Genomic DNA, 121,432 nt, shown 5'->3' on the forward strand with positions numbered 1-121,432 from the left:
GGATGTGGTCCAAGTTATACAAACCTCCGCTGATGCTTGTGTGCACTAGTAGCCTTGTATAGTCCCAGCAAACTCTTGGTTCAGTTCTCACAGAGGCAACAGGACTACTAGTCTATAAAGCTTATCAGTCCTTGGAAACTTTCACAAACTAACTTCTCATTAGGCACCTTTCCTGTCTTTGGCCTATTGTTTTCTGGTAACCATTACTCTATCCAAACCTATAGATCCTATAGAATCAGTTCAGACAATTCAGACAGGAGGGTCCTTTATAGCAAGTGTTACAATGGTGGATTAATCTTTTTGATCTGCTCATTGTTGTTAGGATCTCACCTGAAATTGTACTGTCAGAAGGACTTACATACCATAGAGCAGGGTCTAGAAGGGAACAGCAGAAAGGACCAGAGATCTAGAAGAGGTAGTCAGTGAAGTGAAAAGGGAAGAACTAGTGTTGCTATCAGAAAATACGGAGAGGAGATGTGACAAGAGCTATCAAATACATAAGAATCTGTCTCAGAAACTGCTAGAGCAGTATAACACATGAGTAGTCCTAAATTACACCACTTTCATTAGATGTTTATTAGGGTAAACTTTCAAATGTCAGAGATAAAGAAACAATGAGACACACTGTTTCACAGGACAGTAAAGACAAATTGCTACTGCCCTTTAAGAACATGCTAGACGAGGACAAATGGATGCTCATTTGTGTATAGAAATTTAAGAATCCCATCCATCCTTCTTGTTATTTTTACTTTATGCTAAATTGTTCTGTTTAAGACGACACACAAACTTTTACTTAGAAACAGCCTTTTAATGCCCATTTAGTGAACCAACATAGAATAAAAACTTATTTACATGCATTTCATACACACGCAAAATATTTTAATTTAAACAAAATTAAAATCTGTCAAAAAACTAAAATATCAAAAAATATCAAATTAAATAAGGACCTTCTCTAAACTAAGAGCTTTGAGTCATTTGTTTACATTTGGTATAAAATACACTGGAAAAGTAAAAAAAAAAAACCCTACATGTGAGTCTACTGTATTATTATACTGGGTTTATGAACCCAGAGAATATACCAGTAGACCAGTATGACATGCAATGCTGTCATCTCCATCATGATGGAACTCTGGAATGATACTCAAAGAATTAAAACCGACTTGGCCAGCAGGAATTTGGTTATTAGAAAAGACTTTCTAATGGTAAGTCCCATTAGGCTTTGAAAAAATGGCCTAAAAAGGTATGAAATCTTTACTGGCATTGGAGATTTCAAGAATAAATCTTATGTAATTTTTTCAGGTAGGAATTAAGTATAATTTATCCTGCCTATTCTGCCCCCCCCCCCCCCCACACACACACACACTTTTTGCAGAATCATTTGAGATTCCTATTCTATTATTTAAATGATAAAATATTTCTATTCACAATATATTCCAACCTCTTATTATAGTTGCTTATGTTTCTTATGTTACAGAATTATAGCAGAAGAAAAAAAATTTGCACTTTCCTTTCTATCAGTCATATATAGAGGAGGAAAATGTGTTAATTCAGATATTACAGGCAACAGGAAGGGTTTTTGTGGGTACCTCAGTAGCAAAAGGAAGATGTAGACCCACAGCACTGGAGCAGTGTGCCTGGCTGAGCCAGGGAGCTGGTCCTGCTTCGAGCAGGGACCTGCACCAGTACTTGGAGGTCCCGTCCTGTGCAATTCTGCCAGTCTACGCTGGAGATCAGGGTGGCATTTTCAGGATACCTACAGATCCAGATATACTTTCTGGAACATGCTAAGGAGCATATTCTCACAGTTGTCTGTGATGAGCATGGTTCCTCTTGTGCCTAAAGGTGATGCTGGACCCATGCAGAGACTGGAACTGAGTGTTCACTTACACAGCATGGCTCCAGGTCTATGCGTATGCTCAACAGTTTGCCCAGGTACTAGAGTTTGTGAGCAGATCCATGGATCTGCCTTGCAAGATTGCTTGTTCCTGCTAGTACAGAAAGCAAGAAGCATCCTGTGCAAAATGAACTAGAATTTCCATAGGAGAAAATTGCTTTGCCTTAAGAATTCTTGTACTCCAGCGCTTTAATTCCTTTCAAAATCAGGCTCAAGATTACCATGCTTATTAAACTGTTGCCTGCTCATTTTGTTCAATATTGGTCACAAGACAATTTGATTCAGCATCACCACGGTATATGGCATTGTCAAAACTGGCTGTAACTGTTTGTCGATCACGTCTTTTTTTATAGAAGAAATAGAATGTAAGGCCAGTTCCTGTTAGCAGAAGGAAGATCAGTATAACAATCATCCCACCTAAACTATTTGCAGATGAAGCAGCAGCTTCATTTTTTGATGCTGTGAAAGACAAAACAGAACAATTACTAGAAATGGACAAAGACTGCTATTGCATATAACAAACATCTCCTAAGTAAACCAACTGAGTGCACTGTAAAAGTACTGAACAACCGTAACAGCAGTTAAAATTGATGCATGTTCTGGATGGACAATGCAAAATTGGGCTCAATCTTTTCTATGTTCCTTTTAAAAGGAGCATTATATTGTACTACAGTATACCATTCGTAAAGAAAAAAGAAAATCAATAAGACATCCAGTTTGAGAGAAGAACTCAACTTTTAAACAGATTCAAAACAAAATAATCTGTGACAGTTAAATGGATATTTAAATGAAACTTTTCTGGGGGCAATTTTACTTGTAAATAATAAATGCCTATAAAGTTATTGAAATTTCTGTTTAATGGGCTTATAGGAAACAAACTTACCTTTATTGACAGGTGAATCATGGGTTGGCTCAACTTCAATAACTTAAAAATTTAAAAATATATATATTATACACAGTTTGCAAGCAATCATTTAAAGATTAAATAAAAACTGCATACATAATTTTTACTTTGCATTTCTATCAAATTTTAAATAATCATAGAATCACAGAATGGTTTGGCTTAGAAGGGACCTTAAAGATCATCTCATTCCAACCCCCCTGCCATGGGCAGGGACACCTTCCACTAGACCAGGTTGCTCAAAGCCCCGTCCAACCTGGCCTTGAACACTTCCAGGGAGGGAGCAGCCACAACTTCTCTGGGCTGCCTGTTCCAGTGTGTCACCACCCTCACAGGAAAGAATTTCTTCCTTCTATCTAATCTAAATCTACCCTCTTTCAGTTTAAAACCATTACTCCTCATCCTATCCCTACACTCCCTGACAAAGAGCCCCTCCCCATCTTTCCTGTAGCCCCCTTTAAGTATTGGAAAGTCACAATAAGGTCTCCCCTGAGCCTTCTCTTCTCCAGGCTGAACAACCCCAACTCTCTCAGCCTGTCCTCACAGGGGAGGTGCACCATCCCCCTGATCACCTTTGTACCCCTCCTCTGGACCCGCTCGAGCAGGTCCATGTCCTTCTTATGTTGGGGACCCCAGAGCTGGACACAGTACATGGACATGAAAAATATATGAAAACATTTTCCCTAGCAATTCAGACTGAATCCATGAAATATTCTTGTTAAAAATATTTGTTTAAAAAAAAATTAACAAACTGTTGTCTCACTATTAATTGCTTTGAACACTTTTTTTGGTAGGGAAGACAGATATTCAAAGTTTTTACACTTCCACAGTGTATGGCTTCACATCTCACACTGAAGAACTCAATTTTTTACACTTGCAAAAGTCAAAAGCACAATTGTACTTAACAGCATTTAAGCTGTATTTTTAGGCAACCTTTTTTTTTTCCCTTTGTTGCTGGAGGAATATGATTCAGTTAATTGTTTGCAGGACTGTCTGACTGGGCCCTACGAAGCTCATGGATGACTCCATTGTCAACCTGCCAACATGTGGAGATCCACAAGCAGGGGACTCAAGTGATTCTACATTACATCTATTATATTTGTGCAGAGGATCTGTTTGCCAATGACATGTCTGCCCTATTTCATACTGTCTCCCAGCTGATGTGTTCAAACACAGCTGAATCTGTGTGTATACAATGCCTCACACTAGCTGCATGTGTGCAGATTTACTTCCTTCATGCTTTATGCAACGCTGCTGTGCACGCAAGGGGGACTCACCTCAGCCTGTGACACATTCAGATTTTGTATGGGTTGACCAAAAAACCACAGGGCCACAAATAACCATTAAAAATGAAATGCACTATGCTGTTTGGTTGTCTTGGCATGTCTCCCTATGCCTGTGTAAGCAGAGAAATTAATTGGGCCCCACTGCCCACCCTCACTTGATTCTTTCTGCTTGGTCGTCCAGCAGATCCCAGCACACTTCACTGGTACCAATCCCATCGGCAGTACCTACCTTCTTTCTGCAGGACCGCAGTAACTATGCACTGCTGGCCCTCAGCTTAGCTATCAGAAGAATGTCCGACTCTTCTCAGCACTAGTTTAGTCATTTATTCATCATATACTGCCCCTTGAACTCCAACCACTGAATTTTCTCCGTACTCTCAACAGGTCATATGGGGTCCCCTACCCCAGGGTACAGCAAATGTCAGGAAATCAATGCTTTTAAACTGAGAGGGGGAAACAATGACTTAGGTTCTTCTCCAACATTATTTCTCATTGTCCTTAACAGAAGTTACTCTTCACTTTGATGCAGATGCACATGCATCACCATCAATGCATAAAGCATACCCATTGCATAAGCAGTTTGGCTTGATGCATATTAACCACTACTTCTAAAATAACCCAGTGCAAAGAAATTCAGAACTTACTTTTTGGGATTTTGCAAATAAAATTCTGGTCAGCAGAGCAGTAATAGTTCCTCCAGGTTCCACTTGACACATCCATGTCAACACAGTGTTCATCAAAAATTACTGTAGGTTCTCCTTTCTCCCAGTTGACAAATTCTACAGCACTTCTGTCTGTCCATAGCCATTCCCCTAAAATGAAAAGTATTATCTAGTGAGTGAATGAAGTGAAGAATCATTTCTAGTCTACAGGTCACAATGACATCAGATATGGAATTTATTAGTTGATTAAATTAGCATCACAGAAGGGTCTCACTCTTCTAACAGCCAGAGATATTCAGATGGGAGTGTACCAAATGTAAATGTTCACAGACAAAGTTAACTCCATTAGCCTTCAGGGCCATGGCTGTCAGTGATATAAGGAAGACATGCCCTGGCTACCTGAGGACTTGTAGCTGAAGCCTTTGCCCAGGGTTCACCTGTGTCTGGGAGCCTTAAGAAAAGCAGAGCACTTGTGAGACCCATGCTCTGTAGTTCAAGGATCCAGATTGTTCAGGAGATTTTCTTTATGTGTGTATCCAAGATCAGTGAATAGCTGCTTTAATAGAGCTTAATCAATTCTCTTTTCAAACTGTATCAGCTCTCTTTAATAATAACTACCTGCTCATCTCCTGCTGAGGCCCATCAAGTAGGAATAATCACCATCTCTGCTCCCTCAGGGTGTGCTTTCATGGCAGCATATCATGATATAACTTGCAACTGCCTCAATGATACCTCCTCTGTCTCCCGTCCAAAGCTACACTTTCCTCTTGCCTCTGCTTGCACTGCATGTAACAGTGTGGCAGTGTAGTGGACCAGGTCAGGAACAAATCACTGCTTTTGTACTGTTAGTTTTCAAGTAGAACATATGAACCTGGCCCACCATGCGACAAGGTGCCTGCCATTGCTGGTGGTGAGAGATGGGGACTTGGGCAGCCATGGTCAAGGCCACTCACTGTAGCCCAGTCTAGACTCACTCTTGAGATATACCCTCACTCTTGAGATATACCCTCAAAGTCTCCCATGAAAAACAGGTTTCAGAATTACAATGATATAGAAAACAGGATCAAATTTGAAGTTTAAAAGATGAAATATTTTTGGATGAAAATAAAAGGTTCCACCAAAAAATTTATGAAAAATCCCTGAAATTTAAATTAAGATATGTTGCTAGGTAGCTCATATGAGTTGCTGTCCCCTGTGTTGTTTAGAAATAAATTTCAATTTAAGGCTGCCTCAGCTTTTAATTACAAGACAACATTTTTCTTAAAAGACTAACACTGGTTAAATGTCAAGCAATTTGAGTTAAAAAAAAGGTGACAGGAAATATTTTAATCAGCTACTGCAGTGCTAAGCTAGAACCTTTTACAGAATGAAATATACTCTAGTTACAGTAAAGATACAAAAAGAGTAGACCTCGTGGTGGTTTATGTTTTAAGTATTTTAGCAGAAAAGCTATTAAACATTTAACAGTTGATTTCTCTCTGATTATTTATTTAATATTTAGTATATTAATGTTAGTATTTAGTATGTTAGTGTTATTTAGTATTCTCTCTGTTTATTTAGTATTTATTTTCATCTCGGTATGCATCGTGAAATAATTACCATCAATATTTTTGAACAGTCCTATCCACAACTTTCTGAAGTCACTTGCAAGTGGAGACAAAAAAAGTAAGAGAAAGTCCATTTCAGCTGAATCTTCTATGGAAGCCAGAGAAGCGCCTAAAAATGTGAATTAAATATTGCATATAATTTCAGCAAGATTTTCCATTAGAAATTAATTATCTCAGTAAACAGTCATGATATGTTTTGTGATCAGCTTTTTCATATACTAGAAAAGCTTGATAATAAATTTAAATTAGCTGTAGCTTATAATTGATATACATACACACAAATCTATGTATTATCTCTTGTTTCTGGATTTAAAAAACAAACACACAAACAACCTGTAAAATATCGTAATAAAAAAAGGGACTTACCCATTTGAATACACATCATAGAAGCATCAGGCCAGCTTTCTTCAGAAGTGGTGTGAACATAGTAGCAATGGCCACGGAAGGGAATCCAAGATCTACCACGCTTCGGTTCAGGACACTTCCCAGGAAGCTGTGGTGGCTCACTAGGGATTAACTCTATTGGGAAGACAAAGAAGTTTCAGTGGAGTCCTAAAAGCTAAGAGAAACACGTACTCCTGTACCACACATCAGCCCTACCAATTTGATAGTGATTCCAGGAAAAGGAATATCCCATAGACTGAGCTATTGATAAAAGATTGAACCAAACATGATAAACCAGTAATAAACTATACTCATTGGAGCTAGTTCTCCAATCTGCTAAAGGTTCACACCAGTCTAATGGCAATTGTCTTCAGCAAGGCAAAAAAATTTTTACATAAAACTTGTGAAACAGAATGAGGAATGAGTCAGTATAGGTAAAGGATCTTGACACCACCAGCAGTGGCTTATGTCCAGCCAGTTTGTAGCAAGATCAGTCAGAGTAGTTCCAAGTACCTGTCCTTGTACATACATCCTAAACCAAGTAAAAGTAGTATTAGTAGCCTAGTGTATCACCTGATTAAAGTCAAAGCAGAATTTAGATGAATAGAAAATATGCTATGAAGTATGATGCAGAGATCATAAATTTCATAAATATTTTAAAATATGTTTGAAAATTAGGTGCAATATTTGAGCTCTAAAGTATCCCAGCAGAAGCTTCCCAGGATTCTTATGCTTTCAACAAATATAAATTAATTGATTCAGCTGCTACACTGACAGGAGATTCTTATCTTCCAATATTACAAAAGATACTTTCAAATGTAAAAATATATAATTAATATATTTATAGTTAGGCTAAAGTTGATCAATTCTGCAGTTCTTGAGAAACAAGGATGCAGAAAAGAAATATTGCATATGGCATGAAATATTGCAGTTTTCTTTCTCATGTGCATGTGTTGACTGGCCTGTGAAATGAAATGCCTGGAAATCATTCAAGACAGACTGGATCTGAGAGGTCTTCCTCAACAAAAGCAGTAGTTTATCACAAGGTATACACCATCCATCACAATCTTTGCATATGAGGAAAAGCTAAATTCAAATAAAGCCATTAATTCAAATTCCAGTCTCCCAAATCATATTTCTCTCATTCACAACTTACCATCAGATTGTTTACAGAGAGATAAAAATGTTTCATTGCAAGATGCTGTCTTCCAAAAACCATCCAAATCTAAATAGACACAGGCTGTGTTCTTATTTGGTTCTCCACTGGCCCAGTTATGATACCTGCTCCTCCTTCTATCTGACCATATGTAATGGCCACGAGTCTAAAAGCAAATGACAACAAAGATTATGTCACATACAAGAATTAGATTGAAAGAACATTAAGATTGCCCTTGAAGGTATGCAAAAATTAGGAAAAACCAGAATCACAGTTTCTCGCACAAAATTAATTCATCCTCTGTCATGAATACATAAGTCTGGTCCAGATTACCACTCTCCACAGCAGTTAGGGCAGTGGTCCTACAGATGTTTATTTAGAACACAATCTATGTTATTCAACTCACACCATCCATCTCATGCACTAAATGGGCAAAGGTTCTTGTGGTAACAAATGTGAATATACAGTTGAAGGTTTGATCAAAGGAGTCCACATATACACACAGATCAACTAAAGATTGCAGAGAAACTATTCTTACCATTCTTCTAACACAGGCTTCTCTATGTAATTAGAAAGCAAACAGAAAAAGCAGATGTTCCACTGGAGAGATGAATACTGATGACATTTTTCATGGGGCACGCACCACAGACCTCTGCCACCCATGCTAACAGGGCTTGTGATAGGTTTCTAGTTCTTGCAAGGACCAGCTACTAGAGATGAGCTAAGCGTGGGTTTTTTCAGTGAATTTCACCACTATTTGCAGAGGATGACCAATATTAGTCACATCCATGGCTCCTGTCACCCTGTCCTGTGCAGCCTAGACCCTTCTTCCTGCAATCTTTGGAGGCAGGCTCCCTTTTAGTTCTTTGTGCCAGTTCCTTTCCTGTCCTTTTTCCTTTGAAGTCCTTGACCGTGTTTCATCCCAGATTCCTGTGTAATCCTGGTTTTCCAGTGCCTGCTCTCACCGAAGTGCAGCTCCAGTTCCTCTCACGGCAGCACCTGTGGCCTCTCTCAGTCCTGTGCCTCACCAAGCCCTGGCTCTAACTCTTTCCTCTTGATTTCCTCACAACTCCAGTTCCACAAATATCCAACTACATCATCTTTTTTCATGTTCTTTTTACATGTCCTTAATAGATGCTTCCCCTCTCAGACCCTTCCAGTCTTTGCTGACTGAGTTTGATGACAGTTTTTCGCAAGGCACTGTCTTCAGCTCCAAAAGCCAGCCTAAGGTGTTCCCATTGCCAGAGGTGTGCTCCCACCTTTGTGCTACACCTTGCCATTTCCCCTATTGCCCAGCACAAGATCTTGTAGTGCTAGGCTGTGAATTAAAACATAACTTAAAATAACCTCATGAAGAAAGAACTATTTTTAACCCAAGCTGTTTCTGTGGTGTGCGCCACAATGTGTCTTTGCAAACAGCAATGCTCCCCCACATGAGTGTGTGGTAGACCATGGCGCAGGAAGTGGAAACTCCATAGTCTCTTTTACTGCTGAAACCACTGTCTAATGCAGCTATATCCTTGGTGGCCTTTGAAACGCGAGCTGTGGCAATTCTCACATTATGGCCAAACATATAGATGTGTAAAACCCCTGAAGTGGAGGGAAGTCAGGCACCTCAGCAAGGTTTTGATACCTGCCACACATACACAGATCTAACCAATAGCACTCACATGGGAGAAAACAGTGACCACAGCAGTGGATCTTGTCAACATCTGAGCAAGAAATATGGCTGATTTCTGCCAGTCTAGGGTAGCAGTATAATTGTCACAAGCATTTGATGGACTCACTGTGTTGCTGTTAAGACCAATCCATACAGGCTCCCCATGCCTTAATATTTGTAACCACAGGTAAGATTCAACATAAGGATCCAAAACACTGGCGAGTTCTGCAAACTGATCTCTGCAGTTCTTCTGTGCTTCTTCCCAGCTCATTTTGTAGTTGATGACTGCATAGCGGTCATTGCCATAATTGTTAAAGCCAAACATTGGAATTATGGGTTGGGAGTTTTGCAGTCTGGGGTCTGCAACAACCAACCACACAAAAAGAAAAGTCAAATGTTTTATATTGGCTAGACATATAACACTGAGAGAAGATCTAGAGTACTGGGGTAGTCAAGTAATGAGGAGGGACTGGAATAACCAATTAAGATGTGTCCCAACTATCACTGCAATGATGAAAGCCATGTTTTCATGTTCTGTGACAAAATTTTCTAATTCCTGTCAGAATGACCTTTTAACATAAATATCTGTATCACCTCCAGGAACATGCCTTGTAAACTCTAGACCTTCCCAGAGCATACTGTAATGATGTAGGGCATTAAAGGGAACAATTCCTCCACTTTTTCCATGATATATTAGCATTTGTTGTATTTCTGACAAGGAACAGGTTATGGTAAGCACAACATAAGCAAGCAGAGGGGTATAACTGCTGCTAATGAAATTGCCTGAGTAAGACTGTAAAGGAAATCAAGCAGGGCAGTTTTTCAAAATAAAGAAGTTTCAGTGCTTTTAAGTATAACAGTAGAATTTCAGTTTTGAAGAATTTACCCATATAAAGTACTGTTCTCTCTTACTCCCACCTGATGACACAAAATAGTAAAATACATGATGATCTGTAGCCTTTTTTTTTTTTTTTTTTTTTTTATTTACTGGTCTAGTCCTTAAAATAGGAAAGGCTAAGAGCTTTTCTCCAAAAAATAAAATGGGTGCTCTTTTTTTTAAAATGTTCCATAGTGCATGTGATGCTGTCAGATTAATTTCAGTTAAAATAGGATTGAATATGGGAAAGTCACTTTTAACACCAGTTTGACATAACCGCAATAAATCAGCTGTACTAGAAAGTGGTGAAAGAAAACTCACCAGAATTTTTCTGGCATATGTAGCTTTTGCTTGTTTTACATTCTTGATCTTTCCATTTTCCTGCCTGTTCAATAGGGTTCTTCATCATAAAGACACAGTCATCCTACAGGGGAAATGAGATTAACAAGAAAAATGGGTATTGATAGGAAACATCCTTACTCCTGCTGGACATACAGACTTACTTATCATACACAGACACACAGAGATGAATAATATGAAGGTCATATATATGAACTCATACAAGCAGTGGTCAGGAGCAGTAATATGATAATAGCATTTACAACTCAGCCCTCGAAAAGTTTGTAATTGGATGATGGAGGGAGTGGCAAAACATAACATAGAGGCAAGAAGAATGACTGGGACTAGCTGTAAGTATATAATCTCTGTGCATGCATGTGTGTGTGTGTGTGTATGTGGATGGAAAAGACCTTGAAGATCATCTAGTCCAACCATTAACCTAACACCGACCTTTTCCTCCCACAGCATGAGAAGACGCTGCTTGGCTTTCTGAGGTAGAAGGCAGCTGCTCTCCCCACCTCATATCAGCCTAAACTTACGCTACCTCCAAACCCCTGAGGGGCAGTAGTCCCAGGTCTTGGTTGCAAGTGAAGGAAGGTGTATGTGGAGCAACAACTTGTGTAGGGAAATGGGCATAGCCTTCTACAGAAAGCATATAGATGTGTGAAATGGGGAAGTCCTGGAGATCCCAAAACCCAGCTCTAGCTTGGATGGCAGCAGAGGTCAGACCTCACATGACTTTTCCCCATTTTAGCTGGGCTCAAACCAATTCTGTTATAAAAAAGAGAGAAACTTGGTACAGCTAGCACAGGAGTAGAAGAGTAGTACTATAAAGTACAGTATTCTACATTAGCCATTTTACAATCATTGAATAACATTCAGTTTTGTCTTGCAATTAAACACAAAATGGTATAGCAGTGCTGAAAGTTTCAAAGCATGAAGAAGAGATCTTTCAGAAAGAAGATTTGATAGAGGGAGAAGATAAAAATGAGAAAGGAAGATCTAGAGTCTCCTTCTTTTGAGGATTTTGTTCAATGCATTTATCTTAATAAATTCAGTGCCAAGAAATGTAAATATACACAGTTATCTGAGTATTTTTATCAATACTCAATATAATCCTAAAATTATACAGTTACTGCTATGCTATGGTTTATTTGAGTCTTCTGTTCAGTCATGGTAAAGTGAGGAAAATGTTCACTTGTCTGAGTTTTGCATAATGTTTCCAAAGTCTGTCCAGATTCATAACAAAAAATTCATGACAAAACACAGAAGTTGAAAAAAAAGTGTGAAGGTAGATCTGTTACATGATTACTCTGTTTTCAAAAGCAACAAGATCACCAAAAATCTTCATAAAAGAAACTTTACGGAAAATACAGTGATAGCTACATACTTTCATCTACCAAAGTTATAATGTTTGAGTGATAACCAGAAATTAATGTTTACCTTACTATAATAACTTCGGGAACCTTTTGCCCAATTTGTGTAGTAAACTGGGCTTCCATCTGTCCATAAGAATGTGTGCTCCTGATTTATGTCATTCAGTCCGATCCAAGCATCAGTTGCGGCATTTTTTAAGAGGGACATGAGGAAAGCTGAAGGAAAAAAGACAAATTGTACAAGGAGGGAAACTGTATGCAGCTTTCCCCAACAGTGCAGACTCTAGAGTGCCTGGAAACAGGATGAGGAGTTTTGTTTTTCTCTTTTTTATTAAGGTGGTAATCTTATGATAAAAGTTTTAAAAAATAGATAGTCATATGATGTCAAAGTCCAAAAAAGTATTTACAAACCCAAAGATGGGCAAATTTTGATACATAAAATTATTTTCAATTTTTTTAAGGAATTTATGTATACATTCTTCTGTGTTGTTCATCATCTGAGGAAGCAGGGAAGATGTTTTAATGGTATTACAGAAATTAACATGAGCACACTAAACCTTGACACATAGAAAATGAGTCTACAGACTGTGCACTCCCTTTTCTTCTTTGGTAACTTCTTTGTTAACCAGACTTAATAATTTAATTTCTAAACAGGCATAACACAAATAAAACTACTTATTAACCAAGTATGTATGTACTGAAATCTCAGCTTTTTGGAAGGCAAGATGATGCTAGACTGACTTTCCACTGAAAGAATATCCTTCCTCTGCTATTGAAAAAAGTATAAACCACAAGCACTGTTGGAGTGAGCTAGGAGATGGTCCATGTGCAGCCCTCAGGACCTGAGGAACTACCTTTCCTGAGCAAACATGAGGCCTCACTAAAAAACTTGTAACATGCTGAGCAGCAAGACCAGCAGGATGCAGTCCAACAGAACAAGGGGAAGGGGAATGTGGGACTCCAGCACTGGAGCCTTCTGCTGCCTGAGGATGTGTTCTCCACTGAGACCCACAGCATTTGGCTCAGCAACTAGGTGCACAGCGATTTGGTTTAGATATTACTCCCTTTGTGTGTTATTTTTATATGTACGCTTAAAAAAATTAAAATATGGATATTTTATGACGGGCCCCTTATATAAATCTTACTGTTTGAACAGTATAAATTCCTTCGTGTTGTATTTTAACCCCAAAGCTATGATTTTAAAAGTTAATTAAGGCACTAAAACCTATGCAAACATTTTTCCAAAAGCAAAATTTCTCATTCAAGATAAGTTTATATTAATATGGCATAAATAATAGCATATATTGTAACATCTGTTTTAATCTGTTTATCAAGAATTACTTGATGGCTCATCCAGGATCAGAACATTGGTACTTTATACCTTGCGTTTCCTTTTTTGATATAGTAGCCAGGTTTCCTCCAAAATTAATACAATTGTTCCGTGCAGCATGCCATGTCAATGTATCATTTTCATTAAGGCCAAATACTTTGAAACACTGAAAAAGAGAAGCGTGCCAAATCTGTAACTGGATAATGTTTTAATTTCTGGTGAAAGCATCTCTGTAAGCAAAAAGGGAGATTAGCTGATTTAACAGGATTTTTAGTTTGCCTATAAATCTTTATGAAAGAAATATATACTAGAAACCTAGTATAAACCCCAATATTTTAGCATACCCTTAGAAGAAAGACTATGTCAGTCTAATGATTTCAATAGAAATTATGTTAAAGCTTCTGAACACACTTCTAAGGTGTGACTTTGTGGGAGGAATGCCTAAGAAGACCTCAGAAAACAAACAAGGATAAGATACATTATTGAAGCTAAACATCTCAGCTTCTGTTGCCCTGTTTGTCAAACCAGGTTTGGTTCTCACAGGATAATCACAGAAAGAGAATAATTCTGACATTACAAAGAAAACCATGAATTTAACATTTCTTATAATATGATCTATGACATTTAACCAAGGCATCATTAGACAACGTTGTCAGAGTCAAGCAACCTAAATGTGTTCATTAAAGCAGGCAACAGAGAAGTTAATCTGGCAATTTGGGGTAAAAGTTGGGCAAAAGGGAGATAGCGCCGTGATGGTCAGAAGTGATGTGTAAACACTTGGAGAGGAGTCAAGAAAGGAGCCTTTGGAAGCTCCTCTTCCAAGAGGTGAGGAAGAGAGAGACATTTTAGCTAGAGAGAGCACCATGAAAGTGAACACTGAGGTTGTGACTCTTTTCCCCAGGACTGAGAGAGCGAAGGAAAGAGGAGACAGCAGCCAGCAGATTTCAAACAAAGGAGCTCTATCAAACTGAAATCATATTTTGGCTTAGCCAAAAGGAAAACAGACAGAGCTAGATGAAGCAAAGTAATCAAGGATTATCTTCATTGCTAGGTGTATTCTCAACAGTGTACTCTGTTGCCTTATAGCTTTTATAGTATAGTTGATGATGACCTATGAATTTTGAATACACACAGTCTCTTATCCTAAACTTTTGTCTTTTGAGAAGGCTAAGAGTGATCTTACATAATAGAGTGTGGTGAAGCTTGTAACTGGATTATTTAAAAACCTTAACAAGTGTTTGGTTACAGAAAAAAACTGATAAATTTGCTCAAGGAAAGGTGCCTTAGTGGCTTAAGAGCCAGTGCATAGTAGGCAAGGAATGAATTTGTGTTCAGGCAACCTGTGTCAACCAGCTAAGCTCAGCACAGTAAATGAGAACATACAACAGCTCCACACAAGGAAAGTTGCTCAGCCATCCTTGGAAACACAAAACACTAACAAAAAATATATGAAATTTTCTTCTTGTATGTCTCATGGCCTCCCTCATAACTGTTGTGATCCCAATGGAAGCTATAATCTCTATTTCAGGAATCGTATTTTTAGAGTCTTTAAATATACATAATCAGAACTTATTTTGGATAACTGAAAACCCTGCTACAGCTGAAAAATTGAATCCAAGATGGGGTTTATTCTGCTCTTTCTAAAATACAGTATACTGACATTTCATACTGCACCTTGTTATCAAAGAGGAGCCAGTCTTCTGCACATCCACCCTTTGGTGGTGGTGAAGTGGGAGCAACAGTTGGACGAACAGTACTGTTAAGCCTTTCACAGATGAATAACTCAACACTGCCACAGTTGAGATCATTCCATGTACCTGAAAGCAAATTAGAATAAAAGAAAAAAAAAAAGTGCAACTGAGACTGGGATGAAAAGTGTCCTTTCCTAAAGCAAATCTATCATAGGAAGTAGAACTAATTTCAATATTTGTATTTCTCTGCTCCAGGAATAATGAGTAATCTTTATGTATGTTCCTTAGAAATATTCATGTTTCCAGCATAATTCAGAATATGAATATTTTGTCGGAGAACAGAAATATTTCAGTATTGCAAAACCACAGCATTGCCAAAAGGGAGTTTTAGTTCAAGTGCTTAATTCACCTCCCTAAGATCTGTAAGATCTCTAGGATCACTCTGCCTATATAAGGTACTGAGTCCTTGTTACCTTACTGCTTGAGCTTCTCACAGTCTTATAGTCTTCTGGGTATCTTTTCTCTCAATGGGAGTGTGATGTAAGAATATAACATTAATATCATCATCCCCATTTTATGGATCAGGAATAAATAAGAAAACAACATTAATTTCATTAACTTCAGACAGTTACAAGGTAATTATCTACAGCAGAGATAATCACACCTTATGTTTAATAGAGATATTGTCATTATAATTCAGTGAAGTTCAGGACATAATTCATCTTATCTTAAAGAAGATCTCCAAAACAGGACATAATATTTACTCCCCAAAAGTGTTTACTTCTTTCCATTGACCTCTAACAGAGCCTAGGAAGATTACCTCAGCTATTGATTTTGAGACTAGAACTTTTTAGAAGTAGAAGAGATTAACTGTTCCAAAGAAGACTAAGTGCTTGGCTAGTGTAAGCACAATTACTTCTCACGCTCTTTATTTGTATTTATTTTAATTAAAATAGTGTGTAACTTTGTTTAGTAATAATCAAAGCCATGCCAAAGCCCTAGATTTTTAGGCACTGCACAAATGATAACAGACAGCTGACATCCTCAGGAGGTAGTCATAAAATGGACAGAGGTTAGAGGAAAACCAATACTGATTTTATCTGCAGATGGTCTGATGCTTAACTGATTTGTTCACACTGAAATTTTCTGACAAAGCTAGGAATCAAAATGCAGATGTAATCTAATATATTAGCTACATAGAGTCCAATTTTTATAAAGAGTAAATGAAAGAAAAGAATACGATTTATTTTCCTGTTTTTTAAACACTCTTTCAAACATCAGCTTGCTCAGTATTGTAACTCACCCAGCCTTGAACATGCAGCCCTCCCAAGCCTATGCCACACTGTGCAGATTGTGTTGTGACAGCACCCACCTGTTTGGGTATACATGACCACACAGTTTTCATCATTATTTGCAAAATTGGGTTCATTTGGAGCCCAGGCAACATAGTTCACTGGAGTTCCATCCATCCACCTGAAAGAAGTAATTTGGGGGAATGATAACTCTTAGTTGAATTAGTTAAAATTTCTTTGTAAAGGATGTATTAGATCTTTCTATTGTAAGTTTCCTATATCCTACATTACAAACACATGTTCTCTGGTAAAAGAAAGCCAAGATCTTCCACCTGGGATTAGTAAAAAATATCTTTATATCTATCAACTACCTACTCTATTGACCTGGACCAGGTCTGAACTAATCATCAACTGGTAGTCCCAGCCCTTCTTGGTCTCTGAGCACTGAGAGCCTGCAGAAACACACTAGGGTAGCACTGAACATCTTTCTCTGGAGCACAGAAACAGAAACCTGAGCCTATTTCAGCAATTTTCTGCATCCAAAAGCAATAATATAAGAACTTGTAGGGTAAGAGAGAGCCTTGAACAACATATTGGGGACCACTTGGAACCATTTTGCTAAACAAAGGAAATCTTTATTATACAGTTATTGATTTCAGTTGTGCAACAATCATTTCCTACTTTGGTGATTCACAAATTTATTCTCAAAAAGTAGACAAGAAAAGAGTGAAAAAAGCCTCAGTGGAAGGAGAAAAGTCAAGTTGGGAATCTGCCAAGACTGAGAGTCTTCAGACAGCAGCTCCAGGGAAATTAGTGTTTTTCCAGTTTCGGAGACTAAGCAACTATATGCATGTTTTTGCAAGTAAACTTCAAATAAGGAATTCAACAGGATGCCTAGCTGCTTCCACTTGCAAATCTTCTGAGCCAAATAGGAAAAAAACAGTACATAATAAACTGGGAGAAACAATATAAAGACAAATAGCAGGACTGTCATCCAGCAGGGAGGAGGATGAAACTAGTGAGGGAGCAAGGGAGAACTGGACAAACAGCAGTGTTTTCTGAGCAGTGGATGTGATGTAGAAAGCAGGAGCTCCAGGAGATGAGACTCAGTGTCTGTGGCTTGTGGCCAAGACATCCTGAGGCAACAGAAGAAAGACTGAAATGAAGAGGCTGAGACTCATCTGACCAAGCTTCAAATCACAGGAGAAGGCACTAGTAAAAGAGGCAGGAGTGGAGGGGAGAAGAGTCCCACAGGAGAAATGTGTCTGTAACTCATCTAAGGCTCCAGGGGAGGTTTAGGACATTCCCAGAGCACTTTGTTTCCAAAGATATTCGTAAAAGAGTAATGACTCCATGTAGTCTGAAGCTGTCCTGCCCTGAGCTCTGACAGTACAACCATCTGGAAATTACCTTCCAGACAAGGACTCTCCTTGATATTTCACATCTGAAAAAACACCATGATGTCTCTCACTGCAGGTTTGTAGGGTTCTTTGATCATTTGAATATTCAGTAATGTCTGCAAGTACCATCTGGAACATTCCTGAGACCTCTAACCAGTTTTATGTTTCATCTAACAAGGAAAAGGGGATGGCACCACACCGACTGTGAGTGAACATCTCAACGTCACAATGCAAAAGCAGAGTATAGAGCCAAAAGAAAGGGAAATAGATAGCCATGACAAATATTCACATTATGAGTCTGACAAACTTAATTTGATTTTACTTACCGGAATGTCTTGTCAAGGCTCACACTTAAGCCAATATAAAAGTTATTTCCCCAGTCTTTATAGAAAGTCTAAAACACAAAAAAAAATAAGAATCTTAATGAGCTGTAAGAAAACACTGTAATTTCCAGTATTTACTTTTTTTAAAAAAAAAAAAACAGAATGGAATGAAAAATAAATGGAGCAAAAGCTATGTTAAGAAGATATGAATGACCTCTTAAGCAGGCTATAAAATAGAGCAATACTTTTAAGAGATTTAGGAAAACACATTGAGAATTTGCTGAAAGGCTACAAGTAAATGGTGGGGTTTAATGCTTAGTCATGTGGAGGAAAGGATGGAATCATATTTGGTTTTAATATTATAAACCTATTTCTAAAAGAGTATATCATCATCAGGTTATTCTTTTCCTATTAGAAAATATTCTGGTTTAAATCTTTTTCTGAAAATCTGAAATCTGTTTTGACAAAAAAATAGAAAAAGCTTTTCCTGAATTCTATGAAAAGAATGAGTTGGAAAACAAAACATACTCAATAACCATAGCTTTCAGATAAACAGAGCAAGGTTTTTGAAAGTTACACCCTGAGAGTGTTCTTGAAAAGAAGCTGAGGATTTGTCTACGTGTAACAATCTATGAAAATAATGATTATGGTAAAGCTCTAAGTGCATAAGCCCATGAAAGATGGCACTGATTTTTTTTATGATGGGGACCACTTTCTAATATTTCACAAGCCAGCTGAAACAGATGGCTCAGTGCAGGACAGAGCAGAGCATTTTTGAAGTAAAACATGGTTCTTACATATTTCCAAAGAAAATTTTTTTCACTTTCATTCTCAATGACAGCAAGATCACCACCATTCTTCTTACAAAAGTCCCTGGCTTTTTCCACAGGCATTGGTTCCTTGCTGAAGTAGTACTCCTTATGATTATATATTATCCAGTCATCTTCACTAACAATATATTCATAATCTGCAAGGTAAGACATTAAGCAGTCTGTAATAGAAATTAACATCATTATCTGTTAATTTATTTCTGTTATTGGAAGTACAAGACTTACTGAATGTGGAAGTAGGCTCTGGTTTCAGTGATGCTCCTGCAATGTAAATCAATATCTGAGTATATTACATTTCTCAGGCATTTCTCAACTAAATATATTTATACAGTTGTTAACATATTAATTCCAAGTAATAAAATTAATCTTAAGGGTTACTCAGTATACTTATTTTTGTCACAGAATTTCTCAGAATATCTGAAAAAAAGGTGTTACACTCAACAAAATACCATGTTAGAAGTGATCACAAGTTAAGCTTACAGAAACTATGCCCACCTTTAGGCTGCTGTATTTCACTTCCTCAACATGCTGTATATACATTCCACACTTACACATGTATCTCATGGATGAATTAATAGTTTTCAACTGTTTTTATTCAAATTAAAATGTATTAGGTATTTCATTGTGCTTGATGGCACAGCTGGCTCTAATATGCTCAGATAGTGTGATCTGACCTGGAAAGGATGTTCTTTTCTGACTCTAAAAGTTGCTCAAGGAAGAAAGTTATCTTACCTTTTTTTATTTGGCAAATATAGTCCTGCATATGTTCACAAAATAAATCATTCCAGTTCATATTATTGTAGCCACTAAACACGCCACATTTTTCATTTCCATCATAATTGTTTGGTTCTCCATTTGCCCATTTTTCAAAATTTACCTATAGTGGAAACACAGTTTTGTCAATGTTTTCCTTTTAAAGTGAAACAATTGTCTTATATCATCCTGTTAAAGAAGAATGTACTTCATTTGATTTCATGGTCTGTCTCGTGCTTTGATGCCAGACCTTGTAAGGAGAATGGCATGACCCTTGCACAGCATGATTCATCTGTGTATTTATAAGCCACATTAGTAAGACAAGAAGTTGTTGCCCTCTTTGTTATCAGGAGAGATGAAGTTCTCATGTCAAGTTGTAGAAAGAAGTATCTAAGCACTGTCCTCTGACCACTGTGTCGGTTATCCTGCTCTGATGTTTCAACCTGAGACAATCCATCAGTGCTGCCATATGGACTTGGGCCTTGCAGATCTTGATCTACTTAAGATGGCAAGGGCAACAAAACGTAGCTTGTGTAGACATACAAAATTATTTCTAACAGTAAATGACAAATGGGAATATAGAGATTAACACAAGCAGATTTGCTTAGATCAAGAGAGATATTCCATCACCTTTGGTGTTATTTCATTACTCTAAATGTTATACCATTATCTATAACTACAAATTATAAAAAGATAAAAACTAATTCCTGGAGTGGAATTGGGTAGTAAAGACTTAAGGTCACTTGTGGCTTGTATAGGAGGAGCTGTGAGAGCTGTCTGTCAAGATATAAATGGAACATTAGACAAAAAGCTGGAACAATAAATTATTTACTCACTGGTGAGCCATCACTCCATATAAATCCACTGTCAGAGTCTAAGGCACTTAACCCCATCCAGTAAGATAAATGAAGATAATCTCTGTTTCTGAAGATCACAAATATAGACCATCAGACAGTGTGAAATAGAGAAGGAGAATGTATATCATTACATTATTCTCAGTGTTTTGATGCTTGAAGTGTCATTTCAAGAGACAGTCATATAAAGTCATCATTCAATTGTCATGTGGGGAAAAACACCCTGGCACTGCATGTGGCAGGGAGCAGTGAAACACAGAGCTTCATGGGAAAGATCACAGGTGTCATGAGTCCACAAATACTGAGTTAAATGAAAATACATTTTAAGGTCTTGGTTCCACCAAGTAGTTTAGTGTGCTGGGTTTGTGTGGCAGAGTTTTTGGTAGCGGAGAAGGGGGCTACAGTGGTGATCCCTGCGAGAAGCTTCTCTAAGCTCCCTCAGCTCCAAATCAGACCCAACTCTGGCCAAGGCCTAGACACTTAACAATGGTGGTTGCACCTCTGCGATGATGTATTTAAGAAGTGGAACCTGAGAGGAGGAGTTGTGGGAGTTGTGAGGAGGAGTTGCAAGGAGGACACCTATGCAAACACCAAGGTCAGTGGAAGGAAGGAGGAGGGAGAGGTGCACCAATGCTGAGACCCCCCGTGTATTCTGTGGTGAGACGGCAGCACCCCCACCACCACCCATGGAGGTCACCACAGGAGCAGAGATTCGCCTGTAGCCTGTGGAGGACCCCACATCAGAGTAGGCAGCTGCACCCAAAGGACGCCGGGACTCTATGGAAGGAAGAAGGCCCTGCTGTTGTAGTTTGGTGCTGGGAGGCTTGCAACACACAGGGGGTGACCCATGCTGGAGCAGCACAGGAATGGCCACATCCCATGGGAAGGACAAGGACTCATGCCAGAGAAAGTTCCCAGAGGACTGTCTCCTATGAGAGGGACACCACACCGAAGCAAGGGAATACGTAAAGAGTCTTTCCCCTGAGGAGGAAGGAGTGGTGGACTGACTGTAACCCCCATCCCTGCCCCCTGCACCACTGGGAGAAGGAGGTAAAGAGATCAGGAACAAAACTGAGCCCAGGAAGAAGGGAGGGGTGGGGGGAGGTGTTTTTAAGATGTGGTAACCTGTCTCACTGTCCCACTCTGTCTGTTAAGTGTTGCTGTTGTTAGTGTTTGAATTAAAGTGAAGTTCTTTTTCTTCCCCTAACGAGTCTGTCTTTTGCCTGTGACTGTAATGGGTGAATCACCCTTCTCTGTCCTTATGTCAATTCCCAAGGCTTTTGCTTTATTTTCTTCTTCCCATTCCTGAGGGTAAGGGGTGAGTGAATGGCTGCATGGTGCTCAGTTTCCTTCTGGGCTTAAACCACAACACTTAGGCATCCAAATTCAGACTTGTCTGTACTCATAAGTTTAGGTCAGGCTTTCCTTAGTTTCTCAATCTTCCCCTTAACTAAGGAAGGAAAGCAGCACAAACTATTCCTTTAATCAAGAGTATTTTCAGTGAGCTAAAAAGATCAGTTTTATCTCTTTGAACTAAACTCAGTTGTAACCAATTTTGATGATCCTTCTTTAAGTTTTGTGTATGTTCAGGCTACTTCAATGCAAAGCACCACCTTCCCAGAGGCCTGCCAAGAAACCCTTTTGCTCACCTCTTCCTACCCAATTCCTTCTGCCATTTTACAATGATATACACCATCTTTGCAAAGTAGAAATTGATCACCAGAAATCCTGTATGTCTTTCAGAAGGGTCATTTTTAAAATATTTTTTTTCCTATATTTAAACAGCCTGTGCAGATACTTACAAGCCAGCTATTAGGTTTTGTTCTTCTTCACTGTGGATACATGCCAGATCTCCTCCAATGGCTCTACAAAAATCTCTTGCACCAAACCATGTTTGCATTTTCTCCCTTCCTCCCTGAAAAATCTGTAAAAAGTGGACAATTAAATACTGTGCTGCATATTACAGAAATTTCAAAACAGAATTCTAGTCTTCTTTCTTTCTTCTGGTCTCCTGGTCTCTAGTTTTATTCTTTACTATTTAATTGTGCAACCATAAGCTTGTGGTCATCTATCAAATTTGATTATTGCAACTTTGCTTTTCCTATCATCTCAGAGCCCCTGTGACTCCAGACTTCAGTACAACCTACATACAGCATTTTCCAGCAGTTCCCAGCCATACCAGCTGGGGTATCTATCAGTTAGGCAGGCTAATCAGAGACTACCTATCAATTAGGCAGGGTAAAATCCACCTTCCATACATAAATGAAACATATTCTCATTGGAAATTACAAACTTTTGCATCCTGAAATTAAACACCTACTTTGAAGCAGGAGCTGCTCTGAGCAATGGATTGCCATCCCTCTGGGCATGATGGGAGAGGGGTTGTCGTTGGAGGAGGAGGGGGGGTCACCCCCGCCACCAGCTGCTTGCAGAGAAACATGTTTGTTTCTTCACAGTTCAAAATATCCCATAATCCAGCTGAAGTTCCAGTTATCATGGCCACACAGCCTGACTCCCTTCCTTCATGAAACATAAAATTTTTAAACCTTATTGATAAATGGCTGCATCTCCTCAAAGCATATGCTACTTACTTAAGAGTTACCCGTCCTCACTGTGTTTGGATGCCAGTAGGTCACAGTAGCTCACGTGCATTTCAATTAAATCATAAAAAAGAAATTTTATCTAATTCCTTTTACATTATACTATGAATCATTTATCAAAACTATCAAACAACAAAAAGCAAATGATACCAACAGACACATGTAGTCCCAGGTGGTCTACTGGAAGGAGTTACCACCATTCCTTATTTAATCCCTGCAGCACAGATGAAAAGTTGCACTGTTGTTTCTGCCACTTTGTGCCAGAAGAGTTTCTAAATCACTTTTCAGCTTTCACACCCTCATTTCTTGGGTTCCCAGAGCAGAAAGTCAGTGGCCCCCATAGCACATACCAGGCATTCCTGTGTTCCAGTGAGTGAAGGTGACCGCATCCCCACTGGCCCACCTGAACGTTCCCTGCTCCTCCACATCTGAGAGACCAATCCAGAAATACTTCGCTGGATTGAATCCAATTACAGAAGTCAAAAAAGCTTGTTCATATCTGTGAGGAATAAGCATCAAAGTATCACATTTTTAGCGTAATTTGTTCATTTCTTCAAACAGTTCATTGTAGCAAATGTGGTAAAGTTAAGGTGACTTGTTAATATGTGGGAAAAGTATGGATTGAAACAAGGGTAATGATCTTAATTTTATAGTTCTAAGTGTCATATAAGTTAATTTTTATTTTATATTTTGGTAATGCAAATCATGATTAGAGTTTAGAGTGATTCTATTCTCCTTTTGTACTGCACAATGAAAAACACAAACCAAACAATACTTCTGTTAATGCATATATATTATTTATTCTGTATAAATAAGTGCTACAGTGTTTTACTGAGTTTTATGATAAGGTCTAGATCTTTATATCTTGTTACTCTGGGGAAAATTCTACTTTTATTCTGAGAAAGGCAAAGAAAAGGCTGAAAATCTCAAATCCAGAAGAAATAAATTGTTCCATGTTTATTTGTTTATTTTTAGTTCAATAAGTTTTAAAACAATCTGGCAAGCTGGGGTTGTTGGGGAGTTGACTCAATTTTTTAATTTCTGGAGTCAACAACAGTATAGGTGTGCAGTAGCAATGGCTTGAATGTAATGATGATGTAAAAGCTCCTGATTTTGTATTTTGTATTTTGTAATACTTCTTCAATTCTACCATAATTTTTCCAGCAAAGGAGTGGTGTCACACTAGGCACTATGAATAACTGCAAGGTAAGAACAGATTTCTGTTTGGTCCTTCCATCCTGGTTGCACGTATGAAAGGACAAGAATTACGTTTCCATACCTGTCTGTCACAGTAGCCAGGTAACCTTTGTTTCCTTCACAGATCTGTTTTGCTTCTGAAAATGTTGCTGGTAACTGCCCCATGGAGTAACAGTAGAAGCCATGCTTCATCCAGCCCTGCCAGTATCAACAGCAGAGATGCACAAAAGGGCTGTCAGATTGTGCAGCTTCCAAAAGCCACGTTAATACCACACCCCAAGTCAAAATTAACCTCAGAAACCATGAGAAGAAATGAAGGGGATGATCAAACATAGCATTTGTAACCACAGCTCTGTGTCTTGCCCCTTGATAAAGGATGCACAAGGGGTCTTTGCGAGCAGTGAGCTGTGGTTCTGACTTGAAGCTGGCAAGCACACTCACTGTCATTTTGCAGCTCCTTGTGTAAAGCCTGCTCTGCCTTCTCACTGTGTAAGTGTAGCTGTTGCAAGAGGCTACAAACAACCTACAAAACAGTCGGCTCAAATATTCCTGCCTCCTGTGGTGGATAGATTAAACTGAGAAGGCTGCATGCAACCCAAGACCAGGGAGTTGCAGCGTGAAAAAATACCGATGTGCTCTGCAGAGAGCAGCTTCTATGGGTGAAGTGACCAGCTCTGCACTAGAAGAGACCTGAGTGAAGTGCACATGTAAGGGAATACAAAAAAGAAGTCGATCTACATTTTGGTTAAATAAAGAAAAATTTCCCCATTAGTCTAATAAGCATCAGTACATACAAAATAAACAGTTTTCTAGGGCTCCATCAAGAACAGTCAAAATAATTGACTTCTGTGATATTCACTGTCATGGGAGCGAAAGTAAGATGCAACGACTTTTCACAGCTTTTTTTCACACTTACTTTCTGGCAGCCTGGATAAATAACTTCATCTGCACCTGATTCTTCTGCCAAGGGTTTCCTTTTACAGATGTAACCAAGTTTTATTTCACAAGCACTGTCAGCCCAGGATCCATCCTGAGCATGGTAAGAAGAAATCACAAAGAGAAGTGAAACCTAGAGAAAATCCACATCCAACAGGAATATTCACCATCCTCACACAGACCCCTTCTCTCTTGGTACAGCTGAGGCTGTTTCAGCTCTCTTCCTTGCCTTGCTACTTCTTCCAAAACTCCCAAATAGGGAACAAAATAAAGACAGTAAGGGCCACATTTCCTCAGAGGTGTGAGAATGAGGGTTGGATGTATTAAAGATTCAGTGGCTGATGAGAGCAGGAAGGAACCATGCTGTTCCACTCTATTCTCACCAGCATAGTATTTATTATGTTCATATAACCAGATGACAATAGCAAGGAAATGTGGGATAAACTAAACATAAAATATGAAAAATGTATTAAGTCTTTTTCCATAGTATTATGATATGTCATTTTATACTGAGTATGCAACAAGACAGAACTTCTTTCACCTAATTTTTTGTACCTCCAGTAATGAGCCTCCAAAGTAACTCTAATAAACCTCTGTTATAGGTGTTTTAAGGGAAACATAAGGCCCTGCTCCAAGAATTGTACTGTGCAGCTACGATCAGCCATGTTGAATATGGATGAGTTATTTCAACCTATTTCAGATGGGAGATTTATTGTAACTGTTTCAGAGCAGACCAAGTCTCAGCGCAGCGCACTGCTTCTGGTCTTTACCATACACCTTCCTTAGATCTGGTTGCCAGTCTCCCTCCACTCTAAAATATTCTGAATTAAACCAAGTTCATAAAAACCCTTAAAACCCTTGTCCCTTTTTACTTTTTTTCATTTTTTGGTCACAGATGTTTTCTTTTTTGGGAGCACAAAGGACAGAAGAAAGCATGAAAGTGGGAGAGGGATTTTTACCTCTCCCTTCATAACGATGCAGTCTGCCTTATTCTGTGTGTGTGTTGGCTCTCCATGATGCCATTTGGTATAAGTCACAGGTGTCCCATCACTCCATTCAAAATACATTTGAACTCTGAAGTCATTTAGACCAATCCACAGCTCATCATCTGGCTCTGGGAACACAAAGGTATAGGTATGTCTTAAAATGGAACAATCACATCTCACAGCCAATTTTGACTGAAGAAGGACTTTTTGAAAAACGTTTAAGTTTATGGTTACAATGATTAAATGAATCATAGCAACAGTATAATTCCAGATTAAAAAGTGACCTGCAGTAATACTCACTGTAGCCAAGCTGAGACACTGTAAAACTGTACTCCTCAATATTATGAATACTCGCCAGGTCTCCATCTTCTTTTCTACAGGAAGACTGGGCTGCTTTCCATATTTTGGGTGTTCTGTAAATTCTATAGCAATGACCTGCATAGGTCACCCATTCCCTGGGGCACTTAAAAGGCTTTAAGTCACCTAAAAAAATTGTTTCAAACAATTAATAAGGAGTCCTGTTCAGTGCTTTCTTTTAATCAAAAGGAAAATAACCTGTATTGACATGAATTTGAAATATTGGAGCACATACTGGCAGAGAAGAGAAGCAAAAATCTGAGGATCACAAAGAAGACAAACAGATTTTTCCATGCCAAATGTGCTGGGAACTGCTGAAAAACTCTTTTACGGGACTAAATAAACACTAAATAATTTGGCATGCAAACTTGCAAGGCACAACTCTGTGTTAAATCCCCCTCAGTAAGGCCCTGGGTACAGCCACATTTTACAGGAAGGGGCCTCTTTTCCTACACAGGGACTTTACCTTGGTGATTTTTGGCGATGTATGTTTTTTCTCTGGAAACACCAGGTGCTCAGGAGCCAGTTGGAATTCCTACATAGCCCAAATCCCATATCAGAGAGCCCAGACACAATTTAGGTTATATCAGACATGTCAGAAACCTCAGCTTCACAGAAATGCCGCACACTTTGTTCAGTGGCTATTTCTTGGTGTGAATTTAGTATGGCCAACCACTGACCACTGCTTGGAAGGTTCATGTGGTCTGCACCTACATAGTAAACTGGAGAGAGCAGGATGCGCACCCAACATTAACGTGTGATCAACCACATTGTTCAGTGCTCCCTGGACATGGTTTTGACCTGTGCAAACTTGCATTCACCTAAACAACCTCCAGACATGGTCTGGAGGTTAGCATGGGTCAGAAACCATTCCCAGTGAGCTGTCTGGATGCAGCCAGAATGTACAGGATACCAGCTATGATGTGTCATTCATCCCCTGAGTCAGAGAATAATCTTGTATACTAACATATATGTAGTTGAGGGAGTTACTGTAGAGTTAGTTGCATGCTGAGAATTCCCAGGTGAAGTAACTGCACACATTTTTCTTCACATAGATAGCACCTAGTCTGCCTCAAGTGGAAAGGGAACTCAATTGGGAAAAGGCGCCAGCCCCATATTCTGAAGTTTTCCTTTCAGAATAGAGCAAAAAGGGTCAGAAAAAGTAGGGGGTGCATGAACTCTGGCTCAGATCTTTTAGCAGGACATATCTTTAATGTATTTTTCAGAGCACAGGTTATTCATCAGTATTTTTTGGTCTGGATAACATGACTAAGCACATAATCCTGCCTTCTTTCGAACCCCGGGATCTTTTCAAAATGATGAACAACGTCTAGCCATCGTATTTAAAATGAACCATAAAATGTAAGTCTTCTCAGTGTTTGACCCAGGTCAACAAGTGTAATCCTTTTGTTTTGACAATATATTGTCATTTCATATATGGCATCCTCCCAGTATTTCTCACTCACTGCAAAAATAGCCTTATTTTTTGACCAACTTACCTGAGGCAATAGTGGAGGAATCTAAGGAGGAGTTTCTCTTTTGGCAGATATATCCCAGTTTCCGATCACATACCTGGTTTTCCCATTTGCCGTTCCTACCTTGGAAGGTCCCACATATTTTTCCAGATTCCACAGAGGGATTTCCTTTCGGAAAGAGGCACAGAGTCCCTCTGTTAACAACGAAAATTTTCACCTCATCACAGGAGGGAACTGTGATGGGCTTTTGTAGCTGCAAAGCCACTGGTGTATTATTCTTTAGAGTGATAATTTCCAAGAGATGCAACAAGGGAGCACCACTAGGATGGCCGAGAGGGATGACATTTCAAACTTAGACTTGCCCCTCTCTTCCCATGCACTGCTTAAGAAGAAATTCAGTGTATTTGAAGTATGACAGCATACAGAAAAAAGCTTTATAAAAGTTCATCTAAGACACAATTCCTTATGGGGTGGTAGTATTGCAAACAACTCAGCATCCTTTACTGTTGAACACTAGACATGAAATGCATATTTAATTCTATGAGAATGCTCACCCTTTGGATTTCCCTGTAGTCACAACAATTATTATGAAAATATGTAACATGGCAACATACAAGATGGTGGCTTAGATCCTAAGAAAAATGTGAAAATTTATCAAGATAAAGTACATCAAATAAATATTATAAGCAGTAACTGAGAACAATTAAAAATATTTTTATGGAATTTTTCATGTTATTTTTTTTCTTTCTTTGAATTCTCTCTATATCATTTTTCATGGGTTTTTTTTGTTTGCATTGAATAACATGCCTGATGAGAAAATTGTGGATGGAAAAAAAAAAGTAGAATGAGGTGTAGATATTTGTTTTTAACTATTTACTTGGCTGTCTTCTTTTTCTGGGAAATTCAGAATTAATGACAATTCATCTCTGGTGTGATCCCTATTACTGTAAAATTCTACCTTTCTCATAATCCCCTGTAACCTATGAAATTTCTATGAAACCAAAGGAATTAGTTAACGGGAATTGGGGGAAGAGAATTTTGCCCAGACACAGATCATCGTTTCAGAAAAGTGCTCTTACCTGGAGCCCAGTTTAGGTATCTGAAAGGCCTGCCCCCAATCCATTGCCAGCCACTGTCAAGTGCACTGAAAAGACCAGTCCAGAGTTTTGCATTGACACCCAGGTCACTCGTGAGCCCTAAATGGCCAAAAGAAACAAACAGTGAAGTTATTAAATGCCTCTGAATTTGTAAGTTATTCAATAAAACTTGCAATAAAATTTTAAAGCATGGAAAAAGTGTCATAGTAGATATCTTTTTTAATACATTTTAATATTTTGAAAACTATTTTAATACATTTTTTTGTGAGAAAGGCATAAAATTTTTTAAGAATGTCACTAAGACCTATTTTCACAGGTAAATCTAAGAATCCATGTTAAAGCCCTTGGCGCTGACATATATATTAAATATATGCAGTAATTTGTTTGGGGATTTTTTACTTTACCTAATAAAAACATTTCTTCATGAAGGTCTGTGACACTTAATAATTCTGCATTCTGCTGCTGGCAGCTTTTTCTTGCTTGGTGCCATGTCAAAAGTGACTCTGAGTTTATCTGATAGTGGGTTTTTGTCACAGGATTTGTTTTCCAAAGGTCGCTGTGGATGGTGTCTATAAAACATGATAACAGCAACTTGATAATCATACTTGCTAACACAGAAAATAAAATCTTCATTGCAAACTAAAACTATGTAACTATATGATTTGCTAATTTTTTACATATAGTTTGCCCCACTTAAATATACTTTATTCAATATTAGTAATACATTAATCACATAAGGAATTATTTCTCCTTACAAATTGACCCTGTTTGTTTTTATTTATATAACTCATCTACTCTCACAGTTCAGTCCGCATTAACCCACTCACTGATATATTCTAGCTGTACACATGCATTTCTCTATTCCCCATACAGAAGATTTCTGTCTGCACACCCATTTCTTAACTTGGGACCCCTTTTACACTCTCCCAGACTTTCCAACGTGACAGAAATGATCGTTTCAAATCAATCAAATGTGAAGAGTGTGAAGGGGTAGGGAATTTGTGCTGGGGTTATTGGAAGGCTATGTTGGATAATTTGTAGGTGTAAGGAGCACTGGAGTACCAAAGGCAGGTGAAGACCACTGCCCATGTCCTGCATTCTTCCATTCATTCTAGCCCTCCTGTTCTCTGCTCCATCTTATGATACACCACTGTCTCCTGCTTCCCTATATCTCAGCTTTCTCATCCATTACATTTCTTACCACCTTTCATTCGCCCTGACTGACTTCTCACCTAGTCCTAGGGGTTTTCTCTTCCTTTTTCCATCAATCCCAGTCACCACCCTCAGAATACTCCCCAAATGTACCAGTCTTGGGATCACTGTAGGACCACTCCTCATCTCTGCTGGAGAAACAGTGTGGGTGAAGAGCAACTACCTCATTTTATTACTGCATAGCTCACCAGTGAACTAGGCTAGCCAGAATCCAGCTCGCTGTCCAATGCTATTTCCACATCCCAAGAAGATTTTGACCATGAGAGTGGATGAAACTTTTGCTTAATGACTTTCCTGAAATCTTTATAAATAAATTACCTTTTAGTGGGCAATGTCCAAAAAATTGGTCTTTATCAAAATCTGAAGAAGTTGCACACCAGAAAGTGCTTGCATCATCACTCCGAGGGATGCACTCAGCATACCATTTGCCATTGAGCTTAAAAGGGAACACACAAGGTGCACCAAAGGCATTTCCTCCCAGTGTATAGATGTCTACAGAGACAAACATAGATCAGTAGTAGTCAGTTGGCATCAGATGTTCACCACAGTGTCTGCTTATAGACAGCTCTCCATGGACACGGTTGAGTTGTACAAGAGCTCAACACATCAGTACTTCATTACCACAAAGCCTTCTAAGGCTGTAGTGCCAATCAGATATGTTATGGCAAGATATTCAGAATCAAGTCTCTCAAACAACCCTTCATTGGCCCTCAGACTACTTTCTGTCTAACTTTTTCTTTTCATTGCTATCTGAACTACTGTGGCAGAGGCACTCGTGACTCAGCTTCTCCCATTGCATATGTACTTCTGTCCTTGGATTATGTTTAAGTTCTTTTTTTTTCCCTGTATGGTTGAAGAGGCTTGGAAAGTTGATACCAGAATACTCTTATTGGTCTACATGAGAGGAAGTTATATATTAAATTTGCATGTGACTCTGGTGGGAAGTGACCCTCATAGAATTCCTCCCACTGTTGTTGTACAATCAGAATTCCCATTTTCCTTTATGATTATATCATAGGCCTTTGTCATTTTATTCTATCATTTGAAAGAATTACACTTTCCAAGTTATGCAGAAATATATACAGCCATATTTGCCTTGCATTTCTACACCCTAATCGTCATTAGCTCAGTTACTGATGTCACTGTAAGAAAAGGGTTGCTACATGACAAGCAAGCAGTGGAATGCTTTGTATATAGGTGCAGTCAAGTTATCTAGAAATAAAGATTAGTTTTCAGTACGCACCCTCGTAGCGCTGGGAGCACATGTTGTCTGCAGTTCCATGTATTTTCCACCTGCTTCCTTTGCCTGATCCTTTGGACAACCTGATTTTCTTCCCCTTCCCTTTGCCATAGTTGAAAAATAAATCCTTGCCGTGGGTTGCAAGTGTCTCATTTCTACATTCCCACCACTGGAGCTCATTTGTCCTGTTACAGGATTCCAACGTGATGGCAGCCTCGTCGTCCTTGGAGAGCACTCCCAGGCACAGCTTGAGCGCCATGCTCAGTAGCTGCGTGGCAGAGACCCACCTGAACTTTTGAAACTTGTTGTGTTCATCACAAGTGGTAGTTATGACTGAGCTAGAGTTTTGAGCTTGGGCGCAGAGCTTGCTATCTTCATTATAGATTGAAAATATTCCACTATCTATAAAATAAAATCAGAATGCAAACATCTGAGGAGGGAGAAGATAAGTCAGTTACGTGTTATTTGACAGTCTGCTACAACAAAAGATTGAATATATAGAGTTCATAGAGAAAGAAATCAAGGGAGGTTAATCATCAGTATGAAGGATATTCATCAAATCGTTCTTAAGATGCAAGTAACACAGAAGCTGAAAATATAGCTCTTTCAAGAGAAATTGCTCTTCTTCACATCCCTCCTTCAAGCACACTGTTCTCAAAATGCCATTCAAAAATGACCTTTATTAAATTTCATGAGTTCTTCAAAGTTTCACCACTACACAGCATATTAAACAGGCTTTAATTTTGCAAGTAAAAGGACTTTTTTTTTAGAGCTATTAAAAATGGTTTACATACTCAAAATTCAACCATTTTTATATTTGGCCCAGAATGACATTGTGGTTTTCAGCTCATCAAGCAAATGGGGTATTTTTCATTTTTTGTTAATTATTTTGGAAATGTTTGGCAACTGTGCAGAAAGTTGTTTCTTCACAGAGTTCAACTTGTGAGTTTCTCAGGAGGGAAGCCACAACTTGCAGCATCATCACTTCCATTCTGAGCACAGTAAAGCTAAGTATCCTAAGTGCCATTAATAGCTACACTTGTAAACGGAAATGCGAGACACTGCACAACAGGGTTTTGTTTCTTAAGGCCAGCTTCAAAAAAGGGGCATAACTTCAGCCTGGTTCAAAGCTTGACCATTTTTGCAGCTCACCTTACATCCCTTAGCTCCCCTGTAAGCAACAGCAACATCATCCAACTCACTCTGCTGTGCCATTGAGTTTTACTGCCACTCAAGGTTTCTTGCCAGGGTTGGAATAGTTAAATGGGGTTTTATAATCTCCTACATCCCAGAGTTGTCAGGGAGTGGTCAAACATCCTTGGTGATGTTTCTCTGAAGCGCTTCAGACCCGAACAAGCCCAATGTCATTTCCCCTGGTGCAGCTCTCCTGCTGCAGTGGTTCTTTTAAGGTCCTTCCTAAAGACATCAGCTTGGAAACAGGATTCCAATATGCAATGGTCAGTATGCCATAGTCTATATGAGCTGTCTAGGAAAGTCAAAAGTACACGTCATCCAGTGGTTCTGTGAGTGCTGAGAGGATACTGCCCTGTACTTCTGAGCTGTTCTAATGTCTCATGGAGTAATTTCAGGTCAGCTTTTGTCTGCATTCAGATGGCTGATTTTCAAGAGTCAACACTGTCTAGGTTATGCCCACATCTGTTGACATATTTCTTTCACTCATACACCACCTTGAAAATTGGGTTAAAGTAACAGAATGCCTGTACAGATACCGCCAGATTTAAGGTTGAATAAAACTGTTTCAAATTACATGCTGTGACTAGAGCTAAACTCACTGTCTACCAAGAAGGACACCTCAAAAGCATGAGAAAGAACTTGCAAACCTCCATACTCAGCACAGGACAAAGACTTACCAGACACTTGAAGAGATGTACTAAAGGAAAAGAGAAAAATCAGGAACAGGTAGACAGCCATGGCTAAATGCTTCAGTCCCTTCTCCCCTTCACCTCAACTGAGGCTGAAGACCAAATCTGTGCCTCACAAGAAAACTCTTCTGCACTGAACCAGATTAGCAAATCCTTTTCGGTTCTTAAGACTTGACAGATACAGGGAAGTTCTGAGCTGTAAAGAAGGAACTCTATCGTGTCACATGAGTAATTTTGAAATGATACATTAATGAATAAACTTTGCTTTCTAAGCTAGTTTCTCTACTGCATAAACATTTTCCCTTCCATGGAAATAGATCTATGAGGGATTTTAGTGAGGATTTCTGGAGTCATACCTTACAATTCAGGATCATTATTTTTATGAAAATTTCTTTTACCAGAAATAAAAGAAAAAGGTAAAAAAGAAGAGGAAGATTTCTATATCAATAAATGATGAAAAAAGCCAGAGTTCAATGCAGTACAGTGAAAAATTGGCTGGGACACTATGCAAGTCAAGTAATTATGACCTTGGAATCAGAGAGAAACAGAATTTCCATGTCTTCAGTTTCACAGAAAAGAGAAAAGCTGCAGAAAATAAGACCTGTGTTCTTCAGGAGGCATGTGTCCCTTCTTTTGCTCCGTTCCTGACTATATGCAGGATTAATGTACTGAAACTGACAGCAACAATGGAATAAATTCTGAAAAGAAATCACACAATACTAGAAAGAAGAGAACCTGTAACTGGAAAACAGTCGATTTTCAATTACTGTTAGAGAGAAAGACTAAACTGATAAGGAATACTGCCACATTTTTCATCCTGCTAGTCTGTGAAAGTTTGCACCCCCTGAATTGCACACCCCTAAGGCATTCTGACAATATTCTGATGTTCACTTTGAAAAAGATCTCTCCTTCATGACAGGTAAAATAATTAGAAAAATACAGAGGGTAGGGAAGAGAAAAGGCACTCCTGTGGAAGGTTCACATCCTCTTTTGCTTATGGCCTTTGAAAAAATTCACTTCCCATATATTTGGGAGAGGCTGGTTTGGGATAACTTCCCCAATATTGTATTTGCAGCAAATACTCTTTAGAGTCTTTCCCTGAAAATTGCTGCTGTTGCAGGCAATAAAAACCCTGGACACCTACATGAAGATGTGGGATCCTGCTTCTATTGTTCTGACTCAGATGCACATGAACATCTCACTGGGTCTAGAAATGTACACAAGGAATTCGAGCAGAAGAATTACGACAGTGACAGAAAATAGTGGGACCTGAAGGCCAGCAGGTACAGCCAGACCAAAAACATGGAAAGAATGGGAGCCTGAGAAGGACACTGAGACCTGAGGAAACTGAGAGAAAAGAGAAGACTGCCTCAACAAAGCAGCAGATGGTCGATTACTCAGTAAATTATGATGCATATGCAAAGATGGCTGCCCTGAGTCTGGAGTAAAGCATTCTGGTAATCCCCAACATGGGACTGTTTGACTCCTCAATCTCTACTTTGCAATTTCCCTTGCTTCCTTGTTCAGGAGCTCCAGATGTGCAGATGGAAAAAACATTCTTATTTATTATTTAGGCAGGAAAAATGTAATGTGTTGTGGTTCCGCTGTATACAACATCTCAGCATCTTCAAAGCTACCAGGAGGCAACAAGTACAATTACAACAGGGGAAAAGAAACTAGTTCTGCTCTGAAGAAAGATCGGCATTTGGTGAAGGACTGTTACGACGATCTGCCAAGAGAGGCTGAAAAAGGGTAAAACATACTATGGTTAGCTTCACCTCAGAGTTTGTATGTTTGTCTGAGCAGACCTCATTGCAGCCCACAAAGTGATAAAGAAAATCAGAAGATTGCAAAGATGCACTCCAGCATCTTTTACTTGGCAAGGCACAGACTGACGTTTTAGAAGTTGCAAGGAAGAAAGGCTGCTGGGTTTTGTGTTGAGTCAGCATTGTTCCTTCAGCAATATCCCAGGCAGGAAGTTACACTCACAGTGTGCAGATTCACCACCTTATCTCTGAAGTCTGAACTCTTCTGGAGAAAAGGGGAAATGAAAATTAAGCACAAGGGTATCAAGAAACATAGCAACGTGCAAAGAGACAAACCTTTACACGCTATCAAATATTGCCGTCAAGTCACTCCTCAGCTGCCCACAGAAAGGCATGGGTGGGTCCATCCAGGTTCAGCCAGATGCTTTCCTACAGAAGTTAAATAATTCATTTTCAGAAAACACTGGTATTAAAATCTGAAAGGAATTTGTGGCCATTTAGCCTGCTATAACTTCATATAAGATAGCCTTCTATAACTTGATATAAGATTTCAACCCAGAATCCCCACATACAACACAATCGTAGTTTCCAACTGAAAAAGGTCTTTAAAAAAGAAGACATGCTCTAAACATCAGTAGAAACATTCTAGCCAAAAAAAACCCCACAATCCAGAGAGTCAACATTTCCATTTCTCTAGACAACCTCAAAACATACTGAAAGAGCAACATAAGGCACCTTGCAATTTCATGCAATATTTTCATGCTACGTAATCAACAGGGTTTTTTTCTTTCATTTATCTAAACCACCAAGTTCAAACATAAGAAATCTTGGCATAATCAGAGAATTATGGATATGAATTATTAGTGATCAATTGAAAATTCCCTTTGCTTTTCTATCCATCATTTATGTTTCTTGTTTATCAAGAAATTATTTTCCTTGTTTTTACAGCAAGAATATTTCAGAAAAACAAGATCCCAATTCCTCTGTGAATGTATATTTATGCAGTACAGAGCCTGAAACCTCCCCTAAGTAGTGGCACTTGTTCAGGAGACAAAATAAGAGATCACAAGAGCAACGGGGCAGTTCTAAGGCAACAGACCGATCCCAGTAGGAATAGCACCCAGTAGCAGAAAAATTGGTGAAGGATCAGAATACATTAAGTAACAAATTATATTGAATCCATATGAATATGAATCATTTCCAAGACAACACACTGGTTTTTTTCAGTCAAATAGAGCAACATGGATAGTTTCCCCAGCCCAACCTTTGAAACTTTTTTTATGCCTTCCATTAGATATTGTTTAAAGTGTTCAAGCTTGTTCTTTTCTCTACCTTCCATTCAGAAATTCCTATTAGAGTTTGTGTATAAAGTATCGGTGCTCATCCTCAGCTTACTACATGGAACTGCAATGATTTCCTGTGCTGTAAATGCCACTGTTTCCAAGTTTGCTCTTTTTAATGGGAAATTTGCTTCAATTCCATTGTATTGCAATGCGAGGGACAGCAAATCATGCAGCTTAAGTTTCAACTTCTCAAAATCATTTAATTCTTTTTCACTCAGGCTCCTTCTAAAATGAGCAGGCCAAGCAGATCCATCTTCAGAGTAGAGTTTCTGATCTGGAACCTCCTCTATTTTTTCTGAACCCATTTGGCCAGGAGAGCAGAACAGAAGCAGCTACACCTACTGTCAGCTGTTAACTAGCATGACATTTTTTAATTCTCTTCAACTCAAAGGTGATGCTGGATTTCAGGCTGTATAAATGGGTGAATGAGTTCAGGACTATCCAGGCTCTGGTAGCTGGATTCTCTCACTGACACTTTTTAGCTGTAGAGATGTACCTGGTAAGTATGGCAAAGCACCAGAAATGAGACATCCCCTCAATCTTTCTTTTTTTTCCAATCATACATTTGCATACATACATGTGATGAAATGTTATCTGGAAGAATCGCTCGGTGTGCAGATACTGCCTTAAGATGGTGCAAGGCCCCAGAACAGAACTGAACTTCTTTTGGGTAGAGACTGCACCTGTTTGGTGTTTGCCCAGCAGCCAGTGTGTTCAGGCTGGGATTCCAACCAGCACCTCTTGACCTTTCACTGTCCCTTTCACACACCTTTCTAGCTGGCACCACTTCTCCATATAAGTGAAATGATGTTGTCCTTAACATCATTAATCAGTCAGTCAGGAGGTTTCTGGCACATAAGCCACATCAGGTGGCACGAAGAATCATTAGAGGTACTACTCCTTGGAACAGCATGCTCAAATAACTGTGCATTAAAAATGGAAACAGTAATAGGAACAGAGGCAAGGAAATAACTGGGAGAAAGGGAGCAGAGTCAGAGTAAAGGTGTTCCAGGACAAATTTCCCCATCTTACCTACATTTGTATGTAATTCAGGATTTTTACTAAATCACTCAGCTGACATTTTTGTCTTGGTTTTAAGCAGACAATCCCAGGACAGATTCAGGGAAATATGGTCAATATATTACTTGATTGCAACTCTGGATGGAATGTCTCCATGGTTGTATCATCTCCTTTTCACCTTTATCCTGTTACAGAGTCTTATACAGACAAGACTATAAAATGAAAAACTATTTAAAAAATCAAAGCTAGTTACTGTTTATTTCACAAAACAAAATCTGAAACCACAAAATCAAACCTTGCAAACCTTTGTATGCAAGTGAGGCATCATGCATGATTCACATTTTACAAGATTTACAAATGTTAAGAATATAAACTCCAGATCAGGGAATCTAAAATTTCCATGAATCATAACTGATCTAGCCATTTTAGAAAGGAAATAAAATCAGTAGTAGCTAATACATTGGTAAAGCTAAATTGTTCCTGACTTCCAGCACACACCCCACTAACATGTGTTACTTATTGAGAGGCTGTAGGAGAGCAGTACCAACACGTGACCACCGTAACAGCTCTCCAGTGCTCCTATAAACCTTCAGAACACCTATAGGTAATGTTCCTCCCCCTTCTCAGTAACTGTTGTCCTGATAAGAAGGAAGTTTTGCCATGACCTTTATCACCTCTCCCAGACAAACCCACCTGTGGTCAGCCAGAACACCGGTAGTTAACACCAACCACACTTCTCCATTCCAGAGGCCTGCCCCCAGATTTTATCTGATTAAATTCTAGAATAAATAAACTACAACAACTACATATTTGGTTCTCTGTGTTGTGTGAAATTGTGGGAACTGAAATTATAATGTAAAAAGATTTTTTCCCCATGTAGTTCAAAGAAGATGTGCCTAAATACAGATTCATCATCTAGCAACTACCCCTGTAGTTAAGTCCTTAGGAATACTTGAAAGATGGTAGAATTAGAGAGATGTTTGCTGAAGAGCTTGGAGAATCTGCATTAGCATGGTTTGAAATAAATCTGGTGCAGAAATTTCAAATCTTGGAAGCCTTCTCAAGTGGATCTATCTACATTTTACTTCCTTTATTGCAACTGTTTCTATTGTTCCATTAAATAATTAGTTAATATTATCTCTTAAGACCCACACTCACATGTGTGGGTCAATAAATTGTGAGATCTGAAATCTTACACATTATACAATGGTTACAAAATAAAATAACTGCTGTATATAACATTACGCACACACTGAACTGGCTACTACAGTATTTGCACATGAGAAAAGAGTTTTGGCTTAATCCTAATTGCATAATTTTATTAAAACAAGGCACATTTTATTTTATTACATTACATTTTACATTACATATTACATTACATTTTATTTTGTTACATTACAATGTCGCATGTTCATTCTGTTCTATATTGGTCACAAGATCCTTTGTGTCACTAGTTCCAGGAACTGCTTCACTATTGAAATACAAATTGTTCTCAAAGCTGTCATTTGCTGGCAAGCGATTCTTTCTTCTTTTGTAGAAGAGATAGCCTGCGAGGCCACTTCCAACCAGGATAAGCACAACAATAACTACAACTCCTGTTTTACCGTGGCTCAGAGTGGAAGACTTCTCGTCCTTTGTCATTGCTGAAATCAAACACAAAGAAATCAAACTCTTTATCTGATTGCTGAAAACAATTTCTTTAGAAAGTATGATGTTTTAAGCAAAAATATTCCATTTGTTTCAAAATAATGAGACATAGGTAGCAACATAAAATTAATTTATTTTAAAACATTAACATTGTATGTTATATTACAAATTATTATTTTTTTACATCTACATTTGAACACTGAATGGAGTATATTGTATTTTACTAGGAAATAATATGCTGCCAGGAAATAGATCTGGTACTCAGGTATATCAGAAAATGTAAGAGACATAATACAAAACATGACTTGTTCTGTTTATGATCTTACATGGGACTAGTTTTTGTCTACTTGAAAGACAATATTCTTACCCTTTGTGGGCATTTCAGCTGGTGGCATTTCAGCTGCCGGTGGTATTTCAGTTGCTGGCATTTCAAAACATTGAAAAAGAATTGTGTTATTATATTATTCTGTTATTTATTTCTATATTATTTATTATTTATTTCTATATTTGGACCATACTGAAAATCATATTCATATCCATACAAAGCTATATACACCTATCAAAGGTCACAGCACAATGGTTTACTGTATTCTGATCTCATATGTAGCTATTTACATAAACTAGCAGAAAAAAAGAAACATCAAAGATCTCTATGGATGCACATCCTGACATCAGTGTAAAACCACAAGAAAATCTACACTGTACCTTCAGGACAGAGATGCTCAAACATCATCGTCAATATAATTACAAATTCTTGCAGTACTTGTTATCTTATATAAACACACCAAATGTAATAAATTTGGTTTGCCAAGATACATTAATGGCCTGTGTACACAGGCAATTGAAATCACTCATGAACTCCAAAGTGTCTTAGCACTTATCACATCCAAACTAAAATGTTTGTAGCTCATTTAAAATTCAGTATCTGGACCACGAAATCTGTCTTGCTGAGAAAACTGGGTCACCATTTCAGATGAAGATCTGTATTTTGCCACATGGACATAAAATCAGTTTATAACTAAATCTTGAATCAATGCATCATGTTTCATTCTGAAAAAGGTGAGCCCAGGAAGTTAAACTGTTTTTATCAATTCCCACTTACATTGCCTGATTTCATTAATAATCCAACAATCTCGACTTTCAAAGATTTTCTAGAACTCTGCTGGAGTGCCTGTTATCCCAGCTAGTTTTACGTTTAAAGACAAACATGACTCTATATTTAGCTCTTCAGAGTAAAACTAGGCATGATTAGTTGGATGTTTCCAAGAGTTTCTATCAAGAAAAGTATCTGTTAATGCTGTTTCAATAAAAAGCAGTTAGCATTATACCAACATGTAAATCTATGGAAAAGAGGGAAACCAGGAGCTTTCTGTATTTGCACCTTTTTGAAGTGCTTTCCATGTCTGCTACACTGCATGTTGTGTCCAGTTCTGGACTCCCCAGTATGAGAGGGAGAGAGAGAGCTACTGGAAGGAGTCTAGCGAAGGCCACTAAGATGCTGAAGGGACTGGAGCATCTCTTAGGTGAGGAAAGAATGTGTGAAGAGCATCTCTTTCACTAAGAGATGTGGAACTGTTTCGCCTAGAAGAGAAGGTTCACAGGGGATCTTATCAATGTATACAAGTGTTTGAAAGGAGTGTAAAATGACAGACCCAGGCTCTTCTCAGTGGTGCCCAGTGACAGGACCAGAGGCAGTGGGCACAAACTGGAACACAGGAGGTTCCCTCTGAACATCAGGAAACATGTTTTCACTGTGAGGGTGACTGAGCACTGGCACCGGTTGTCCAGGGAGGTTGTGGAGTCTCCACCCTTGGAGATATTCAAGAGCCACCTGGACATAGTCCTGGGCAACTGGCTCTAGGTGGCCCTGCTTGAGCAGGGGGTTAGACCAGGTGACCTCCAGAGGTGCCTTCCAACCTCAGCCACTCTGTGATTCTGTGAAGATAATGCTGCCTTATGTCCAAAAGCACAGTGCAAAAAACAGTCTCAGAAATGTAACAAGGAATAGGAGGAAATAATTTACATTATACAAATTTGGAAAATAACCCTCTCACTGCATTGCTTCATTTGACTGAAAATTTTTTGGAATATAATAACCTAGACACTTTTTCCTTGCTCTTCACCAAAAATTGTTGACTGACCAAGTTTGGTATAGCACTGATCAGGCATATAGTGCACATCACTGTTGAGTTTTGGTACGAGATGACTGCATGCTAAACATACGTACATGTTAAACAAGCAGTATATTTAGGGATATGAATCTGCTTTCCTGAAATGTGAGAGTGAGATACCATGAACATAATATACGTAGCCACTATTTGTAGCACAATCAACTAGCACCTGTTGAACTGCTGAACTGTTCTTTAGAATACCTCCTTACTTATGAAATAAAGTTAGATTATTTATGGAATAAACCTGCTACAGAATTTCAAACTACTAGGGTAAAAATTACCTCAATAAATGGAACAGAAAATAGCATCTATTCTATGGGAAGACTTCAGTCACAGTTTTGCATTTGCAGCCTCTTCAGAAAACAGCAAACATAACAAGTCATAGCAAGTGCAACTAAGTAAAATCGTGCTTCTAGCACCCCATTTATTAGCCTATAGCTATTTAATTCTGCAAATGAAGCATTATCACAGGTTTGCAAAATTGTGACAAGCCAAGATACATTTCTACGACAGTGTAGGTCTCAGTTGTGTCTTGTTTTTGAGTGAGCAACTATATAGTCCTTGCATTGACATGGACATTTGGCTGATTCCATGGCATTACAGCTCAGGACGAGATGGCTAAAATTAATCCCAGAAAAAGTCACTATAGCTTTCTTCTGCTTCAGCTTCTTGAAATGGCTCAGCATCAAAACAGGTTAATGCCAGTACCAGCACAAACAGGTGAGTTGAATGGTCGAAAAGGAAGGGTGGCCATTGATTTTAACACTTGTTACCTACATCTATGACTATTCTGGATAGAGAATGAAAATAAAGTGCCTTTTTGTTTGTCAATCACAATGTGAAAAGACAGGCAAGTAGACTCTGAATGGATGGTTATATCTGACAGTTCTGCAGTATTTCCTGTAGAAGATACAGTCATCATTACAAGCAACTGAGTAAGTAAGAATAATTTTGCATGAGAGCAAATTTATAGAAAGGATAGCAGAATTTCATTTCCAGTCTTGTAGAGGAAGTGAGCATATTTCAGCTACTACATGCATTTCACTCTTCTCAGTAAACATTAGTAAGATATTCTGATATTGCAATACATGCTGGAAGAAATTATTAGGATGACTTTTAGGAACATATATACACTAGATGTCCTTACTGTCAAATTTGCACATTCAATTATTTCAGGACACTTTCAGTTTAGCACATTCAAACTACACTATTTGCTTTGCACATTCAGACTATTCTATTTGCTTTGCTTTTCATTCATTCATCTTCTTAAAGCAGGAGAACACAGAGACAAAATGTCCAAAACTGTTCATTAGTTCACAATTCATAAATACTCAATTTTAAGCAAATTCAGAAAATGCATGCACATGAGACTGCCAGAGGGAAATAAGCAGAGGGTACTCCCTGGGCTGAGCAGAGGGGATACCCTAAGGAATGTATTTTCAAATAGATGAGACAAATTTGTGTGTGCAAGGCACAGTACTAACATTGTGATTAGTCAACAATTATTGATACAGAACAGACAAACTTGTTAAGTGTATAAACTAAGTACAGTTAAGATAGGAACAACATCTTTTTAAAATGATTCTGAAGGGACTTGAGCACTGGTCAGAACTTCTACTTAATGACAAAAATTATTCTATCTTTCTGTTGGCATGCAAATATACATCCCTTGGAATTTATAAAACTGCAAAACACCCATCTAAAACGCACTGTGTGTAATAGTCATCTACTAATACTAGCACAGAAGCAGCATACTCCATACATAAAACAAATTCATACATGTAGCACTTACTTTTTGGCTTTTTACAAACATAGCCTTTGTAGGAAGAGCAATAGATATTATTCCAGTACCCAGAGTTTGCGTACATTTCAACACAGTGCTCATTTTGTTGAGGGGAAGGTTCTCCTACATTCCAGTTGACAAAATTCACTGCAGTGTTGTCTAGCCACAGCCATTCTCCTAATTGGAAAAACATTGAATATGGAAAAGCAAGAGAGTATTCATTTCCATCTTGACACCTGCTCCACATTTATTGCCTTCCTGAGAAATCTACTTGTGGCCACTCTTGGAGACAGGCCACTAGACTATTTAGATTGTTGGTCTGACACATCCTGTTGCCCTTAAGTTTTTATGCAAATGGTACAACATCAATTTTTGGAAAATGACAGGCCAATCTGTCTTATGCTGTTACAGAGGCAAGCAAGTTTAAAGAATTATCTCTCACAATTTATTGCAATGGTGCAGTGTCAACTATTTATTCAGTTTATAGAAATTACTGATGTCAAAACATAATATATCTTCACCAGAATGCCCTTTATTTCAATAATTTTTAGGGAAGTTTTGTATTACTCTTTTCAAAGCCCCCAGGGAAGTCTTTCTAAGTCCAATTTTTTTCATTTGTTTTTCTGTTTCTGCTCCTTTCCACTGACTTTACACAAACAATTTTCCTTTTTAAAGATCTGCATCAAAAATCTTGTGATCACTGTTGTTCAACTATGCTGGGACTTTCTGTCCCTTCCTGTTTGTTTTTTTTCTTCTTTTCTTTTAATAGTGTTATTTATTTAGAATAAATGTGCCCCTTGTGACTCTTAAATTGTACTCAAACAAGCAAATTCTTAGATTCAGCATGAAAGCTGTTTTGTTTTCTTATAAATTTTTCATATTTTGCCTTTTCTTTTTTTTTTTTTTTAAATACCTGCCACCCTTTGTGTCAGGGTGTGGCATTTGGAAGCAAATGCTTTTCCAACAATATGAAGTTTAATTATGCAGTTATGCCAAAATGACTATAATCACTACCTAGTATTATGACATGTACTTGCTGAAGCATCTCTTGTGTTTACGATCACTGTAAGAACTGTATTGTTCTGCACCTGCTCTAGAACCACTTTAAAATACATTTTATGTTTCAATTAACCACATGAGTAAACCTCAACTTTTCTTTATGTGTTATGGTTATAAATCATTACTGTCCTCAAATTCTTTCCTCCTCTACTGAAAACTTCCCCTTTTCCTGGTTAAAATTCAAGTAATATGTAATTGAATACTTGTCTTCTCCCCAACTATTTTGTTACTGAAGTGGCTGACTAGAGAGTTGTAAAAAAACCTCTCCAAAACTCATGAAAACCCACCCCAAGTCACCTGAACAATTCCGCAGTCCTGTCTCTGACATTGTTATACTGGAGATTTTATTCTGAACAGCACAAGACTGGAGTAACTTTTAGGTCTATCATAAAGACAGAAATATCTATTTAATTGAATCCTAATTGTATTAATGGAAAAGCAATAACCAGCAAATTTAAGATTTAATTAAAGCAGCCTATTGCCTGTTCTCTCTTACCTTACCTTCCTTACAGTGAGGCACAAAATAGAAAAATTTATGATATACTATTCCAAAGACACAAACAATTCCAGCTTCAAAGTGAAGGTGTTCTGAGGGCCAGCTGTAACTGGTCATTCCGCGATGGTGATTTCAAAGACTAGAGGTGATGTTAGTCACATTATTCCCTAGCTTAAAAATTGGAGTATCACAATGACAGGCACATCAACCCAGGGCCTCTCCATGTTGAGAAGGACCATTTGACTTTGGCTCAAATCCCAACATGGTCCTGTCTGTACTTTGTGCCTTTGTTGTGAATTGTTTTTTTTGCTTTAACATGAACTTTCTGTGCCTTGTCTTTCTGCTATATACTACTGGTTATTGCTTGATAACAATTGACCAGCTTCCCCTATGATGATAATATATTACTTTTTCTAATTTCACTTTTTATGTATTATGTGAAATTTTCAACACCCATGTCAAACAGCTTGTGACAATTATTCACCAAACAAAAAGATGCCAGAAGTGAAGAAATTACCATCCACATTTCTGTACATTCCTGTCCAAAAAGTTGATGTTTTCCCTTCAAGTGGTTCAATGGTGTTTGCCAGAAAGGTGGCTTCAGCTGAGTCTTCAACTGAAACCAAAGAGGCACCTGGAAGACATGGAAAAAAACCCAAACTCTTAGAGACCTAAGTTTCACATTGTAAAGCATTCTCATTGTCCTGTCAAATGCCAGTCTTATTTTTGCTAGTGATTATCTGTGCTAAATTCCAAACAAAGTTTGAAGTTCAAAACAGAAACTAACTTTGGGTAATAACTTAGGAAGGACTCTAGCATTGTTGCTGATGTATTTCTTACCATTTCCATGACACTGCACTAGCATTTTGTTTGTTTCCTCATCCACCAGGAAATAGCAACATAACTGAACAACAGCTCTAGGCAAAATACAACATGCCAACATGGTAACCCGCATAAATTTCTACTGATGTGTTACTATTTTTTAAAAAAAACCCAAAAAACCTCTAAAAAAACCTAAAAGTTTTTAGCAAAAAGTATGTATAACTTCAGTCTGTGCACAATATAACTTCACACATTAATGATTGTTTTCTGAGCCTTTGCACAGCTCATGTATAGCACAGACTTTGTTGACTTTCTGAAGCACAGTCCTTAGTGTAACTCTTTAACCAGATCTTGTTTATTTTCCTACATTCTCTTTGTAGCCATCAGAGAAAGAAAGATCATCTCGGTCATCTGTTGCCCAGTTAGTGTAGTACCCTGTTAGTCATCCGCATGTAACACTAGGCATTCTGACATGATTCATTCTGAATGATGCTCTAGCAAAGTCAAGAAGTCACAGCATGGAGTCAGCAGACAGAATGAGCTACATGACTTTGTGTGGAGTGGCATTAAACACTGGAGAAAGTGCATCTCCAGTTCTCTTTAGTGTGAGGCTGGAATACAGTCAATAGGTGTGGAGCAACAGCTGTGTTTGGCTCTTGACTGTTCTGATTTGGCTGTTCAATTTTTGATGGTATTTTTTCTCAGGTAAGGAAGGCACAGTTACAGAGACTGAAAATATAAAAGTCATTTGAATCATTACTGATAAATTCTACTATGGTTCAGAATTCTACTATGGGTAAGATATAATTGGAAAGTGCCCAACTGCAAACAAAACCCAGAGTGCAAGCAAGGACAGCAAAAATGTAAGAGAACATGGAACGTTCCTCTTTTTTTTCACAGTAGTCTTTATATTTTTCTAATTGTTCCTCTTTTGTTGAATGGTATCAGATGTTTGGTTACTGTTAGGCTGTGTGATAAAAGGCTTCACTGCACATCCACAAGGGAGCAGAGAGAGACAATGGCAGGTGGGGGACCCCTTCCCTGGCTACTCCCAGGCCCGTCACAGGAGCCATCAGCCCATCAGAGGCCAATCTCCACAAGCCCAGAAGAGCAAAGAGACACAATGGCAGGGGAAGAACCCAAATTATGGACTCAGAGGGTGGGACATCCTGCTCAGGCCCCTCCTAGGGCTGCCACGGACATCTTCAGCCCTAGTGTTCAGGCATGAAACCCATCAAGACAATGGTCAGAGTACCTTTCAGACTGAGGGGACTTACCACCTGGGGGTATGGGACACATGATGGGATACAGAAGAGCGTTTCAAGATTGCATAAGACTTATTATGAAATGTTTAGGGGAGGAACCAAAGGCAGGGAAAGAGATGAACCTAGATGATTTAGAAGGAACAAGCATGGGAAAATAGAAGGATAAGGGGATAAAAAGACTGGTCATATCTAAACAGTTTTCAGGTAAGCACAGTTGTCTGGCCATGTTTTGCACCTGATCTGGGCAGACAGTCCTATCTTCTTATTAAACTCTATTTCTAACTGTTTTCATGGGTGAAAGACTCTTCACTCTGTGTGAATATGTGTGCATGGGTGTCTAAGTACCAGCAACTGAAGTGGGACCATGGGTCCGTGGTGCCAGCAGCTGGAGCAAGTGCTGGTACACAAGTGGAGTCTGTGATCACCAGGGAATATCAAGTCAGCCCAGCCAGCAAGTAAGTGAGCCATGTCTCTGTGTGCATCACCAAGGGTGAGAGAGACCACGAGCTGAGCTAGCTATCAGAAGGTCCAGGGAAGTCCCAACCAGCTGCTGGAGGGACCTTAAGGGCTGCAGGTCTCTAAGGATGAGACCCACTGGTGTGTGTGCATCTCTGAGGGTGAGACCAAGGAGGGGATGGCTACTGGGGGACCAGGGGAGTTCCAGATAGCTCTGTATGTGTCTGTGCTCTTGTGTATCTCTACAGGCAAGACCACAGGAGATAGACTACTGGAGGGACGTGTGTGTGTGTGTGTGTGTGTGTGTGTGTGTGTGTGTGTGAGGGACGGGGTCTGTACCAACAGACCCCATGGTGGCCATGGGGGCTTATATTTCCAGGTCCCAGCAACTGAAGACACTGAGATCCATGGGCCAGCTACCGGGCAAACTGAGTGTCTGAGTCCAGCTGCTGGAGGGATCACACTGTATTTATGTATGTATTCTTGCTAACGGACCTTCACCTGATCAAACAGAGAGAGGAACACAATAAGGGTGTTGGAGCAGGTTGTGTTCATTCAAGTGCTATGTGTTTCATCTGTGCTGATCTGTGTGGCCAGCCATGAATGTATATATAGATGTGTTGTATATGTGTGTGTGTGCACCTACAGGGAACACATTCTCAGCTTTGTCACTGTTGGACTTAGGAGCATCGAGCCGTGGCAACCTTGACTCTGCTGGGCTGCTGGATTCAGCCTGTCCTAACAATTACCGTGAAAGATTAAGGCTAGCATTGAAGAGAAGAGGATGTCAGTGACATGAAGTCTTAAGTATACTAGCATTCAAACTTTAAATTCCACATAATACCAGTCTTTTACCACACACGCTGAAACAAATGGTGAGTGCCTTTTTTCAGGAATCTTAGCTCAACAGAAAAGTGCAATTCTAATGTAACTGCAGATTCCAACAACAAAGATGTGGGACAGCTGCAGACAACCTGAGTCAGTGAGTGGAGGCACCTGCTATTACATGCAACATCATCATTCAACTCCTCTCAAACTTCACCTTAGAAGTCTTTCATCTATTATTTGCCCCACTCTTCTTATTGAGTCTCTTTCAGAAACTCAGTCCTTCAAAGAAAAGAAATGTTATTTAATTTCTTACACAAGCTTATTCAAAATTATAATCATTCCACTTAAAACAGAGACCTGCAGATAACAGATATCAGCTGTTATGTGCACAGCTGTCAAGGTCCTTTTGACTATCCATAACTAAGAACATACATTGCAGCTTTCAAAGACTGAGAATCTGTCATGTTAACAAAAGAATTCAGAAGACTGTATGGAAATGGGTCACAGGAGGATACTTACCTAGTCGAAGACATTCTAAAGATGCCTGGGCCCAGTTTCTTGTAGATGAAGATTCAATGTAGTAGCAATGACCTCGGAAAGGAATCCAGGACTTGTGTCCTTCTGATTCAGGGCACTTCCCTGGAAGCTGAGGGGGCTCAGTGGGAGCTTGAACTGTTTAAAAACAAAATTTTAAAAAGAGAGCACAAAATTTAAAGAAACAGCTTCTTATACATTCTTTTAGCATGAATAGAGTATTCTAACTAAATGTTGGAAAAATCACTCAGGTCTTAAAAAAAAATGTAATCTTGGTAGTCTATACTTCTTACTACAAGACAATAATGGGAAAAAGTCCTAAATCTATGAACAAAAATACTGCAACTGTATATCAAGAAATCTAATTTAGCAAAGAATCCAAGCATACTTTTATCTTTTAACACATTCTTAAGTTCAGCTCAACTCTTTACTCACTGTGGTGGTTTAGCCCCTGCCGGGGTCTGGGACCACGCGGCTGCTACCCCTCCCCCACAAAGGGAGTGAAATGCAAAGCCCCAAGACTGAAATAAGGAAAGGTTTAATACAACAGTGCAATAGCAACACAACAAACCACAACAATAACAATAACAGTAATAGTGATAGCAATGAACAGAGCAAAATAGCTACCAAATACAGCAGTGAGAAGCACGATGTACAAAACCACGAGTGCACCGCGCTCCGCGCCAGGAAAATGTGACCTGCCAGGATGTGACCTCAGCATGGTATCTGAATAACCCGGCTAGAGCTCCCCCCCACTGCTGGGGAAACTTAACCCTATCCTGGTTAAACCAGGACACTCACAAATGTATTTTCACACCTGACTGCTTTGCTGAATCAGGGCCCAGATGAACTTGGTCATATGGGCTGTGACTACTATCACGGAATGCAGAAGGCTTTATTAGATGATAGTGACAGGAGTTTCAGGTCAAAAACATAAGAGAAGGCCGCCTGAAGAAGTATCCTTAAACATTTCTATATATATAAATATTTCTATATATTCAGTTATAAAAGGAAAACCTGGAAAGCTGTTATAAACATTCCTTGTGACCTCTTATGCCTTGGTTATTCAGCTCTTCCCCCTTCAACACTGTACCCGTGTGACTACTACCTAAAGTTCATTGCGTTTTGATTTTTGAGGTTTTTGGTCTTGCATGCTTACTCAGTATCAGAATAAATATCAGAATAAAAGTGAGTCTAGGTTTTGCAAAGTATAACTAATGTTATTAACGTAAAGTGATGGTTATTCACAGTCACACTACCTCCTTCTTAATATGTGCTAGCTTTCATTTTAAAGCAGCCCCATTCAACCCAAGTAAATTTTAATTATTTCATCTATTTAGCTCTTGAAATAAAAAATAGCATCTAAGTATATATTAGCAGTCCACCCAGCACAATGAACTCTAAAGAGATAATCTTTGCAATTACAATGGTTAGATTCAAGTTCTTACCATCAGGTTTTTTGCAAACAGAGAAGTAACTTTCATTGCAGGATCCTGTCTTCCAGGCTCCAGCAATATCTAGATAGACACAGCCTATTTTCTGCTTTGGCTCCCCTTCAGCCCATTTAGTATACTTCATTCTCCAGTTATCAATCCATTCGTAACGCCCATTGGTCTAAGAACAAAACAAAACAACAGAAATTATTAAATTCTAAGCATTAACCATGCCTTCATCAATCAAATGTCTGTCTATGCAGCAGCTTGTGCTAGAAGATTTTTTTGAAGAAATCAATAACCAATACAAATGGCTTAAACTTTTAAATTCAAGTTGGGACAAGCAGCCGTTCATTGAGAAATACAGCAGCACAACAAACGCTTTTCAGCAAAAGAAAATGCAGAGTAAGTGACATATTGAATTAATTTTGAACTTAACAAACCTGTTAATTTGGGACTAATAAACATTTTATTTAAAATGATTTGTAGGAGTGAAAGTCTGATGACTAATTTTTGTACTATTTGTTTCCGCCCCAAATTTCCAGAAATGTTGATTATTTTAACTTAAAGTATATTTGAAAAAATAATTTCCCACCAAAGCTGGTGAACTCAGTGGACAATCCTGTTGATTTGGTTAGGGGAATCTTTTGGTTTTTAGGAAGTGGTGTGTTATGTTCACTCGTTTGCATTTCTTTCATGTCCTCAGCCAAATGGAGTGAATGTGGGACAAGTGTCTGTGCCAAGAAGAAAGGGTGGTATATTTTAACATTCAGAAAGTATCAAAAATCAAAGAACTGGGAAAGTGGAGAAAAATAAAATTAAATTCAGTAAATCAATTAATTATTTGGCAATCTATCCTGAAAAAGTCATAGCAACAGCACCTTATTCTATTTCTGAAAATTTGGTATTGTTATTTAGAATAAATGCTTTCCACTGTACATCTTCAAATATGTGGATTTTATCTCAAATACACTGTATATACAAAGAGATATTACAAAGTGCTAGCCTAAAAAATGTCTTGTTTGGAAGTTTACAGAGTGTCATATCACAGAAAAAGTGTTAAAAATGTGTAATATTTACAATTTAATCAGAGTAATGGAAGAGGATGGATTCCTACCTGTAAATCTGACAACATATAAAAATATTTAGGACAAAGATATAAACTAATAAGGTAAAGTATAGAGAGATAATAGACTTTTCAGTTCCTGATTTGTCCGTAAGAGAAGCAGCATCATGTTCAACTAGTCTGATGTTCTTACCACATTACTGTTAAGACCAATCCACATAGGCGCCCCATACTTTAATATCTTTAACCACAGGAATGAATGACTGTAGGGGTCTAAGATGCTGGAAAGGTCAAACTGATCACGTTTGCAGTTTTTTCGTGCATCCTCCCATTTCATTTTGGTATGGATGAACAAATAACTGCTGTTACCATAACGGATAATGCTGGATGGGGTTGAACTTGCAGAAGGCAGAAACTCAGCATCTGTAAAATAAAGGATTAAAAAAGTCTCATATACTTGTTCAAAAGGGGACAGTGACTTAGCTGTGACTGCAAACAGAATTAAACAAAAAGCCACTTTTCTTGATTTTATATTCCCTGACTTTGATCAACATGAGTTAGATGTGCTATTCTTTAAACCAGCACCAGTAGTAAAACTCAATTGTAATTGAGTAGCTGTAAAAAGGAAAAAAGCTGCTTAAAGCAACCTCTGACAAGGAGTAAAGAAGCATTCTGTATAATCCTCCAGAATAGTATTACTGAAATGAATTAGGATTAGATTAGGTCACAATTTCTTTAACAAAATATTTTTTCATCAAAAGAAATATTTTGCAGAGACTGTGTTGGTTTCCAGGGATTTTTTTTCTGGATTAAAGAAAAACTCCACAACAGACCAGTGCTTAAAAATCAATCAGATATTTAAATCCAAGTTTTCATTGCTTTTTAATTTCCTTTTGGAAGGTGAGTTAGCTCAAGTTTGGTGCAAGAGAGTTACAGTTGCACTCCAGACAGTTCATGCTACATGTACAAGCCAGTATTTTCCAGAACATGTTTTGTATGTTCAGAAAATGACAGACAAAATCATGGAACAAATATCATGTCAAGGGTCATACTAAACACAAAGAGCAGATACAAATTCCAGCTCAGGCAGGTAGCAACATGGTAGTTACTGGGAAGGGTCAGCTGAGAATAGTGACTCTAACTAGACTTCTGACACATAGGACCCTTGTGTTCCTGCCTGAAAAACAATTTGTGGATGTATCCTTACTGGAAGTGAAATGATGTTGAAATCCACACACCCAAGCAATTCCCTGAAAAAACATAAGGTTTGATCATGTTTTAACTAAAAAGACAAGTACCTGCATTAATTTGGCATATATATCCTCTGTTGTTATCACAACTCTCATCAGCCCACTTCCCTGCTTCCTTAACAGGATTGTTTCTCATGACAACACAATCAGCCTCGAGGCAAAAAGATATAAAATCAGTTACAAATAGCTAGAAGAAGCAAATATAAAACTTTTGTCCCCCTTTTGCATCTTCAGACACAAGTGATACTGTAGTTTTACTCTTATATCCTTGTAATATTTAAGAGGATAAGTTTTATGATGTGGAGGTTCTGTTCCTCTTGCACTTCACTAATTTCTTAATGTTGCTCTCTCTTGCACAACACTGGGGTGGATAAGCAGACCACAGAAATTCCGGCATTCTCATATCTTAAGGCATACAGCATGGAGAGAAGGAAAGCCACAGACAATTTAAAGAGAAGTGAAATCAACTATTGTGGAAAAGAACGGTTAACTTTGCCCCAGAAAAAAACCTGGACCCTAAATGGGCAATGCAACATTTCTGACATACCGGTCTCTTCAAATTTATTGTTGCAAGCTGCAATAGTACACTCAGCAAAATTAGAACTGTTCCTGCCCAAAGGCAGCCATTGATCTGTCAGGACCACCCCTACAGAGACATCTCCACTTCTCTGACATGGTGACGATAGCTAGAACCTACATTAGCACACATTAAACAGTGATGAATGCAAAAGGCTGCATGGGTAGAAATGGTTTTGTGCAATGAAGCATCCATATTTATTTTATTCTATTTACTTACTTGGTTTTGCTGTCCAGGAAGAGATGCAGAGAACTTCATTTGTAAGTGAAATGCATTAAGATTTAAATCTTTCAAACTGAAGACTTGCATGGTATTTTGTATTAACTGTGACAACTCTTTTTTTTTGTTAAGGTCAAGTAAACTTAAATATAAATCCGAAATTTATAAAATAGAGATTTTATGAGTTTTCACAGAAGACTTCACAGAAATTCTACTACTTTTCATAAAAAGAGAATTGTTCCTCCCAGGAGTAACATTTTAAAGATGCTTTCTCTTTTGAACTCCAAATTCTCCCAATTTTCTCCCTCCATTAGAGATAAGAAGCTCAGAGGTGCTACTTTCAAAAACAGGAAAAAGGACATTATACATAAAAATAAGATTTCTACATTCAAAATGGCATTCAAGAGAAACAGAGTTAGTACTATAATGTGCTGTAGTTCCATAGCACAGAACTATCTAGACACATAAGATCAGAGAGAGGAACTCCATGACCTATCAGATCAGTTTGTATGACAGAGAAATAGGGGAAGTGATTTTCTTTTTTTTTTTTTTTTTCTTCCATAAAAATTGAATGGCTGGCTTTCTTTTTATAGAAGCACATCCTTTCTGCAAATGTGACTGACAGAAATTGCTTCTATGTAAGACATGGCTGTTTGAGGGGAATGTATGCCCCTTGCAAGCTACATGCCAAATGAGAAACCTGCTATGTTCAGGTACAACTGTGATCAGAGGACAAGGAGGATGTGCTCATACAGCGTGTTTTTGGGGCAAATGCTGGAATCCCACTGTCCTCTTTACCAGATCGTATGAGAGAACGTGGGGTGAACACAGAAGCAGTGTAGCCTTCATGGACACAGAGAACTGAAATCTGAAACCAGTCTTTGTATGAGCACTCCACAGATCCTGTCATCAGCTAATACAGCAACTGCCCAAGGGCTCAAAACCATTCACTCCATTTGGATTTATATCTGACATGTACAAAAATATGAAAGTAATAAGTCAAGCACTAACGTGCCTCAAATCCCAACAAATGCATAAATACAATCTAAAATCAAATTTCAGTGAACAATTTGTGGTTGCTATTTACCTGGCCATCATATGAATATAAATCCATATGTCCTGATGGGAAGCCTTTGGCCCAGTTTGTAAAGTAAACTCCTGTTCCATCTGTCCAGAGGAACCTCAGTTCATGATTTATATCATTTAACCCAATCCACGTATCAGTAACAAAATCTTTCATATGGAAGGTGAGGAAAGCTAGAGTAAAAAAAGGCAAAGAAAAAATTAAATACTTTTAATGAAGGGCAATTGAAATGTCCTGAGACTGGTGATATTAAATATTTTTTCTGAAATGCAGAACACTTCATTGTTAACAAACACAAGCAGGTAAGATGAAAAGGAGGTGACTTTTGAGTTTAATGAACAGGGAACCAGATATGCCTTTGGGCAAAATACTTCAGCTAAGTATCTAACCTGGTACTGGGATGAATCCCAAAGGCATGACAAAAATGTTCCTTATAATGTCTCAAAACATTTTTGAACCCTAGTCTGACAATTAACTTAGAAATATACAGCCATGTAGATCACATGCATTTCTGATAACCTCACCAATGGCATCAGACAGCACCACTGAGCACCTACCACTTGCGCATCTGCACAATTAATGCTGTTACAGAGCTGCAGGAGTGTTTCCTCTCTCCCTGTCACACCTGGGCAATAGCCTGCACTGTCTTAGCAGGGAGCAGAATGCACAAGCAACATGTTTAAAATGAGTCTCAACAGAACTATTCATCACAGGTAAATCAATCACCACAGCTTTGCACAGTCCAGGAAGGCACTTATGTGTCTTAGTTAGCACGGCTAGATCACAAATAGAGCAGGCTAGGCATTCATTAACCCACTAATCCACAATACATCAAACACTGTGATAAAATGAACTATCATGGCTTTTGCCAACTGCTAGTCATTGCTATGAGCTTACTTTTCTCTGCAAACAACAGACAAACTCCTGTCTGCTCTATCAACCATTCACCTTCCTTTAGTCTTTTAAAATGCATGCAACTTCTACTTCCAGGAACGAAACCTATAGATTTCTTTGCCAAATGTTCAAATTGCTGTTCTGCCAGAAAATGTAACAGGAACCCAAGCCTTTATGCCTACATTGCCAGCAAAAACAATAGTTTTGTGCTAATAGCTTTATTGTTAATTTCTCTTTTGCTTAGAATTCAAGCCCTGAACATGAACTAACCACCTGAAATCTGTACTGCAGAAATTATGTTGGGTAAGAATTTAACTATGTTTGAAAAGTAAAAGATTGATTCTTCATCTCTTCACATGTGGAAAACATAAGTAGTAGTACTAAGTTCATGTCAGCAGTCTAAATTTAAACTATTTAATTGCTCAGACTAAAACAAAGACTTATTTTACAATGCTTGATTTTTCAGTATGCTCTTTTGAGTTCACAAACAGTGTATGTTGTGCAACATCTGTTTCTCATCACCATAGTATAAAACAGTATTTCTAAAAAGAGGGTGTTATTAACATCTATCAATATCTTCCCCAATTTTTAATTTGAATGTGTGCCATGTTTATTCAAGGATGAGGTAATTTCCCTATGCTCATCTCCCCCAGTCAGGGATGCACCTCTTAGATTCATTAAAATAAGTTCCTCTAGTGAAAAGAATAGTCCATCTGTGTGGTGAGTTGTGGGTAGGTGTAAGAGCTGTCAAACTTCTGCCCCAAGCTGCCCAGAGACAGCAAGTTCTCATCCTAAAGGTGTTCAGCTTGAGTTAATAGAAAAGCCATGCAGCAAGTTAATGCCACCTAGCGAAACTATATCATTTGGAATGGATCTTTCTGGGTCCAGCTGGCATCATGTGTAAGCAGAAAAAGTACTACTTTGGCTGCCAGGACAACATACATGTGTATACATACCTAAGCCAACATTAAAATTTGGTAGATTCAGGTGAAGACTTCATTGTAAATTTCTAGAAATTGTATGTTTTGTAACAAAAATCAGATGTGCAATCATTATTCAAATCCTGCCCACAGTCTCACAAATACAACAGCCATCCTGTAAAGATCAAACGTCATCTCATCTAGTTGCCGCAAAACTATACACAGTACCTTGCACTTGTTCATTATGGATAGTGGCCAGGTTTCCTCCTAAATTCATGCAAGCTGTTCGTGCAGCATGCCAAGTGACACGTTCATCTTCCGTAGATCCAAATATTTTGTAACACTAAAACATGAACAAATTCTCTATATATTATCTTTACTCCCAGATTGAAAACCACTGTTTTAAGAAAAGCAGGATGGAGAAAAGGCAGTAAAATAATGCGTTTATCTGAAAAAAAACACATTCAGCTTAAAATGAGTTTTTTGTGCTTGTCCCTGCTCTACATAAAATTAAAGATCTCAAGAAAGTGTTTTGCTCAGCAAGACACATACAAGATTTGACCTGAAATCCCTAGAAAATAAGGAAACCTGACTTTTTATAGACAGTCAGGTAACACTGCTAAGTTATGCATGACTGATACTCGTCTGCCTGTTTATTTATTTGACTCTACAAAGCATACCATGTTAGTAAAGTTAAGGAAGACTAAATATATTCAGTACTGAAAAAGCATTATGGTTTGGCTGAAAGACATCAAGATCAAAGCATCAATACTGCAGGAACTCTGCCTAAACTCTTTAAGAAATGCATAGCAAAAGCTTTGAAGTGACTAGAGAATGACTTTTTGGCAACTGCAACTGAATAGGCTCATCTGCCAATTCATTAGAAGCATCAAAATACTACCTGTCCTGCAAAACAGTGGATGGGCAAACAAAGAAAAGCATGGAGGCATCAAAGAGCTCTCTCCAAAAAATAATAATATTTTACTCTAATAAGAATCAATACTATTAAATTATTCCCTTGTTTTCTATTTAATGCTTTGTCAAACATCCAGCATGCACTGTATTTGTTATGGTACCTTATTATGAAAGGAAAGCCAAGTTGGATGACATCCTCTTGGAGCTGAAAATGTTGTTGGAGGAAAGGTTGAATTAATGGAACTGTTGTGCCTTTCACATATGTAGGGATTTGGATAACCACAGTTTATATCATTCCAAAATCCTGAATGTAAAATAAATGGGGAAATGTATGACACCACATCCAGAGCTGGTTAAATGGAAATCAGTTTCACTCATTCTTACACAAAGTGCTTTTAGTTGAAAGATAAGATCAAATCCTCAGAGCATCTCAGTTTAGTATCATTCTATATCAGCATCTAGGATAAATATGTAACTTTATACACACTGTTATTACAGAATGTTAAAAGCATTGTAGAACCAGGTACTAGAAGTATCAATTTTATAGCGGCACATTAGGCCAATTTTAATCAAAATTATAAAACAGCTGTCTATAAAACAGAGGTCTATCAAACAGACTTCTAACAGAGCACAAAACTATTAAATCCTGAAAATAATACTATGGTCTACTTCTATAACATTTCGCAAAAGAGCAAAAAAAAAGGGGGGGCGGGGAAGGGGTGCCTCTCAGAAGAAAAACAAAGTTGTGACACTCACACAAATCATGAAATTCAGGAACAAACATATAAAACTCACCTAAATTTTTATACATAACTACGCAGTTTTCATCATTATTTGCAAAGTTAGGTTCATGTGGTGCCCATGCCAAATAATTCACTGGAGTGCCATCCATCCAGCTTAAGAAAAACAATCCAACAAAACACTTCTTTAGAAAACAAATAGAATTGCTTCTATGTTATAAAAAGTAATTTTTCAATATGCTTAATATAGCCGTTCATAATTTAAAGTGTACAAGGTTATTTGACCAATTTTCCTCTTTGCTAATTGCTCTAAACTCACTCTCTGTGCAAAGAGGTAGGCATATGTTTTGAAGTTGTGTTTACTCTGCATTTAAGCAGTATGCTGCCACTTTTGCAACAGAGAACAATACTCAACATTTGGGCCAGTGTGAAAGCCAGACATTATTTTAGCATGAGAGAGCCCAGATACTCACAATTTACCCCAAGTCATACATTTCCCGTGCCTATTACAGAGATAAGAGATTTTATTCATAACACTAGTAAAATGCTTGATCTTTCCCCCATGCAGAGGAAAAGGGCATGACAAACTACCTACAAGGAAATTCCTGTGATCATGTGCCTTACCGTAAGGTAAGATACGAAGATCGAGAAAGTTGTACATCCATGTAGATTAAACAATAAACAAAATCATAACCAGGCAAACAAACACTTATTAAGAGACATATTCCTATTGGACGACAGGTGACAGAGGTGCCCAGGTTTGCCCTTCAGGCACATACACAAAGTACTTCACTTAAAAGCATATCTACCTTAGGGTCCCTACAAAAACAATGGAATGGCAGAGACATCTCATTTTCAGGTGATCTGGCTCACCTAACATCCTAATTATCCTCTGGAGGTTGCTGGTTGTCACTGTGGACTATAAGGAGAACTAAGAACTATTAAACATCTATCCAGGCACTTCAAGACCCAAGCTGAACTGAACCCAGGCCTAAACTAACATAACGTGTAAAAATCAATATGGTGCTGCATACTGACATTCAGAAAGGTTTGCACAAAACCTGCTTATACTCACAGAGCACCTGAACTTACATAGTGGCAACAGCTATCTTTGTCCTACAATAAGAAAATAGATTGCATTTTCCCCTTTATTACAGTCTATTTCCAACAGTTAAAGACTGGGAAAAAGAATGTTTTTACCTACCAAAAATCTTACATATTTTGAGTTAGGGCATCTATTTATATTTTCAATATAAATCAAAGAATAAAGGAAAATAGAATTCCTGAATAAAAATTCAAAATGCATTATCTGCAGTGTAATTTTTCTGATAGCTTTGGGTGAATTCTATTTAGGAAACATACAGTATTTCTCCTGGGTAATCTGGAGCTAAATTAACATGTAATTAAACCACTTGAGGATACAATCATGTTTAAGTTTAGACTCAAAACTAGGTATGTCCTTTGAAAATCCATGCCCTATTGAGTTGTTTGGTCCCACAGACTACAAAATCTTAAAGCAAACAGTAAAGCAGAACTTTCCAAATCTAACAGACCTGATGTAGGCTTATAAAAACAAAGTTAATGCTTTTATATTGTTAAAGAATAAGTCAAGTTTTAGGGTTTACGGATCTACTCTATCTTCCAGTGGTGTCAAGGAGAAATTCCATCTACTTGAAAAGGAGCTGGTCTTCTATGAAGAAAAAAATTCACCAGTAGCAACAGGAAATATTTTTTTAAATTCCTTATATTAGCTATATTTTATTGGAGTATGGACAAGGCAGACAACTGAAAGCAAAATTCAAATCAAGCTTTTTTTCCTGCTATAATCAAATATAGAATAACAGTAGTAGTAATAGGGCGAGAATGCCTAACAACAGAAATGGGATTCAAAAAAAAAGCGGATTAAATATAAGGGCACATTGTGGTATTTTTACACCTTCATAATCAAAAAACACTAAGCATGAGCATCCCATGCAATGCAATTCAGAGGAAAAACATTCTCATTTGCTTTGATGGGCCATAATTTCATTCAAGCACTTCATTATTTTTGCTCCAGTCAGTAGATTATTTTAAAGCACAATGCAAGTTTGATGGTTCTAGCTGTCCTACCTTGTTCTTTGGTCAACACTCAGTTGTAAACCAATGAAATATGAATCCTCTTTCCCATTTTTCAAGATCTAGAATGTAAAGATCAAAATTGTATAAATGTCCTCTTTTTATCATAGGAATCTATTATGTTAATAATGAGTAATATACGTCTGACTGGCAGAGGATACGAACTGCTATACTCTCTAGCTACAACATTTAACTTTGAGCAGCTCACAGCTGACAGTGCACAAACTTCACCATTGGCCAAAAGGAGTGGTCACTATATCAACACTTCTCACAGTCTTACTTGAAAAATCACTAAAATCAGCACCTCTTGCGCAGTCTCTGCAGTGGACATCATCTGACAAATTTCTTGCAAGGGACAAGCCTTCCTAAAATTGATTCCCATAAATTCCTATAAATTGATATAGGTCTTTGTATGATCTCACCACCACTCTTCAACTAGCTCAGGAAAATTTCTATGTAGTTCAAATCTGACTTTTAAGCCCATTCCTGATTAAAAGAAGTTGACCTCAAGGCAGTATAAACAGGCAACCAACCCCAGCCACCGAGGAAATATCATTTAAAGGCTCTTTCTCATTGCATAATCCATGCCTCAGAATGTTCTTCCTGCGTAATTATATTCTCCCCACAAGAAGAAGGATAAGGAACAAACTTGAGGACCAAAAAGGGCTGCTAGGCAGACTACATCCCAGATGCGTACTGACAAGATCAAAAACCAATGTTCTGATTGTTGCATGTAAGCCACTATCTGCTTTGATCCACTACTTAAGATATCTTGAGTTTACCTGCTGCTAAACTTTACTTTCAGTTAACTCCCCCACCGTACAGAATCATAGCTCACAATACTTCTTGCTAAAATGAAGCCACAGATCAATTAGAAGCATGAAGATTTACCTTAGCACATTACCAGTTGCAGATAGACATAATGTGGTGTAACTGCCACATTGAATAGAAAAAGCAGATAATGATCTGTTTAATGCTTAATGTGCTTATTTCTATACAAAATACCAAACAAAAATTGTTCTTGTCTCAGCGATGAAACAATCTAAAAAAAGCCCTGAGTTTGTTCTTCGTATTAATCTGGCTTAATGCTACCGCATTTTCACTGTCATAAAACTTGTAAGTAGAACACCAGGGTGAAAAGGATTTGTGCCCATGCTCACTTGTTTTGGATGATTTATTCCATAGTATTAATGATTTTTCTTACATATCGCCAGAGGAACTTTCTTTCACTTTCACTCTCAATGACGGCAAGGTCTCCAAAGTTCCTTTTGCAGAACTCCCGACCTTTTTCCATAGGAACACTCTCTGTGCTGAAATAATATTGTTTGTCTTCATGTGTAATCCATCCATCCTCAGTAGTCTTGTATTCTGTAAGATAAATGGTAAGCTAACTATATTGTTTCTGAGATACAAGACATTCTCATTAGTAAAATTTTAAAAATGCTTTTAAACATGCACACACACACAAATGGTAACAGCAGTAACACTTACTGGGTGCAGGAGACTCTGTTGGTTCAGGCTTTACACTTGCACCTGTAAGAGAAAGATAATTATTATGATTGTACACTTTCTGCTGTAAGAGAAAATATTTACTATGACTGATAGGCATGTTTTTCTATTGACTTAAAATTTTATGGTTAGCAATGGATTTAACCCCCAAAACTGGAAGGAACTAAATAGCCTACATCTCTGATTTTTGGTACTCTAATCAAATTTAAATACATATTCTTGTTCCCTGAGGCTATTCCTTATGTGCAAGGTATTATGAAATACCATTGAATTTATCTGAATTAAGTAATTATTTTTGGTATTCAGTGGATGCAGAAAAGCTTATCTCCTAAAGCATTAACTCTATTAAGACAGTCCTGTATGTCCCTCTCCCTCCTTTCCTTAGGTCACTTACACATCAATTCTGGCTTAAACCAGAGGCAGCAGGAATGCAGGCTGGGTTATCTTCTTCGGTGGTGCCCTAGCTACTACAGAGTGAGTATCTTTCTCTGGTTGAGAAGAACTTGTATCTGGATCTTAAAAATTTCCCTAGATAAAAGCTCACTGGAAATGATCCCAAGAAATTAACTGGTCCTTTCTGAAAAGAAGGCTTCAGGCTAAAGAATTCCAGTGTTTGTTTTTCCTATGGCATCATGGAGATGGCATCCTGGATGGCATCATTAGGATCTAGGAAAATGGTTTCTAATACAGGAGATCTCTGTCTTTATAGGTTTACCAATTTATTTTGTGCTAAAATATAATCTCAGCAATACTGGCATTTAATAAGAAATTATCTGCCTAAGAAATTATTTTACCAATATAAAGTAGGGCTCATACTTTATTGTTAATAAACTAATGCAGCATCTTTATTTGGTAAGAATGTGGTAAAATGTTTAAATGAGCACTTTCTAAAATACTCAAACTTAGGTAGATGCACTCCTTGTGGAACTCAAGATTTCCCTAAATTATAATATTTGTCTTGATGTCTTCAAAAAATAAAAAGCATCCAAACTCAGATCTCAAGAGAATTTAGCAAGAAATCAACATGTGAATATGAAATCCAGTCAAAGCCAAATAAAGTATCTTAAAACCAGGCTCCATCTTGCAACTACAGATTCATTTATCTGCAAAACAGCACGTGAGACAAGTAAAGGAGGGGGTTTTCACACAAAAAAATTCAAGTATGTGAACTGATTTGCAAACTGTTTTCTAATAACTAAAAACCAAACTCAGAAAAAACATTCCAAAATAGGATTTGTTGGAGAAGGTATGAACTTTAAATGAAAAGTCAAAAGTGAATGTGAATACTCAAAGTAACATTTCCTATTTTTCAAGTATCACATTTCCCTTTCTGAAATCATAGAGAAAGATCAGTGAGAAGTCCCAGCAGGGCACCAAAGGCTCTGCATCTTTAAATACATCAAAGACATGGAAATCCTTATACTACTTTGATATTTCACATTCCACAGGGAATTATTCTGATAAAAATGTTTTGAAATTTTTTATTTCTTAAAGTTAGCGGAAAAATCAACTGAGAATCTTTTCTTATTACACTAATACACAGGAGTAAACAATACCTTTTCTTATCTGGCAAATCCATCCATATAGATAATCACAGTGCCTGTCATTCCAAAGCATGCTGGAATCGCCACTGATCTCTGCACAAAGTTCAATGCCTTGATAATTATTGGGTTCTCCAAAGCCCCAGTTTTCATACCTCACCTATGACAGAAAAGGTTTTGTGAAAATTCTGTTATATAGAAAGAAAATAACGGAGAAAGGGAGGAGACACCATCAAACCACAGACCTACAACTTGTTCTTACTTCCAGTTTAAAAACTTAGATAAGAGGAAACTAGAATCTCCCCATGCAAATGCTGACATTTCAAACTTTTTTTCAGATTGTAACTGGACTGCAGTTTAGATAACAGTTGTTTCTGATCACACTTGGAAAAATATTGACATTTTTTATAGGACCTAAATTCTGTAAAACTAATCTAATAACAATGATGGGGCATGCTACATGTTAATATTCAATCAAGCAAATATCCTGTATGAGTAAAATAGTGGGACATTATTGAGACACAACAAAAATGTTGGCATTTTTCCCACAAAAATATTACTGCTATACTGCTAAAATTTCAATTTCAGTTTTCTGTATGGTAAACTTCCATCAATATATTTTGACCAATCTTACATGAAATACACCCACATCTCCAAAACCACTTTTCTTTCTACAGTTTTATATCTTAGTCTAAAGTACTGTCAAGTCATACTGGCATAAAACAACTGCCATGGAATGTAAGCAATGTTCAGCTCCATGGAATGTAGGCCATTTCAGATAAAGATCTAATTAACGAAGAAGAGAAATACTAAAGATGGACTACTTTACTCAAAAAATCTTTGCATTTATAAGAACATCCTTTTAGTCTACATGAATTTCATTTTCTTGTGGATTCAATGCACATGTTCTTACCAAAAATCGGTATGTTTTAGCAAAAAAAAAATCAAGCCATGAAATTGCTATTCATAAGCTTTCCTACAGAAAGCACGATACAGTAGAGGGTTATGATTAAGCATAAAATTACACAGAAACACATACACCACACACATTTGAGAAGCTCAGGGAATGCAAAATAACAGCTGTGGAAAATTAAATCACTCACTGGAGATCCATCACTCCAAACAAAGCCATCATCAGGATTCAAGTAATATAAGCCCATCCAGAAATGTTGGTGGTAATACCCATTGTTCCTAAAGAAAAAAACCCAAAATAATAAAAGTCCCATTTATAAGAAGTTTAAACATAAAACCAAAACTAATAAGGGCATTACAATATTTTTAATAATCTATCATTCACAACAGCTGCTCTAAAAACAATAACAACCAGGGTGGAAATTAATTAAAAGGCAACCACTCCTAGCTGTTCTCACTATACATTAACTCAGATTGAAATACCAACCAAGAAAATATCCAGATCCAATCCAACTCCTGAAAATAAGGTGGCTTAATACTTTTGTGTAATGGTTCAGTAGCTACTGTTGCTCTGTCTATCAACTCGCCATTTTCTCTCTAAAGGCACTTACAGTTTCCAAATACAAAGTTACTTGCTGCAGTTGAATTATATTTAAATATAGCACCTTAAATTAATTCTTGTCTACAAGCAGACACAATTTATTGATTTATCTGAATTTATTGAGTCAATTTGCGGTAATTCAGCATCTGAGACTTCTTCCTTACTATAAGTACATAGCCAGGATTCTAGTACGGTTATAGCAATTTGCAAGTCTGTCATGTTTCAGTCTTGCTTCCTAGTTAGCCAGAGATGTACAAGCTCATTAATCCCCACCTATACAGGTCATATTGCAAGTCTTACCTTTTTAAAAGTATTTGATCTCATTCAGAAATCTCACATATGCTTTTTACAGCTCAGGGACTTACTTAATCTTATTTACATTCCCTGTGTAGGAAAAAATTAATCTGAAGATGCTTCTACTTCCTGATTAGTTCATAATAATGACAGACAATCAACATATTGACCAGACTTATATCACAACTGTTACCCTATTTGTACCCTTGCTTATGTGAAAACAACTGGCATCTGTGGTAATTTTATAATATCCTCAAATCCACAGTAAATATTTTTACATCAGACGATAAATATTGCCTCAACTAGATATCTTGCCAATCTCATTTTAGCATCAGCTTCTGGCATGATGGCCACTAGTCATACAACTCCTGCTATTTCATCAGCTCTGCTTTTTTACTGTGTTTGACACAGATGCAGATAATGAATCCAGACTGGCATATACTGAAGTAAAAACCTAAAATTAAATATTTCAGAAACATCAAAAGGCTAATTAAAGTGAACGGATGACCACACTACAGATACTCACGCAATAGAACGCCATATCACATACTGTTCTTCTTTACCATTGATGGAGGCCAGATCTCCTCCTATAGCTCGACAAAACTCTTGAGATTCAAGCCATGTTTTCTTCTGCTCTCCTCTTGAAAAAGGCTAAAGAGAGCATTTTGCAGTCAGACAAAATAGACCATATAGATCACAAGATCAAGAAACATCAGCTACACAAAAGCAATTCACTTACAATTAACTCGTTCTGTGGGGTTTACAGAAACTTTGAATATAGGGTTTATGTGTGTTCGCCTCTGTGAAACACAAGCTTAGTATGAGTGTCTTTAAGCCAAGTTAGCTAACTGCATTGCTGGCGGGAGTATCTGCTGCAAAACAACTAGGAGGAAGGCACTTTTAATCTTAAAAGAATGGGAAATTAAGATTAGATCAGACCTGAAGATCAGACTTTAATGGAATAAATAAAACCATGAAGGGAACAAGACCTCTACGTATAATCTGTAAATAAGCTTATGTGCAGCAAATAGAAACTACCTTAATGCAGAAACAAGTAACATACTTACTTTGAAACAGAAGTTAATACGACTGTTTGAATCCCAACCTTCTGGACACCGGGGAATAGGAGTTGTTGTAGGAACAGGTGGAAGCGTCACTCCCTCTGCCCACACTTTGCATAGGAACTTTGCTTTTTCTTCACATTTTATTACATCCCATAATCCACCTGCAATTCCAGTCCTCATGGCAACGCAGCCTGGCTTTCTTCCTGGTTGTAAACAGGAATGCACAAAAGCAACATTTAGGGTGTCATAAGAATTTAGAAAACTTCATATTCTATCCTGATGGAAATTAAGTCTGTACAGAGTCAAAAATGTTTCTAACATTAGAGTGGGTCCAGAGGAAGTCCACGAAAATTATCGGAGGGCTGGAACACCTCTCCTATGAAGAAAGGCTGAGGAATTGGGGTTGCTCAACCTGGAGAAGACAAGGGGAGACCTTATCATGGCCTTTCAATCTATAACAGGGGCTTATACGGAAGATGGAGAAAGACTTTTTACCAGGGCATTTAGTGACAGGACAAGGGGCAATGGTTTTAAAATGACAGACAGTAGGTTTAGATTGGAAATAAGGAAGAAATTTTTTTACTATGAGGGTTGTGAGACACTGGAACAGGTTGCCCAGAGAAGTTGTGGATGCCTCATCATTGGAAGTGTTCAAGGCCAGGTTGGATGGGGCTTTGAGCCACATGATCTAGTGCAAGATGTCCCTGCCCATGGCAGGGGGCAGGTACTAAATGGTGTTTAAATGTCCCTTCCAACCCAAACTATTCTGTGATTCTATGACTCTAATTCATAAAAAAATGCAAAAAATCTGTGGTTCATCCACATCTGAGATACTGAACTGTGCCTCACATCCAATCACCTCCAGTGGCTGACTCTAGTAACATCATAACCTGTGATACAACAAATTCTCCTCTAAAACTGTTGTTAGAGGTAGTTTCTCAAATTTGTCCAATTTGACTATGATTTTCAAAAATAAACTTGCTATATATAGGCCTAATATTGGCTTCATGGTCCGTGTAGCCTTACCACTTCACCTGACACATTCAAATCAGCTTTTAGGCACTGAAATTACAGAGAATCAGAGGATATTCTGAAAGGCAGATGTCAGTATCTTGAAGGCTGATGATCATTCCCTTTCTGATGTGATCATGTCAGAGATGAAATGACCTCCCACTCCCATATTTTTATTAGAACAGAAAAAAATGGTTTAATCAACAAAACTTATTAAATAAGAAAATCACAATTAATTTAGCAAGATATTAACTAAAAAAAGATTAAATACAAATACGCCCTTGGCCCTCTTATCCTTCCCTATAATCCCATTTTCTCTAGCAGAGATGCTTCATGCATGCTGTGATCTCACACACCTCAGAACATGCAGTGAGCAAGTGTACTGTGAGATATGGCTGCACAGGCAGAACTTGCAAAGGTTACTCTTCCAGAGTAGTACAGACACAGACTTCTCCAGAATAGACAGAAATCAGAAACGTGATCTCAGTTGAAAGTTTCTTCCCAAGCTCATGTTAAAAGCTCATTTCAGCACTAAGCAGGAAGTTAGCAACAGCACTGCATGCTTGAGAAAGCAGCCAGATTGAGAGTAATTAGTCATTATACCATCAAGTGAGGGCAAGGAATGAAGTAAAAAAAATCTCAAGTACTGAGCAATATATCTTGGGCACTGGGCTCATTAAACAGTATAGAGCCATACCTACCAGGCATTTCAGAATTCCAGTGTGTAAATAAGACAGATTGGCCATTAGCCCACTTGAACGTTCCCTTTTCTTCTATATCTGAAAGCCCAATCCAAAAGTATCTTTCTGTTCTCAGCCCAACCAGGCTAGTCAGATAAGCTTGTTCATATCTGTTCAAAAGATCACAGCCATTAAATTAATGCTATTAAATTTATTTCAAAAAGTTGTAAAAGGCTTGTTATATTCTCAGAATTACCACTGCACCTTCCTGCAAGCATAGCTTGAATGGATTGAGTTGTGCAAAGCACATAACAAAACATTACATAAAAGATATTTTGTAAACTTCAATACCAGAGTATTCTGCCTTCTCTTCAGATGTCCAGTAAAGAATCACAGAATGACATGAAATTGGTGGGAAAGAAGAAACCTGACGTGACTTATTTGTTATACCATTTTATTTTGTGAGAGTTTCTAGTAGCCTTGTATTTTAATGGCTTCTTGTTTCAGGCAAATCCCAAACCGGAAAAGGAATCTCAGCATTATTGAAGAAATAATCAAAAACAGAGGCTAGAGTAGTCTGATACTAAATTATCAAACTAAGGAACGCTGCAAATTAGATCAAACAATCATACTAGAAATGTTGTTTGGGAAATAAGCCTATGTAGAGGTAAAGCCTGTCATAGTTCATTATGGTGTTTAAACTAACAGCTCTTAAGAAATTAAAACAAATAAAAGAAGCCTCCCCTTAACAAGGTATAGTCTGAAGACCACAATAATGTTAAACAATTTTTATGACAGCTGCAGTGCTACCTACATTTAGAGAGCTATCATTCATGACAACTAGAACTTTCACACTAGAACTTATCTATTTAGATTATAAACAAATAAGAGAAAGTGTAAAGCATCAAGTCAACTGCAAGCAAGATAAGATAAGATTTGTTTCTTAACCCTAACTTTTATTTTCCCAATATGTCACATTCAGTAATGTGCACCAGTTGTTCAGAAATTTAGCACACCCTGAACCCTGGCTGAATTGTGATAGATTTTCAGGTACCAAGCACTTCTAGCATTATTTGGTTTCTCATTTAATTTTTTTTTAAAGTAGTCTGATTCTGAGAAGACCAGATAGGTGAGAATGATATCTTCGTGCTCATTTGAACTACCATTTGAAATAAATTCAGAGCCATATCTCTTCACTTAATAATCAAAATTGGATTCTGCATCACTCAAGTAAAACCCATCCTCAAGCCACTACAATTAGGGAAACAGAAAACATAATTCTTTTCCTTGACATAACCATCTATATCAATACTGATTCCACACTCATCTGTAAACTGAATTCCTGGATTTGAATATAGGTGCAAAAACTGTGAGAAGTTCTGTATCTACAGATAGCTGTTCTCTCAAGCAAGATTTTTGTCCAGACCAGAGTATTTTGATAATCAGTGATGCTACATGTTAAATCCTCATGTGATCCGCTCATGCAAGTAGACTTTTACATACCTGTCTTCAACAGTTGCTAAAGAGGCCTGATGCCTTCCACAGGTCTGATTTGCTTGAGAAAATGATACAAATGTATTTCCAATGAAGTAACAATAAAAACCATGTCTTTTCCAACCCTGTCAAAATAAACATTAAGTGATTACATATGTTGCAGCTTTTCTAAACTCCTTAAAAAAATAAAATAAAATAAAATAAAATAAAATAAAATAAAATAAAATAAAATAAAATAAAATAAAATAAAATAAAATAAAATAAAATAAAATAAAATAACCTGATTTATGCCACTGTCAGCTAACCATTAGACAAAGGAACAACAAAACTGGAAAAGTCAGACTGGAAACAGGCAGGATCAAAGCTTTTTAAAATTTTGTTGTATAAAACAATTTTTCACATATAATGGTATTTTAATCAGTGCATTCCAGTTATAAAGGCATGAGAGGCTTTGCTGTGCACCTGTAGTGCTCAGGTTAGGATTATAACTAGCACATAGGCATTGTGTAATCATCAGAATGGTCTTGAGAAGCAAATTTCAGCTTGTTTTTTCAGAAAGGGAATGACACTTCAAACAAGTTTGTTTATTATTAACACTCCCTTCTAATGCTTTGTCACTCAAATATTATTAAGTCAGGAATATGCTTACAGAGGAAGAGTTTGCTGTGACCAGCCACAATTCACACAAATTTTCTTCTGATGGTTTTCAGTTTCTCACTTATGAGAAACTTTTTTCTACAAGCATGCACTTAGTTCTGTAGGCAAATATAGCATCAATAAGCATTAGGATCCCTTTATCTTCTCCATCAGTCAAATATTTGTAAAATTCCCGGGTACTCCTTTACAAATACTGGGAATAAGCATCAAAGACTTCCTGTGCAGCTGTGTAAAGCAGACTTGGGAGAAAAGGCAATTTCTTCATGGAAGACAAAAACCCAGTAAGATCCCCTATGACATAACAAACTACAGTAGGTTTTTTGGAATTACTGAGCATTATATTACCAGAAGGCAAGCATTACCAAATAAACAACAGATCCACTGGCAGTTCAGAAGGAGCACAACGGATTCATTTTGCTCAGGCACTGGTAACAAACTCTTCAAAGTAGAGGGCACTGCCAGAGACCACAGCAAAGCTTTGAGAATAGTATGTAGACAAGCACACCCTTCCTGCTGTGAATAATTTTGAAGAAAATTGTAGACAGAGCTGAAAAGCAACTGCTGCTACAGGCAAATTCCTTATGAAGGTTTGAATGTCAATCAAGGAAAAATGGCCTGCTGCAGGGACTACAAGTTTGAGTTTTGGTTTAAGTTCTGGAAAAAGAAACAGAGCATCTAGAGCCAAATGACAGTCAGAGCCTTGATTTATTCATATGTATCACTTATCCCATCTGCCATAGAAATGAGAAGGCCAGCTGTTCTGATGATGCAACACAGAATCCATTTTTCCTGTTTTATCTGTCACCTAGGGTAGCATTTTTTCCTCTTAATCATTCCTAGCAGCCTATTCAGATCAGACAGCTTCTTCTGTACTTACTCTCTGGCAGCCCATGTCAATGGTTTCCTCTTCTGCAGGAGCTTCTGACATGGGTTTCCTTTTACAGATATAGCCAATTTTCTTTTCACAAGAATGGTCTGCCCAAAATCCATCCTGAACATTAGAACAGAACATCACAGTCAAATGGGATTTAGTCTTAAAAAAAGGTGCTTTATGCTTTTAACTATTTAGTTATTTTTTGCTAGCTTTAAAATAAGCAAAACCTACATCTAAGTTCTGTACTTAACTCCAACCTCATTCCAACCTCACTTCTACTGGGGCTGATTCACCTTTGACTTACACCTTCTTTAATTATTTACCTTTCTAAAAAGAAAACCCTTGGAAGCGACAGCAATACACCATCTTTACAAAGACTACTGATTTAATAAGCATGCAGGAGGAAAGGGAGATGTCATCTCTCCCAACAGAAATCCAGTCGCAACAGAAAAAAAAAAAACCAACAAACAAACAGGCTACATTCCTTAGTTAATACTTATATAAAACTTTGAAGACACAGAAAGTTTCTTGTCAAAGTTGCTCCCCATACTACAGATTCTCAGAAGAAACAATGCCATTCAGTAGGAGATATACTGAAAGCTAGAAACTTCACACCATGCTCCTGCTATATTTTACATACATTTTGGTTCAACAGATGAACTAAGGTACTGAGAGAGGAAGCGAGTCCACTGTGCAAAGCACTCTCTCACCTGTGCCTTAACTTTTGTAAAAGTAAAGTTATAGTAGTTGGTGGCTATTTCTTTTTTTTTCCTTTTTTTCTTTCTTTTATTTTTTTTCCCCACCAGAAACGTAAAATAATTATCATGGTAATACACAGTCCCTTGTGCCACAACATACAAAGTCCTCAAGAGCCTCAACAAACCCAGCTTCCAGCAAAAACTCTCCCAAAGCTCAACACTACTTCCTACAACAATGAAGAACCCTAGGGTGTTCAGCTGGTGTTTGTGTCTCCTCTGTCCTCTGCTGACTGCAAGGCAAGTCCATTGGTGACTGTCTCATCATCTTCTACCATTTCTTTCTGTTTCACTAGGCTGGTAGGCACTTCAAATAACCACCCGAAACTCTGACCTTCTCAGTTTGGAAGAAATCAGCACAACTTTCACAACTTTTAGACTTCTTCAACAAGGGAAAACTTACTATGAAGCTTTGGCTTTCTAGTTGCAGGAAGATCCTTTGGTGTCTTACCATAACTTTGTCTTCACTGGGAAAGTCATGCAGTAATTTCTAAGGACTTCTTACCTGTCTTTTGCAAATACCTCTTTATTCTCCTACTTCCTCATTAACTAAACCCAAACACTTCCTTTAAAAAGAAGGTGGTGTCACAGACAGGGGCAGGTTTTGTTTCATAAAAATAATTGATGGATTCAGATGACTTCAGCCAAGGAGTGAACAACCCAAAATAATCAACAATGGAACAGTATATGTACTTAGGTAGACAAACCTCAACAAAACCCAAGGAAAGTCAACTTATAATTATGCTTTGTTTGGTCAGTTGATGGCTTATGCCAAGAGATCCTGGACTAGTGCAACTTCCATGGAATCTGAAGTTTCTTTTTCTACTAAGATCAACTATTTAATAGATAAATATTTTGAAAGTGTTTGGAAGAACCCACAATAAAATTAGCTTTCTATACAAAAGCCATGTATATGAAAAGTCTGTATTTAGCTAAAATGTGCTCTGTTTTTTTTAATCTATAACTGTCAAAATAGAAATTACTGACTTTTGAACCCAAGGGAAAGCTTGGTCTGATGGTAAGCATCAAACCCTTAAAATTTAGCCTGAAAGAAATATTTACCAGTCTGACTTGGTATAGAAAGCAAGAGAGTCTTCCCATCAAAAAGAATGGTAGAAAACCTAAAGCATAGCACATGTCAAGAGCTACCCTTTCCAAATGTTAAACTGGATAAATGGTAGCTTCTTTACATCGAGGAAAATTTGTATCACATTAATTTGCATCACTGTCCAAAAGGTACAGAGTCAAATTAAAAGTAAAAACAATGTAATGAAGGATGAGTTTAAATAAAACTGCATCTACAAACAGCAAATTAAATGAAAACCAGACAAAAGTCATAACACAATGAACAAGCATGTTATAAACAGAAGTCCTTCTTGATGGCATTGTTTCATGCCTTATTGTCATAATTCACTTCTAACTTTCCATTAGCAGCCTGAGGTCACCAATAGACCTGAATGGCCCCCACCATCTTCACTGGGGGCCTCCACCCAGCTGCCTGCACACGGGCCCTGGGGTTCCACTTAAACTCAGATCTGGGCCTTCAGTCCCTGTCTATGCTGTAACAGAAGTACTTGTCTCCAGCTCCAGCCATGTCTGTACCTGGCTGGTATTTGTCAGTCCACACCCTGACCTTTGGACTGTATTCCTGGCTTGATCTTGGAGCTCCCTTGTCACTGCGGACTTGCCCAGCAATCACTGGATTGTGTCTGACCCTGGTTACTCTCTCCAGACCTGATCCTGACTCAGCTACCTGGCTTGACCTAGGACATGCCTCATCATCCCAGACAAGAGCTCTGGTCTGCCACCAGCTGCCTATCCCCCTGCCCTGCTCCCTTGCTGGGGACAGTGGGACAGGCTCTGGCTGGACACGCTCCATCCCTGCAAGCTGAGCTATTACGCCTGGCTTGTGGCTCCTCACCTGTTAGGAAGGAGCTGATCCTTGTTGCTCCCTGATGCTTCCTTCTTTTTCATTATCCTTGAAGGTTAATTATCTGCTGCTACATATGTGAGCAGAAGAGAGACCAGTCATTAAATCAATGGGTATGGAACACTTTTGTAACAGTTCATGCTCTCTGAGAAACAGATAAATTCCGAAGACCTCAAAACATCCTCTATCTCAATTCCTCAAAGTGAGAGAGGAAGTAATTTATTTTTAATATCCCTGCTGGCTTCCAGCTAACCTGTTCTTAACTGCACAAAACCCCCCACTCCAAAGTAGCTCGTTCTGCTTTTTTACTAAATATACAATTGAAACTATTGCAAACTCTGTAACAAGTTGTGTATATTTGAAGACTTTTGCTCATTTTCAGATTTCTGTTTCACAAACCAAAACCCCCTTTATTTCTTCAGCCAAAACCTACATCATGCTTTCTGTACTGCTCTTGAGCACCAATACAAGTGAAAGGATGACAGCTTTCCTAAAGCAGCAGAATGGAACAGCAGGCTGCTACTTTTATTTATAGCTACAGCCATAAATATATCTATCTATTGCTGTTGCAATTAAAAGGGCCTCTGGGGTTTAGCTACAAGCCTCACTTAATACATATTCAGTGCTGGAGGACCCCAAGATCCTTCTGTACTGAGAGACACTGTGTTAGGTGAAGAAAGGGAAGGCTTGGTTTACCAGAGGATGGAGTCTTCTGCTTCCTTCCTTCACAAAGTCAAGGCCCAGCAGCCTGAACTGGTATTTTCAGCTGGTTCTTGACCACAGTATTAAGCATGCCAGCCTGCCATCAGAAACTCCAATTCTGAGCAATGATCATGGGTTATCTGGCTGCACTGAATGCTGCCACTTTTAGCGCGGCATATAGGACATGACCAGGGAGTCAAAATCTTAATGCTTTGGGACCCTGGCCATTGAATTAATTTTATTTTAATACCCAACCAAATGACAGACTCCTTTTATAATCTTATGTCATCTTCTATCAACAGATCTGCCTAGACACATGCAAGCAATCAGATGACACTGCATATACGTGCAACTATGCTTGCCTCCTTGTAATCCAACTGCTCGTGTGTTCCAGTAGTTCAGTCTGGGCATACACTTCAGGATTTTACTGACCGTACAAACTGAGGGTGAGGACATAAATAGGAATGATGCCTATTTTTCCATCCATTTCCTTATCTAGTAGGTTTCAATGAATGGCCACATGGAGTGGGGAAAAACATTACGTAGACCAACAGTGGTTCTTTCAGGGCTTGGTATTGCACAGTGGCACATATTTATTCCAGACCATGTTGTTCCTGCCCTGCCCCAGAGGATACTGTTCGGGCTACTTTCAATCTCTCCTTGTGTGGTGGGTTTGTGTGTGGTGGGGTTTCGGTAGTGGGAGAGGGGGCTACAGTGGTAACTCCTGTAGGAAGCTTCTAGAAGCTCCTCTGGCTCCAAGTCACACCCACCTCTGGCCAAGGCCAAGCCAATTAGTGACGGTGGCTGCACCTCTGCAACAACGTATTTGAGAAGGTGAACAGGAGAGGAGGAGGAGTTGTGAGGGACATATCTGTGCAAACACCAAGGTCAGTGGAAGAAAGCAGGAGGAGGAGGAGGAGGAGGAGGGAGAGGTGCACCAGAGTAGAGACTCCCCTGCAGCCAGTGGTGAGACAGGAGGCTGTCCTCCTCCTCCTCAGCCCATGGAGGTCCACATTGGAGCAGATGCCCACCTGCAGCCCATGGAAGACCCCACACTGGAGCAGGTGGCTGCACCTGAAGAAGGCCGGGACTCTAAGGGAAGCCCAAGCTGGAGCAGTCTGTTGCTGGGAGGACTGCAGCCCATGGCAGGGACCCACACTGGAGCAGTTCATGGAGAGTTCATGGAGGACTCACGTTGGAGAAAGTTCATGGAGGATTGTCCCATGAGAGGGACCCTACACTGGAGCAGGGGAAGAGTGTGAGGAGTCCTCCCCCTGAGGAGGAAGGAGGGGCAGAAACAATGGGTGTCGAACTGACCGCAACTCCCATCCCCTGCCCTCCTGCACCGCTGAGGTGAATGAGGTAAATAAATCGGGAGAAAAGCTGAGCCCGGGAAGAAGGGAGGGGTGGGGGGAAGGTGTTTTTAAGATGTGGTTGTATTTCTCAGTGTCCTACTCTGCTTGATTGGTAAATTAGTGGTGGTGGTGGTGTTCAAATTAAATTGATGTTCTGTTTTCTTCCCCAGTTGAGTCTGTCTTTTGCCCATGACCATAATGGATGAGTCATCCCTCCCTGTCCTTGTCTCGATTCCAGAGCCTTTTGTTTTATTTTCTCCTCCCCATCCCTGAGGTGAAAGGAGTGAATGAGAGGCTGAGTGGTGCTCAGTTGCCCTCTGGGCTTAAACCACGACACCCTGCCTCGCCTTTCTCCTAAAGTCTTATGGAATTAACCAGATGTGTCTTTCCTCTAATCTTGCAACAGAAACTGAGGTAGCTGTTTCTTTCCTAGAGAAATGCAACAGGTACTAGAAATCATATTATCACAAGTGATTTGCTTAGGTTTACAGAAAATTAGAATCTAGTGGATCTCAGCTTCTGTACACAAATAGAGATTTTTAACCTGAATCCAAGTTCCCCAAAATTCTGTAACACTTGGCTTGGCCATCCAGATTCTCAGAGCACTACAAAACAAATTTTGCCCTTTGCTGTTTCTTCTTGAAACTCTTGGTTTGAGGGCAGTCAAGTATTCTCATAAAAATCATGATGCCCTAAAATGATGCCCTAAAAGATGCCCTATATGTTCCAAAAGACTCTAAAAAAAAGATAAATTAAATTAAAAAAAATATTTCATCAAGGAACTATGAATATCAAGAGCAATCTTAGTACTTTTAAGTACTAGCCAAATTATGAAATGCTTGTCAGCCTCTAACCTCCTCTAATACTTCCTGCACCAATAGTTCCATGTACAATACCGTAAAACCCCAAAGTTCACACCACCAGATGAGGGCAGTTAAAGGGCATAGAATGATAGATAAGACGAAACCTCAACTATGTGTTCCTTGCAATTCACCACCCACATGCACCAAGGCCAGCTACCTTGCAAACCTCCCATTCCTGAGCAAGTTCTCCAGCCTTGACCAGTATAAAAGTCCTTGAAGCAACTGCCATTTACAACCTCAATTGACTGATGCTCACATCAGTCCTTCCACTGTCTGACCCTATAATTCTGTTAGAGAGAGCGTCTACTACATCCTCAACCAGCACTGGCATAGCTACTGCACAGACAATGGAGCACAAAAATCCTCACACCCTTAAAAATTGCTTTGTTCAACTACCATGTGCACCATGGCCTGGTTGCCAAGGAAGAAATATACATTTACACTCTTCTCACGAGAGCATGTCCACTAATACAATGGAGAAGAATTTTTAATACACTATAATCTTACCCATGCTTCTGACCAGTCCAAAATTCTTCACTAAAATACACATCAAATTCTAACCTTCTGGACTTATCTGACTGCACATGAAGTTCCTTTTCCCTGCTGAGTTCATACAGCAATGAAACTGTACATCTGAACTTTGGCTTGGCCAGAGAACACCTCCACAAATACGCATAGCTCTGCTCAATTTTGGGAGATTAATATGCTATACCCTACATAGGCGTGCCTCTTCCATGGATACTACTGTGGTTTTGCTCTCCCAAGGATGCTGTTCTCTTCCTCATTCCTTCCTGGAACTGATGATGTGGTCCCTTTTTCTTCTAATGCTGCACCTGCTAACTCCTCTACGTCTCTCACAGCTTCTTCCTGCTGCAGAGCTGGCTCAGCCCTCCCCCGCTGCACTCAATCAACTTCTGAATTTGAGTGTTGTGCACCAGAATGATGGAGAATCATGAACCAGCTGCATGCATACATGCCACTGTTGCTGTTGATGACTGCACCTAAGTGAAGCAAGTTAAAAACTAGGCCTATTGGGGCTTAAGTGAGGGCTTGCCCTATGAGGCAAGCTCTGTATAGTGTTCAGGCCAAATGGGAAAAAAAATTTAGTTCTCCTCTTCAATTTATAAGTGCACTCACCAAAAGTACAACCCTCAAGTTTTAATTTTGCAAAATTAGAAAACGCTTTTGGTACGGGTAAATAATTTCTTTCCTCCTGATGAAATAGGTAAACCCTGAAGGAGGTGGTAAGTTCAGTATTTTTAATTATCACAAAGAGGAAAAATACTATTTTGCAAAATTGCACACACACTGACTTTTATACCAGGTATTATCTCAGTTCCTGTAGTGTACCTAGGTCATTGATGATTGCCATATTCCAAAAGGCAGTCTTTTCAAAGCAGCCTTTTAAAAGTAGATATACAGTCACTCAGTAAAGGCTTCCACTAATGCCATTACTGACTACTTTTCTCACAGCTCTTCATGTGCAGTGCAGATACAAGCATAACAATCAATCCACCTCGACCCAAGCCTTATAATTTTGCCTAGAAAAAGAAAATGAAGGTTTCCATTTTCTTCTAAAGATAGTAGTTCTCTCCAACATCATTAAAAATTGCTAGTGCAATTTTTTAAGGTAGGTGTATATCCCTTATTCAGTCAAAGCAGAAAAAAACCCAAACATATCCAAAATGTCTTTGTAGCTTCCTGAAGAAGAGCATTTAATATTCATATGATTCACAGTGTAACTAAAAGTTTCTTCAAAAAAGCCCACATGCACAGACTGAAATCCAGAAATATGGATCATGGGGGGCAGTTGCCTTCAAGGAAAGCCATCACTTGCCTGCTTCTCAGGGAAAACAGAAACAACTTTCTGGCAACCTTAAACAAGGATCCCTCCTCAAGACATAACACCTATAAGACTCTAAAATAGCTGCTTCAAACAGTAATATCCCCTACTTTTGTGCTCTTGCATAGAAAAAAGCCCAGATGATGAATAAAAGTATAAGATAATTAAGTAAATAGCCACATGACTTTACCTTTCCTTTCATAACAACACAGTCCTCTTGCCTGTTGTTTGCATGAGTGGGTTCTCCACGAAGCCACTTGGTGTAGGTGACAGGTGTCCCATCACTCCATTCAAAGTACATCTGAACCTTGAGGTCATTCAACCCAATCCATAGTTCATCAGTTGGCTCTAAAACATATGATTAACAAGGCTGATAACAGTCCTTTTATATGATGTGAACTTTTATCTTCATGGAACAGAAAATTATTCTCAGGAAGTTTAACAAACAGTCACAGGAGATTAAGGCTCCTTGTTTCATAAAGAGGACAGATCATTCCCCATATACCCACTCCAGCCATCAGGAAAGGCCACTCACTTCAGTGCCAATACAATAAGGGTGCTTAACTTTTTATAAAACAGCCAAAATTCTCACTTTGTTGAATTATGTTGCAACATGACTAGATTCAATCTTTTTTTCCAGCTCAAAACTCTTGAAACAAGACATGAATAAAACACCTCTTTTCCTCCTACCTTTAGTGAAGTATAGTGAAGAAAGAGCATCTTTTCTAATGCTGAGACACCCAGTGTTGTCTTTTAGAGCTGACAACCAGAGTATTTGCAAGCCTTCCAATTACATGTGTTCCTATATTTTATTTCATTTCAGAGTAAAATGGAATTCATGTAGTTGCTGGACTTTTTTCAGTTTACAGTTAATGGAGTTAACTGCTGGTTTTTGGCTGGAACGAAAGTGCGGGCCTGATCAAGGATGTTACTTTACAGCAGCTGTTTTCTTAGAGGTTTATTTGTCTGTGCTTAAAATCCTCCATCCTAACACATTGCTACTATAATGTTCATACCTAGTTTTGTTCTGAATGAACTATTTGAATAAGGAGGATTAAAAATTTGGGCCTTTATAATCAGTCTGAACTCCATCATCATCAAAGGGTATTCCTCTCTAGAACTGATTTTATGACTTTGTTCACTGCAATTGGCTTTTTTAAAAATTATTATTTATTTATTTATTTATAGTCTGTCATCCATCCATTCACCAGACAGCAGGTGTCTCCTTTTGTCCACAGCACCATGACTCAGATCACTCTGACCAGCTACATGCACAGTCCTTTCCTTAGACAGCAGGCTTTCCAAGCAGAGTATGAACTACTCGGTTGCTGGAACTTACATATTATGAATATTATTCAGAAATGCTAGGGAGACTACTTAAGAGTTTTTTCCACTGCTTATGACCTTGCATTTCTACAACCCATCTACAGCACTCAGAGGCTTTTCCTGTTCAGTTTGTTATCATAGCTCTTGCTTTCTTTTGTAAGTCTTCCTCTAACATCCTCTATGCAGACTGACCATAGCCAACCTGACAACAAAACTACCCATGGAAATTAAAAATGGGATTGTGACAAAAGACATCAGCTGTGGGAATGTGTCTCAGTGGAATTGGAACTGTTTCTTTGCTGTTGCTGCCGTCACTAGCAACAGAAATGCCTGTAAAAGAGTTAAAAGTCACTGCCCCCAAAGGCCCCCTTTCTGATTCACGCATTTCATATGGACATCTTCCTAGATACCCCCACAACTTAAAGCTCTCCTGTGGCATTTCTCCCATCTACTAGTTAGAGGAACATGGAAGCTTCCCATTTTGATCAACCAAACTGCTGCAAAAATTACCCTCCCAGCCTGTCAATTTAATGGAGTCAACTCTCTCTCCTTTCTCTTTCCCTCCCTTGTCTCTCCCATCTTTATTATCCCTAAGTATGATCAGCCCTCATAGCTCATCCACACTGTCCTTACCACCTCTGCCCCACAAAGAAGGGCTCAGATTCACAGGACATCAGGCTTCATTTTCAAACAGGCACCTTTACCTCTTCTTCCAGACTGCTCTTCATGTTCAGAAGTCCCCCAACATCACATCCCGGCACTCTCCTTTAAGCTCTCCTCTGTTACAAAAACTGAAACCTGTTCCAATTCCACTGTCCATCATGGTCTCATTCCCTCCTTAGCTACCACCCTCCATGCTCAAAAAAATTTCTTTTTTGTCTACTTATCTGTTAAAATATTTCTCTCTGTGTTTATTGAGCACCTAGCACAGCAGAGGCCTCATCCATGGCCAGAGCTCCTACTGTGGTGGGCTCATACCATGGTAATACGAACAATAAACCCCATTTTTTAACAAAAGGATTGCATCAAAGTCATCTAAATAAGCCACGCACACCAGAAACGGCCAAGAGCCATTTCTGGCTCTGTGAAGCCTCTTCCTACATAACATTTTATCCTCTGAAGAAGAAAGGCTGTTAGAGTTTTGCAATCACCTCTCAAGTTGGTTGACTAAATACCAAGATTATTTTTTTTCCCAGCCACTTGTAAATAAACTGTTTCGCACTCTTTCCAACATTTACTCGGCCATGTTTGTGTCATATCACATGTTGGACTTCTGTGTAAACATCCAGAATGCACTTCTGAATTCTTCATGTTCCTCTCTGAAGTTCTCCTTTGTGGGTGATGACAACAAAAGCTCAGCTACTATGACAATACTCATCTCATTGTACTCCTTCTTCCTGTGTTTTATCATGGGACTGTGAATTGTTTGGCACAAAGACAGACTATTGTTCTTTCTGTACAGCACTTATTGCAGCAGAGTTCTGATGTAGACAAGATTTTCTAGGCACTGCAATACATAGTGTTCTCATCTCAATGGTGAACAAGGGTAATCTGATACTGTTATAAACTGCCTTAAAAGGCTTCTTTAGTTGTTCCAATTTTACTCCTCTGAAAAAAATGCTTTCAAAATAGTCTGTTGCAGTGAGTGTGCCATATGTGAGAAGCCTGGTTTCCTTCAGGACTATTTGCATTTCAGAAACATTCACTTTTACAAAAACAGTGCAGTTCAAATCATTCAGGAAAGGTCTTTGGAGAAGGCATTAAACTATGAAATAATCTACTTACAAAGAGTAAAGTGAAAATACAACTAATTTCCTCTAGAGCCTAACTTCCTTCAAATGTCCTAATGTCTCATCAAGAGGTTCTACCTTTCCTAATGATCACCTTGAAACAGTAAAAGTTTCATGTTGTTCATGAAAGAACAACAAATCCCTCTTTCAGGAATGTGAGGACAAGAACAAGTTGCCATGCAGTTGGCTAGGATACAAAACTAAAGCATATCAGCTATTTTATGACTGCTACTCCAAGATTGCTGTTTACACTGCAGCTCAAAGCAGCTTACTGCCCTTTCAGTGAAGGATAAACTAACTCACACTTGCCTGGCACTGAAAGCACAAATAGGATCTGGTACTGCAAAAAAAGCATACCTAGGTGTGAACGTGGCCCTCCCATCAAAAAGCAGTAACTGATCCTACATGCAAAGTCAGGTTCATGTAAAGCAGTAACAACCACAAAATTGCCTCAGTGTCAGCATGGTTGCATCTCCCCTAATGAACACACGGCACTTGTAGCCTAACATGCCTTGCAACAACTCAAATGTGTGCTCAGAAACTGAGCACCTAAGTACTGTATTTAATTTGGGGCACACCTGAACCCACATACTGTAACAGACAGCTTCCTTTTTCAGAAGAAACACAAGCAGCGTGACTTGAAAAATAAGGACATGGCAGTGCTGGTAATAGGACCCAGATCTTCCCAAACAGTCTTTGACCAACAGACTTTGTTTCCCCTCATCTATCTTTGCAGACCAATAGTAAAAATCCTTCCAGGTTCTGAAAAGGTTGAAAATTGTTTTAATCTGTATAAAAGGAGGTAGAAGCAGACCCTAAGAAATAGAAGTTTAGGGTTGATGCAATTCACAACATTGACCACAGCTTTTCTGTGACAGCAGTTTGTTTGGTTTTCATGCTCTTATTGTGGTCTTTTTCTTCCAAAGATTTTTTAAATTTGAAGTTTAACTCCTTCTGCACTCTGTGATCAGGACAATTATTCTTTTTAAACAGTCTCATCCTTTTATTAATAGGTAAGACATATTCAAAACTCTTTCTTAGTATAAATATATATTTGTTATTATTAAAAATACTCACGATACCCAAGCTGAGAAATAACAAAGCTGTACTCTTCAACATTATGGATGCTCGCTAGATCCCCATCCTCTTTCCTGCAAGATGTTAAGGCATCTTTCCAGATTTTGGTGTCCCTGTGAATTATGTAACAGTGCCCAGCATATGACATCCATTGATCAGGACATCTAATGGGCACGTTTGTCTCTGGAAAGAAAAATTGCCATGAAGAGTTTCAGAATTCTATTCTTAACTAAAGACTGAAAATCACATAAAGAAATTAATTGTATATTTTCTTCATGAAGAACAACAGTGCTGAAAAATATGTACAGGGATAATAATCTGCATGCATGATTAAAAGTTGAAACTTCCAGTTGTTTTTAAAGAACACTACAGTTGCAAACATGTGCTTGCATCTTGTGAAAAGACAGAATTTTAAATTACCATAGAACACAGTTTTGACCTTTATGTGCACACATACATACTAAAAGGCAAGGTTTGCAGAGTTGTGCTTTATCATTTTTCTACACATGTCAGCATTTCTCTTCCTCCTCCATGCTGTATAGCTATATGTTAAGAACCTGGGCTTACAAAACATATTTATGAGAGCAATTTTTTTTTTCATGAAACCTTAAGCATTTTATGGATTAGCCCCATTTAGCAAAGAAAAATTAACAGGTTCTACAGGATCACGAGAGAACCCAAGTAAGAATACTTTTAGGAATCCTCTTTAAAAGCTTCGTTAGGAACATCATACTGTCAAAGTAAATGATTTATGCTTTTAAAAGTTCAACAGAACAGCTCCAGAGTACTGCCAACAACCACACTGTTGTTCAGCAAACAATTCAGCCTTGGGAGGAGTGACACCCGAACATATAATAAACAGAATATTGCTGTTGTAGAAACAAATTATGATTCTTGTAGCACTTTATTTATAATTAGCAGATGGGTTTAGCAAACATCAACATATAGAGTAGAACAAGGACAGTAGGATTGCAGAAATTCTGATGGCAAAAAAAATTTGTGCATGTCAGGGAAGGATGAGCAATGTGTTTGTGTATAACAGTGGGGTATACTCCATAGAAAAATTAAGTAGGCATCCAAAGTCATGACCAGTCAGGCCCAGGTTGCAAGCACATATCCTGTCAATCCTGCCACAGGAGAGGAAGAGTGGGGGAACCCCGAAAAAACAAGCTGAATGTACATGGTGATGGTGGGAGAAACGAGAGAGAACAGAGGTGGCCAATGTTGTTGTAGAGGTTAGTCTGATGCTTCAGACAGCTGCATAATTTGTCCTATGTCTGGTCTCAGCTCTGAGCGTATGCATTTTACAGTGCTTTGCTGTGACAGTCAGAGAATTGCTTTGGAAAAATATGTAGGTATATGTGCACCTCCAATACACTTAGTGCACCCTTCTGCAAACTGTAAACACTGAATAGAACAGACATCAGCAGTTCAGACATGGCTACAGTCACAAAGGTATTTATTCCCCAGTGAGTCCGTGAGAGTCTCTTTTTCAGACCGAAGGAGACTGTGAGACTATTACTGTAAGCACTAAAGCAGCTATGGCAGGGTAAGAGAATCTTTTGTTTGTAAATGCAGTAACACCAGGAAATTTGTTGCAGGCCACAAAACAAGAAAAGCAGCTGACAGTCTAGTTTCTCTGGTGCAAGTCTTACTGAATGACATAGCTGGGGATTTCTCAGTAAGAGAAAGTTTTCATTTCTTCATTTCCAGTACTCAGCAAAAATGAATTCTGTGCTTCCCTATTCTCCTTTTAAAGAAAATACATGACAACACAAAGCCATACAATCTACTTCTTCCATCCTAATGGAAACAAGTACTGTTCCCTGAACTTGACTTAAGCAAAAGAAGCACGCAAATTACAAGTAAGATGTAACAAAGGAAATCACATTAATGTGTAAAAAATGGTATCCCAAACGTCAAACTGATTAATTTACTGTGCAATAGATCAAGATACAGAAATGAAGTTTGTAAGCATAGAATGGTTATTCCTCAAATAGAGAGAAAATACTTTTGTAAGCTGTAAGCTTGGTTTCCTGAAGTCAGAAGATCTCACAGTGATTGACTTAGGTGTCTAAAATGGTGAAAGCTCTAGCTGAAGTTTGTCTTGTGATTCGGGCATACAAATTTCTCTCTTTCACACCCATCCTCTGTGGTCTGATAAGAGAGAGCTCACACAGCAGTCACAACAGTGACACTAAGAGCTTTTATTTCCTTATCAAATGTTTTATGAAACATTTGGGAACAATAAGATCACTCCACCTCGATGGATTGGGATGAAATCTATTTTGGCAGTCACTTGGTGGAGTCAGAGAGACAGACAGCCTTTCCTTAGAAAACTAAGTTAAAAAATAAGCAGGTGCCTCTTAATCCTCTTTGCTGTATTACAGGGCAAGTGCTTTGGAGCCCTGAGTCTCCATCACTTCCATGTATATAATCATGGGGCCCCCTGCTGGAGACAACACTTCTGCTACAAAAAACCTGTACAAACTGTTGGCTTCCTGAAAATCTTCATCTGCAACAAAAATAAATATTCTGTAAAGATTTTTCTCTACTTTTTTTTGGACACAAGTATGATTATATTCTGCTGTAAAGCGTTCTTCTGTCCCACAGTCCTCGCATACTGCCTTGTTAGACTCAGTTGTAACTTCTAGGGTTAAAGTTTCAAAGGATTGCCTCTGTGTTTAATGTTAAGTGCATGACTAAGTGCATGCATGAATTAGTGATTAATTTATTTCTTGACTTGGGAGCCCTAGTCAGGAAAACATCATCTGCCATGAGTTTTCCTTTACATCATTAGAAGCTGAGGGCACTTAACACCTTGCATGATCACATACTTATTCCTTTTATGACTTCCCCCCACGGGACATTTTGGAAATTACTTTATGAAGTGAATCACTGCCAGTTTCTGGTTAATCTGTCACAATGTTTACTCAGCAATTTCTGTACAATTGAAAACTTTTGTCTCGCTTCTGTTCTTCCTCCAAATTACTGGTAAACTGCAGGGAGGAGCAGGGGGGTAAGGGAGAATCAAAAGTATACTGCATAAGAAAGAAAAGGCCATTAGACTCCCCCAAAAACTGAATTTAAATCTAAATAAGATAGCAACCTGTATTGAATTGATAGCATATTTATAGGCATCAGTGTTTAAGAACTGATGTATGAAACCTGCAAAGCTGAGCAGTAACCAATTGAACAATCTAAAACAACTATATAAATTAAACTATCTGGTTATCAGCTGTATGTGAATACTAACAAAACTTTACATCTTAATTCAGAAAATAATTAAAATATGTACTGAAGTCCTACCCAGCTAAGGCAACAAATGTGCTTGATTTCAACAGTGAAGTATTAGCTTAATTAATTAAAGTATTAAATATTGATTTCAATATTTAATTAACAAAACACTAGCTCATCCTTGTGGGTGTTTTTCTCTTAGCAATAAAGCAAAATGAATTTGACAGAAGTCTCTGTCCTAAGTATTTTTGACTGGACAGGTCGTATATTGGCAAAAGCAGGAAAAACATTAAAAAACATGGTTTTTAAGCCAAATGTCAAACACTGAGTTTCCAAAATATCTGTTTTGCCAAGAATGCATATTAATAAATAGACTGGAAATCCAATAATGGTTTAGCTTTTTGCTTCTAAAACCTGTGCAAAATAATGTCAGTGGATTTAGGAGATACCTGTATGTCCTGGAAAGAGAAAGAAACTTCGAAAGAACAGAAAGAAAGAGTGATGAAACAAATGAATACGTTACAAGGTTTTTATAATACACAGAGAGATAATACGGAAACAGGTCTAAATAAAGCTATGAAAACTTATCCCTGTTTTGTCTTTCCTACGTACATTAGGCAAGTACCAGAATTACATTTCTTCTGAAAAAGTGTCTGTATATATATAATTTACATAATTTCATTTAAAAGTTAGTTTATATATATATAAATAAACAATTTTATATAATATATAGAATATGTAGAGATATAGAGATATATATACATCTATACAGATAAAAATTATTTAACTGTCTTGAAATAATTTTTAAAAATTTCTCTAGTCCACTACCAACTTGGACTGGCAAACTTACTCTATTCCATAAGTAGTAAAAATGACAGCAAGAGGAAATAGATTAGTTTCACTGAGTACATGAGGCTTTAGATAATTACATATTTTTTCTAAAACATTGAATTATTTCTCTTTTTATTCTATGAATAAAATCTGACAGTTCTACTTGTTTTTGGAAAAGAGAACTCCACCATTTCTGCAATTTAGAATTCAAAGCTACTGAAGAAAGATTACTACACAGGAAGTAGGGAGGCCAGAACAAAAAGGAAGTACACACTGTTCAGTTTTACAGGGAATCTTGGTCAAGTCACAGTCTGCAGAGACCTTTGCTTGATTTTACCATGTGCAATAACAAATAGCTATTAGAATCACAGATAGAAAACACTGGTCATTAATAACTTGTTAAGGGGTTTATTACCAAACCTACCTGTAGGAATAATGAAAGATTCTAAAGTAGCATTTCCTCGTTTACAAATATAGCCAAGTTTCTGATCGCATTCCCGATTCTCCCACTTAGCACCTTTGCCAGGATTTAACGCTGCACAGATTTTTCCAGGTTCTGGAGAAGGATGTCCTGTTTAAAAAAAAAAAACAAACAAACAAACAAACAAAAAAAAACAAACAAAAAATGCAAAAACCTCAACCCCAAAAACGAAGTATAAGAACATCATGGTTACCTTCCCAATTACTCTCACATTCTAATCTGTTCCATGCTTTAATTATAAGATACATTAACATATAGACAGCTGTGATTCTCCACAGCCCTTTAGACTGAATGGGGTAGTTCATTCCCTTAAGAGATTTTTTTTCACAGCAACCACAACTTGAGATATTTATCCAGTTCACAATTTAACAACATCTTCACAGGTTCAAAGTCTTGATGGAAGGTATTACAGTGCACCTATTTATTTTGTTTGGGTTTTTTCCCTTTCTAAACGAAGAATGTCTAAACTCCACAGCACAATCTTTAGGTGAAACAACTGTTCAGTGAACTAGTCAAATTCTGTACTTAGTATAACAGTAAAGACAGAAAAATGGTAAGTAATTATTTTGCTAATGTGAACTTCTTGTCCACTTATCTAAACAAAATGACAATAGCAGGATATTTAGATATCTTAAGTTAAAGATTAACATTAGCACTAACAGAAACATCTAGAAAAAAAAGTAGAACCTGTAGAACAGAACAAATTTCTGCAATAAACCAGATGAATTTTTCACGATCTCATCTAATGTGATTAAACTTAACATGGATTTTCTTTTGTTTCTGAACACATGCCACTATACTACTTAACAAGTTAACAAGTGTCAGTATTGCTCAGCAATAAATGTAGGAAAACAACCGTTTGGTTTTTAGTGTGCAAGATTGTTCACTGAAAATTTTCTTATAACATTACGATTTCATTACCTTAGATGACAGTTACTCTTATATTTGCAGTCATGTTATATCTTCTTCCCATAAGATAAAAAGATATGCTTACTTCAAAAATACAAATTTAAATTGTTTTAATGCACAAAAAAGTTCAGCCATTGGCAGTTAGCTCTCCCAGATGCCTGACCACCATAATTTTAGTTTAGATGTAGATAAACGGTTCCCATGTTTTCCTGTAATTTATTCATGGCTAGTGAGATGGAAGAATATGAAGCTATCACAAATTCTTTTAAAATATACTAGTGGAAGAATGGTCAGCTCTTGAACATCCAGGGTAATAGGGAGGACATAGAGGTAGGCTGACCAAAGGAAAGTCATAAAGGAGATAGCACAAATATAAAATAGGTTATATGGATTTAAGAGTATTACCTTTGAATGAACCCAAGGAACATAAGGAGTTAAAGTTAAATGAAGCCCATTTTGGTTACACCAAAACCCATCTAACCCTTTACAGGACAACTGAGAGTTGTCTGCAGTTTTAACAACCATGAACAGCTCTCCTTGCTGCTTTGGCTCCACCTCACAATCAGTTTTCCACCACTCTTCATTACATGCAGATCCTCATCAGTGCACTTGGATGACAGACCTATAAATACCTTCACAGCAACTTGCAGTTCAGACCATCTGTTTGCCTTGTATGATCACTCTATTGGAGGGCTATTTATAAAGTAGTTCAATTTACTCTTCAAAGCTTACCTACTCAAGAAGGTTATCCACCTAAATTGTGCTTTTGGCCTTACCTACACAAGAGAGCCACTGGGTGACACGATGGACCGTGCATTTATAGTTACTGCAGATTAAATACATGTGACATGCTCAATGAAGATAAGAGTATTTACACTGCATAACTTCAGACACCTACTTTAAATTAGTCTCCTGAAAGGCTTCCTGAATAGCCAGTGCAAGGGAACAAGGGTCCTACAAAAAGAAACTTTAACATAGGCACTCTGAATAATAAACGGAAAAATCACCTCTTCTTCACCATTTATCCAGATGGCTTAGAGACTAGCTTTTTAATAATGGCACCAGAGTTCAACACTGCAACTACAGACGTGAAGTAGCTGGGTTTGTTTCAAAGTAGACTAGTATAAAATGTTCAGTTTGATACCTGTTACTGCCATGGATAGGTTAACCCCAAATGGAAATTAAAATCTAATCTTTAAGCAAATAACCAAAACAAATTGGAAAGGAAAGGGATTTTAAAAAACAAACAAACAAAAACATATACTGACCAGCCTAATCTCACAAAGACAGCTATAGCATCAGATTTATTCTGTATTCATATAGAAATAAAGTAAATTAAGTAAATTAAGAAAACATACAAATGAAGTGTAAATAGATGACTTTTAAAACTTTCCTCTGGATTTTGAGGCTACCATTTCCATTGTGAGTAATAGATTAGGCCCAGTGTGTATCCCTAGCACAAGGGCCATTACTCACAGTGTTTATAGCCACAGTCAGAATCTTTCAACATCAAAACAAGCTCAATAATTGCAGGAGAACAGAGTACTAGAAAGGAAATATGTTACATGATGATCAAATGGTTGCCTTTTAAACTGTGTAACAACATATTTAACCTTACCTGGAACCCAATTTAAGTATCGAAAAGGAGCACCACCAACCCATTGCCATCCACTGTTGAAATTCAAACTGTTAAGACCAAACCAGAGAGCAGAACTCAGTCTGCCAGTCAAACCTAGGTAACAGAGACAAAGACAGATACTGGAAGTGCACAGCAAGAGCAAACACTTTCTCCAAACTTGAGAGATGAATTCTAGCTAAACCATCTGCTCCTCCTTTTTCCCAGTACAAGTTTTAACAACTTTTAACCTTTTAGTTAAGGTGGCTATACTAAACCTGCAAAACATATGATGTTACATGAGTCACTCTAGTTTTAGATTTTTCACATTTTTAGGTGTGGAGAATTATATCACAATAGAAAACAAAATGACCCTTCTGCATGCTCTTTGTAAACCAATGATCATAAATACAAAACAAATAATTTATTCCAGAATTATAAAACATTAAATTGATAGTTGCACAAAAGATCACAAAACCAAAAATCAGTTTTCTGAAATGAAACATGAATAGTTTCTTATTGTGTATTTTCTCTTCTAATAAAATTAACAAATGGAGTTTCAAATTTATGAAATATTGTAAAGTAAAAAAACTGCATTTTATCAAACTACATTAAAATGTGATCATTCCAAACATCATCTTTTTAACAGCATGTCTTGTACATTTTTTGGACTCATCTGATTTCACTTGTTTAGCCAGTGATAAGTCAGGCTTTCAAAGCCAGTTCCAATTTATTGCTCGAGTTCTGAAAAGCACCTAGAAATATCATGCTTATGTATGGCCCTGCTGAATTCTCTCGCATTATTTACAGTCATCATTAATCAATTGTCTACCTCTGCCTTTCATATAAGACTTAGAAGCCCAGCTGGACAACTGCTGATATTTCTGAATTAAATGTATTTCTGCATAGTTCACAGAAAATCATTGTGCAATATATTATTTATTTCTGCTTCTACTGATGGCATCGTGCCAGTATGTAATTTTGCTCTACATATATTTTAGTTGTGTTTGACACCATGATTATAGGCAGCACGTGAAGCGTGGCAAGGTTAAAAGGAGGGGTAGTTAAACACTGGAAAGGACTGGAATATCATACCAGAGCCTGATTTGGCACCAACACATTAATGTGTTCCAGTACTTCTTCTATACAAACAAGTGGTGGTTAAGATGATCAAGAACTGAGCGTGATGGGAAATCCTGGTACTGCCAGGGTAGCTGTAGAATGAAAAACTGATTTCCACATACATTTGGCAGCCATATCTACTAGTTTGCAATTAAAACACACTTACTAATAACTCACTCCTATATGTTAGTGCCAAATTGCTCCCTTGAGTATTAATTTCAACAATAACTTCATCACACTCAGTAAAAAAAAAAAAAGACCTATGTTTTGACCAAATCCTTAAATTGAAAACAAAAGTTTAGACAGAACAGACGGTTCACAGCATTAAAAATATATTTATCATTCCTCTAAATTGGAGAAATATGGATTTGATGGATGGACTATTAGATGGAGAAGGAACTGGCTGGATGTCTGCATCCAAAGAGTTACAGTCAATGGCTCAATGTCCAAATGGAAACCAATAACAAGTGGTGATCCTCTAGGGTCTGTACTGGGACCGATACTATTAAATATCTCCATCAATGACACAGACAGTGGGATCAAGTGCACCCTCTGCAAGTTTGCAGATGACACCAAGCCGAGTGGTGCAGTTGATTCACTGGAGGGAAGGGATGGCATCCAGAGGGACCTTGACAGGCTTGAGGAGTGGGCCCATCCAAACCTCACAAAGTTCAACAAGGCCAAGTGCAAGGTCCTGCATATGGGTTGGGGCAATCCCCAATATCAATACGGCCTGGGGATGAAGGGATTGAGAGCAGTCCTGCAGAAGAGGACTTGGGGGTACTGGTGGATGAAAAGCTGGACATGAGCCGGCTTGCAGTCTGGAAAGCCAGTCATATCCTCAGCTGCATCAAAAATGTGGCCAGCAGGTCGAGGGAGGTGATTCTCCCCCTCTGCTCTGCTCTGCTCTGCTCTGGTGACACCTCACCTGGAGTACTGCATCCAGTTCTGAGGTCACCAGTACAAGGACATGGACCTGTTAAAGCAGGTCCAGAGGAGGGCACAAAAATTCAGAGGGCTGGAACAACCCTCCTGCGAAGAACGGCTGAGAGAGTTGGGGTTATTCAGCCTGGAGAAGAGAAAGCTCTGGGGAGACCTTCTCATGGGCTTTCAATGTATAAAGGGGGCTTATAAGAAAGACAGAGAGAAACTTTTTACCATGGCCTACAGTGACAGGACAAGGGGCAACAGTCTTAAAATGAAAGAGGGTAGATTTAGATCAGACATAATTAAAAAAATTTTCACCATGAGGATGGTGAGACACTGGAACAGGTGGCCCAGAGAAGTTGTGGATGCCCCATCAAGGCCAGGTTGCACGGGGCTTTGAGCAACCTGGTCTAGTGCAAGATGTCCCTGCCCATGGCAGGGGCGGGGTGGACTAAATGATCTTTAAATGTCCCTTCCAACCTAAACCATTCTCTAATTCTCTGATTCTATCAACTTACATAGCACAACATATAGCTTATGGCATAGAATAGTTTATCTTCCAATTGATGTAACAGACTCAAAATATTTCCTAATTTATTTAATAGATGAACTGGTGGACTGTTTCATGTGTGTACATAGGCTAAGAAGGTAGTAAAGAAGAGACTGTCTCATTGTAGAATATAAATATATTCAAGTACAAATTCAGGAGAAATTTTTTTCAGAGGAGAAGTTTGGAAATTACTTCAAAAAACATTGAAGGATATTGAAAATAAGACAAGCTATTTGTGAGTCCTTTTGTTTATTAGGTTTTTTTCTTTCTTTTCATATTTTAGCACAAACTGATGATATGACAGCTTTAATGAGATAAGCCAAAAATGCTGACTAGTACACAGAACAAGTAGAGCACAAAAAGGATGCCATCTTGGTATCTGCATCTTTGGTTTACAAACTATTTTGCATTTTCCTGCATTTCAACTTTCATTCTTTATTGCTTGCATTACTTAATTGATGTATTCTTTATGTTACTGTAAGTTTCTGGCAATATTTAATCAGGATAAAATAACCATTGTCTGTCCAATTTTTCCAGCCGGATAATTCAAAATAACAATTTAAATCTACTAATTAACAAAAACTAACAAAATATCAATTTTCAAGATGGAACATGCCACATAAGTGTTACTGTTACAATAATGTATTTTTAAAAAAAAAAAAAAAATATGGCTAATATTACCCTACCTGTCAGGTATGTTTGTTCATGCAACTCTGTGATGCTCAATAACTCTGCCTTCTGTTGTTGGCAGCTTTTTCTTGCCTGGTGCCATTTCAGAGCTGCCTCAGAATTTATCTGGTACTGGACTTTTGTTAAAGGATCTGTATCCCACAACAAATCAATACTATTAACTGTAGGAAGAAAAAAGAAATGTTGTAACTGATCATGAAGACAGAGCCAGATAAAATATAAAATAAATTGTGCAGCAAAAATGCACAAAACCTAAACACTGCTATAGACAACTGATTTGAAAGGAGTCCCAAGGCTCTCCGATGTGTTAGTAATCCAGAGCAGAGCTAAACCACAACAGCCATGTTGGACAGTACAGAGGTCACGAAACAAGGTCACCATTTTCCCCGGTATAACAAAGCTGCTGTTTAAGGTAGAAGCTTAAGTGGCTAAAGTCATGCAAAAAGGGTTGATTTGTCACTGTGAAGAAAAAGACTAAAAACTTTCAGACTGATGCTAGCTAAGGTGTATACGAAGCTGACCACTTTTCTGAGATAAGAAACCCCAGGTTTTTTACTAATTTTGGGTACTATGTAAAGTGGCTATGGATTTTCTTACTGTGATAGAGGTAATCAGACCCAAGCCCTGAACACAAAACTTACATTATCAGCATCCATCTCACACTTTCTGGAAATTCCTGATTTGTCTTATGCATGTATCTGACATACCATCACGCTTCCTTCTCTGCCACGTGACCCGCCTGTGACCTCCTTGAATACCTGAATTTGGCACATTTAAGCAATGCCAAAACAGTGAAAGCATCATCCAGCATGGCCCAGCATCAGAAGTGACCTCAGAAGGTATCACACTCCTTACAATGTTGCAGTCTCTCCTGGCTCGCCTCAATTGAATCTCCACAACATGCAACAGAAAACAGTGTGATCTTGCTCTGCCAAAAATGGAACCTACAGGAGGCCCCAACACTGAGCTAAATATCACATAAAGAGATTAAAGTTGCATGACAAAAAGCTGAATATAGCAGAGGACACTGTATATCTGCTGACAATGGGAAAATGACTGAAATTCCCGCAGCCTGTATCAGAATTTCTCAAGTTGCAAGCTGTGAAAAATTTGAGAGAAAGAGGTCTTTTCCTCTTCCGAATTCAGAGAGCTTAGAAAACTTACGTGTGCAAATAAGAGGAAAACAGTACAATAAACAAAACTCAAGACAAAGGATGATACATGTTAAATGTCAGCAGGTCAGTAACCAGTTCCACTTTTTCCTGTATTAAATCTGATTAAGTTTATAGATATTATCAATAATTCTTTTCAAATTATCCTTATTTTTAAAAAATCAATTATAACCTACTGTAATAATGACATTTGACTAAAAATGGAAACTTTCATCTCATTATCATTATCCACAAATCAACTTCTGTCCAAAATCTTTTATGACTATCAGAAGGCAAAATTTCTTTGCTACACTATGTTCTACAAGACCATAAATTCCTGTGCACAAGCACAAGCCTGGGATAAAATGGAGATTTCAAAAGTAGTAAAATCTATACTTCAGTAAAAAAAACTGCCTCTGACTTCATAGAAAGGGTATTCTAAATCTTGTAAAATTATCACAGAGGAAGAGGTAAACAAGTCTCAGGCATTCGTCCAGCCTTCCACCTCACTCCCCCAGCCTCATAATTTATAGCTGACTTGCATATGGTGCTCTCCTGTAGAACTCTGGTCTTTCATTAAAATAAAATTAATTTTTGAACCTTGGAAAATTTGGTTTTAAGATATTTGAGTTCTATGAGGTCAAATACCTACACAGAGCAGGATTTTGGATAATCTATATGCTATTTTTTAAAGCTTAGTATCCCCAGAGAAACCAGAAGATGAATCACTTTTCTGGAATGATATATTTTAGCATCTAAACTAAATTAATGTTAAAACATACCTGTCCTTAGTACTTAACTGGAAAAAAAAATAAAAAAGCTGAACTTTATCCCTACACAGATGCATTCAGCATGCATTTTTTGTATACACCAAAATTACTGAGAACTAGCTATTTCCCCTATGATTACTATCAAAATCCCAGAAGTCCGATATAGTAAGTTGGAAGATTTCACTCATGTCTTTGAAAGTTCTGTCTTTCGAGCAAAGCAAAGTAAACAGACCGAAAAGGTATTGAATTTCAGGTATAATCCTTGACAGACAAGTTCAAACTTACAGGAAAGACATGAAGTCCTGACCAATGCAGACATTTATGACATTTATAATTTTAAAAATGTCAACATGATTAACATATCAAAATATGTTCCTGAATTAGGAAATGGAAGAATCTTGAGAGATCTTAATTTCAAAATTGCAAGCTGAAATCTGGTCTTTGACTAGCAGTAACAATAAAATGTTCTTGTTTGTTTAGTTATCCATCCAAAGCAAGTTGCAGTCTCAGTCCAATATCCTTGGAAACTGCATTAATAGAATCATGGCAAACAAAAACTGAATATAAAACTTGTTAGACAGTCTATAAAATAACTGTCATCACTTTATCTCTGAGCACACAGTAGGGAAGGAATTGCATAATAAAGACATTACAGTTTATGGAAATTTATAGTATAGTGTATAAAGATATAATGTTGTCAACAGTAAGAAAGTCTAAATTATACTGAACTTCCTTCACATGCTTATCTTTACTTAGATATATTTTCCTAAAGTGCTCCTCTCTTTCTTTATCCTAGATAAATTTGTGAGGTCCAAAGTCAGGTTATGAGTTCCAGATAAATCAGAAGAAACAACACAATCCACCCCATATAAGTTAGTTGACCAATTCACCAGGCATTCTGAACCAGACAAAAAACCACAATGACAAACCCTTCAAAACATCTTGAATCGCTAGCATGAGGAAAAAGCCTGTCATAAAAAATAAATTCATTGTTTGTCAATGAATACAAGGATGTAGATTTGCCCAAAAATTAACATACCATGCTAAGACTATTTAAATATTTCCCCATTCTCTGCACTTTTTGTTTCCTTCCTAGTCAGCTGCAAGTTTTATGCATCACTTATAAGGCTTTCCAAATTCTTCACAGAAATTCTAGCTCTGTAATCTGTCAAGAAAGAGGCCTAAATGGACTTTTGCCCACTTGAATACGGCTACAAGCACACCTCATGACTCACTCTCCCAATGGTCTTACATGGCAACCTGTTTCCTTCCCCAGCACCTACTTTTATATTGCACAGCAACACACTGCTCAAAAAGACACAGTGTTACCTGCAAAGAACCAGTATTTCCTAGGCTACTAAAAACTGTGTGATGTAGCAACACTTAGTTTCTTCCTGTGGGATTTAAGTTTCTACTGTCAATGTATCAGCATCTCTTTGTGAAGCACCAAATAAAGGGTCATACTGACAGTTATGCTACCTTCACTGGCCAAATTTCTACCCCTCTATTGAGCGTAATGTCTGTTATAGGTGTAGTCTTATGCCCTCTTCATTTTGGAGAATATTTGAGCGGGTTTTGCTCACAGTGAAAAAAAGTGACTGGTTCAATCCTGATAATTTCACTCTATGTCCAGATCCCGGCATGAACAGCTGTAATAGTTTGCATCATACATTTTCATATCAGCACCTTTGCTCCCCAGACAGTTTAAGAAACGACAACATTTTATTCTGATTAAATAAACTTAAACATACAAAGACTTAAATGTTCTATGTTTAAAGGGGCTGTTGAAGTTTATTAAGGTATTCCTCTTTCATAGGGCTGACTAAAACTTCTGCTACTGCAGCCTGTCTCTCATTAAAATACATGACCCAAACTTGAATATTTTATAACCAGTACTGAAGAATCAGGAAGGAAACATGCAAGCAATCAGCATAAAGCAGCTTTTTCCAAAAACAATCACAGCCATCTGAATGGATTTCCTTGAATTATGCCAAAGGATTAAACAAAATTTTAATGATGCCTTCTATTTTCTATACTCAGAGAACACTAGACAGCTAGTATTCTTAAATTGATCTTGCATGTGCTGTATTAAGGGATTGATATTCCCAACATGTTTTTAATATCTTGAAATAATACTGGCATAGAAAAAATTGCAATTTTTATTTGTCTGAAATAATGAATGCAACATTCATGGAAATCAGGCAAGGACACTAATATTTCATCATCAAACCACTTAGATCAACCCAAACTGTTTTCTTCACATCAAAGGAAAGACATATTTTTCTCTTTAGCTCTGACTGCGGTCAGCTGGAGCTTTACAGCAAAACACAGTAATAAAGAAGAAAGGAGGGAGAAGTGCTACCTCTCTCAGCATGACAGAAAAAGCAGCAGCTTGCAGACAAAATGCTTACTACATATTTTACGGATGTTTAGGGAAACTTTTCTCAAATTTAAAAGAATTCAAATACATACAAGCATATTACTCCAGTTTACTTAAAGTAATATCAACATTTCTAAAGAAAGTTCTATATATTCATAATACTACAGTTGAAACTCTAGCTATACTCAAACCAGGCAATTTAGAATATAAATACTTCTCATTGATTTTTAAATACAGAACTACAGTACAGCACACAGATTTGGAAAATACTGGGACTTAGTAAAAAGTTCATGTAAACTCCACCATGTTTAAAAGGCAACTCATTCTACAAAGTAGTATTAATTTTCAATTAAGATATATTCTAGCTTTCAATTCTGCTGCACAAATTTCTACATGGCCTTTTGCATATACTAATGTAACATCTTTACATCTAATTAACTTTCCATTTAAGTAAATGGTGTAATTACAAATTCCAGCATATGATTAACACACTTTCACCTGGATGTAGTTGGTCAATTTTTTTTTTTATGCTGAGCCCTATAGTTGCATATTTAAGTAGTTCCTCAAAGGATAGCATGCTGAATGGAGATGGAAAAATGCATCATTTCAAACTGTATTTGTACAGTAAAGCACATGATAAGGACACCAATATTTCCAGGCAGCAGAATAACAGCACAGCAGAATCATGAACATACAAAACTTACATTTCAATGGGCAAAATCCATATATCTTGTCAACATCAAAGTCTGAAGTGGTTCCACACCAGAACCAGCCATCTGATCTGCCAGCATCTGTGCAGTCAGCATACCATTTATCACCAAACTTAAAAGGGAATACACAAGGTGCTCCATTGGCATTTCCTTTCACCGTGTAGGTATCTAAGGAGACACAACAATTTAAAAACATATAAGCAATAATAAGCATGGGATATATATATATATAAGTTCAGTTTTATGATCATATTATAGCATATGAGAGCAAGCAGAGAGCTTGCTAGTTTGGTGTACAAACTGTACTACAAATGGGATATTGATAATTTTCCTCTCTAGCTCTAAACTGATACCCATGTCCACAATGAGACAAATTTTTATTACTTAAGGAAACCACTGACCGAAACTGCCAAGACAAGTATATTTGCATGCTAAATTTTACATGCATAAGAATCAAAAGTATAAAATCCACACAGTGAAGCAATTTTCTTTTTAAGCACAAACAGCTGCTGATTCTTCTGTCAATAACCCACTCAATTGCTCACCATTTTAGACTGGGAAGAGCACATACATAGAAACTTGAAAGATATATACCAGAGAATGATTCCAATATACTATGCTCAAATAAAATTTCATTGGCATCTAAAGATAATTTTTGTTTCACCAGAAACCTGACTCAATGAAACTTATCAAAAGTAACTAAAGCAGTTTTCTGTATGTGCACCTACAATGTACACGCATTGATGGGAGGCCATACAGAGGAACACTACTTGACAGGGACTGCTAGAAAGGTGACATAACAAGGTCACTCACAGAGCTGCTAGAAAACAAAGATGGAAGGAATGGCAGGCCATCACTCCATCTCCACCCTGCCTCCCTTCACATGATTTACTTTGCTAGGGTTCTTTTATTCTGGCTTTAGACCAAGGACGAGTGCTGTAATCAGCCATTGTGTAAACCACAGAAAATGCATCCATACTTCCCTCTGTGACCATTTCTGTTTATCAAAGAATACTTAATGGGAAGCCAAACGTATTCCCAGATACTTATCATAAATATATGTATATATGTACGTACGTATGTATGTATGTATTGTACATAACTTTTTCAAATTTAACTATTTAAAATATCTTATTTCTTTGTCTAGCACATCAGCACCAACTCTGAGACTCACTTTAAACACGTAGGAAGGTGTCTTCAATATACTGGAGCTAAAGATATCAAGAGTTAACTAAATCCTTACAGCATAAATAATACTTGCTTCCCAAGGAAAAAAAAAACATAATCAACAGACTAATGTAACACTAACACTACCTCATTCTGTACACATGTAAATAGAAAAAGCTATCATTAACTGTTGCATAATAGTTACACACATTCTGAATTACCACAGGCTTTTTTTCCCCTCTCCAAATGAATCACTACCATGCATGGTTAACTATCTATCAGAATTTCAACAACTTTGACCAAAAAGCAAAATGAAGCCCCCAGAAAACATAAAACACATACTCAGGTATTGCTGATTTCACCAGAAATCACACTCACTGATCATTAAAGAGAAGGAAATTCTCCTACACTTCTAAATATTTCAATTAGATACATATAGAAATGCGTTTGAAATACAGAAATTAATTTACAGAACTTTACCTTCATAGCCTCGAGAACACAGATCGTCTGTGGTTCCGTAGACTTTCCACCTACTCCATAAACCAGATCCCTTGTACAGCATAATATTCCTTTCCTGTCTGTTTCCATAGTTGAAAAACAAATCTTCCCCTTGGATTGCAAAGAGAGTCTCATTTCTGCATTCCCATCGCTGAAGTTCACTAGCCTTGTCACAAGGATACAGAGTGACCGGAACCCAGTCTTTCTTCGAAGGCACTCCCAAGCACAATTTGAATGCTATGCTCATAAGCTGGTGATCTGAGACCCACCTGAATTTTTGTGACTCATTTTCTTGAACACAAGGAGCAGTAGTCACTGAATTAGAACTTTGAGCCAGTACACAGCGCTTGTGATCTTCATTATATATTAAGAAGATGCTAGTATCTGGAAGACAAAAAACACTGGAATCATTTGGTTTGAAGTAATCTTACCTATTATCTAAATGAAATATGAATCCAGACACTACTCTTGGGGTTAAAATCTCATCACCTGTTCAGCAAAAGAAAGTGCACTACTCCCGTGGCCTACACCTGTTAAGATGACTGTAGAATGCAACTAGTTCAGATGTTTCATTTCAACTATTTTGTGTCAGTGGAAGCATCTACACTCAAAAGTGCAAGGCAGCAGAGATGCAGATCTAGCCTCTCCCATAGCTCTAAAGCATGGGTTAAACTAAAGAGGAAAAATACACTCATGGTATCATTTCAAGCTGCACCCATGGGAGTTACAGAAAAAAGGGAGCATGCACACCGCACACTGTACACTGCAGATCCTGACACTGAGCACTCCGGCAGCACTGGCTCCTTGATTTGGGCTCCCAGGCGTGAGGAGATGACAACAGGTGCTAAGTTCTTCGGGCTTCGTTTCCCTACAGTGGGGAGTTCTGTTCCCGTAAACTCTGCTAAAATCCTTAAAGTCTTAACTGAGGGGAAGGATATTCTTTTAAGCTTTATACACAAGCTACTTGTAGGGCTACAACAGCATATTCATTTTTCACTCAACTGCAGTCATCAGTGATTTCTTTCTCTTTTCTTACCTTCCTCCATTATGAATGAATGAAATACTGACAACAGTGGGATTTGCCATCATCAGGTATGCCTCTTAATGACTTATGAAGATCCACCAGGCTCTTCATAGCTCCCAAAGTTATTTCTCCCTCTCAGTAAATAGTGCTTCACAGCATGCATTTTCATGTATTCAAGGTTTATTTCAAAATTGTAACCACTAGAAAAGTTTTTAGCATCTCTTATGTTTGGATGCACTATGAGCTGGTCTTGCCCAAAGACTGAGAATTTCTCCTCTCTGATTCCCTTGAGATACATTTTAGCACAGTAACTTAATAGTTCTCTCTGATATTGGATTTCATAACGTAACAGGATGCACAAGGTCTTAAAACTGTATTTTAACTGGACTACAAGCCAGGAAAGATAAATACTAATTTATGTGACTCTGGGGATTGAAACTAATTAAAACATTATTTATTTTATTGTATGATTACCAAATTAAACAAATTCTATAATAGAGAAATATTTAAGGGGAATACAGGTTAACCACAGAAAATTTTCCCTTCTCTGCTGAGGCTCCAACGTGGAAATGATCATACTTTTTTGCAGAAGAACAACCTAGGAACAAATAACCTCTCTCTCAGAGAAAGAGCTGACCTAGACTTATCTCATCCATGGCTCAGTTTCCTTCTCCTGTCCTTTGACTTCCAACTCACTGGGAAGTAGTGTAAAACTGATGAGCACTGAAGACAGAAATTGTTGCCTTTTGCCAATCTGTTTTACTCACAGACAATACAAGGAAATGTATAATTATCACTGCTGGTGATAACTTTTTTCATTCTGCTTTTCTATTACCATTTAGCATAATGTTATTGTAAACTGATATATGCAATGCTTGCAACATTCTTTTTCCTGAAATCTTATTTAAAATTTCTGGGTAAAAGAGATGTCAGACATTTTCATATGCGTGGAAAACACTGCCTGATCTTCCAAACTGTTACAATTGTATTTGTGGCCTAAAATAACATTCCTTATTTTATGCAGTTTATGGTGTTAAAAAGAGGATGCTATACACATGAAAAAGGTACCCCAAAGTCAAAAGCCTGGATTGTTACACCCAAGCCTGAAAGGGTGTGGAGTTTTGGCTTCAGAAACAAGATTAGAAAACTGAACAAATAGGTCTGGCTAGTGGAGAGGAAAAAAAAAAAAAAAAAAAAGACAAATCTTTGGTCCTGTGCTATTCTGACTGTACCTTTACAAAGTGTTAGTGTGTAAACGCAACACAGCTGCTTATACAAGGGCCCCAGCACATGCAGTGCTCTGACAGGGAATAATACCTAGGTAAGCAGCTAAAGGGCCAACACAGCCAAGCAGGCATTGAAAATAAGATGGCACCAAAACAGGAGGACAGCGCAGGAGGTGGCAGGATGCAGGAGCAACTGTGGCTGAGACTGTAGTTGCAGGATTTCCTTCCCCTCAGAGTTGCTCCTGTCTCATCCATGACCATACAGCAGACCTGTAGCACGGTCCTGTATTGCTCTAGTTTACAGCTTTATTTCTGTATTTTTTCTGCCCGCTTGGACGCCAAAGGGGATTCCTATACAACACTTTCCATGTGAGTTATTAGATAGTATAGAAGAATATTAAACAAGCCAGGTATTTGTGCAACACTTTCTATGACTTGCCAGCTCTTCTCTGTAAACACCTGATAGCACTCCTGTCAACATGATGAGTTGTATCTGTAAAATGGGCTGAGCAGAATTACTCATATAACCATTAACTGTGTTTCACTGTTTTGTAGCAACATTTGTTATAGAGCTCCCATAACAGGGTGCCATTCTTCACTATAGATAAGCTGTAGGCAATACACTTAAAGGTCCACCACAGCATGATCATGAGTACCACAGTCTTGGTACTTTGAATCACACCACTTTCTAACAGAGTAATCTATATTTTGAAAATTACTCCTGCAAGGAGGTTCCTTAAAATGCATAGGAGCATGCCAGGCATAGGAACCAACTTACCTCACTGGTGTAACCTATTCAGGGAGATCTAGCATCTTTTCCCTCAAATGTCCCAAGTAGATGCTAATAGAATTTTTCTCACAGGCTTTCATTTTTCTTCATCCACCACACTGTGACTATTTGCCTATCTCTGACCTCAGCTTATATCTGAAGAATTGTGCCAAATACTGTAAAGTCTCACTGGTCAATTATCTTTTCCACAGTAGAGTCTTCCAGTATGCCAAGGTAGCTTCATGCTCTGCAGAATTTACAAACTATCACAGATTATGCAAGTATAAATCAAGAAGTAACTCGTGAAGCCAGTGAAGCGCTACCAGTGTAAAACACTAATGGAGAGCACCAGAAGAGCATGCCAAAAGCCAGAGGCAAGAAAGGGGGGAGCAATGAGACAGCAAGCAGGTAGGCTGACTGTCTTCTCCACACAGATTCTCGCTTACCAGATGGCCTACAATGATTGCTGCTAATTACACAAAGCAAGAAATGTTACAAGGCCGTGTTATGAAGTTTTGCTTCAGTAGACCTGAAACGTGAGAGTGGAGGATGCTGAGAGGCTTTCAGGAAGGGCAGATGCAAAACTTTCACTGAAAAATAGCCGTGCGCCTGAAATCACTGTAATTCTCAGAGCAAGCATGTGAAAGCTTCAGGTGTCACAAAGAAACACAGCTTTCACCTGTTTTCACAGCTCTAATCCCTGTCAATACCTCAGCTACCTTAACATCCCCCCATGAAAACTATCTGTCAAAAGCAGGTCCCCAGGCCCATCACAGACCATAGGGAGCCCCAACACCAGGCCTCGGCAGTGAGGAGGTATCTGAGGGAAAGCTGGGTGATGGTGTTAAACTGATCAGGGACTGAGTCTCCGGAGTGATGGGGGAAACTGAGGCACTGCCCATGACACCCCTGTTTGGCACCCACAACGCCACGGGCACCCAAAAGGCCACCTCGTTGGGCAGCTTCGCCCACTGGGCACTTCAGGGTGCAGGCAAGGAGGGGGAGGCAGTTGGGGTGGGAGGCTGAAGGAGGGCCCGAGGGGAGGCAGTAGCACCCCGTCGCATCGAGGCTCCCCCTCAGGCAGCACTGAGGGGGTTAAAATGGCCGCGGTCTTCTCCACCTGCACGAACTGTCGGTCGGTCCGTCCGTCCCCCTCCATCCCCCCTCCCCATCCTCAAGCCTCGGGTCAGGCTGGGCTCGGTGCCCGCCGCGACCCTGCTCTTTTCTCGTTATGTCTTAACCCGCACAGCTCCTGCGGACACTTACCCAGCAGAGGAAAAACCCGGAGGGGAAGTACGAGGAGAAGCAGGAGCAGGGAGGGAGCCATCGCCGCGGCTTCGCCCGAGGCGCCCCGGCGCTGAGGAGAGAGAGAGGGCTTCCCGCCGGGCAGGTCCTCCGCACTTGTGAAGGGCTGGTGGATCAGGGAAAAGCTCTGGGCTCGAAATGATAAGGAAATATCCTGTCACATGGGGCGTTTTGAAATAACAGGAATTCGCTGTTCAAACTTTGCTTTCCTAAGCTTTTTTTCCCTCAGCGGAGGGAAGAGCCTCCTTCCAGGCACATGCAGGTGATAAAGTGGTGATAGCTGAGAAGAGGGCTGTCTTTTTGTTGTTGTCGTTGTGGTGATGGTTCTTTTTTTTCATCCCCTTTGCCACCCTGTCAGGGTTGCATGTGGGTCAGTGGTTTGTTTTCCAAGAAAATTAGCCAAACGCGCGCTGAGGGAGCAGGACATCCCCCACACCCCCTTCTCTCTGGGGTGAACCCAAGTCTCCAACAAAACGCCCGCTCGAGCGACCGGGTTTCTCCTGAAAGCGAGGACTGCAGAAGTAGGAGAGACCTACTTTTGGGAAACCGGGATTTGGGTTGCCCCCCCCCACCCACCCATCACTCCTCCCCCACTTGCGAGCAGGTTGCTCCAACGACCGCCGGGGAGAGGAACGCGGGGAGGCGGCCGGGGCCGGGGCCGGGGCGGGCGGCGCAGCCTGTGCCCTGGGGTGGGAAGGAAGAGCCGGAGGGGACGCCCCGGCTTAAAAACTCTAACGAAGCATTGTTTGAGCTCCAATAAAATGATTCTTCTGACTGTGGTGGCTATATCTGTTGTTAACAGGATTCAAATCTTCCTCGTGAACCGGAACGTGAGAAAAACAGAACCTTGCTTGCTAACTGGGTTTTCATAAACTGAAGCACCGACGTGGAAATAGATAATCTTTCTAAAAAGGTGCCTTTAGAGCACAGTCTGCCTTCAGGTTTTTACGGCTTCTTGGGGTGCTGGTTAGGAGACTTCTCTGTGTACTTTTTTGTGGAGAGTAGCATGTTATTGCTTAGGGGCTGTTATCAATATACGGTCTGAAGGGTCCCAAAGGGATTGAGAACATCAGTCTTACTGCTGTTTTACATATAGCGGCTTTTTTAACATGCGGGGTTTACTGAGCATACATGAATTTCCAAAGCATCAAACCTACCATGTGTAGGTTTGTAGGCATGTTGTACACAGCAGCTCTACCTGTACTGTCACACACTCAGAAATCTCTGGTAAGTACTGAAGATCTTCAAAACCCTCCTTGCTGGAAGTTCTGAGTGTCTGGGAAACACCAATGTGAGATTAGTATGGAAGAAAAGGCATAGTGAGAAGGTACTTTGACAATATTATTAGAGGGGAAGAAATAACGGAGATGAAGTCCAAGCTTATTTGAAGTCAACGATGAAACTCCTGTTAACACTGAAGGGATTCTAGCCAGCCACTTCTGCTGTGCTAGGCCCTGCTGTGGACTACATGTGGGGAATGAAGAGGAAGTGCTTCATTATTTCTCTCATCTGTGGACCCACATGAACATCAGGAACAGCCTGACCTGGAGACAGGAGGTGGGAAGTATTTCAGCCATAATCAGCGATGCTCTGTATCATTATGTTGATGAATTCTCATCTGGGAAACTTCATCTCTTGCTGCAGTATATGGCAGATATTTATTATTTGCTATTTGCAATGGCCTTTATGCTGAACAACTAAAAGATCGGAGTGCTTACACTGAGATTATAACTAACTCACATAATCATAGTACAATTCAGAAATGAAGAATTCCTCCATATTCTAACACTATCACCTTCAAAAGATTCAGGCATTCAAAGCATGTATGAAAAGTGTCTTTAGAGGTAGAAGAAAAAATATTTTCCTAAACCACATTAATATTTGTTTACAGATTTATTTTATTAGGAGTTGGCAACACCTGAAAGCCCAGGAAAGCATCTAGTGCTAGAAGGAAGCACACTCACACCTTGAGTATTGTGTCCAGTTTTGGGCGCCTCAATATGAGAGAGATATCAAGGTGCTGGAATGAGTGCAGAGGAGGGCAACAAAGCTGGTGAAGGGCCTGGAGAATAAATCCTATGAGGAGCAATTGAAGGAGCTGGGACTGTTCAGTTTGAGGAAGAGAAGGCTGAGGAGAGACCTCATCACTCTCTACACCTACCTGAAAGGACATTGTCGAGAGGTTGGTGCTGGTCTCTTCTCACAGGTGATTAGTGACAGAACAAGGGGGAACGGCTTTAAACTCCAACAGGGGAGGTTTAGACTGGATATTAGGAAAAAATTTTTCACAGAAGGTGTGGTCAGACAGTGGAATAGGCTGCCCAGGGAGGTGGTGGAGTCACCATCCCTGGATGTGTTTAAGGGTCGTTTAGATGAGATGCTGGGGGATGTGGTGTAGGGGAGAACTTTGTAGAGTAGGGCTGACGGTTGGACTCGATGATCCCAAGGGTCTTTTCCAACCTGAATGATTCTGTGATTCTGTGAAGGAACAAGTCAGAAGATGGAGAATAATGCTGCTGCCCCAACAGAATAGTGTTATTTATCTGAAGGTTTGGGAATTCATGGTATTTTGGCCCAAGATAAACAGAGAAGGGAGACACTGTAAAGTTCAGTCTCAATGTAAGTAAGTACAACCACCACAAAAGTCTTTGGATTAAACCCAGATGATTCACATAGCAAAGAGGGCTGCACATAACTTATGTGTGTATGTGTGTCACAGAAATAGGCAGAAACATGGAAGCAAGTAGATGAGTAGTTACACCTATTCAGCAATCAGTGGCTGTACCAGGAATGAGCTATGCTCTGAAGTGACAGAAGGAACTGTATTAGGCCATTCTTGGAGATTCTCAAAACTGAACTGGACAAGGAGTTGAGTAACCTGATCTAAAGTTCAAGTTAGCCCTGCTTTGGGGAAAGGGTCATACTAGGTGACTTCCAGAGGTCCCTTCCAATGAAAATGAGCCATCAGAAGAGTTACTTCCAAGACAAGTATTCCAGCCTTTCTTGAGATATGTGCCTTGCCAAATTAGCTCCCTTTCTGATCTGAAAACTGCCTTTTCTCATTGTCCCTTGCACACACTAGAGATACTGCCACTTCAAAGCCATTTTGAGTGTGGTGTGTGTATATATATGTGTATATTTATATATACACCCTGTCTAGAGCATCACAGGTCTCAATGCACTTATTCACGTAGCCTCCATGTCTCATCTGCAGCATACTCCTCAACAGTTATGTCTGGATCTGGCTTGCTCTTTGGGAATCATTACACAAATACATGAATTGTATATTCTGATCTGACACAGTCCAAGGAAAAGATGTTCTCTCTTTTGAGACAAAGGGATTCAGCAAAGTCTCAGGCTATAGCGATTTGTAGGCAAATAGTTACCAGAAGTCCAATCTGCTAAATAACTAATGACAGGATACATGCACTAGAAAGACATATGTTTTCATCTCTCTGGGTAGCAAGCCAGCTGCCATTTACATTTGGAACAGAAACGCATAAATTCCTCTGAAACAGGTCGGACCCTCTCTGCTTCTGGCCCATGCAGTACTTGCAACTGGTGACTCTTCCTGGCAAAATACCCTGAAACCCTGAAGTCACAGTGGCCCTTGATTGACAGTCAACAGGAAGATGGAAAATTCAGTCTAAATGAAATCATATCCAGACCTGAAACATAATATGCCTATTTTGTTTGTGTTGAAGCAAAACAACTGGATTATTATCCATTCTTTCACATTTGCATCCAAGATGTTTTTTGATGTTTCATGTGGGAACCTGTATCTCTCAGATGGCATTCAGTAGTTTTCTATACATTTCTAATGTTTGCATGGTTATATATAATAAACACACTCAAGAACAAAATGCACATCATGTATATCCTCACTATTATCACAATTCTGTATTAAGAAGCTATATAAACAAGTCTATAATTGAGAAGCGGAAAAAAATAGGAATTGGCAAAGTCAATATTTCCTTTTTATGCAAATCAGATTCCTCTGAAATGTTATTCAAAAATTGATTTTGAGGTTTCTGATTTCTAAAAACAAAATATAATAACAAGTTTTAGGAAGGAGAACAATCAAGGCTCTGATATCTGTCAGCAGAGAACCTTTACCTAGTAAAAGTCCCTTGAGGATACCATTAATATTATGTGCAATATTCACTTTAGATTCAATTAATGCAATCTTCTATCTGTGCATTAAATTTAAAAAACATTAAAAATTCCAATGTTATGCCTTTACTACAAAGCAGGAATGTCACTGTTCCTTGCATATGCTTTAATTGCTTCGTAAATATATATGGCTGTTAGGAATGTATGTATACTCTCACGATTTCTAACATTTCATGTTCAGTTTATGCTTGACCTGCATTATGAAAATAAAGAGAAATGTCCCTGCTCTTGCATTTCTGGTTGCTTACAGCTACAAATGAGTGTCACCTGCATAGTTGAAAGCCACAGTAAATACAGCCCAAAGTTTTCAGATGCTCCGAGCAAGTAAAGAAATTCTAGAAAGTTTCTGCTTTCTGCCATCAGAGGAGTCTCAGGTGGCAAAGGAGAGAAGATCCATGGATGTAGAACATGCAGTGTGCCTACATAGATCCTATCATGTGCCTTTTATCAGTTCTAATTTGATTTTTCCATGGTCTTCTACTATGTCATGTTTCAGAAATACAGCTAGATATTGGATTGTGGGCTGGGGACTGTTTCTTATAAAATACAGATGTTCACATTTTAAAATTAGCATATTATGTTAGGGGCTATTTGGTGAACACAGCCAACACTTACTTTCTTTTAATGAAAGGACTTCTCCTTAGACAAGACACCAGTTTAACATATACATGATTTTTTTAATCTCAAAACTGGCAACTTCGTAAGATATATACCTTTCAGAGAATAATCTGGAAAGTAAAGATATTCTGCTTAGGGACAGGGAGGAATATAGCCATAAATGGGGCCACTTTCTATCCATCCACCAAGAAATAACACCTAGTATAAACAGAATCCAAAGATACCAAAGAAAGATTTTTGTATTGAAAGATTTCTTCCATGATCATCATGAAGCCTTTCAGCATTAAGACACCAAGGTTTGGAAGTTCTGCAGTGGAAGATGGCTGATGACTTCTCCCTAGCTTAATTTTTCTCAGTGTTTTTTCTTAAATGCTTGACATCACAACATGTAAATGCTTCCTCTCTTGATACAGACATCACGCTCTTATTCTGTGAACGGTAAGATAGTTTATATGCAACCAAGTAAGGTTTTTTTGGTGCTACAGTGGGTTACCCATAATGGAAGCCTATAAACGTTTCAGCATTTCATTAGTTGTCCTAGAGTATTTAAACAACATTTTCACACTATTGAATGATTTTGGAGAGTTAGCTTTCAAGAAGATTGTATTGTTGTGAAGAGCTAATTAAAGTTAGACACCATACTGGTTTTGGCTGGGATGGAGTTAATTTTCCTCATAACAGTTCAGATGGTACTATGTTTTGGATTTATGACCAAAACAGTGTTGATAACACAGTGATGTTTTAGTCATTGCTGAACAGTGCTTGCACAGCGTCAAGGCCTTTTCTGCTTCTCGTGCTGCCCCGATAGCAAGTTGGCTGGGGGTGGGCAAGAAGTTGGGAGGGGACACAGCTGGGCCTGCTGACCCTAACTGACCAAAGGGATACTCCACACTGTATGATGTCATGCTCGGCAATAAAAGCTGGGGAAAGGAGGAGTAGGAAGGGGGGACAGTTGGAGTTACGACATCTGTCTTCCCAAGGCCTCACTTTCCTTGGGAAGTAGCTGAACACCTGTCTGCTGATGGGAAGTAGTGAATGAATTCCTTATTTTGCTTTGCTTGTTCATGCAGCTTTTTGCTTTAGCTATTTAACTGTCTTTATCTCAACCCACAAGTTTTCTCACTTTTACCCCTCTAATTTACTCCCCCATCCCACTGCAGGGGAGTGAGCAAGCGGCTGCATGGGGCTTAGCTGCCAACTGGGGTTAAACCACAACAGACACAGCCTAAAACATGTTTTTTTAAGATCATTTCAAGAACTTTACTATTCTGTACATTATCACAGAAAATGGACAGATACCTTGAAATTTCTTTAGGAATTTTCAGTGACAGACAAACTAAATGCAACTATCAAATTGAGGAAAAATTATAGTACCTTTGCATGTGAACTAAAAAAGCCAAGACACGAATCTATGGATGCTGACCAACAGTCACCAGAGCTGATTTCAAATGTAGCTAAGGCTGAATCAGGCACATTTCCTCCATCCTTCGGCTAGTAGAAAGAAGGGTTATGAAAACTTTCAGCCCTTTTTCATCTCATCTCTTGCTTTGCAAGGCTTAAACTCATCCTGTTGACTTCTGCAAGCACATAGAAATGAGACAGTTAATAGGAACAGTGAACAAAACAGTGCATAAGTAGGATCCAGTTCAACACTGGTTTTACAATACCATTATCTCAACAAGAAATTTTGACCACTGGTGAGGAAAAAAAAAAAAAAGCAAAGTACTGCTAAGAAAGCAGATTATTGTTCTGTAATTACCTTAAATCCCACAAAATAATCTCCTCTAAATACCCAAATGTGTTCAACCCACCTACACAACTCCCTAGACAGCAGTACAATCATTCTAACGTCCCTTTGCTGTCAGAGGAGAGAAAGAGAGGAGCAATTTGGATTCCATACCCTTCCACAAACACCTCAGGTGTCCAGTCTTACCTGACTTGAGCCTGGGTCTGCATTCCTGAACAGGATACATACATCATTGTGCTAAGTAGAGCAACAGAATAAATATTAAATCTGAATAACAATTTTGTTTTTCTCAAGGCACCACCTCAAGCCTTTATTGTCAAGTCCTACATGCTTTTCTTTTTTTTAAAAAAAAAACTTTCTTAATTACCTTTTTTACCTTTTAGTTGTCCAGTATAAAGCAAATGGGATTAACTTCATTTCTCTAGCATCTGCCTACAAGCTATGGCAGGTATCTGTTGTACAGGAAGAAAATAGCTCACCACTGATTCAGGAGGTAAAGTAGCTTAGTTCGCTCCCAGAACAGAACTGCTCTCAAACATGAAATCCATGCTACAGATCCCCCTCAGCCAGGTGGCAGAAAGGAAATGCCACCGTAGTAAGCACTGGTTGCTCTTCAGTCTATTCAGTTTTCTCTCCCATTCGGTAATAATAAAACAATCCTAAGTGATTACTGTGGGGAATTTTGTTTTAATTACAGTGCTCTGCATGCCAAAGCGCTGTACACAACCAGAGCAGTGGGACCCATGGTGCTGTTATCTGCATAAGAGACAATTATAAAGCTCTGGACTGCCATTTCTCATTTATCTAGGTAAGTCTTTTGATAAGACTGCTTCCTAATTACCAAAATGAATACACATCTTTAATCCCCCTCATAACTTTACAAGTACACCAATGGTCTCTAAGTTTTCTTCATGAATACTAATATCCAACTACATGGATATTATTGCAGAGTCAAAAGTCAGCAAAATTTGGAATTAAGTAGGAGTTGAGCAGAGCACACCTTGAAATTAATGTAATGCCATAACATACTGATAACAGTTACTACCTTTGAGCTGTGCACTTAGTTCTAGTTATATATCATGGTCAAAAAGACACAGCAGAAATATGGCAGTTCACAGATGAAACAGTGCTTAATAAAGGATGAAGAGGCTTTCTTACCAGGAAATATTTTTTTTAGAAATGAAAGGCTAAAGTTGAGACATGATAGAGAAAGCTAAAAGGATAAACAGTACAGAGCTGGTTTGTCAGTTTTTTCTGTTTGCCATATCACGGTACAAGCACAAAAAAATACAGTTTAATTCAAAACCAACAGTCTTCATATCCGTTGTCACTATCAACTCAAAATATAACCATAGACATGAGCTGTCAGAGGTCCTTCAAGAACTATCATATTTTAGGACAGAAATAAATCAGTAGGAGACAGTATTTAAGAAGAAACTTCTGAGCAGGTTATGGGATCAATAGGTAACTGTGAGGTAGAGAGTCTGGGTTGGTTTTTGTTGCAGAGAATAGGGTTATTTCAGGGTTTCTTTGTTTCTCTGTTTTAACTTTACTTCAAATAATCTAATTTTGGATGAAATCATAAACCACACTCTTTAACCACAGATTTGATCCTGTCTCACTGGAATAGGTATACTGTGACATTCCTATAAGTATTAAGAGGATACCTGAGAAATCTTTAAATCATTCTTTTGGCAACTATTCTGCTGGGTAGTAGTTGAGCAACACTGCAATATTCCTTATTATATATAAAAGTCTACACCAACAATCAGTATGCCAGTAAGTCTATGCCATCATGAATATTAATTCATGAAATTAAACAGTAATATAAGTGAAAACAAGGTGTATTTTTTAAAAAAAAAATGATACTATCCCTAATATTAGACAGATTACTGTTGTAGAAGTTTAAACATAGGCTAACCTCAAGTTTATGAAGTGTTACCCATAGCATAGTTTTTATCCATGGGCAGAATATTAGATTTTTGGAAAGAAATATACCTAATTTCCTACAGGCATTGAGAATTGCAGTTACATCTATGACTTAATGTTCAAACCTTCTGTCTTCTTTAATGAACTCCTTAAGCCTGTGCTGACTGGAATATTTTTCACCATTTTTGCAGAATTTAAAAATCTTTTTGCATCAGAAAATGAACTCAGTAAAACTAAAATATTATAAAGTATTATGTAAACCAAGTCACTGAGTACACATTGTATTTTCAGTATAGTAGGAGAAAAAATGAAGTTTTATTTCGCAGAACATTGTTACATCTCATTCTTATTTCAACAGCAGGATTTTTCTTTTGGTAATGTTTCCTGTAGAACAGAATAAAATTTCCATGCCTCAGTTCTGCTGTGCCAGAACAGACTGCCCATCCCTCCCAGTGACTTCCCTTTAGGCCAGCACCAGAACTGCAAGATGGCCTTCTGCCCCACTACAGCTCACCCTGCATTTTGCTCATAAATGTACTGGGTTTGTCTTTCCTAAGAATGTCTGAGATTGATAATGATGTTTTTATTTGATTTATTTGTTTAGTCACCAAATAATGTCATCTTGATTAGTCCAAAACTGTTTATGCATTCAGACACGGTTCACCAAGTTTGTTTGAAAAGTGATTGTCATGCTGGATTCACAAGACAGGATGACTCATTAGACCACAGCAGGGTGCATTAGATCTGGGCACGTGTACAGAGACGGATGCCTCCCACAGCGGATTTCAGATCTGCACAGCACGTGTCCTGTCGCTGCAGTGTCACCCAGGAACATCGCCAGTCCTGATGAACACACAGTTCTCTATAAAGCCAGTTCTAAGTGCCTAATTTAGCAATCCCATGTTTCACTTCATTCCTGCCCTCACTTCCTTACTCTGAAAATGACATAGTTACTACCTCACTCAACTTACAAGAGGAGCAAATATAGTGATGTGTATATTGAGTATTGAATATAATGAAATTTATGAGCCACAAAGTAGCTGAGACAGTCTCAAAGCTATTCTACCCTCCAGTCTATCACCAATGAAATAAAAGCCATGTAACAATTTTATAGATTGTGGTCTCAAGAGACATGCATGAAGGAGGATGACCTGCGAGACAGGAGTAGAGGGAGGGAGGCTGGTACTACCCGGTGTGTGGGAGTATCTCTGATGGAGGGAGCAGACCTGTTGGGGGGTGAGGAGGGCCTGGGATGATGCTGAGTGCTGCTCTGAGAAGGCACATCCTGAAACAAAAGGCTGGGACTGATGTAAAAAATACCTTGGGCCTTAATCCTTATTGGATCTCAGGAAGCTGTTGGAGTTGCATCTCACTACTTCCATCTGCTCATCCATAGCTGAACTTCAGGGAAACGCTGCTCCAAGAGGTAAACACCCTACCACCTCCTCTCAATGCAGTGTCTCCTGCACTGGGTCTTAGTGGGAGAAAGATAAAGAAAAGACAGAAGCTTAAACTGTTCTCTTCCTCTTACAAAGTTTTGATAAAACATGAGGGGAGAGTTTAAGTCTGTATATCATAATTTCTGGGAAATTCAACAATCTTGCCCTGAATTTTGAGAAGTTTGGCAAGAGGTCCAAAGTTATTAAGAAATGTAGCAACATGTTAAATACAGGAACAGCACTACAATGCCCCAAAGAACCTGCCATCTGAAAACTGCCCTGTGAACCAGTAGTGAAATGATTGGCTTGGGCCAGAAGCATGCTAACGTTAAGTCATCACTGCAGCTCTTCGCCAGGTAGCATTTTCAGCAGAAATGCCCTGGCATGAAAAAGCAGAGAGACTGAATCACCTTTTTGTCTCGTGCTGAGAAGCGTTACAAGGAGTCAGAAAAATCTCACACTGTCTCAAAGCCAAGCTGTACCTGTTGTATACATAAAGAAAACAGCGAGTTTCAGTGTTACTTGTACAACTGGTTTCCCATTAAAAGAAATATTTTTAAATGTTGAGATTTAAGTAAAATGTCTTGTACCACTATGTAGCAGACTCAACAGGCATTTCCTTGAGAATATTTATGAATATTGACTTTGTAAAATCTGAAGGGGATGTAGTCCAGATTCCCGAGAGCTATGCCAAGAGATTTTGAATCCAGGGAAACAGCACTCTCATGATGTGCAAACAGGACTAGAATCCAGAGCTCCTGGAATTTAACCTCAGCTACTGGTTTTCTGCATGTTTGTGGCATGCAGCACAGTCACTGCGAGCCTCGTTTCATCAATTTAAGGCATGCTGACATAGCGTACTGTGTAGGTCAATCAATACTTGTAGGATGGTGCCCACTCATAGGCAAGATTGCAATGTTCCTCATCATAAAACTTGTTTGCAGAGTGAGCAATAAAGTACAATTGTGAAAGCTTTCCTCAGAACAGCAGGGAGCCAAATTCCAACATGGTTCTGAAAATCATGTAAAGGACCAAAACGGTAGGCAACAGTACCCAGTCTGGGCCCTAGCTGAAAAATATCCTGCCCTGAAAAACAATTCAGAGTAGGGTAGTATTTTCTGTGATTATTATATCCTTATCCTTATTAAACCCAAATTAGATTACCTTCACTAGCAATCCCAGAAATTAGATATCCGCAGCATTCAGTTCAGTACAAGAGGTCCTCACAGTCTGTTTCTGAAGGTACAACAGCAACTGTGCCACTTGTTATTTCAACCAGTACAGTGTGTAACTGCTCAGGCAGACCCACTATGGCAGCCTGCCAAGCAATCAAGACAGCAACGACACAACTTAGTTCTTATTTTATTTCATACTGACATTGTCATCTTATCTAAGCTTTCTGTAGAGCAATGGGTTTGAAATCCTGAACACTTAAAATATCTGTATTTTCTGAGAACAGTTTCCTTCTGCAGTATCAAAACATGCCATTTGCTTTTTCTTCCTAAAATAAAAATACTCACTTCAGCTCTGTGCTGCATGGAGGATTTATATGGACTATTCTTAGGAGTCCTGGCAGCTCTTCCTGCCTGTTATCTATGACCAGAAGTAAGCTGATGTATCAGTTTTTACAGGAAACCAAATCAGCAAATGTCATACAGGCAGTGAAGCAGGATATAGTAAACCATGCTCCATATATACATCCCATGCTTCCTTTACACTCTTAAAGCTGAGACCCAGGTGGCGAATGGCTAACATAGGTATAGGGGGAAAGCAAGCTGAAGTGCTTCATAAATCATAAAACCTGACTTTCCCTACAAACTAGTCAGTGCAAATATAAGCAATTCAAGATGAACTTTGAAGCGCTCAGGATATCGCGTGCCATAGAAGTCAGAATACTGTCCAAAAAGACTTGCCTATATATATCTCCTTATTTTTTGTTTGTTTTAATAATTCTTAATAAAGAGGTTACTTTTTACACAGACTTAAAGTACTGCTTGGTTTATAGACAAGGGTTTCTATGGATGAACCCTCTCTACACAAAGCATGCGTGTCCTTCTAGAAACAAAGTTTTATTATTAAAGATTCATTTATTTGCACAAAGTCTTCTTCCTTCTTTGTCTCTCCTGACTGCATCATCCACCTCAAGTGCTAATTTACTTTTTTCCTTCATTGTCTCCACCACTCTTAAGTCCTTGAGACCCTACCCTACATGTCATACTCAATTCGAGTGAAGCCAGTGCTTGACAAATTTAGCAGTGAAGTCCTAAGAAAAGAGATTAATTCATTTCATCACAGTCTCTTACTTGTCACTGCTATTCTGAAGTACAACATTACCCAAAAAGATTGACTATTATATACCATATTTTACCACAGATACCTTCAACAGCTGCCCCTTCTATTCTGCAAGACAAACAAGTATTCAAAATAAAAATAGCCCAAATACCTGTAGTGATCTATGGATAACAAGTCTGGTTTAGCTGAAAAATTCAGACAAAATAAGTATACCTGGGTAATTATGGAAGGCTGGATTTGCAGTGTTACAACCTGGACTGGGACCCCAGGGAGACGTAACAGTTTTGTGATCTTCTCGGGTTAAATTAACGTGAAATGACACCAAACAACTGGTTAACTTGCAGTAGAAACAACTTAAACTTGGAAAAGGATAAGCAGCGATTTGGTCTCTTATTGATAAATCTATAAGAAAGAAAAGAGAGTCAAAGAACCTGAATTACCACCTCAGGTTCCAGTGTTGTCTCAGGTTCAATAATCTTGGGTGGTGGGTGCACACCCAGCAACGTTTTCTGTCACCTTTTAAGTTTGTCTTATCGTCTGATTTGCATACCAGATGAGGAGAGGTGGGTTTTCCATAAATTCATTAGCATGAGAGATGAGGAACAGTGGAGCTTGGGTTCTGCATGTGCCTTGAGGGGGAATGGGGTGCATTAATCCTTTTATCCAGTTGAGTCAGTGGTCACGATCTCCCTCTGCCACCTCTACCTTTCCCCCAGTTACCGTCGGTTTTCGCTGACTTCATGCTTCTCGGGCAGCCATCCAGCCTTTGGCTCCTTCTGGAGCAGATGTTCCCCTCTTATCAGTCTTTTCGTTCTTCTTCAAGGGCGTAGTCGCCAGCAAGGCCTGTATCGTTTATGCAAAGCATCAGACTTACACAATAGAGCCAATGGTTAGCAGTCCTCTTAAGATCAGCGCAGCAAACAGTTCAGTGAATGTTTGAGGCATTAACTCCTTCAGTTCCTCACATGCAGTCAAGATCCATTTTATAGCACAACATCCTTTACAGTTTTGCATTGGGAGTCACAATCAATGAAAGATCAATGAATCAGTGAAGTAAAGATTACTATCCATGCAAAGTGTATGCTAGAAGTGACATCTTCATCAATACCTCAATACAGCATCCTATCAAAAGAGCTGAAGTTCCTCCCTTACCAATCTTCTCAGATGAAACACAAACTCTCTAGGATTGCACTTCTGATACTGACCTAATGCAAGACTGATTTTTATTCTTAAAATAAATTAAGCCAAGACTATTGTACCTCAGTGGCCAAGTCCTTTTTTTTCTTTCCTCCAAGTCCTTTTTTTTTTTTCCTTTGTGCCCCCAATGGAAATAGAAAAAACAGGTGATCTTGATATTCCAGTAAACTCGGTGCACAAGGTGGGCTTAAATATTCCATGAATATGTAGACAATGCTACAGCTGTCCTCTAGGATCCCAGGGCTTAGGAGGGAATCATGAAAGAGAGATTTTTTACAGACTTTGATGATAAGAAAGATTCTTAACCCTACAGGATTTATTGCTGTGGAACATGCAAGTAGGGCTGCTGACAAAAACCAATCTGACGTTAATGAACCAGGAGATCCTATTCCTTAATACAGCAGCGGAACATTAAAAAAAAGAAAAAAAATTGCCTATGTAGGAGGTCAACGCTTTTTCTTGACTGTTGCCTATATGTGAAACTGTATTGCAACTGTAATAACAACAGGTTTGCTATTAGTAAGGATACAGAAAATTAACTCCACAGGCATCCACCAGCCAGCACCTAAGACCTTCCAGTCCCTAATTTAGAATGAACAAGTGTGTAGTGACAGAGTCTGGAGCGCTCTCAAAATACTGATGTGGAGTCACACCTCTGGTGTCACCCCTTTTCATACCAGTAGCCCAGGATATGGAGGTCCCCATGAGCACGGGTATTTGGATCTGGATTTCTTGGAACGCATCCAGGGAACGTGCGGTGCTTATCCTGCTTTTTATCAAAAATATGAACTGAAAGTAGTTCTAATCAGAGCTGCTACTTACAGGTAAAATCTGACTCAAATGTATTCCAGAAAAAAAGGAAGGAGGAGTTCCAAGATCATAAACTGAATATAATCAGCACCAGCATTATATAGGTAAGACAAGAGACTGTAAGAGACTAAACTGACATTATTAAACAAAATGCTGATAGATAATGGGGACATTATCACTGTTAAGACACATTCCAATTCAGCACATGTTCAAATTGTTTAAATAAAATAATTCTCTTTGAACGTGGAGGAGGGGGAACTGCAAAGTACCCATTAGTGATCAGAAACATTTTAAAAATCAAAATCAAAAAGAAAACAACCAGAAACAAATCAATGATTTGTTGCAAAGATGGAAACAAGATTCCTTGCAGACCCCAGGAGGATTTTACAGCAAATCTTCAATAGTGAACCGTTATTTCCAAACACTGAGAGAGCTGTGTATCACACAACTGGCTGCAGCCTGAAATACTTCCTGGGAATTGAGACCAGTAAAGTTGAAGTTTGTTAGGATAAAAATGAAAGGAAAATGGAAACATAGGAAGGCATATACGGTAAGACAGAAAATATGAGAAAAATGTCAAGATCACCATGTTTTTGTGTACAACAGAGCTATTGATTTATTTGAAAAAGAGACAATACAAATGGGAGAGGGAAAAGACTCACTTTTTCCACCTAATACTAAACTTAATTAAAAAAGGAAAACAAAAAGGATTGGTGAGAGAGACTTGTTAAATAGAGTAGTTTGAAGGCCAGGATGGGCACTCCCAACACGGTTACAAATGCTGTGCTTAGACCCATTGCTGACTCCATATTTTATGAATGCAATTCTCTTTTAGCTGGAAGTTGCCTTTATGTAAACTCTATTTAAAAAATCATTACAATTACTCAAAATAATAATAGAAAAATATGAGGAAGGAACAGATTAATAACCGAAATACCATGATAAAAAAATACAGAAACATACTGGATTATGCTTAAGTGGAAACTCTTACAAGGTCTATTACAAATTCCACTTCTTAATAGGGTCGGCTAATTAGGCAGAAACATTTCCGTCAGAATATTGTGTTCAGCACAGTACGACATTTAAAAACAATGACTTCCAAAGGAAAGCATTTACTTTTAAACACTTAAATCTATTCTATTTGCTCTACCTAAAAGGTACAATTAAAATAATTAGAATAGCCTCCTCCTGAGTAAAGTATGAGAAAGAAATGAAGAGCCAATGATGAGATTTTGGTTGTTATCTCTAGAAAAGTGGTATAACAGAAACTTCTTTAGCAGTTTATTTTCAAAGATAGGCCAGTACATATCAAAGAGAATAGTCCCAGCAGCACTGACTGACTGTTTCTTGGAAAAGCTTAGAATCTTCATCTACCTGTGTGGTAAAAATTGCAGCCATTCAATAATGCTTAAAAATTTATCATTTCTAACTACTTGGAATTTGTGTGATTTGTGTGCTTAAATTAACTCACTGTAGAAAAAAGAAAATATTTTCAAAGCAATCCATGGTGTTCTGGAAGTACATCCCTATTTGTCCCAGACTTAGAAATGTCTTTCTTCAGGAAGTTGCAGAAACACCTTATGCTCTTAAAGGACATGCTTTCACTTTGGAAGATATAAAGATAACCAAGACTATTGTACCTCAGTGGCCAAGTTCTTTTTTTTCTTTCCTCCAAGTCCTTTTTTTTTTTTTTCCTTTGTGCCCCCAATGGAAATAGAAAAAACAGGTGATCTTGATATTCCAGTAAACTTGGTGCACAAGGTGGGCTTAAGTAGTCCATGAATATGTAGACAATGCTACAGCTGAATAGAAAAATCTAGACACAAACTTTGATAAATGCAGGGTTGCGATAGCCTGCACTTAGACTATTAACAATCAACTTTCTCCTACATTCCCCATCCATCCATCCATCCACCCATCCATCCACCCATCACATGAAGACCTCAGTGACAAACTGGAGTTGAAAGAATATACAAAGTCTCTAGCAGAGACAAACACTGCAAAAGTGCATGGTCTAGTTGGAATGAAAGCTGAAATCATATCTGGGATTGTATAAGCATAATCAAATTCTTAAAAGCAACACACAATGTATGGTGAACCACTCATAAAAGTTTATGATGAACTTGCCATACAAAGTAATTGCCTTTCTGAATCCTGTAATGGATAAAAATAGAAAATAGAATGCAAGTACCAGCTTGTATCATTAAACCATTCAGAACCAAAGTTTGGTCCCCAAAAACAGAAGTGCTCTTTTCCTGGGTTGAAATCTGGCTAATTCCCTTGTGAAACTGTACCACCAATGAACAAAACATGAAGCGAATCAGAAAATGATGAGCCAGAGTTAGTGGCAAGGTGCTATGTGAAGAGTACACTGTAGGCCAAAGCAACATTTCAGAAACTTGAAAAATACAAAGCCCAATTGTAGCAGTTGTGTGACTGAATTAGCGATGAGGGAAAGAAATAGTACTTCAGAGATTAAAGAGTGGGAATGTCTGCATTTCAGAAAACAACTTAAAGGCCCCACAAGACACCTGTATTATTATGGAAAGACAATCTGCAGAGTAGAAATGTCCAAATGCAGAAATATATATGTAAAAAAATTAATTATATTTATGATTTACTAACCATCAGTATTTGTGGGCATGCTTACTATAAGGATCAAGTATGAGAAAGAATATGAAAGAAGGAGATAAGCATTAGGAAACACATATAGTATATGGAACTGATTGAATATACATATACACACAGGAGAGCTGGGATTTGGACTCTTTGCATTGCTGCTGCTGAACTACAAGGGTCCTGCTGAATGCTGCTCACCTCAGTGCTGTTTACAGATATGCAATTAATTGCTTGCTACCTGCTATCTGTCCTGAATAAAGAAAACCGAGCAACAAATCTGGTGTCAATTTGAGCCTCATGGATAGACAAATTCAAGGGAGTCTAGTTCTTGGAAGAGGGAAAATTAGGGACTGGTTTGAGCAACCAAGGCAAATAATTGCCCCCCGAAAGTGATCAGTGGGACTCTGAAACCTTGGAAGGAACAGAAAACATTTACAGGAAGCCTTGATTATCCGGAAGATAAGAAGTGCTCAAGAGTAGAAAGCATGTCTGTTTTGAGAGAGAACAAGCTTACTAAGATAAATTACTAAATTAAAATTATCTAATCTACTTTACAGTTAAGTGAGCTGAAGTCTTAAAAATCACTAATGCTGCATCCTACTTGAGTGTCATTATCCACATAACCAGATAATCTAAATCATGATTCTACAGAAGCTGCAAGAAATTATGAATTGAGATCATGGACTCCGTTAAAGGAAAAAATTCTTCACTATTTGTTTTTCCTCACCGTACCAGGAGCAAAAAGAGCCCTCTGAACAAACACACCCCTAACAAGAGTCTCTTAGACAACACCTATGGTTTCTCTGAAAAACACCCATTTTTCAATAGCACATTTCAGTGAGATGGTTGGTACTGACCCTGTGTTCTTATACAGTTCCAGAGAACCATGACTTCTCTGTCCTCGGCTGAGCTGAGACTTCCATTTGTTCTTATGTAAAACACCATATTTTTATGTAAATCATCATAT

The 121,432-nt window shown here is 38.4% G+C and overlaps 2 protein-coding genes across 4 annotated transcripts; both read right to left on the reverse strand.

The window, feature by feature from the left end:
- Positions 1 to 552: 552 nt before the first annotated feature.
- Positions 553 to 33,701, reverse strand: LOC141927363 (macrophage mannose receptor 1-like). Of its 2 annotated transcripts, XM_074834545.1 has the most exons (30): positions 33,587 to 33,701; positions 31,719 to 32,117; positions 30,794 to 30,967; positions 29,668 to 29,832; positions 29,246 to 29,362; positions 28,191 to 28,334; positions 26,635 to 26,817; positions 26,308 to 26,462; positions 25,329 to 25,442; positions 24,495 to 24,610; positions 23,566 to 23,714; positions 22,936 to 23,135; positions 22,418 to 22,539; positions 20,598 to 20,685; positions 19,741 to 19,885; positions 19,234 to 19,269; positions 18,976 to 19,145; positions 18,182 to 18,249; positions 16,536 to 16,636; positions 15,147 to 15,289; positions 13,524 to 13,638; positions 12,210 to 12,358; positions 10,749 to 10,851; positions 9,678 to 9,910; positions 7,891 to 8,056; positions 6,717 to 6,869; positions 6,343 to 6,459; positions 4,726 to 4,893; positions 2,778 to 2,819; positions 553 to 2,353 (listed from the first exon to the last, which is right to left on the reverse strand). In XM_074834545.1, the coding sequence occupies exons 1-30, from the start codon at positions 33,645 to 33,647 to the stop codon at positions 2,124 to 2,126; spliced, it is 4,326 nt and encodes a 1,441-aa protein (XP_074690646.1). In that variant the 5' UTR covers positions 33,648 to 33,701; the 3' UTR covers positions 553 to 2,123. The 2 variants fall into 2 exon arrangements, with proteins under 2 accessions (XP_074690646.1, XP_074690652.1); XM_074834551.1 differs by lacking the exons at positions 30,794 to 30,967; positions 31,719 to 32,117; positions 33,587 to 33,701 and having other exon boundaries at positions 28,191 to 28,360; positions 29,668 to 29,716.
- A 4,265-nt stretch (positions 33,702 to 37,966) lies between these two features.
- On the reverse strand, positions 37,967 to 104,078 carry LOC141927347 (macrophage mannose receptor 1-like). 2 transcript variants are annotated; one of them, XM_074834527.1, is made up of 30 exons: positions 103,603 to 104,078; positions 99,300 to 99,701; positions 97,647 to 97,820; positions 92,638 to 92,802; positions 89,356 to 89,469; positions 86,772 to 86,918; positions 82,280 to 82,462; positions 78,277 to 78,434; positions 70,642 to 70,755; positions 69,117 to 69,232; positions 67,635 to 67,783; positions 65,926 to 66,125; positions 65,385 to 65,509; positions 64,155 to 64,242; positions 63,067 to 63,211; positions 61,493 to 61,534; positions 61,206 to 61,369; positions 59,996 to 60,063; positions 57,942 to 58,042; positions 57,308 to 57,450; positions 56,460 to 56,574; positions 54,421 to 54,590; positions 52,586 to 52,688; positions 51,481 to 51,710; positions 50,237 to 50,402; positions 48,774 to 48,926; positions 45,401 to 45,517; positions 43,338 to 43,505; positions 39,742 to 39,795; positions 37,967 to 39,370 (listed from the first exon to the last, which is right to left on the reverse strand). In XM_074834527.1, exons 1-30 carry the CDS (start codon positions 103,661 to 103,663, stop codon positions 39,123 to 39,125), a joined length of 4,383 nt encoding a protein of 1,460 aa, XP_074690628.1. In that variant the 5' UTR covers positions 103,664 to 104,078; the 3' UTR covers positions 37,967 to 39,122. The 2 variants fall into 2 exon arrangements, with proteins under 2 accessions (XP_074690628.1, XP_074690635.1); XM_074834534.1 differs by having other exon boundaries at positions 99,587 to 99,701; positions 103,603 to 103,623.
- Between the last annotated feature and the right edge of the window lie 17,354 nt (positions 104,079 to 121,432).

The sequence above is a fragment of the Strix aluco genome, chromosome 1, assembly GCF_031877795.1.
Source record: "Strix aluco isolate bStrAlu1 chromosome 1, bStrAlu1.hap1, whole genome shotgun sequence".
Taxonomy (NCBI): Eukaryota; Metazoa; Chordata; class Aves; order Strigiformes; family Strigidae; genus Strix; species Strix aluco.

Bases quoted from the DNA above. Each gene is read 5' to 3' on its own strand.
- LOC141927363 (XM_074834545.1), bottom strand. From the start codon at position 33,647: ATGGCTGTCTACCTGTTCCTGATTTTTCTCTTTTCCTTTAGTACATCT. The intron at 29,833-30,793 runs GTAATTTATTTA...CATGTTTTATAG, and splicing joins TGGACATTGCCCACTAAAAG to ACACCATCCACAGCGACCTT. The intron at 10,852-12,209 runs GTAAACATTAAT...TTTCCCCTGTAG, and splicing joins CCCGAAGTTATTATAGTAAG to GATGACTGTGTCTTTATGAT.
- LOC141927347 (XM_074834527.1), bottom strand. From the start codon at position 103,663: ATGGCTCCCTCCCTGCTCCTGCTTCTCCTCGTACTTCCCCTCCGGGTT. The intron at 57,451-57,941 runs GTGAGTTTTATA...TTTTACATTCAG, and splicing joins AGTTATGTATAAAAATTTAG to GATTTTGGAATGATATAAAC. The intron at 39,796-43,337 runs GTAAGTGCTACA...TTGAAATGCCAG, and splicing joins TGTTTGTAAAAAGCCAAAAA to CAACTGAAATACCACCGGCA.